Genomic DNA, 108,911 nt, shown 5'->3' with positions numbered 1-108,911 from the left:
CCCGCAGTCAGCTTCAAATGCGAATTCTCTAAATTTTCACGATAGTGTTCCTCGAAAAGTAAGTCGCCTTCCCTCCAGGGATTCCCATTTGGGTTCCCGAAGCATATCTGTAACGCTTGCGTGCTGTTCGAACATACCATTACCAAGTCTAGCAGCCTCTGAAGTACTTCGATATCTTCCTTTAATCAGACCTGGTGTAGATCCCAAACACTCGGGCTGTACTCAATAATAGGTCGCACTAGCATCCTATATTCGGTCTCCTCTGCACATGAACCACGCTTTCCTAAAAGTCTCCCAATAGACAGAAGTCGACCGTTAGCCTTGCCTACCACAATCCTTAAATACTGATTCCATTTCGTATCACTTTGCAACATTATACCCAGGTATTTTAAAGACGCGACTGTGTCAAGCAGAACACTACTAATGTTGTATCCAAATATTAGAGTTTGTTTTTTCAACTCATCACCATTAATTTGCATGTTTCTACGTTTAGGGGCAGCTGTGATGCTGACTCAGAACATGAGCTTACAATAAAGTATGAGCGGATTCCATGTACTGTCGAAATTAAAATCCTCATCTCAACTGATTAAGCTGTCTACTAATTACGAAAGCACCACGGGTGGGATTACCGAAGTGTCCGATTCCACCCGTCTGCTTTTATCCATGACGTCATCAATATGGCGGAAATGGCTATTCCAAGCGTCTCCGATATGGCGCCTATGATGTCAGTACATACACACGGCCACAAACACGAAAATACGTACAAATAAGACAATAATATCTCCCTCCAAAAATATCATCAAACTAACAGGGCAGCCGCAGGAAATTAGGGGTTTTAGGGAGGGGCCAGATAAATAAAACGGTAAAAAAAAGAGACACCACGATCCCAAAACACAAAAATGACGAACAAAAAAAATTACATAATCTGCGGGCATCAGACACTTCCCTTGACCTATATAGGTCAACCATAACTATTGATACTAAGAAACTACCACCTACAACTACGAAAAACAAAAGCAAAACCACAAGACATCAAAAATTCAAAAGCCAAACATCCCTGCGTAAATTCAAACACATTCAATACACAAAAAAAAACACAACAAAACATCTACAAACACAACCAACTCAAAAACTCCGCGTGGTAATGACGTCACACACCACAACACCCTTACGTCATGGGTCAAAGCTGACGGGTGGAATCGGACGCTTCCGTTGACACTCATGGGTTTATCCAAAGAGTCCCAAAAAGGTGTGTTTTTTCATTATGTGAATGTTGTTCTAATTCATAAAGCGGATAGCAGACACGTGCGGCTCAGCCTTCACAGATATACACGGCTGCTGAAGGGGGTATGCCGCTGGTCACAGACACATCACTCCTACAAAATGCACGTTGCTTATATCGTATAACATTCACCACACTGACACGGAATTTTATAAATCCCCGCTTTTGGTAACAGCAGATCAGCCTTGATGCTTAATAGGAGATGTGCAGGAAGACAGTCAGTGGGGTTCTGGAAGGTACCGACAGGGATGTGGAACCCTGCTGACTCCAGTGGCGAGGCCAACGGCGCTACATTTCTCAACTGAGTATCAGTGGCATAAACAGCCTGATTGAGGTGGACTCACAAATTCCCGATTGAGTTTTGATCCGGAGGGTTTGGTGGCGAGAAGAGTACAGTAAACTTATTCTGATGCTCTTTGAACCACGCACGTGCACTGCGAGCTGCGTAACATGCTGCATTCTCCCGCTGGTAGATGCCATCGTGCCGAGGAAACACAAACGGTATGTAGGGGTGGACATGGTCCCAGAGGATGACGCATTGTTGTGTTGATCCACTGTGCATTCCGTCCGCCCCCAGTAGTTGGGTGGTCATTGCGACAGAATGTCAATCCTAAGGGCTCAAGTTCGATTCCCGGCTGGGTCGGAGATTTTCTCCGCTCAGGAATGGGTGTTGTGTTGTAATCATCATCATTTCATCCCTATCATCGCGCAAGTCGCCGAAGTGGCATCAACTTGAAAGATTTGCACCCGGCGAACGGGTTACCCAATGGGAGGCCCTAGTCATACGACATTTATTTATTTACTGTGCGTTCCAGAATGATGAGATCATTCAGGAACAAAAACATTTCCCAGACCACAACGGCCCCTCCTCGAGCCTGGGCTCTTCCGATGAGTGTTCACAGTGATTGCTTTCAGACATTTCACGACGAATACGCAAACGGCCATGTGTCCAATGGTGCATAAAATGTGATCCATGTGAGAAACCCACCTGCCACCACCCAATGGACGTCCAGTTCCGGTACTGATGCGCAATTTCTAGCCTTTGTCGCTGGTGAACAGCAGTCAGTATGGGTGTATACGCCAGGCCCCTGTTGCGGGGGCCCAAACAAAGCAATGTTCGCTGAACAGTCGTCGACGAAGCACTGTCAGTAGCCCCTTGATTTATCTGGGCGGTCAGTTGCTCAACAGTTGCACGCCTACTCGCCTGTACACATCTCCGCAGCCATCGTTCACCCTTGTCATCCATGCACCACAGTTTCCACAGTGCTGGTTATGGATACATTCATTTTGCCATGCACGGTACACTTTAACCATAGTGGCATGCAAGCAGTTTACAAACTTAGCCATTGTAGAAATGCTTCCACGCTTGGCCCGAAAGCCAAAGATCATGCCAATTTGGACATCATATAAATCAATGATTTCCACATTATCACAACGACTGCACTGTTTTCCACGTCGCTCGACATGCATTATGTGCTCAACACTGCTAGAGCTGTCACCAGCCGTCTGAGAGTGAGATGATGTTGAACCTAGTCTGTAGTCACATTACTCTGATTGAGCCGTATATTTGCGCACATTTCTGAGTACCAGGATACATGATCTAATCACTCTAATGTTCGAGAGTTGAACATAACCAATACATACTAAATGTTTCCTAATAATGGCCTCAAAAAGGTAACGGAAGATGGTAAAGCTTAATCGTAAGGCAATAGGCATACCACAGATACTGGCACAAGCAAGCTATCAAAGAAAAAATGCATAAACTAGATAGGGAAATAACAAAGAAGGTTCGTCCAGCTTTTAGGGAAACGTACTCGAGGTATTGATAGAGAACCAGTCAAAGGAATTCACAAACAATTAATCAGCCGTGAAAGTGATTGAGACGAGGGACAAGAGTGCATGAGTGTTGCTAACCACAGATGCATGAAGTACAGGATGCTGCAAGATACCCCCCATTTGCAGATAAGAGCGCATTTCACTTTATTTCCAGTTTTGCTGTTTCACATACGTTAAGTGAAGGTACCAGCGCTGCAATACCTATGAGGTAAGGAGAAAGACCGGCTGGGGTGGCCGAGCGGTTCTAAGCGCTTCAGGCTGGAACCGCGCAACCACTACAGTTGCAGGTTCGAATCCTGCCTCGGGCATGGATGTGTGTCATGTCCTTAGGTTAGTTAGGTTTAAGTAGTTCTAAGTTCTAGGGGACTGATGACCTCATAAGTTAAGTCCCATAGTGCTCAGAGCCATTTGAACCATTTTAGGGAGAAAGCTGTAGGTTCCCACGCTGGCTAGCAGAGGCGGTTGGCCATCTGGCGCTTTCAGGTGCCAATGCAGAAATCGCACCTGATGTCAGCAAAAAGACACTTAGGGAAAGTACAGGTATTCTGGCGCGATTCAAGTAGTTATTATTAATAAATATTTGCTAACGAAAGTTGTCTTTTGCAACTCAGTCTATGGGTCATAAATAGCATATCTTAGTAGATTTACAATTCCACGAAACGTTAATATTAATGAATAAATGAATAATTTTAGCATAACAGAAGATGTACATTTCATACAACTATACTGATTGTATGCTCAAGTTATAGACTGGGCGCCACAGTCGGTAGTCGTCGATAGGATGCCCTTCGATCGAGTCAGACAATGTTCTCGTACCGTTAATAGTTAGCTTGTAATCAGTGTGAACAATTCCATTTTACGGTGTTTCTTAAATAAACGCACCATAATGGCATCCCGTATGAAAATTATTTGGACAAAAACCTCTTCCCATTTCGTTGTGTAGAACTTAGACAGTAGTATTGAGGTTTCAGATCCCGACAGAGTTTCTACGTCTCTGCAAGGGAATATAAAAATTACGAGATCATCTCCTCCTAACAGATAGGAAGAATCCCTAAGCAGCGGCTCACTAAGTCAGTACAGGTGCTGATTGATTTAATTATTGTTATACTATAGTTATACTATACGCCCCTTATACCACCATCTACGGACTCACCGGCTACACTGAGACATTTCTGGAGGTTTAGTACGACTGGAGGGTTCTTGCATTTAGCATCTCTGGTGGGGAGGTGAATTCTCGTAAATTTGGATAGATTACAGTGAATGCTTCTTACACGTTGTCGCAATTTGAATAGTTTGTAGTGGAATGCATCTTGCACTTGGCATCTTGTGAGTTAAATGCCACTATAGAGAAATAACTTGCCACGGAAAAAATTATTAATTGCAAATTTATGGGCAAAATAGGAAGAGCAATTTCGATTAAAAACGCGACTAGAAAAGAAGCGGGAAGCGAACAATAACTACGATAAGTGATTGCAATGTGTAATCACTTTTCACATGAACGAATCAAATATTAGCGAGAAATGTCTGAGGAGACTTACGACTGGTCAGAGATGCATGATGTATTGCAGCTATCAGAATCAAAAGAAGGTCCTGTAGTCAGGATGAATGATATTGTAGGTAAAGAGGGGCAGGAAGTCCCATTAAATACTGTAGATACCACAGAAAATGTTATTGAGTCAGACAATGGTTACGGAATGTACGTCGACAGAAAATGAACCTAATAAAATTAATGCTTCAGCGTTTAATATACAAGCCATGTTTTCAGCTATGATGAGTAAACTAGAGGAAAGTGCTCGGGAAACTAAACAACTAAACCAAAAGCTGGAAATGACTAATAACAAAATAGAAGAAACTGCTGGGGAAACTCACAGTGAGCTAGAAGAAAATAACCAACAACTCCAAACAGCTAAGAAGAGAATAGAGCGAAGTGCTAGAGACACTAAAGAACAGTTGATAAAAATTATGAAGTAAATTAAGAAGAACACCGCTGATGGTTTGGATAAATGTATTAGGGACACTAACCAAAATGTCACAGTCGTGGGTGAAAATTTTGAGAATATAATCAAGGAACAGCGGGCAGCGGCTCAAAATTTGGAAAAAGGAGTCATCACTGGTGGAAGCAGCGCAGCAAATCACAGTGTATTTGCTAAAGAATTACAACAGAATACTAAAACTGTAGATCACAATTTTGGTAAGAAGACTGAAAAATGAATGCATCGATCTCCAATGTATATGAAAAAGTAGATGAAACACAGACCACTTTATCTAATAAAATATCTTCAGTAGAAACAAACACTAAAGATATATCCACAAAAGTTGCTAGTATTCAGAAAGAGGTCAGGGATTTTACTAACAAAGGCATTCATAGCTTTGTTTAAATGGTTGAAAAGAAATAAAATACACTCAACATTAAAAGATATTATTACTGTAAATAATAGTTGAACCAGTACAAATGAAGAACTTTGTTTAAAAGTTTGTACTGTGCATAATTTTTCTGCAAAATGGAAACTTCATCCTAAGGCTTTTCTAAAACATTACCAAGGTCTATTATCGGAAAAATGGGATGAGAGGAGGAAAATAGGATGTTTTACAAATAGAACAGAAGGAGATACTCTTTCACGGGGAATGAATGGGGAATGAATCATGTCGAGCGAACGACGAATTCATTAAAAAAATACTTAGAGAAGTTCTGGTGCAACAGTACTCAATGCAGTGTTACAAACAGCATCTTCAAGGGCAAAAATTTCTTAGACAGTGGATATGATAGCTATAAAGATTATTTTTAAGGTTTCTGCGAAAAGAAATTGTATTTAGATAACTTCCTTAGTGCGGAAGACCTTATTGCCGTACTATTGGTCAAACTACCAGTGAGTCTTCAGGAAAAATTAATAGAGATATCGAAAAAGAAACCAGAAGATATTTTACAACCTTTAGACCGGCTGGATGCAATTTCAGGGGAATAAACATCCAGTAATGGCTGGAGAGGAGTAAATTGGAAACCGAGAGAAAGTGGTAATTGGAGGAAACAAAACAGGAACCGCAATGAGCAGAGGGAACATAACAGAAATCAGAATGGGAGAGACGACGAAAGCCATGGCAATGGGTTCAACAGATATCGTAGAGGAGGCTGGACCTGAGGAGGTGATAATAATCACAGTACAAGGCGAAGTCAAGAACGAGAGACTTAATGATGATAGAGCAGAAAGAAACCACGAAAGAGGAGACCAGGAAAGGGAAAACTAGAAAGGAGTTTGTGTGAGGTCCAAACACAAGCTCAATAACTGACGGCCTATTGACTATGAAGAAGTTGATAAGCGAAGGTCCTGGTAATATTAGAAACGTTCATTTTGAACGACATAAAGTATATAGCAAAGAGAAATACCAACCCATTGTAGATGGGGAAATTAATGGAATTGAAGAAACTACTGTTATTGGTGTGGCTAGCAGATTATGTGCTGTAGCAGAAGGGCTGTACGACCAAATAAGAGCTAGAACTTGGGTTCCAGTGTTGCAGCCACAAGGAGTTATGGTTGTATGTGTTGTTGGACGAAAAAGTCAGAAAATAAAGAATCAAGCGTTATTAGAGCTAAATGTTCAAGGATTTTCATCAGGCGTTAGTGCTTAGGTGGTACCAAACCTTTGTATTAGATTGGTAATGGGATAGATTTTTTGCGGGATCATAGTGCAATCATGGATTTAGGAAAGCGTAGTATGACCCTAACGGTGAATGGTGCTCAGAGAGAAATTAAATTTTGTTTCGTTCCAAAGGAAAAGTGCAAGATAAGTACTACCTAGAAAATGTACGACTGTTTTCAGTGTGGAGTAGATAAAGGAAGGTATTCCACAGAAGAAATGGAATCAGAATCAGCGTGGGGTTGGTTCAAGGATAGTAAACTAAATAAAGAAAAAGGAAAGCATATTGATGTTATTGATACAGACGGGAAAAGAGAGCTAGAAAACGTGTTTTTAAAATATAAAGAAGTATTTTATGATAGACCAGAGTTAATGAAGGGAGAGCCTTATGAATTTAAAGTCAAGCCACGTCAACCTTTCAAGTTGAGACCACGGGTAATACCGGTAACGAAAAGAAGGCCATAGATAGAACAATACAGAGGATGTTGTCTTTACAGATTATAGAGAGATTAAGCAGTCAGTACTGTAACCGACTAGTTTACATTACCAAAAAGAATGTTTCAGTATCAGTGACATTGACTGCTAGGGTAATAAATAAGGTGACAGAATCTAGGAACAATAGACCAGAAAACTTAGAGGAATTAGTACAGAAATTTGAGAGCGCTAATACGTTATCTAGTCTGGACCAGGACTTAATAGTTGTTGTTAAAGAATCAATTAAGTAAAGAATAAAATAATTTAAAGAGGATAATGTTTCAAGAATTAATTAAATTAACGGACTGTCACGTAACCTTAGAATTGTTTATTACATAATAATTATTTGAAAGGAATTCACTAGCTCATGAAGGTAGTAGTTAATTAAAAGTTTTGAATTTTGGCCACTTGGGCAGAACCAAAGACATACGGTAGACTATGCTCTTGTACCGTTAATAGTTTGCTTATAATAAGTGTGAAAAAGTTCACTTATTGATTTTTCTTGAATAAATGCAACGCAATGGCACCTGATGCCAAAATTGTTTGTACAAGAAAACTTCTTGCTATTTCGTTGAGTAAAACATACACAGCAGTATTACACTTCCAGAATTCGACAGTGCTGCTACGGGTTTGCAAGAGGACATGAAGTACGAGAGCATCTCCACATAACAGGTAGGATGAATTCCTACCCAGCGACTCTCTAAGTCAGTTCAAGCATGGACTGGTTTAATTATCACGAAAGTCGGGTGGGAAAGTGTGACCAGTATTACTGTTTGCCCCTTATACCACATCTGCCATCTACGAACTCACCTACTAAACTGAGACATTTCTGGAGGTTTAGTATGAGTGAGAGGGGGCGTTGCAATGCCCACAAAAGAATGTCCCACTTTAAACAGTCTATTATAACAGTTTAATTTAGACTATTAAAACAAATCAGACATCAAACTGAAGATAAACTAGCCTAGTTTTCTTACAAATGTTTAATATTTGCACCTTTGGTCACACAGCACAAAATGAACTTAAAATCCAATTGTTCCAAACATTTGGTTAACAAGTCTAGAGTAATGGAAGCAATAGCCACTTCAATTCTGTTTCTCTACTGTAGCAAATAAGGTAGGATCAGGACACAGATACTATCTTTTATAAAGCCCCAAAGGGAAAAACTGTATAGCGTGAGGTCAGGTGAACATGAAGGCCAACAAAAAAGAGCTCTGTCATGCTAACCACTACGACCAATCCAACGGTCAGAGACTTCAACCTTCAGCCACTCTTGTTCAGAGATACGCCAAAGGAGATAGGCTCAATGTTGTTGGCAAATAAAGTTTTCAGGTTCACGTTCTAATTGGGGAAAGAGCCATTCTTGCAACATATCCAGGTACTCTTCAGTGAAAAAAATGGTGCATGCAACTGACGTCGGGACACAGCGAAAAAATTGATCCGTACACTTGACATCGGCACACAGCACGGGAAACATATAAATTTTGTGATGTCTCTGATGCTATACAACATGATGAGGCTGTTCTGACCCTTAAGAAACTAACATTGTTGGTATTTATCTCCCACTTAGATGAAAAGTTCCCTTATCACTGTACACCACAAGACCAAGAAAGTCATTTTCCTGTTGCAACACTTCACGTGCAAAGCTGCTCTACATCATAGTCATGTGGCTTTAAATTATGTGTCAAATGTAACTGGTATCCACCCAATTGTAAACTTTTTCTTGAAAGCTACCACATTGTCGTCTTTGGCAACTGAAGTTTAAGACTTGCTTTCTGAACAGACTTCTTAGGAGTACATCTACATCTACATCCATACTCCGCAAGCCACCCTATGGTTTGTGGCGGAGGGCACCTTTAGTACCTCTATCGATTCTCCCTTCTATTCCAGTCTCGTATTGTTCGTGAAAAGAAAGATTGTCTGTAGGCCTCTGTGTGGGCTCTAGTCTCTCTGATCTTATCCTCATGGTCTCTTCGCGAGATGTACGGAGGAGGGAGCAATATACTGCTTCACTCCTCGGTGAAGGTATGTTCTCGAAACTTCAACAAAAGCCCGTACCGAGCTACTGAGTGTCTCCCTTGCAGAGTCTTCCACTGGAGTTTATCTATATCTCGGTAACGCTTTCGCGATTACTAAATGATCCTGTAACGAAGCGCGCTGCACTCCGTTGGATCTTCTCTATCTCTTCTATCAACCCTATCTGATAAGATGCTATGAGACGGTCGACATCCTCTTCAGACATATTTGGTAGTCGTGTGCTTTTCCTTTACATACACATCCCGTCGTTTCAAATTGATTGTGTCATCGGCGGTTACAATTAATAATGACGTGGTCGTATAGATTTCACCTTAAAACCAGATGTCTCCCCCCCATCTGCGGAGGACATTTTCAAGGGGGATCGTAGCTTTGTTGAATGTCCGATTCACTCCCTGGCTCGCTACTGACTACAGCAAAATTCCGTTTCCGCGCAGTGGCTTGACGTCACATGTTTTGAATACGGGAGTGCAATTGGCCGTTGTCGACTGCCGTCGTCTGCTGTTGCTATCATCCCACGGTGGAAGACTGGTACACATCTTCTTCAGCACCAGAATCCAAATGTCATTCAATTTCATCCCCTTCTCCTTCCTACTGAAATTTGTGGTAAGGTCTTATGGGACCAAACTGTTAAGGTCATCGGTCCCTAAGCTTACGCACTATTTTATCTAATTTAAACTAACTTACGCTAAGGACAACACACACCCATGCCCGAGGGAGGACTCGAACCTCCGACGGGGTTAGCCGCGCGGACCGTGACAAGGCGCCCTAGACCATGCGGCTACTCCGCGCGGCAACTCCTCAAAAAACGAGTCGAAGAGCACAAGAGCAATTGCAGAAGATGGGAGACTGGCAAATTAGCTGTTGTGGAACATGCCTTAGAGGCAGGAGATCACCACATTCATTTTGATAGTACTCAAGTATTGGCAGCCACTAGGGGACATCATGAAATGCTATATAGAGAGGCCATAGAGATTGCAAAATATTCCAGAAATTTCAGTAGGAAGGAGGAGGGCCTGAAATTGAATGACATTTGGATTCCGGTGCTGAAGAAGATGAATAGCAGTCTTCCACCATGGAATGATAGCAACAGCAGACGACGGCAGTCGACAACGGCCAATTGCAATTGCTTATTCAAAACATGTGTCGTCACGCCACTGCGCAGAAGTGGAATTTTTCTGTATTCAGTAGCGAGCCAGGGTCTGAACCGGACATTCAACAAAACTGCGATCCCCCTTGATGTCCTCCGCAGATGGAAAGGGGGGGGGGGGGGCCGAAATCAGGTTTTAAGGTGAAATCCATTCAACTATGGCGTTACAGCCCGGAACATTTTATTCATTGTGACATTTCCGGCAGTGAAAGTTTACATCGTACCATCGGCAGTTATTTCCACCACATTGGAAATCACAATTAAGGTTTAAACGAAACTCTTGTCGAACTGAAATTACACATTCACTCTAGCGAACTGTAAAACACAACACGCAATTCTCTCAGGAGTTGCCGTTTTGCGTACGTGGCGCTGCAAGTGGGAAAACTGCAAAGCAGTACCTCCACATGTGCTTATCTAAAACTGTCTGAGTCACTCATTACTTGTGAACTCTACAACGGACATTCTTTTATGGTCGCACCGGAAGCGTGCTAGTGCCGTCGCCGCAATCGCGACCATAGCGTGCATTTTCTAAGTGCAAATGCATTCTAATCGCATATTTACTAAACATCAAACAGTGACTGGATTAAGTATTACTTTGTCTCCAACTGATTCAGAATAAATTACCCATTTTAATAATGAAAGTCAGTAATTGTAATCAGTGCTAATGTATAGTACTAGTAATAGTGAATACTTCTACAAAACAGTAAATAGCTGTGCTATTGCCAAACCCACAGATTACTGAAACATTATGAAATCAAATGGTTCAAATTTCTCTGAGCACTAGAATACTCTCTTTCAAATTCTAAAGGTGGCAGGAATAAAATACAAGGAGCGAAAGGCTATTTACAATTTGTACAGAAACCAGATGGCAGTTATAAGAGTCGAGGGACATGAAAGGGAAGCAGTGGTTGGGAAGGGAGTGAGACAGGGTTGTAGCCTCTCCCCGATGCTATTCAATCTGTATATTGAGCAAGCAATAAAGGAAACAAAAGAAAAGTTCGGAGTAGGTATTGAAATCCATGGAGAAGAAATAAAAATTTTGAGGTTCGCCGATGACATTGTAATTCTGTCATACACAGCAAAGGACTTGGAAGAGCAGCTGAACGGAATGGACAGTGTCTTGAAAGGAGGGTATAAGATGAACACCAACAAAAGCAATACGAGGATAATGGAATGTAGTCGAATTATATCGTACGATGCTGAGGGTATTAGATTAGGAAATGAGACGCTTAAAGTAGTAAATGAGTTTTGCTATTTGGGGAGCAAAATAACTGATGATGGTCGAAGTAGAGAGGATATAAAATGTAGAATGGCAATGGCAAGGAAAGCGTTTCTGAAGAAGAGAAATTTGTTACCATCGAGTATAGATTTAAATGTCAGGAAGTCGTTTCTGAAAGTATTTGTATGGAGTGTAGCCATGTATGGAAGTGAAACGAGGACGATAAATAGTTTAGACAAGAAGAGAATATAAGCTTTCGAAATGTTATGCTACAGAAGAATGCTGAAGATTAGATGGGTAGTCACATAACTAATGAGGAGGTATTGAATAGAATTGGGGAGAAGAGGAGCTTGCACAGGATAGAGTAGCATGGAGAGCTGCATCAAACCAGTCTCAGGACTGAAGACCACAGCAACAACAAGGGGAGTTAACTTCTGAGGTCATCAGTCCCCTAGAACTTAGAACTACTTAAACCTAACTAACCTAAGGACATCATACACATCCATCCCCGAGGCAGGGTTCGAACCTGCGACCGTAGCCATCGCGCGTTTCCAACTGTAGCGCCTAGAACCGCTCGGCCACCACGGCCGGCTGAAATCAAATGTTCTGCGAGTTCACACATTGACAAGTTAAAATGGTTCAAATGACTCTAAGTACTATGGGATTTAACATCAGAGGTCATCAGTCCATTAGACTTAGAACTTCTTAAACCTAACTAACCTAAGGACAGCACATACATCCATGTACGAGGCAGGATTCGAACCTGCGACCATAGCAGCAGCGCGGTTCCGGAATGAAGCGCCTCGAACCGCTCTGGCACAGCGGCCGGCTTGACAAGTTCATCATATGGAATTACACAGGGTGAATCACCTAAAACTTGCACTGCAGATGTTATGAAAATGTAAAGTGCTATTTGTCGTGTCACCGCCAGACACAACACTTGCTAGGTGGTAGCCTTTAAATCGGCCGCGGTCCGTTAGTATACGTAGGACCCGCGTGTCGCCACTATGTGATTGCAAACCGAGCGCCGCCACACGGCAGGTCTAGTCTAGAGAGACTCCCTAGCACTCGCCCAGTTGTACAGCCGACTTTGCTAGCGATGGTTCACTGTCTACATACGCTCTCATTTGCAGAGACGACAGTTTAGCATAGCCTTCAGCTACGTCATTTACTACGACCTAGAAAGTGCCATTTTCAGTTACTATAATTACTATCTTCAAGAATGTATTCTGAACAGACAATGTTTTGAATCATGTACCGTCAAGAGCGACGTTCATCATTCATGGATTAAAGTTAAGCATCAAACTAATTATGTCCACTTTCTGAATTCTCATTCCTTGTCATGTTCCAGACCTCACGTCAGTATAGTTCTTCCCTCCTCACGCCACTAGGCGTGAGCTAAAACGCGTGCATTTCGGCCTCCACTCGTAACACGGTGTTGGCTCTTCTCCTAACACAAAACTATTGAGGTGCGGTTTTCACATAATGTATTAGCAGTCAGGCGCTCGTATTGTTGACCAATAAACAGATTGTAATAATACTCAGACAGTGTATTTTTCATGCAAACATACGTTTATAAATGCAACAATGCCTATTGACGTTAACGAACTAAAAGTAAGGTAAATTAGTATGTCAATGGTGTTTGTTGCAGGAGTCTAGTGCGAGTCGTTTACGAGATATTGTATTGTCCAAAGTTTCCATACCGTCACTTGTTTGTGTCATTCAACCTGCGTAGTTGCTAGGTACGACGTTGTTAAGTTTGCTTAAGCGTGCTTGTGTGTTGCATGGGTGCACTGAGACGTGCTAGTTACTTAGTGCGTTACAGTCCAAGCAGTAGGGCAACAATGGACGATGGGATTTACCAGTGGAGAAAAAGCCGACATGTTCATGTTATATGGAGAGTGTAGGAAGAATGCAGTTCGTCCTTCTATGGTGTATGCGGCAAAATATCCCAATAGAGCCGGCCGCTGGTGGCCGAGCGGTTCTAGGCACTTCAGTCTGGAACCGCCAGACCGCTAAGGTCGCAGGTCCGAATCCTGCCTCGGGCATGGATGTGTGTGATGTTCTTAGGTTAGTTAGGTTTAAGTAGTTCTAAGTTCTAGGGGACTGATGACCACATATGTTAAGTCCCATAGTGCTCAGAGTGATTTGTACCATTTGAGCCATCCCAATAGACGTCAACCAAATGATTCAAATGGCTCTACGCACTATGGGCCTTAATATCTGAGGTCATCAGCCCCCTAGACTTAGAACTACTTAAACCTAACTAACCTAAGGACATCACACATATCCATGCCCGAGGCAGGATTCGAACCTGCGATCGTAGCAGCAGCCCGGTTCCGGACTGAAGCGCCTAGAACCGCTCGGCCACAGCGGCCGGCAGACATCAACCATCTCGGCAATTAGTTATCAGCCTCTTTAACCAGTTACATGAAAGTGGCAGGGTTACACCTAGACAATGTCAAAGAATGAAACAAGTGACGACAGAAGAGGGAAAAATTAATGTTCGTGGCGCTGTTGCAGTTGATCCGCACGTTACTGTCCATGCAATCTCACGAGGAAGTGGCATGAGTCAGGCAAGTGTCCTTACGCATTCTCCATCGACATAGGTTCCATCACAGTCACATCTCTCTCCATCAAAAGCTGCATGGAAACGATTCTGAAAATCGTGTTAAATCCTGTACGTGAGTACTAAGACACGATACTCCAGATGCATCGTGTATCTTGTTTAGTGTTGAAGCCACATTTATCAGTCATGCCAAGTAAGCCGCCGAAACATGCATTATTGAACTGTTGACAACCCCGTTGGCTTTATCAGCGCCTGTGGCGTGTCAATGGGTGGTTTGTGATAGTCAACCATAGACCCGTTTTTCATACACGGCAGACTTAACCTGTACAAGTATCGCAGCCTCCTAACAGACCATATTCCACGGATGCTAGAAGATTGTCCTCTGCAGACTAGGAGAAATCTGTGGTATCAACACGTTGGCTGTCCCAACCATAATGTACGAAGTACTACAGTAAGTCTTCACGAATTGTTTCCAAGTCGTTGGGTTGGACGCAGAAAATCTGTACATTGACCGGTCCGTTCTCCGGATCTGACGCCTGTAGACTTTATGTGTGGGGGAAGCTGAAAGATGGTGTCTACAAGGACTTTCAAACTACACCCGATGATACGCAGCAACGTCATCGATCGGGTATATCCGCTGAAATGCTAGCACGTGTGGTGCAGCAGTCATTCCATACCAGACTCGAAAGCGTGTATTGCCGCTGTCGGTGGTGGTTTTGAACACAGCTGTGATTGTCAGTTTTCTTGTTACTGGTAAGAATCGAAATAACTAGTTTATGTACCTGTGTTGTTCTTCAGTGTCTGCTGCCACAGGTATTGAACAAGTGCCTTTTCAAGTACCTTTTCAAAACACGGTATCTCGGAAACGACTCGCGCTAGAATTCTGCAATAAAGACCACTGACATTCTAATTTGCCCTACTTTTAGTTTCTTAACGTCAGTAGGCGTTGTACCATTTAAAAAGTATATGTTTGCACAAAAAATATCCTTTCTAGGTATTATTACGATCTGTTGATTGGCTACCAATTCATTCTGCGAAAATCGCACATCAGTAGCACTTTCCATTTCCGCAATATTTGTGGCGCAAGTTTTAGGTGATCCACTCTGTATATGAAAGCTAAGTAAAAGTTTCTTGCATCTGAAATAAATGACACATCATCAAACGAAAATTTATATCTCAAAAGAAAATTCTGTACATTCAGAAGTGTAGCTTCTTTCCAATCCTACTACAATAAGCGGTTCTCTTGGCAGACGAAATTAACCTCTGAATAATTTGAAAAGCGAGTGTCTGAAGTGTAACTGTATTCCAGCAGCACTCACATGATCGAATACTACACTTTAACATCTGCGATGTCCTGATTAGTTTAACTTTAAACTCTCTGGCACCTTCCAACACTATCCACCGTTATTATACGAAGGTTACAAATTATCTGTTTGTGTTGGGAACACATTTCTCTCTCTCTCTCTCTCTCTCTCTCTTTTACTTTCATTATTTCCCACACTTTCCAACTGTACAGATAGTGCGTGCCAATAAAAGAATATAAATTCTAAATTCAAGGACATATAGCTACTTTTATTTAACTTTATGATACAGTTTTACAGAGCGATCACAGAGAACATATTAAATGTAAAACGATGCTGGGTCCTTTTTATTAATCAACACAACTGATGAACATCTAATCTGTTAATAATTGCATCAGGCGTACAATTAGTTTCGTACTGTTGAGGATACATTGTTTACTAATTAGTTCATTTCCTTGAACCTGTCGTCTTGATCGTATTTTTATCTTCATATTATTCATCTCCAATGACAATTCATTAATTCCTGGGCATCAAAATCATTTCAGGTTCATCTTCCCCACCAAAACCAGTGAAGAACCACTTTCTTCTTGCCACATGTTCATCACGCACGCGTCTGCTGCACGGCAAAATTTTCAAATTATCTGTTTCGATATGCGTGCTACCCAATATCCACCAGTGAAATCGTACTGCATAAGCTTCTGTTTCAGTACGTTATATAAGGTCAAAACAGGGTGACCAGACGTCCGGATTAATCCGGACATGTCCTGCTTTTTAGTTCCTTGTTCGGGGTCCGGGCGGATTTTTACAGTGTCCGGCTTTTTCGCAAAGTTGAGCGTAATACAGTTAAATTCACAATTCACCCCGTTCTATTGCTCTTTTCTTAAATACTTTAACTACTGGCACAGCCTTCGTGATAAACACGCACGAAGGTGGTGTTAGTAGGTGGCATCAGGATCGTCGATATTATCGTTGATAAACCTATAAGCAAATGCAAATATCAATTATTTAAAATTTTCGTAAAAAATATTCTTCTGGGAATCACCAACTGACCACCACTAACAATTAACTACTAGTTTTACCGGTAATTCCCGGCAGTCACGTGACTTGTCCAAAGCTGACGGGTGGTATCCTCATCTGCAGTTGACCCGTTTGATGTGTCCTCTTTTTTCTTCCTTTGTCCTCCTTTTTGAAGCAGTTTGTCCTCCTTTTTAAACAATTGCATCTGGTCACCCTAGGTCAAAAGATTTCAGTTCATTCGCTTTCTGCACTCGTAAAACTAACATTGGCACAGCAACAATTATAATGTATAGAAAGGAAATACTTCCATTTCTGAGTCGTATTTAGATTCTCAGCATCAGAAAATACTGTAGCTCTCGTACACTGAGGATACCTATGGTCTATGGTACTTCCATCTATCTGTAGGGCATGCAAGTGTCGGAATTTCATGATAGCTATAGTAGTACTCTAAACTGCAGGAAGGTGGCTCCGCAGGCGCCCACAGTCGTGTAAGGCATTATTTTAACAAAAAGATCCAGCACACAGTCACAGTCGCTACAGCTCTCATTAAAATGTCTGAAATCATGTTACTAAACTAAGTCTTCCTTTTCTGCAGTCCCGTCATCTTGGGAATATTTTATTAGCTTGCGTTCAGAAAGCTGAAATCATGCGGATCTTCTCCTCTGGTGGTTATTTATTTTCGAAACATGTTGATCCGTTCTGAACCGCTGAAAAATTGTTTTTAGGCTTAAATTTGCCTACCAAATTCATCTGCTCATCAATTAGGCGCACAGTAAACCCGTGGTACTAGCCACTGATTTGTTGTGTATGTTACAGTGCAAATCTGTACTTGGGTTTCAAATTAATCAAAATTTTTTCATCTCTTTCTTTGTAAGACTGAACAAAATGATCGCTGGGACTACTCAACGTAGGTGCATATGTATGCTAGAAAGTCTGCTGTTTATGAGTTGTATTTGGAGAGGCGGAAAACGGAGAAACTCATCTGCATAAATCAAGGACATTGCTGAAACGAACTCGTTTATGGGTGGAAGGAAGGAACTATTTTCGGCAAAGAACTGGAAGATCCTTAGTTTTCTGTTGCTGTGACTTATTTCCAGGAGTACCTGTGAGGTGGTAAATTTGTTACCGAGACTTAGAAAAGTTTTAGCAACTAGTTAAGATAAGAAGTCGGGAATTGCTGGGCAATAATCAAATAATGCTACTCTGAATTTAAATTTAATAGACTCACTTCACTCTAAATTTGTACTAGTGTGTCCTCATTAATAGTCAGACTTTTCTTTCTTTAATTATCAGACATTTTTTGTTGTCGGTACATGAGAGTGCGGTCTTCAACATTTGTGTGCGGCAGATGTAAGTGAACCGAAGAGTTGTTCACTTGATTCGATTCACTGTTGTGCACTTTCCGGCGTTGATATCCCTATAGTTCGCCAGTCCTCTGAATAGACACTGGGTCTTCGGGAAATGACCACTCGGGAGGCCCTGCTGAGTCGCAGCTAGTAAATTACCCTTGTCTCACGCCGTCAACTTTTTGTATCGAAGCTGGCGACCCAATTATTTACAATTATCTGCGTTGGGAAGGTTAGAATTAAAGGCAGCCGAAAGCGATCAACTTTCCTTAGGTAACTAAGTAAAGGGGTAGTAAGTGTGAGTTTTGGCAATAAGAAAAATTTTAAGGCAGAAAGAAAGTCAGCATCGGTCATAATATCTTCTGGTATTTTTTTTGTTCTTTTTTTTCTTTGCAGACCTAGATTTCAACAAACAGTGCAGTTATAATCAGTGCTATCAATACAAAAATAATACAGGAATCAGACATTCAAAAAGCACACTAACCAGAATCATTTCATAGTTGTACAAAACGCCAATTGCATAATTACATACGGCTATGGGCAGCCATGGAGACGCAGCATATTTATGAAGACACGTGTTACAATATCTAACTTTGACATGTACAAGCATCAGTCAAACAAAGTGGGTATAAAATTTGTAGGTACAGATAAAATGAATTCATATAACAACTACAGTATGTTACAAATATAGCTTATATGCCTTCCGACATATTTCTAATTTACTATAATTATTAAATGAATTCATATTCTTCGTATGTACAAATTTTTACCCATTTTTATATATGGACAATGGAAATAGATGGCGTTGATCATCCAATATGGCGCAAACCAAGGTTAACTGTATTGGTCTGTAAAAAGGATCATCAGTTTGACTGAAGCTTCTACATGGCAAAGTTATATTATAACATGTGTCGTTCTAACTATTCCCTGTCTGCATGACTTCCTATAAAGATATGCAATGATGCAATTGGCGTTTTGTACAACAGTGACATGGTTCTCTGATAGCGTGCTGTTTCAAAGTCTGAGTCCAGTGTTATTTTGTGTTTATAGTACTGATTATAGCTGCACTGATGGTTGAAATGTTGATCTGCAATTAAATTCAGAATATTTTACGACCGATTCTGACCTTATTTCTGTCCTGAATTACGTCACGGTCGTTGGACACAGTTGTTCCGAAGGAATGAAACCTGATAAGAAAAGTTTAGATTGTGTTCTAGCTGATAAAAAGTTTTATGTTTATGAATAAAAAGTCCGGATGAATGAATGACAACACAGACGTCCAAATAACGAAGAAAAAGGCAGTGAAAATAAAGGAAACTAATGCTGGAACGAAAGTATATACACTACTGGCCATTAAAATTGCTACACCACGAAGATGACTTGCTACAGGCGCGAAATTTAACCAACAGGAAGAAGATGCTGTGATATGCAAATAATTAGCTTTTCAGAGCATTCACACAAGGTAGGCGCCGGTGGCGACACCTACAACGTGCTGACATGAGGACAGTTTCCAACCGATTTCTCATACACAAACAGCAGTTGACCGGTGTTGCCTGGTGAACCGTTGTTGTGATGCTTCGTGTAAGGAGGAGAAATGCGCACCATCACGTTTCCGACTTCGATAAAGATCGGATTGTAGCCTATCGCGATTGCGGTTTATCGTATCGCGAGATTGCTCCTCCGGTTGGTCGAGATCCAACGACTGTTAGCAGAATATGGAATCGGTGGGTTCAGGAGGGTAATACGGAACGTCGTGCTGGATACCAACGGCCTCGTATCACTAGCAGTCGAGATAACAAGGCTGTAACGGATCGTGCAGCCACGTCTCGATCCCTGAGTAAACAGATGGGGACGTTTGCAAGACAACAATCATCTGCACGAACAGTTCGACGACGTTTGCAGCATCATGGACTATCAGCTCGGAGGCCATGGCTGCGGTTATCCTTGACGCGGCATCACAAAGAGGAGCACCTGCGATGGTGTACTCAACGACGAACCGGGGTGCACGAATGGCAAAACGTCATTTTTTCCGATGAGTCCATGGTCTGTTTACAGCATCATGATGGTCGCATCCGTGTTTGGCGACATCGCGGTGAAAGCACATTGGAAGCGTGTATTCGTCATCGCCATACTGGCGTATCGCCCGGCGTGACGGTATGGGCTGCCATTGGTTACACGTCTCGGTCACCTCTTGTTCACATTGACTGCACTCCGAACAGTGGACGTTACATTTCAGATGTGTTACCACCCGTGGCTCTACCCTTCATTCGATTCCTGCGAAACCCTACATTTCAGCAGGATAATACACGACCGCATGTTGCAGGTCCTGTACGGGCCTTTCCTGATACAGATAAATGTTAGGCTGCTGCCCTGGCCAGCACATTCTCCAGATCTCTCACCTATTGAAAACGTCTGGTCAATGGTGGCCGAGCAACTGGCTCGTCACAATACGCCAGTCACTACTCTTGAGCCGGCCGATGTGGCCGTGAGGTTCTAGGCGCTTCAGTCTGGAACCGCGTGACCGCTACGGTCGCAGGTTCGAATCCTGCCTAGGGCGTGGATGTGTGTGCTGTTCTTAGGTTAGTTAGGTTTAAGTAGTTCTAAGTTCTAGGGGACTGATGACCACAGATGTTAAGTCCCATAGTGCTCAGAGCCATTTGAACCATTTGAACTACTCTTGATGAACTGTAGTATCGTGTTGAAACTGCATGGGCAGCTGTACCTGTACACGCCATCTAAGCTCTGTTTGACTCAATGCCCAAGCGTATCAAGGCCGTTATGACGGCCAGAGATGGTTGTTCTGGGTACTGATTTCTCAGGATCTATGCACCCAAATTGCGTGAAAATGTAATCACATATCAGTTCTAGTATAATATATTTGTCCAATGAATACCCGTTTATCATCTGCATTTCTTCTTGGTGTAGAAATTTTAATGGCCAGTAGTGTAACTATTTGAAATCGTTGTGTGCACTGCTAGAACTCGTCTGGAAAGCAGAAGACAAGCAGACAATGACGCCATTGGAGGGCTGTGGCCAAACCACAAATCGTAACAATGTTTAGGATTTCTCTGGGAGAAGGAAGCACAGCATAATCAGTATCCACGGTATTCCAACTAGGGATGGAAAACACCTACCGGTTAAAACCGGTACCAGTATTTTTGTCCTGAATAAGCGATATTTTCCGGTATTTGTTTGATCTCGGTTATAGCAGGCTCTTTAATTTTTTTACTGATAACCGGGATAAAAAACCTGCATATCAATTTGCCATAGCAGGAGTGCTAATACTTTCGGTTTTTAAATAAAACAGTTTTGAAAAACGAGTAAAGTTTATTCGTAAAATTACCATTGTTTTGAATTATCGTGTTATTATAGAAAGTGGTCAGAATTCCGAGTAGGAAGGAGCGCCTGGTCCTCGGCACGAATCCTCCCGGCGGATTTGCGTCGAGGTCCGGTGAACCGGCCAGTCTGTGGATGGTTTTTAGGCTGTTTTCCATCTGCCCCGGCGAATGCGGGATGGTTCTCCTTATTCTGCCTCAGTTACACTATGTTGGCGATTGCTGCGCAAACAAGTTCTACACGTACGCGTACACCACCATTACTCTACCACGCAAACAAAGGGGTTACACACGACTGGTGTGAGACGTTCCCTGGGGGGGGGTCCACCGGGGGCCGAACCGCACAATAACCCTGGGTTCGGTGTGGGGCGGCGGGGGGATGAAGTGGACTGCGGTAGTCGTCGTGGGGTTGTGGACCACTGCGGCTGCAGTGGGGACGGAGCCTCTCCGTCGTTTCTAGGTCCCCGGTTAACATACAATACAATACAACACATACAAGTGGTCAGAACTATTTCAATAACAACTCTTACAGTTAGACGTAGGGCATTGTGGACCGGGAGTCCCCCATTCGGGGAAGTTCGGCAGCCGAGGGCAAGTACTTATTGCATTCGACGCAACATTGGGCGACTTCCGCGTGGGAGATGGTGATGAAATGATGATGACGATAACACAACATCCAGTCCCTTAGCGGAGAAAGTCTCCTGTCCCAGCCGGGAATCGAACCCGGGCCCCTTGACGTGGCATTCCGCTGCACTGACCGCTCAGCTAACAGGGGCGGCCAGAGATTGGCAATAAAGACGTGACATATGACTCGCGACAGCATTGCAGAGAGAATAATGGTCGTGTTACCGTGTGTATGGCATGGCCTGATGATGGTATTCGTGTAGTGCAGTGTGCAAGACTTGGCCCTATACGGTAGTTTCTTGTAGGTGCAGAATCTTCAGGTTTGTTTCCATCAGCATTGCTCCACGACCCTACTGATGAAACCCAAGATCGAAGGAACCTCGGTCGTAATTTTGTTTAATCTACTTATTGCACATCGATTGATAGCTCCACAGCAGCTGAAATCTATTTGCAATAAAGAGATTAAAAATTTACGACCGATTCTACCCTTCCACCGATCTTGAATCGTGTGGCAGAGTGGTGCCATCTCTAGTTTGCGTGTATTTTGCGAAGCACGGTAGCAATGAAGTACAATGTTCCATTTGCTTAAAAGTTAAAAAAAACGGGAGAAGGCAGAACAGACTCGCAACGCCATACACAGAGAAAAGGAGAAAACATCTACAATGTTCCTTGGAAGAGAAGGTTTTGTAAACCCTAGTCGTCAGTTTTGTAAAGGCCTCGCCGCTACTGCTGTTGTGGCCGAGTTGCCACTGTAATTATAGTAGGCCGAGTTTGTGATTTCGTGAAACGGCTTCTCGTGCAGCTATGACGAGGGTCAGGTAGCAGAATAGGAGAACGAAGGTTCTACAACACTCCAACCAATTAGTAACAAAGCCACACAACTGAGTTAAAAGGCGGGGTCAGGGATTTTCTCTGCCTCGTGATGACTGGGTGTTGTGTGATGTCCTTAGGTTAGTTGGGTTTAAGTAGTTATAAGTTCTAGGGGACTAATGACCATAGATGTTAAGTCCCATAATGCTCAGAGCCATTTGAGTTAAAAGGTTTATTTATCTTTGTGTCTGGACGAATAAGAAATTCGCACCACTGCTTGTAATATAACACAAAAAGACCCACAATGGTTAAGTGAAACAATCGTAGGTAAACTTCACAGTACATAGCAAATGCAATTTACAGCAACTGTCTGTTCACTTCCAAGAGTTCACTAAACGACGTTCCCTGTGTAAGCCAGCCCTGGACGAGGATCTATAACCAAGTGGGTGAGAGCTGCTCTTCTGTCTTCCGAGTAGGCTTCTGTCCATTGTCGTCCGGTCGTTGGCGGATTGTACTCGGCCGGCAATTGCCCGAGGCGATGTCAATATCTTCATCTTCAGCGCAGCCCGTGGCCTTGTGGAACTCGTCCAAGTGGCGAGTCTCTATGCACTGGCACCAGCTCGCATCTTCGCGCCTTTGGTGCTTTTGCCCTTGCTGTGTCTTGTTCGGACGACACAGTAGAAGGCAAATTCGATTGATAGACATACAACTTTATTAATGTGCTAAAAATTTGGGATTATAATTGAACCCTCAATTTTGTGGTTGCTTTGGGGAAAAAACTGATACCATCCAAAAGTGACGACGCAGGGAACAGCTTGCGACCTTTCAATCTCCTGTTGCCGCTCCGGTTTCCTTCGCCATCTCTGCTGGAGACAACAAGACCGATTACTGCCACAGCCTCAATCTCATATCGACCGTGTTCCCCTCCTGCTTCACCTTCATCGGAATTTTTCAATCTTTGTTCGAAATCTACATTCATTATTGGAAGTAATACGAGTGTCACTCCAAAAGAAATGCACACAATTTTTTTTAATCCACCTTTTATTCTACATGTTTGAAAGTTTTACAGTGTGTAAATACATCCTATAGGAACAATATTTTCATTTCTCCATATAATTTCCATCCCTCTCAACTGCCTTACGCCATCTTGGAACCAGTGCCCGTATAACCGACGGTAAAATTCTGGACCAACTTGTGGGAGCCACTGTTTGGCAGCGGGCACAATGGAGTCATCATCTTCAAACCTTGTTCCACGAAGAGAGTCTTTCAGTTTCCCAAAGAGATGATAGTCACATGGAGCCAGGTCAGGACTGTAAGGCGGGTGTTTCAGTTTCGTCCATCCGAGTTTTGTGATCGCTTCCATGGTTTTTTGACTGACATGGGGCCGTGCATTGTTGTGCAACAGAAAAATATCCTGCTTTTGCCGATGTGGTCGAACACGACTCAGTCAAGCTTGAAGTTTCTTCAGAGTCGTCGCATATGTATCAGAATTTATGGTGGTTCCACTTGGCATGATGTCCGCAAGCTAGAGTGCTTCGGAATCGAAAAACACCGTAGCCATAACTTTTCCAGCAGAAGATGTGGTTTTGAATTTTTTTTTCCTTGGATGAATTTGCATGGTGCCACTCCATTGATTGCCCCTTCGTCTCTGGTGAAAAATGATGGAGCCATGTTTCATCACCTGTCACAATTCTTCCAAGAAATTGACCTCCACCATTCTCGTACTGTTCCAAAAGTTCGCTGCATACGGTTTTTCTTGTTTCTTTGTGAGCCACTGTTAACATCCTGAGAACCCACCTGGCACAAACCTTTATTAACGCCAACACTTTCAGTTCAAAATGGTTCAAATGGCTCTGAGCACTATGGGACTTAACATCTGAGGTCATCAGTACCCTAGAACTTAGAACTACTTAAACCTAACTAACCTAAGGACATCACACACATCCATGCCCGAGGCAGGATTCGAACCTGCGACCGTAGCAGTCGCGCGGTTCCAGACTGAAGCTCCTAGAACCGCTCGGCCAGCGAGGCCGGCTCACTTTCAGTATTCTGCAAACACTTCCTTCCCCTATCCCAACGTAGCGTGATAATTCGTTCACTATGATGCGTCTGTCAACAGTCACCAATTCGTCAACTCTCTGCAGATTGTCTGGAGTGTGTGCAGTACGAGACCTGCCGCTGCGAGGACAATCCTCAATACTGCGTGCACGCTTTCATCACGTAACCTGCTTGCTGACCGACTAACTGCACTGCGATCGACAGCAGCATCTCCATACACCTTTTTCAACCTCTTGCGGATGTTTCCCACTGTCTCGTTTTCACAGCACAGGAATTTTGTGACAGCACGTTGCTTCTGACGAACGTCAAGTGTAGCAACCATCTTGAAGACATGCTGTGACGGCGCCACTCACGGGAACAGGTTGAGCTAAGTTTGAAAACAAGCGGGAAGGATGTATCTACAGACTGTAAACCTTTCACACATGCAGAATAAAAACTGTATTTTTACAAAAATAGTGTGCATTTCTTTTGGAGTGACCCTCGTAGCAAGAAATAGTCGAAAATCTGTTATTTGACAAACTCGTTATTTTGAGCAGTTTTACCCGTCAGGTTAAATCGGATGCGAGAAGAAACGGTGTAACGGAAAACCGGTTGTTTCAACATAACCACCATCCCTAGTTCCAGCTCTGTTGTTTGAAATCAGTTCCAACAACTGCGGCACGTTTACTCACGTAATATGTTCGATGTTCAGTTATCTGTATAAGGAAAAGATTGCACGTCTCTTCCGGCTGTTACTGGGTCGCTGCACCTCTGTCGTGTAAACAGGCGGCGCGGTTGCCCAACACCGGCAGAGTGACGCGGTCGTTGCCGCGCGGGACATCCCGGCGTTTCGGCTGCGGCTGCGCCAGGCGGCGCGGCCGGCGGTCACAGCACATACGCCGAGCCTTCAGTAGCGTCGCAGCCGCGATGGCAGTGCAGCTGTGGTGCTTGCTGTTCGGCGTGCTCGTCGCTCTTCCAGAGCGACTGAACGGTTCGCACCGCGACGACCTCGTGGTCGAAACGGATCTGGGCAGACTGCGTGGCTCCATCATCAAGTCGCGCAGCGGCCGGGACATTTACTCTTTCAGAGGCGTGCGTTTCGCCAAGCCTCCCGTGGGCGAGTTGCGTTTCAAGGTAAGGTATAAGGCTTTGAAATAGTTTTTCCTCGAGAGTTCCTCTCTTATACATAGGATTCATCTCTTTAATTTTGCTGCTGTCTCAGTCTAGACTGTGTCAATGTTTTCTGTGGTCAGATGCCTTTCGTCATATAGAAAGTGCTATTTGTCGACACATACATCATCTAAATACGTACTCTGCAAACCAGCCTGAAGTGCATGGCACAAGGTATTTTGCAGTGTACAAACAACCGGACATATCCTGAACAACGTTGAGGCCAATCTCTCAACGGCTGAATCTTCCACCACCATAGACACTACAACGCTATGCTCTAAACGTAGAATAACGAGAACAGATTATTCAATGTGAAGTCAACAGTATATATCAACAGAGAAATTCTGATTAAGAAAAATGAAACAAATCTACCAACCTTTCACCTATAGTCTCCTGTAAATTTGCATATTAGGTGCAAGAATTCTGCAAACCACTGTGAAGTGCGTGGCAGAGAGTATTTTGCAGTGTACATGTCATGGGTTTTTCTATTTCAATGATGTATGAAGCGCCGGAATAAAGACTACTTAAAGCGACTGTAAGCGCTGTAATTACTCTAACCTTGTCTTCGCTATCGTCAGCCGGTGTGACCGAGCGGTTCCAGGCGCTTCAGTCTTGAACCGCGCGACCGCTACGGTCGCAGGTTCGAATCCTGCCTCGGGCATGGATGTGTGTGGTGTCATTAGGTTAGTTAGATTTCAGTAGTTCTAGGTTCTAGTCCCATAGTGCTCAGAGCCATTTGAATCTTCGCTATCCATACGGAAGAAGTGCACAGTGGACTGAGGTATAGTTGTGGATTCTTCACTTAAGTCTGATTCTACAAGCTTTGTAAACAACAGGCCTATTTCGCGAGATAGTTTGGGGTGTATCTACAAGCACCCGCCAGTTGTGTTTTTCAGTACGCATTTCCCCACAAGTCAGACGCACCTGTTCGTGCTGCCCTTCTTTGAATACCTTCAGTATCCACTGTTAGTACCATTTAGTTCGGGTCCCATACACTTGAGCAATACTGTAATGCAGGACAAGTGTTTTGCGAACAGTCTCACTTGTTACCTGAATGCGTTTCTCCCGCATCCTACCACCGAACGCTGTCTTCTACCTGTTTTACACACAACTGTGCTATGTGATCATTTCATAGCCACACAAATTACTACACCAAGGTATGTGTGAGGTGACTGATTTTCATTGTTTTCATGAATTGCATTTTAACCAGTAGCTATTTATTTGTCCCATGTGTCATCTGCCGGTGTCGGTTATTAACCAGCATCCAGGATGTCTATCAACATCAACATTTAAAAAAAATATGAAAATACAGTGTATACAAAAGTTGCAAAACTCAACAAATGTATAGGTACAAAATTCCATTTGTATACTTAAAGGGTACAAGAGATTAGTTGAAAGCATCCCTTATTCCTTTGAAGCTGAAAAATACCGAAGATATCCAGTGAAATTTACAAACACCTGACATAATTTGTCTAAGAATACTGACAATCACATCTCAAGTGAAACAGACAGACAGACAGACAGACAAAGTGAAACTTTAGAGTAACATTATTGCTTTTATTAAGTAACTTGTTATGCGCCCTGAATCAGGTGTCCACATTTGTTGTTGTAAACATATCTAGTTTCACCGATATGAGGTTCCACTTTTATCTTGTGACTGTTTTTACTGTAACTTTCAGTATTAATGTTACTCTCTTTTTGCTTACGTTCGGCTAGTGATGTTGGTAAAGATGTTCTGTTCCTGCACTTTACCACTGATGCAAAAGTATGTTGTTATGTTACCTATGCAGTACAAATTTACTGTCTTTGATAGAACGTGACTGCTGAGGCATTCTTCCAGTAATTGTTTGTCTTGTTTTTTCTCGATGTCTATTTGACATGAGATATAACCGTCAGTATTCTAAGTCGAATCGTCAAGTGTTCTTACAATTTCAGTGGATATTTTCGATATTGTTCAGCTTCATAGGAATATGGGATGCTTTTAACAAATCTGTTGTACCCTGTAAGTATACAAATAGAATTTTGCACTCATATATTTGTTGAGTTTTGCTATTTTTGTATGTATTGTACTTTCATAATTTTTAATGTTGATAGACATCCTGCATGATGGTTAATATCTAAAACTGGTAGACGAATAATGGGAAAAATAAACAGCTAATGGTTAAAATGCATTTTATATACTTTACGACTGTAACATGATTTGTAGGGCGGGCAATCACAGCCAAACTTCGACATTTTTCCAAAGAAAATTCCACACTGGCTGTATCAATGATATTTATTAAATCTGCGACCGCTTTCACCAGATGACGGTATATTGGACGTGAATGGTGGGGAGTGGCTACAGGGCAATGTTCAACGTCACCATGTTATAAATAACGTATATTGCCTGAGGATGCACTTTACGACTGTTGAACCTCATCTCATGGAAAGGATTTTAACTGTGAGTCGTTAATATCTTACTGTGAACAGGCCAACTACTTTTCTGCATTTTGTGAAGTGCATAATGTTACAATTTCCACATATCATCCTACGCTAAGTGCAGAACAAGAGTGGAGTATTGTCAGAAGACAGTAAATGTCCCGGGTTTTCTGCAGACGAAATTTTGCTGCGGTGTTGACAAGAGGTACATCATAGTGTACGAATCAAATGGCGCGGGAACGTTGATCTACGGGGGGCAGTACGAAATTTTAGGCCAAAACGGCCAAATTGCACTCAGATTCCCACTGAAATTCTGGCGGTATATGCCCCAAACGCAATGTCGCTTCTAGCGGTAGTGAAATGTTGCCAGAACTTGACCAAGGCCCCGGAGACGTGGCTGATGCTGATCGGCAAGTCCACATCTTAAACCACACAACTTTCGTCTTTTCGGCAGGCTGAAAGAACATCTGGGAGGAAAGGAATTTTCCGACGACAAGGATATTCACACAGCGTTTGTCGAACGGATCCGTGACCAACGAGCGAATTTCCATCGGTGAGGAGTTGAATTCTTAGCAAGACGTTCCGTGTGTTCTTTACAGAGACTTGGTGACTATTGTGAAAAATTTTATGTACCTGTGGCAGTATGAACTGTAATGCAGCATTCAATAAAAGTCACTCGGCCTGCCATATAATGTGTAACTTACTTTTCGAAGTCGCTTCATATTTCTCTATACTTAAAGCAAGTTGCCTATTGTGCACCGTTTTGAAATCTTAATTTGGATATTTGAGCTGTTTCTTTTTCACGTAGTGCTTCAGTACAAACAAATGCGCCATCTGTCAAAAGTCTGGGATTACTGTTAATGTTTCCAGAATGAGATTTTCACTCTGCAGCGGAGTGTGCGCTGATATGAAACTTCCTGGCAGATTAAAACTGTGTGCCCGACCGAGACTCGAACTCGGGACCTTTGCCTTTCGCGGGCAAGTGCTCTACCATCTGAGCTACCGAAGCACGACTCACGCCCGGTACTCACAGCTTTACTTCTGCCAGTATCTCGTCTCCTACCTTCCAAACTTTACAGAAGCTCTCCTGCGAACCTTGCAGAACTAGCACTCCTGAAAGAAAGGATATAGCGGAGACATGGCTTAGCCACAGCCTGGGGGATGTTTCCAGAATGAGATTTTCACTCTGCAGCGGAGTGTGCGCTGATATGAAACTTCCTGGCAGATTAAAACTGTGTGCCCGACCGAGACTCGAACTCGGGACCTTTGCCTTTCGCGGGCAAGTGCTCTACCATCTGAGCTACCGAAGCACGACTCACGCCCGGTACTCACAGCTTTACTTCTGCCAGTATCTCGTCTCCTACCTTCCAAACTTTACAGAAGCTCTCCTGCGAACCTTGCAGAACTAGCACTCCTGAAAGAAAGGATATAGCGGAGACATGGCTTAGCCACAGCCTGGGGGATGTTTCCAGAATGAGATTTTCACTCTGCAGCGGAGTGTGCGCTGATATGAAACTTCCTGGCAGATTAAAACTGTGTGCCCGACCGAGACTCGAACTCGGGACCTTTGCCTTTCGCGGGCAAGTGCTCTACCATCTGAGCTACCGAAGCACGACTCACGCCCGGTACTCACAGCTTTACTTCTGCCAGTATCTCGTCTCCTACCTTCCAAACTTTACAGAAGCTCTCCTGCGAACCTTGCAGAACTAGCACTCCTGAAAGAAAGGATATAGCGGAGACATGGCTTAGCCACAGCCTGGGGGATGTTTCCAGAATGAGATTTTCACTCTGCAGCGGAGTGTGCGCTGATATGAAACTTCCTGGCAGATTAAAACTGTGTGCCCGACCGAGACTCGAACTCGGGACCTTTGCCTTTCGCGGGCAAGTGCTCTACCATCTGAGCTACCGAAGCACGACTCACGCCCGGTACTCACAGCTTTACTTCTGCCAGTATCTCGTCTCCTACCTTCCAAACTTTACAGAAGCTCTCCTGCGAACCTTGCAGAACTAGCACTCCTGAAAGAAAGGATATAGCGGAGACATGGCTTAGCCACAGCCTGGGGGATGTTTCCAGAATGAGATTTTCACTCTGCAGCGGAGTGTGCGCTGATATGAAACTTCCTGGCAGATTAAAACTGTGTGCCCGACCGAGACTCGAATTCGGGACCTTTGCCTTTCGCGGGCAAGTGCTCTACCATCTGAGCTACCGAAGCACGACTCACGCCCGGTACTCACAGCTTTACTTCTGCCAGTATCTCGTCTCCTACCTTCCAAACTTTACAGAAGCTCTCCTGCGAACCTTGCAGAACTAGCACTCCTGAAAGAAAGGATATAGCGGAGACATGGCTTAGCCACAGCCTGGGGGATGTTTCCAGAATGAGATTTTCACTCTGCAGCGGAGTGTGCGCTGATATGAAACTTCCTGGCAGATTAAAACTGTGTGCCCGACCGAGACTCGAACTCGGGACCTTTGCCTTTCGCGGGCAAGTGCTCTACCATCTGAGCTACCGAAGCACGACTCACGCCCGGTACTCACAGCTTTACTTCTGCCAGTATCTCGTCTCCTACCTTCCAAACTTTACAGAAGCTCTCCTGCGAACCTTGCAGAACTAGCACTCCTGAAAGAAAGGATATAGCGGAGACATGGCTTAGCCACAGCCTGGGGGATGTTTCCAGAATGAGATTTTCACTCTGCAGCGGAGTGTGCGCTGATATGAAACTTCCTGGCAGATTAAAACTGTGTGCCCGACCGAGACTCGAACTCGGGACCTTTGCCTTTCGCGGGCAAGTGCTCTACCATCTGAGCTACCGAAGCACGACTCACGCCCGGTACTCACAGCTTTACTTCTGCCAGTATCTCGTCTCCTACCTTCCAAACTTTACAGAAGCTCTCCTGCGAACCTTGCAGAACTAGCACTCCTGAAAGAAAGGATATAGCGGAGACATGGCTTAGCCACAGCCTGGGGGATGTTTCCAGAATGAGATTTTCACTCTGCAGCGGAGTGTGCGCTGATATGAAACTTCCTGGCAGATTAAAACTGTGTGCCCGACCGAGACTCGAACTCGGGACCTTTGCCTTTCGCGGGCAAGTGCTCTACCATCTGAGCTACCGAGCTGTGAGTACCGGGCGTGAGTCGTGCTTCGGTAGCTCAGATGGTAGAGCACTTGCCCGCGAAAGGCAAAGGTCCCGAGTTCGAGTCTCGGTCGGGCACACAGTTTTAATCTGCCAGGAAGTTTCATATCAGCGCACACTCCGCTGCAGAGTGAAAATCTCATTCTGGAAACATCCCCCAGGCTGTGGCTAAGCCATGTCTCCGCTATATCCTTTCTTTCAGGAGTGCTAGTTCTGCAAGGTTCGCAGGAGAGCTTCTGTAAAGTTTGGAAGGTAGGAGACGAGATACTGGCAGAAGTAAAGCTGTGAGTACCGGGCGTGAGTCGTGCTTCGGTAGCTCAGATGGTAGAGCACTTGCCCGCGAAAGGCAAAGGTCCCGAGTTCGAGTCTCGGTCGGGCACACAGTTTTAATCTGCCAGGAAGTTTCATATCAGCGCACACTCCGCTGCAGAGTGAAAATCTCATTCTGGAAACATCCCCCAGGCTGTGGCTAAGCCATGTCTCCGCTATATCCTTTCTTTCAGGAGTGCTAGTTCTGCAAGGTTCGCAGGAGAGCTTCTGTAAAGTTTGGAAGGTAGGAGACGAGATACTGGCAGAAGTAAAGCTGTGAGTACCGGGCGTGAGTCGTGCTTCGGTAGCTCAGATGGTAGAGCACTTGCCCGCGAAAGGCAAAGGTCCCGAGTTCGAGTCTCGGTCGGGCACACAGTTTTAATCTGCCAGGAAGTTTCATATCAGCGCACACTCCGCTGCAGAGTGAAAATCTCATTCTGGAAACATCCCCCAGGCTGTGGCTAAGCCATGTCTCCGCTATATCCTTTCTTTCAGGAGTGCTAGTTCTGCAAGGTTCGCAGGAGAGCTTCTGTAAAGTTTGGAAGGTAGGAGACGAGATACTGGCAGAAGTAAAGCTGTGAGTACCGGGCGTGAGTCGTGCTTCGGTAGCTCAGATGGTAGAGCACTTGCCCGCGAAAGGCAAAGGTCCCGAGTTCGAGTCTCGGTCGGGCACACAGTTTTAATCTGCCAGGAAGTTTCATATCAGCGCACACTCCGCTGCAGAGTGAAAATCTCATTCTGGAAACATCCCCCAGGCTGTGGCTAAGCCATGTCTCCGCTATATCCTTTCTTTCAGGAGTGCTAGTTCTGCAAGGTTCGCAGGAGAGCTTCTGTAAAGTTTGGAAGGTAGGAGACGAGATACTGGCAGAAGTAAAGCTGTGAGTACCGGGCGTGAGTCGTGCTTCGGTAGCTCAGATGGTAGAGCACTTGCCCGCGAAAGGCAAAGGTCCCGAGTTCGAGTCTCGGTCGGGCACACAGTTTTAATCTGCCAGGAAGTTTCATATCAGCGCACACTCCGCTGCAGAGTGAAAATCTCATTCTGGAAACATCCCCCAGTCTGTGGCTAAGCCATGTCTCCGCTATATCCTTTCTTTCAGGAGTGCTAGTTCTGCAAGGTTCGCAGGAGAGCTTCTGTAAAGTTTGGAAGGTAGGAGACGAGATACTGGCAGAAGTAAAGCTGTGAGTACCGGGCGTGAGTCGTGCTTCGGTAGCTCAGATGGTAGAGCACTTGCCCGCGAAAGGCAAAGGTCCCGAGTTCGAGTCTCGGTCGGGCACACAGTTTTAATCTGCCAGGAAGTTTCATATCAGCGCACACTCCGCTGCAGAGTGAAAATCTCATTCTGGAAACATCCCCCAGGCTGTGGCTAAGCCATGTCTCCGCTATATCCTTTCTTTCAGGAGTGCTAGTTCTGCAAGGTTCGCAGGAGAGCTTCTGTAAAGTTTGGAAGGTAGGAGACGAGATACTGGCAGAAGTAAAGCTGTGAGTACCGGGCGTGAGTCGTGCTTCGGTAGCTCAGATGGTAGAGCACTTGCCCGCGAAAGGCAAAGGTCCCGAGTTCGAGTCTCGGTCGGGCACACAGTTTTAATCTGCCAGGAAGTTTTACTGTTAATGTTGTCTACCAGATCACTAAAATACACTACTGGCCATTAAAATTGCTACACCAAGAAGAAATGCAGATGATAAACGGGTATTCATTGGACAAATATATTATACTAGAACTGACATGTGATTACATTTTCACGCGATTTGGGTGCATAGATCCTGAGAAATCGGTACCCAGAACAAGCACCACTGGCTGTAGTAACGGCCTTGATACGTCTGGGCAACACGATACCACAGTTCATCAAGAGTAGTGATTGGCGTATTGTGACGAGTCAGTTGCTCGGCCAGAATTGACCAGACGTTTTCAATTGGTGAGAGATCTGGAGAATGTGCTGGCCAGGGCAGGAGCCGAACATTTTCTGTATCCAGAAACGCCCGTACAGGAGCTGCAACATGCGATCATGCGTTATCCTGCTGAAATGTAGGGTTTCGCAGGAATCGAATCAAGGGTAGGGCTACGGGTCGTAACACATCTGAAATATAACGTCCACTGTTCAAAGTGCCGTCAATGCGAACAAGAGGTGACCGAGACGTGTAACCAGTGGCACCCATACCATCACGCCGGGTGATCCGCCAGTAAGGCGATGACGAATACACGCTTCCAATGTGCGTTCACCGCGACGTCGCCAAACACGGATGCGACCATCATGATGCTGTAAACGGAACCTGGATTCATAAAAAAAATGCTGTTTTCGCATTCGTCCATCCAGGTTCGTCGTTGAGTACACAATCGCAGGCGCTCCTGTCTGTGATGCAGCGTCAAGAGTAACCGCAGCCACGGTCTCCGAGTGGATAGTCCATGCTGCTGCAAACGTCGTCGAACTGTTCGTGCAGATGATTGTTGCCTTGCAAACGTCCCCATCTGTTGACTCAGGGACCGAGAAGTGGCTGCACGATCCGTTACACCCATGCGGATAAGATGCTTGTCATCTCGACTGCTAGTGATTCGAGGCCGTTGGGATCCAGCACGACTTTCCGTATTACCCTCCTGAACCCACCGATTCCATATTCTGCCAACAGTCATTGGATCTCGACCAACGCGAGCAGCAATGTCGCGATACGACAAACCGCAATCGCGATAGGCTACAATACGACTTTTATCAAAGTCGGAATGGTGATGGTACGCATTTCTCCTCCTTACACGAGGCATCACAACAACGTTTCACCAGACAACGCCGGTCAACTGCTGTTTGTGTATGAGAAATCGGTTGGAAACTTTCCTCATGTCAGCACGTTGTAGGTTTCGCCACCGGCGCCAATCTTGTGTGAATGCTCTGAAAAGCTAATCATTTGCGTATCACAGCATCTTCTTCCTGTCGGTTATTTTCGCATCTGTAGCAAGTCATCTTCGTGGTGTAGCAATTTTAATGGCCAGTAGTGTACATTCTCAGCAAAGGTCCCTACATTTTTCCCTCTGGGACTCCTGAAATCGATGACTTTCCATCCAGAAAAAATAAGTTGCATCCTCCCTATCATGAAATACACAAATTCAGTCACAAATTTCAATGCATGCCCCACACGATCGTTCTTCTGTTAATGTACATTGATTTGGTTCCGAGTCGAATGTTTTTAAAAAGTCAAGAAATACTGTATCCATCTGAAGAAAAAGCCACGTTGCCGATACTCAACCTTAAAAGCTGATTCTAGTTTTGCTTAATTTCTTAGTTGATATCGAAAGTCGACAACCCATGCTAACGGGGTGACGATCGACCCTGAGATAGCCAGTTGGTGCCATAATCGTACAAAAAATTAGTCAGCTATATAGTAGGATTTGACCAAAAGAGAGGAGGACGCGAAGGCGGTGGCGTATTGTTCCTCATCATCAAATTGTAAACCAGTGTCCTGGTTTAAATTCCAAACTCTGTGCGCTGTGTTGAATCCATCCATTAGTGTCGTCGTTGAGCTCGTCAGCCTCCTTGCTGCTACTCGATACGAGTAGAAAGCAGACAGCGTGGTAACACCGGATTACAGCCTCCTCTTTCGTCATCACCATCACACCCACAATAAACTACACTGCTCCTGCTCTCTAATCGCCAGTTCTAAGTAAGCACAATGTGAGGCAAAAAGAGTGCCATGCCCGAATAATTTGGAGTCCAAGAACAATGCACTGAGCGTGCCCAGGTTCAGAAGTTCCAGTGTTCAGAACTCCAGCAGTCTGTGGAGCTTACATCCTAGCAAGAATACAGAATATGTCGATTGTCGATCTTCATTGATACACTATGTAATCAAAAGTATCCGGACACCCCCAATAACATAATTTTTTCATATTAGGTGAATTGTGCTGCCATCTACTCTCAGGCACTCCATATCAGTCGCCTTTGTAATCATTAGACATCGTGAGAGAGCAGAATGGGGCGCTCCGCGGAAGTCACGGACTTCGAACGTGGGCAGATGAACGGGTGTCACTTGTGTCATACGTCTGTACGCGAGATTTCCACACTTCTAAACATCCCTAGGTCCACTGTTTCCGATATGATAGCGAAATGGAAACGTGAAGGGATACGTACAGCACAAGAGCGTACAGGCCGACCTCGTAGGTTGACTGACAGAGACCGCCGACAGTTGAAGACGGTCGTAATATATTATTGGCAGACATCTACCCAGACTATCACGCAGGAATTCCAAACTACATCAGGATCCACTGCAAGTACTATGACAGTTAGGCGGGAGATGAGAAAACTTGGCTTTCATGGTCGAGCGGCTGTTCATAAGCGACACATGACGCCGGTAAATGCCAAAAGACGCCTCGCGTGGTGTAAGGAGCGTAAAAATTGGACGACTGAACAGCGGAAAAACGTTGTGTGGAGTGACGAATCACGATACACAATGTGGCGATTCGATGGCAGGGTGTGGGTATGCCGAATGCCCGGTGAACGTCATCCGCCAGCGTATTTAATGCCAACAGTAAAACTCGGAGGCGGTGGTGTTATGGTTTGGTCGTGTTTTTCATGGAGAGGACTTGCACCCTTTGTTGTTTTGCGAGGCACTATCACAGCACAGGCCTACATTGATGTTTTAACCACTTTCTTGCTTCCCACTGTTGAAGAGCAATTCGGGGATGGTGACTGAATCTTTCAACACGATCGAGCACCTGTTCATAATGCACGGCCTGTGGCAGAGCTGTTACACGAAAGTAACATCCCTGTAATGGACTGGCCTGCACAGCGCCCTTACCTTAATCTTATAGAGCACCTTTGGGATGTTTTGGAACTCCAAATTCGTGCCAGGCCTCACCGACCGACATCAATACCTCTCCTCAGCGCAGCACTCCGTGAAGAATTGGCTGCCGTTCCCCAAAAAACCTTCCAGCACCTGACTGAACGTAAGCCTGCGAGAGTGGAAGCTGTCATCAAGCCTAAGGGTGGGCCAACACCATATTGAATCCCAGCATTACCGATGGAGAGCGCCCCGAACTTGTAAGTTATTTTCAGCCAGATGTCTGGGTACTTTTGATCACATAGTGTGTTTAACTCACCGTATCATTTCTTTCGAAAATCATTATTCGAGCCCGTAAACACGGTTGAAATATAAGAACACAACATCGGTAGAATTACTACAACGAAGAGCGTTTTACATCTGCTGCAATGGCTGATTGGATAGGCTGACGGTTTACGAACGTAAAGGACGAGCCTTCGAATCTAGCTACAGACAACTGTCATTTTCTGTTAATTTAGACCTATGCAGCTAATATTTTAAACCTTAATTCGCTACAAATTGTGCAACTGTAGGTAGCTTCATGCGACACTATGAGCAGTGGCCTTTTGCGAATTGTCCGTCTCCAACTGCCCACTACATGCAGTTCCCTTCGCTGTGTTCAGCCGGAAGCCAGTTGAGATGAACCAGGATTCCATTTTTACTGGTATTGAAACCGATTATCGTTTATTTATTTAATCGTATCAGAAACACACTGTCACTTACAAGATATCAAAAACATAACAATACTCCAAATTGATTCTTCAGCCTTTACACCTTTTGGGTCAAATTGAATCAGGTGCTGTAGTAGGTCCACAACCGATTACATTGAGATAGGGAACTAATGCTCAGAAATGCAATTTTTTTTATGTTGTGGACATACACAGCGTACACTGCATAACAACAAATTACCTCATAGTCCTTGTTAAAAGTGACGACCATCAGTCTCAACACATGCATGGCAATGGTGCATGAAGTTCTGCCACACTCTCTCGAATACCATAGTGTCTGTTGTACCAGGAGACAGGCAGCTTTGATCCAAACAAGCAGCTCTTCATCCATTTCTATGGGGATTTCATACGCCAGCGTCCTACATAATCCTAGAGGAAAAATTCCTGAGGTATGAGATTCGGCGATCGCGCTGGCCATGGACAGGACCTCCTGTTCCAATCCAACGATGAGAGTACGGGTTGTTCAGGCGCTCACGGACATTAACATCCAAGTGGACTAGTGCGCTGTCGTAGTGGAACGACAACCTCTTGCGGACTAAAAAGGGGTGCAGTCTGAAAGAACTGTGGCAGCACATCTCACAGAAACATCAGGTAAAGAGGAATAGTCAAACGAAGTAGTAGCAAATAAGGTCCTATTAGGTGATCATGGACAATGCCCGCCCATATGCTGACACAGTCGTTGCTGGCGGCCACCGATATGGGTGGGCTAGGAACTCTCCTCACCCCATACATGCGCCGTTGCAATACAGGCATTGAGACTGCCGGTCGTCGCTTTGAACAATGACTATGAGCTACGTTGTTGTTGCGTGGTCTACGCTGTATGTCCATAACGCACTAACTATGCATTTTCGACCATTGGTTCCTTATCTGAATATAGACGGCTGCGGACCTACTGTCACCTCTTTAATTTGACACAAAAGGTTTGACACGCCCTGTATAAGCTCTATAGTTTCTAACGAAGTAGGAAGGACATAAAATGTAGACTGGCAATGTCAAGAAAAGCGTTTCTGAAGAGGAGAAACTTATGAACATCAAATACAGATTCAAGTGTTAACGGATCTTTTATAAAGGTATTTGTCTGTAGTGTAACCTCGTATGGAAGCGAAAAATGGACGATAGATAGTCCAGACAAGAAGAGAACAGAAACTTTTGAAATGTGGGGCTACAGCAGAATGATCAAGATTAGATGGGTGGACCATTTAATTAATGAGGAGGTACTGAATACAACTGGAGGAAAATAAATTTGTGGCACAACTTGACTAAAATAATTGATTAGTCGATCGGACACATTCTGAGACATTAGTGGATCACCAATTTAGTATTGGGGGGAAGTCTGGGGGATAAAAATTGCAGGAGGAGATCAAGAGACGAGTAAAAGTAGATTCGAATAGGTGTCTGTTGCAGGAGTTATCGGAGATGGAAAGACTTGCACGGGATAGAGTATCACGGAGAGCTGTATCAAACCAGTCTTCGGACTGAAGAGCACAACACAACAAGAATGAAATCGGCTAATAGCGTGCTACACAAATACGTACTGAATATGGTGTGGCCACTATGCAGCTAACGCCCTCTCGGTAGTATGAATCAAGTCCTGGTGAGAGCATGTAGTTGGTTACTACCTTCAGACAAGCAGATGGTTCATCGTCTCTTTTTCGCCACATTCGCATAATGCAGAGTCACTGGCAAATCCCCGTTTTCTGACGCTGGATTTCGTTCTCCCACTCCAAGGCGCAGTCTGTCGAACGTCTTCATTGTAGACCAATTTTCCTCCTGGCCTGAATGGAGGCTTTCAGTAGGCAGCATCCATCCTGCAAGGCGGATGGGTCTGGAATATCATGTCATGACTGAAGGCAGTACACGATCCCTTGTATACAGTTTGGACAGTGCACGTGGGTACAGCAACAAATCGGGAAACTTCATTCACGGTGCGGTCATAGGCATGTCGAAAGACGATAGTTCATTTCTGGCAATCCGTCACGTCATATTGTTCACCCATCTTACTGCTTTGGTTCCACACAAGTCCCATCGCACACATGTGGCACAACTTGCCATGACATACGTCAGTAGTGGAGGGTCACATGACCGCCTGGTACTTAGTTCTGCAGCATCTTCAGTGCTCCAAGGTGACCTCTGGGCCCTTCAATAGTGGTAATTGATAAAAGAGGCAGTCAAATAAAAAGGAAACAGCGTGGTAGACGCTTTAAACTCAACTAAATACTTAGGGATTACAATTACCAATAACATAGTTGGAACGATCGCGATTTTTTGACAGAACATTTAGACAAGAAGAGAATAGAGGCTTTCGAAATGTCGTGTTACATAAGAATGCTGAAGATTAGATGGATAGATCACGTAACTAATGAGGAGGTACTGAACAGAATTGGGGAGAAGAGGAATTTGTGGCACAACTTGACTAAAAGAAGGGATCGGTTGGTAGGACACATTCTGCGGCATCAAGGGATCACCAATTTAGAATTGGAAGGCAGCGTGGAAGGTGAAAATCGTAGAGGGAGACCAAGAGATGAATGCACTAAGCAGATTCAGAAGGTTGTAGGTCGCAGCAGGTATTTCGAAATGAAGAAGCTTGCACAGGATAGGGTAGCATGGAGAGTTGCATCAAACCAGTCTCTGTACTAAAGACCACAACAGCAGCATTTAGAAAATGTAGCAGTCTACTAAAGAGATTGCTTACACTACGCTTGTTCGCCGTCTTCTGGAGTATTGCTGTGTAGTGTGGGATCCGCATCAGATAGGATTGACGGAGGACATCGAAAAAGTTCAAAGAAGGGCAGCTCGTTTTGTATTATCGCGAGACAATAGACAGAGTGTCACGGATATCACTAAAGAATTTGGGTTACAGTCATTAAAACAAAGGCGTTTTTCGTTGCAGCAGCTTCTTATCATGAAACTTCAATCACCAACTTTAACCTCAGAGTGTGAAAATATTTTGATGGCGCCCACCTACATAGGTGGAAACGATCATCACAATGAAATAAGAGAAATCAGAGCACCTTCGTAAAGATATAAGCGTTCGTTTTTCCCTCGCACTTTTTGAGAGTGGAACGGTAGAGAAGTAGCTTAAAGATGGTCCGACGACCCATCTGCCAGGCACCTAACTGTGAACTGTAGATTATTCATTTAGACGTAGATGTAGATGTTTATTGCTTCAACAGCACTGGCCACAGCTGTTAAAACATTTGTCCCACTGTGCGACAATACGCTCAATGGCTTCATGGAAAAATATTCATGGTTGCCAGGCGTGCACAACTTCGTCGGAAGCGAATCGACAGCCACCAATATTATTCTTCGGGGCACCAAAAATATGGAAATCTTATGGAGAGAGATCGTGACTGCATGGAGAATGCGTAAGGAATTTCCAGCGAAATTTCTGCAGCGTAATTGAAACAACATGTGGGCTCACCAATTTTGCTTCGGACTAAGAGGTGTACCTCTGTGTACAATCATGGTTACGTAGCCAACCGGGAACATTTTTCCGTGGAGGCATTGGCCGTCTTGTCTCTCAGTGGGATAAATGTAGTAACATAGGTGGTCATTACATTTTAAATAATGAACAGTTTACTTATTTTTTTCCACCTCTCTCTTTTTCATTTCACTGACCTTATACTTTTCTGTCCAGTAAGTTTACTTGCTCCATTTGTAATAGACGGGAATAACACATGTAATGCAGAGCTGCTCTATCTACACTACTGGCCCTTAAAATTGCTACATCAAGAAGAAATGCAGATGATAAACGGGTATTCATTGGACAAATATATTATACTAGAACTGACATGTGATTACATTTTCACGCAATTTGGGTGCATAGATCCTGAGAAATCAGTACCCAGAACAACCACCTCTGGCCGGAATAACGGCCTTGATACGCCTGGGCATTGAGTCAAACACAGCTTGGATGGCGTGTACAGGTACAGCTGCCCATGCAGCTTCAACACGATACCACAGTTCATCAAGAGTAGTGATTGGCGTATTGTGACGAGTCAGTTGCTCGGCCAGCATTGACCAGACGTTTTCAATTGGTGAGAGATCTGGAGAATGTGCTGGCCAGGGCAGGAGTCGAACATTTTCTGTATCCATAAACGCCCGTACAGGAGCTGCAACATGCCATCATGCATTATCCTGCTTAAATGTAGGGTTTCGCAGGAATCGAATGAAGGGTAGAGCTACGGGTCGTAACACATCTGAAATGTAACGTCCACTGTTCAAAGTGCCGTCAATGCGAACAAGAGGTGACCGAGACGTGTAACCAGTGGCACCCATACCATCACGCCGGGTGATCCGCCAATAAGGCGATGACGAATACACGCTTCCAATGTGCGTTCACCGCGATGTCGCCAAACACGGATGCGACCATCATGATGCTGTAAACAGAACCTGGATTCATCTGAAAAAATTACGTTTTGCCATTCGTGCACCCAGGTTCGTCGTTGAGTACACCATCGCAGGCGGTCCTGTCTGTGAGCAGCGTCAAGGGTAACCGCGGCCATGGTCTCCGAGCTGATAGTCCATGATGCTGCAAACGTCGTCAAACTGTTCGTGCAGATGATTGTTGTCTTGCAAACGTCCCCATCTGTTTACTCAGGGATCGAGACGTGGCTGCACGATCCGTTACAGCCTTGCGGATATGATGCTTGTTATCTCGACTGCTAGGCAACACCGGTCAACTGCTGTTTGTGTGTGAGAAATCGGTTGGAAACTTATCTCATGTCAGCATGTTGTAGGTGTAGCCACCGGCGCCAATCTTGTGCGAATGCTCTGAGAAGCTAATCATTTGCATATCACAACATCTTCTTCCTGTCGGTTTAATTTCGCGTCTGTAGCACGTCATCTTCGTGGTGTAGCAATTTTAATGGCCAATAGTGTAAAATGCTGTATATAATGTTTGGCTGCTTCAGACGTTTCGTGTGCCTTATATCACATTTTCGTACCCTAAATACACTGCCTGACAAAAAGAGTGAAGTACTCCGTAGACATGGTCGGATATCAGTGTAACTAACCATCGGCGGGTATGTAAGTGACTAGAGCTGCAATTTTCTGCGACAGGTAGAACGCCCACCAGAGTTGCTTGGACTGCAGTGCCGCCAAGGCCAGCCGTCAGTGGTAGGGTCAGTGGCAGGCCACTGCCTCCACAGCACGCCAAACAAAAACACACGACTTCCGAGCCGCATTGGACAAGTTCCCAGTGCTTAACGGAGATCTTATTAGCCGACCGCAGTATCGTTGCACCTGGGAGTGAGGGCGTTTCGTTCGGCTTATCGTCGGTTTTTATCGTGAGTTTTCACGAAGACACACTGACCCACTTGATAGTACATGCACAACTGTCTTAAAATCACTCACAATGCGATGCGTTTTCCTCAGTCACCACTGTACCTGTAGCGTTACAGCGGGTTTCTGATAACAGCCACGGGAGGCCAAGTGTAATTTATCGTGGTCGGATAATAGTTTACCGTACGAAGCACATGCTCTTCTTTCACCGTATTATCTGTTTTCTAGCACACCTGTTGGGGTACATAGCCCTTAAGTCGTTATTGCACTCCACTGGACAAAAAGGTGAGGTGTATGTCCTCATAAAAGATGGCAACCAGCGGAAGATAGTCATCATTACTGCCCATATTGACGACGCCATCCAGTTGAATACCCGAGAACATTTCAAAATCGTCATACTCTGGGAAAGCCTACAATCATGCACAGATCTTCATAGTACTCGTTCGAGATGGCTTCATAATATATTGCAAGTTAAGTTGTTTGTAAAACGTGTTTATTAAACAAGAACTAATGATGACTCGCATAGAACAAGAAGTATAGGTTGGATACACTTAATCTTTCGCTACTTAGGCCAGTGTAGACGGAAAATTACACACATCAAAAAAAGGTTTGCATCACCCCGGTTCCGAGAGTTCCGGACGTGTACAGAAAACTGGAATAGAGATCAACATAAACATCATTTCTGCCCTTCCCATTGCTCATGAAAACCACACATTGCATGTTTATATCACCATACAGCGAGACATTCAGAGGTGGTGGTCCAGACTGCTGTGCACACCGGGCCGCGCGGTATTAGACGAGTGGTCTAGGGCGCTGCAGGCATGGACTGTGCGGCTGATCACGGCGGAGGTTCGAGTCCTCCCTCGGTCATGGATGTGAGTGTTTGTCTTTAGTATAATTTAGGTTAAAGTAGTGTGTAAGCTTAGGGCCTGATGACCTTAGCAGTTAAGTCCCATAAGATTTCACACACATTTGAACATTTTTTTGTACACTCCGGTACCTCTAATACCTAGTAGCGCGTCTTTTTGCATTGATGTATGCCTGTATTTGTCGTGGCATACTATCCACAAGTTCACCAAGGCACTGTTGGTCCAGTTTGTCACACTCCTTAACGGCAATTCGGCGTAGATCCCTCAGAGTGGATGGTGGGTCACGTCGTCATTAAACAGCCCATTTCAATTTATCCGAGGCATGTCGATAGGGTTCATGTCTGGAGAACATGCTGGCCACTCTAGTAGAGCGATGTCGTTCTCCTGAAGGAGTCATTCACAAGATGTGCACGATGGGGGCGCGAATTGTCGTGCATGAAGACGAATGCCTCGCCAAAATGCTGCCGATATGGTTGCGCTATCGGTCGGAGGATGACATTCACGTATCGAACAGCCGTTACGGCGCCTTCCATGACCACCAGCGGCGTACGTCGGCCCCACATAATGCCACCCCAAAACAGCAGGGAACCTCCACCTTGCTACACTCGTTGGACAGGCGTTCAGCCTGACTGGGTTGCCTCCAAACACGTCTCCGACAATTGTCTGGTTAAAGGCATATGCGACACTCATCGGGGAACAGAACGTGATGCCGATCCTGAGCAGTCGATTCGGCATGTTGTTGGGCCCATCTGTACCGCGCTGCATGGTGTCGTGGTTGCAAAAGATGGGCCTCGCCATGCACGTCGCTAGTAAGTTGCGCTTCGTGCAGCCTATTGTGCACAGTTTGAGTGATAACACGACGTCCTGCGGCTGCGTGAAAAGCATTATTCAATGTGGTGTCGTTGCTGTCAGGGTTCCTCCGAGCCATAATACGTAGGTAGCGGTCGTCCACTGCTGTAGTAGCCCTAGGGCGGCCAGAGCGAGGCATTTCAGCGACAGTTCCTGTCTCTCTGTATGTCCTCCATGTCCGAAAAACACCGCTTTGGTTCACTCCGAGGCGCCTGGTCCTTTCCCCTGTTGAGAGCCCTTCCTGGGACAAAGTAACAATGCGGACGCGATCGAACCATGGTATTGACCGTCCAGGCATGGTTGAACCACAGACAACAAGAGCCGTGTACCTCCTTCCTCGTGGAATGACTGAAACTGATCGGCTGTTGGATCCCCTCCGTCTAATAGGCGCTGCTCATTCATGGTTGTTTACATCTTTGGGCGGGTTTAGTGACACCTCTGAACAGTCAAAGGGACTGTGTCTGCGGTACAATATCCACAGTCAACGTCTATATTCAGGAGTTCTGGGAACTGGGGTGATCAAAACTTTTTTTTGATGTGTGTATTTACCGTTTGAATACCCAACTGTGGACTATGCGCTGCAGGATTTATTAACACTGATACGGCGACGTAAGGTTAAAACACAAGCATCACTGTGCATTTGCGTTGCAGACAGTCAACATGGGTCTGGACAAGGTGTGCAGGCCTTTATTCGTAAAGATATTTTGTGCAAACAACTGCAAACAGTGCTGCTGCTCTTCACAAGTGTCGACACATTAAGGAAGTTCGTAGAGATCCTCATTTCGCACAGGGGTTCAAGAATATGATTCGAAAGGAACTGCTCCTGGGAGAGGCCGACAACCTAATGCGACACAAATTGTTGAAGAAGTAACTGTTGCCATTGCTGAGAATTCCGGACGCAATGTGCGAGCTTGTGGCAGCTCACGAGCTGTCTCACCGTTGTTTCGGGTAGTAGTAGAGCAGTTTTTTGTGTCCTTCCAGGTTTCATGGATACAGAAGGTTGTCAGATCGAGGAATGTTTGCAACCTAGAGCGTAAATATGGTAGGCAGTTAACAAATGTTACCCTCTGATGTGCGAATTAAAATGTTTCTTTCAATGGTTTATTCGCTATTTCTCTTCAGCCTGTCCTTACAAATGTTTCTGTGACGTTTCATTGTTCTAGGCTCACTCGTTTTTCATGGGGGCGTTCCAAAGTCGCGAAAGTTTAATTATAACCACTCTGTACACCACACTCTCCCTATCGGTCCTCGAGTAATGTAGCCGACTACAGTGCATGAAGTAGCGTGTTTTTTAAGTCCTAATAAATATTCACGTCTTCCGCGTGTGGCGTTCGCTGTGTTATTCGGTGGCTTGGTATTTAACAAATTTGTAAATGGAAATGATAATCTTATTTTAGTACACTGATTAATTACTAAATAATTTTTCTCCCGGCTAAAGATTTGATCAAGTTGCTAAAGAACTCCAAGTTATCGTCGTGTTAAAGTGTTGTGTGTAAGTTGTGTAAGTGTCACTAAATCACAGTTCATACAACTACTGATTATGATGGAAGCAATTATCTTCAGCAAAATGATCATTAAAACCACCGAATATCAGCCGCGCACAACACTGACGTATGTTACCTGAAACAATATTCTTCGCAACTCGTACGTAATTAATTTCGGTTCCATACATCAGCTAGAGAAGTTTGTTATAAGGATCGTGCTATGAGAACTGTTTTTAAATAATCAATCTTATTCGAATTATTTTGATTAAAATGAGTTCGGGACCACCGGTGCACATTTATTTTTACACATTTGTATTACGTTCGGCATTTATGTCTGCAGAGTTGCATAATTTGAAATGGTCGCTGAGATAATTGTTAAGATGGCGGCAGACAATTTATAGAGACTTTCTATTGTTAGAGCGAATAAGTAAGTATTTGAAATGCTTATTAAACTCTATAAACTCTACTTTCGTATTGTGCACTATTTAGACTTCATCAGGCAAACATTTGATTTGTTTCTCAGGAAAACACAGACAAAAACGCGATATAAATCGCTATCATCAATGGCTGCGCTCCTTGCAGCGGAAAGAAATAATTAACACAGATAATGCTTACTGAGAGAGGAATTAAAGTTACAAATAATTATTCACTCATATTTATAATAATAATGAACTCTATTCTCAAGTAATAATTAACAAATAATTACAATTTCTTAACAGACCTGAGTTTGATATGCGTACGCAACCTACAAAAACCAACCAACAAAAAGGTAAAAACAAAGGAAGACAAAAGCAGATCATAAAAGGAATTTACAATTATCATTGTCTTTGTATGATACACATCGATATGTCCAATTACATCATAGAATATTATATAAATATTTAATATTTATCATCGTTTTCACAATTTTTTTACATGTCGAATAGATAATGTTTATAATTGTTACAGGCATAATTTCCTCTCGTCGCACTGTAGCTAAAATTTATCTCGTGGATGTTGCACGCGACTGCAACATTCTTCGTTTTCGTGACAAGGCTGTATGCATAACATAATACACTGAAGTGACAAAAGTCATGGGATAGCTCCTAATATCTTGTTGGAGTTCCTTTTGCCCGGCCTAGTGCAGCATTACACTGACTCAACAAGTCGTTGGAAGTCACCTGCAGAAACATTCAGCCACGCTGACTCTATAGTCGTCCATAATTGCTAAAGTGTTGCCGGTGCAGTATTTTGTGCACGTACTGTCTCATAATTGTACAATAGGATTCATGTCGGCCGATCTGTGAGGCCGAATCATTCGCTCGAACTGTCCAGAATGTTCTTCAAACAAATCGCGACCAACTGTGGCCCAATAACGTGGCGCATTGTCGTCCATAAAAATTTCATCGTTGTTTAGGAAAATGAAGTCCGTGAATGGCTGCAAATCGTCTCCAGGTAGCCGAAAATAACCATTTTCGGACAATGACCAGTTCTGTTGGACCAGGGGACCCAGTAAATTCCATGTACACATAGCTCAGTATTATGGAGCCACCACCAGCTTGCACAGTGGCTAGTTGGCAGTTTGGCTCCATGGCTTCGTGGGGTCTGTGCCACACTCGAACGCTGTCGTCAGTGCTTGCCAACTGAAACAGGGTCTCATTTCTCCAGGCCACATTTTCCAGTCGTCTAGGGTGCAATCGATGTGGTCACGAGCCCAGGAGAGACGTGCAGGCCATGTCATACTGTTAAAAAAGGCATTTGCGTCGGTCGTTTTCTGCGACAGCCAATTAACGCTAAATTTCGCCTCACTGTCCTAAAGCATACGTTCGCCGTACGTCTCACGCTGCGATTATTTCACGCAGTGTTGGTTGCTCTTAGCACTGACAACTCTACGCAAATGCCGCTGCTCTCGGTCGTTAAGTGATGATCGTCAGCCACTGCATTGTCTGTAGTGAGAGGTAATGCCTGAAGTTTAGTATTCTCGACACACTCTTGACACTGCGTATCTCGGAATACTGAATTCCCTAATGATTCTGAAACGGAATGTCCCATGCGTCTAGCTCCAACTAACATTCCGCGTTCAAAAACTGTCAGTTCCCGCCGTGCAGACATAATCACTTCGGAAACCTTTTCACAAGAATTTCCTGAGTACAAATGACAGCTCCGCCAAAGCACTGCCCTCTTTTTCTTTGTGTACGCGATTCTACCGCCAATCTGTATATTCGCATATCGCTATCCCGTTCCTTCTGTCAACTCTCTACAGTTTCGTGTAAAAACTTTGTATCTCTGTGTTATTCTGACTTCTAGTTTTTAACGTCAGACAGTTATTTCCATTTTGGCGCAGATTAGAGCACCAATACATACATTGTTGACTCAAAACATCACCACCACACGCTTAATAGTGTGCTGGTCCAACTTTGGAAGGCAAAACAGCAGCGATTATGTTGGCACCGATTCGACAAGCTCTTGCTAGATTTCCTGAGTTAGGTCTGTGCTGTATCCTTAGTGGATAAGCAGAGTAAAAGTGTGGGTTCAATTCGAGTAAGTTTTCCAGGATGTGAGGATATGCAACACAAAGCAAACAATTAGTAATAACTTGTATCAAGAGAAATAAACAGATTACATAGCTTTTGATATGTTGAGCGAAGCAAAGTACAGGATACAATGTTCATAGATAACTGATTCTTCTCTGCTGGCTAGCTGGTGTACGTCTGCTGTACGGCTCGTCGTCTTCTCAGCAGGAAGACTCGGTGCTCTTCTTCTATTGGCTGCGGCGTGGCGAGGTGCCCTCGTGGCGGCCAGCAGCAACTTTGCTGCCAACCTGCGTTTCGTCTCGTGGCAGGCGCAGTATCGCAGCTATCGATACTGCAGTCCCATCTGCATCTGTGTTTTCAGCTACATTAATACTCTGCAAATCACACTTAAGCACCTGGCAGAGAATTCATCGAACCACCTTCACAATAATTCTGTGGTATTCCTATCTCGAACAGCGCGCGGATAAAACGGAAACCTATATCTTTCTATGCGAGCTCTGATTTCCCTTATTTTATTGCGATGATCATTTCTCCCTGTGTAGATCGGCGTCAACAAAATACAGGGTGATTCAAAAAGAATACCACAACTTTAAAAATGTGTATTTAATGAAAGAAACATAATACTGTATAACCTTCTGTTATACATCATTACAAAGAGTATTTAAAAAGGTTTTTTTTTCACTCAAAAACAAGTTCAGAGATGTTCAATATGGCCCCCTCCAGACACACGAGCAATATCAACCCGATACTCCAACTCGTTCCACACTCTCTGTAGCATATCAGGCGTAACAGTTTGGATAGCTGCTGTTATTTCTCGTTTCAAATCATCAATGGTGGCTGGGAGAGGTGGCCGAAACACCATATCCTTAACATACCCCCATAAGAAAAAATCGCAGGGGGTAAGATCAGGGCTTCTTGGAGGCCAGTGATGAAGTGCTCTGTCACGGGCTGCCTGGCGGCCGATCCATCGCCTCGGGTAGTTGACGTTCAGGTAGTTACGGACAGATAAGTGCCAATGTGGTGGCACTCCATCCTGCTGAAATATGAATTGTTGTGCTTCTTGTTCGAGCTGAGGGAACAGCCAATTCTCTAACATCTCCAGATACTGTAGTCCAGTTACAGTAGCACCTTCGAAGAAAAAGGGACCAAAAACTTTATTGGCTGAAATGGCACAGAAAACGTTCACCTTAGGCGAGTCACGTTCATACTGAGTTGTTTCCCGCGGATTCTCAGTGCCCCATATACAGACATTGTGACAGTTGACTTTCCCGTTAGTGTGGAAAGTTGCTTCATCACTAAACACAATCTTTGAAACGAAAGATTCATCTGTTTCCATTTGAGCAAGGATAAAATCACAGAAATCGATTCTTTTAATCTTATCAGCTGCAGACAGTGCTTGAACCAATTTCAGACGATAAGGTTTCATAACTAACCTTTTTCGTAGGACTCTCCATACAGTTGATTGTGGAATTTGCAGCTCTCTGCTAGCTCTGCGAGTCGATTTTCCTGGGCTGCGAACAAATGCTTGCTGGATGCGTGCTACATTTTCATCACTCGTTCTCGGCCGTCCAGAACTTTTCCCTTTGCACAAACACCCATTCTCTGTAAACTGTTTATACCAACGTTTAATACACCTCCTATCAGGAGGTTTAACATCATATTTCGTCCGAAATGCACGCTGAACAACTGTCGTCGATTCACTTCTGCCGTACTCAATAACACAAAAAGCTTTCTGTTGAGCGGTCGCCATCTTAGCATCAACTGACGCTGACGCCTAGTCAACAGCGCCTCAAGCGAACAAATGTACAACTAAATGAAACTTTATAGCTCCCTTAATTCGCCGGCAGATAGTGCTTAGCTCTGCCTTTTGTCGCTGCAGAGTTTTAAATTCCTAAAGTTGTGGTATTCTTTTTGAATCACCCTGTATTTTCCCATTCGGAGGAGAAAGTTGGCAATTGAAATTTGGTGCGAAGATTCCTCCGCAACGAAAAAAGCCTTTGTTTTCATGATGTCAAACCAAATCCTGTATCATGTCAGTGAACTCTCTCCCCTATTTCTCGATAATACGAAACGTGCTGCGCTTCTTTGAACCTTCTCGATGTCCATGCAGTTCTGCTGGAAGATAACATCACCATTGGGGACGACAGGAAGCAAGCAGAGATGCAGGTGGTCCGAAATAGTGTTCGCTTAGTCTACAGCTGGCATGGTGCCTTCGATTACTATCACAGGCCCCGTCGAAGCCCGGCTGAACGTCCAACATGGGGCACTGCTGGTCCCACCGAGTTGCATCTGTGGGGTGGTGCCTGCTGCTAGCAACCGCTCGTCTGGGTGACGGGATGTGCAGACACGACAATCGACGCAGTTGAACGGGAAAAGCTATTCATCCAACGAGGCGACACATTTAAATTGATGCTTAGTCCAGTTTCGATATTCCCGTGCACACAGCAACCGTAATTGGTTGGTTGGTTGATGTGTGGGAGGGGACCAAACAGCGAGGTCATCGGTCCCACCGGATTAGGGAAGGATGAGGAAGGAAGTCGGCCGTGTCCTTTCAAAGGAACCATCCCGGCATTTGCCTGAAGCGATTTAGAGAAATCGCGGAAAACCTAAACCAGGATGGCCGGACGTAGCTTTGAACCGTCGTCCTCCCGAATGCGAGTCCAGTGTGCTAACCATTGTGGCACCTCGCTCGGTGCAATCGTAATTCACGATATCGCTGGGTCGACATGGGGACACGTAGGGGTCGTCTGTTGCGTGGCGCCACGTTCAACAGAGTGCGCTAAACGGTGCGCTGTGGAACACTCGTGCCTGTACCAGCAGTGTGCTCTGTCGCCAGATCTGACACAGATCGCCCCCAATCCTAGTTTACAGAGCGGGCAAGTGCCGGACCTCCATGTTCTGTGATGAGTAGAGCTTCCGTTTTTATGTAATTACATATCAGTCTTCTTGGCTCTTATGCTCGTGAAAATTGTATATGTTCATGAATTATGTTGCCAGCGTTGTATACGCGGTCTGTTTAAAAAATTCCGTAACATTCGTAATGGCGTCTTGTCACAGACGGAGGTTCGAGTCCTCCCTCGGGCATGGGTGTGTGTGTCGTACTTAGCGTAAGTTAGTTTAAGTTAGTTAAATAGTGTGTAAGCTTAGGGACCGATTACCTCAGCAGTTTGGTCCCATAAGACCGTATCACAAATATCCAAAAAACATTCGTAATTTCGCGCCGACGGTGTGTTGGAGCGAAATGAGGTTGGCACCACAGCATACGCCGGTGTTTAATGTGTAACTTCCTAAAGTTTCATTGTTGTATGTGATGATATACCTTCTATATTCATCGATATGATGATCAACTATGGTCCTGAAAACGACCAAGATGATGTTTCTGGTGTGAAAGGATCAGCCGCCAGAGAAACCTGACGCCCAGGGTACGCCCGATTGGAAATCTTATCTTGGCCGCAAATCATTGCAATCTTCGTGGTGGCTCCTTTCATGCTGAATGTGCTTCTCCAGTCTGGTACAGGTCATCTCATGCCAGATAAGTAGACATTACTCTCAACGAAACCTGCAGGTTGACCACAGGTTGCTTAAGACCTACCCCAACTGATAAGCTCTACTGCCTGGCTGGAATAGCGCCAGAACAGTGGCTGCCAACAAGGAGAGACTGAAAGTGGAACAGGACAGTGCCCATCCACTGCACGGACATAATCCACCACAGCAACGGCTGAGATCGCGAAAGAGCTTCCTGAGAACATCCGAGAAGCTCACCATTTCACCAGAGAAGGCAAGGCTGGAGTTATGGAAGAAGTCGACGCCTCACCTGCAGACGCCAGAAGCTGAAGAACTACCACCTGGACACAACGAGAGCTGGCTGGTGTGGAAATCTTTAAACAGATTACGATCAGGAGTTGGACGATCCAGAGACAACCTGAAGAGATGGGGCTTCACAACAGAAGATACGTCTTGTGATTGTGAACAGGAACAAACCACAAGCCACATGCTCCAGTGCCTTTTGTGCCCTACATCCCGCACGAAGATTGATCTCCTGCAAGCCACTCCAAGCACCTTGAAGGTTGCAAAGTACTGGGCACATGATGTGTATGGCTACTGTAAATTTGTATGTTTCTGACTCGAGAATAATAATTGTTGTATGTCTGTTATTGTTCAGTGTTGTATTGAGTAGAACGTTGTGTTGCACAGTTTGCGAATTTCGAGATGGCTGAGTTAGAGTAGCAACACGTCTGGACTTTCTTTTTTTTGTGAAATTCAAGAAAACCTTTGCAGAGACATACCAAATGTTTCAGGGAGCCTACGGTGATGAGTGCTTAAACTATACTTGTTGGTGTTACGAACGGTTCACACGGTTTAAAAATGGCAGGACGCCCTTCGACGTCTACCGACGACGCTCATGTGAGGAATGTGAATGAAATTGTGCGTGCTAATCGAAGACTGACTGTCAGAGAGGTTGCAGAGGAATGCAACGTTTCAGTTGCATCATGTCATGAAATCCTGACACAACATTTTGAAATGCATCCTGTTGCCACCAAGTTCGTCCCACGGCTCATAAGTCAAGACCAGAAAGATCTTCGCCTCGCAATCTATGAAGAGCTTTTGGATCGCGCAAATGAGAACCAGATGTTCCTTCAAAGAATCATAAGTGACGATGAGAACAAGGTCCAATCTTCGCTATGGGTCGGGAGAGGTTCTCCAAGACCAAAAGGAGCTCGTCAGGTCAGTCAAATGTCAAAGCCATGCTGATAGTTTTCTTTGACTTTGAAGGATTCGTGCCACAGGGACAAACTGTTAATCGACGGTACTATCGGGACGTATTGCGACGCCTGCGAGAAAATGTGAGAACGAAACGATCTGAAATGTGGCGACAATTTTTCATCACGATAACGCACCCGCACATTCATTCTTGTTGGTGTGTGACTACTGCACAAAAAACGAAATCATCTTCCGTGTACTCACCAGACCTGGCACTTGCGAACATTTCTTTCAATTTTAAATTTGAAAACCCCCTTGGAAGGACGAAGATTTGCGAAGATAGACGAGATAAAAGAAAATTCACAGACGGCGCTTCGCGCGATCCAGCAAGAGGCGTACCAAGATTGCTTGCGGAAGTGGAAACGGCGTTGTGAGCGATGTATCAATAGTGGACGAGAGTGTTTCGAAGAAGACCACGCACAATAAGCGTAACAAGAATTTTGTGGACGAAGTTCCGGAATGTTTCGAACAGATCTCGTATATCATTTTATCATTACATATTCGCTATAAGTACTCTATATGTTTTTACATATTTGAACTTCATGATGCATAAAATTACGTGTTACTGTTATATTACGTTTCTTCGTATTTTCCTACAGCCTACACCCTAAGTAAGCCACTCTCTCGGAAAAATATACGAGGACGTCTTGAGTTGGATTATGAAGGCTGTGCTCCTACCTAATTTTTTAAGATTCAGGACTTCAGCTCTCAAAAGCAAAGCAGGTACAACAACAATAGCAAATGCAGCACTATGTGTAGTAAGTAGGTTCGTGTACTTCGGGGTTGGGAGTGGGACAAACAGAAGGCCAATGGCCCGAAGTTTTCCGCCTACTAGAGATCAAATCGTTCAAATGGCTCTGAGCACTATGGGACTTAACATCTGAGGCCATCAGTCCCCTAGAACTTAGAACTACTCAAACCTAACTAACTTAAGGACAACACACACATCCATGCCCGAGGCAGGATTCGAATCTGCGACCGTAGCAGTCGCGCGGTTCCAGACAAACGCCTAGAACCACTCGACCACCGCGGCCGGCAACTAGAGAACTATAGGGAGATTAAGCGCCAAGGAAAGGGTGTAAAGAGTTCAGGATTATTGGTGTTGATCATGCCCCTGTTGCATCAAAATCATCATCTAAATTAAGGTCGTGGGTTACGATGGACAACGCTTTCACTACTGATGAACAGGTAGTTAAAGTTAAAGCGTGCAAAAAGCAGATCTGGTACTCTATGAAGTCCCAACTAGCAACACGTATCTGTTTCACCCACACACAAAGAACAAAGTAGTGCTTCGTATAAGCAGCAAATTTTATTGACGCAAATGTGCAAAAGACTCCAAACTTCGCAAATGAATTTTTCTATGATATGTGCTTCACTTGTAATTGCGGATGTGCCCTGACTTAACAACAATACCCTCTCACATTCAAAGTTTCGACCCACGAATCAAATTTACTAATGCGATCTGGCAGCAAAGAAATCCTAGAAAGTTGCTTAGGCAGTGAACGCCTACTTCATTAGCAGAACGATTCACAGTGCGCATAGAAGAGCAAAATTAAATTTAAGTGAACATGAGCAATCACATCAAATATCTCACCACGCATAAAAGTGTTTAAGCGATTGTTAAAATGACACACAAATACTGGGTGTCCCAAAAAGAATGACCCGATTTTAACTTGTAATAATATTGAGACAAATGTCACTACGTAACTGAAACAGTGCTAGATGTAATCGGCATGGTCTACAGTATCAGAAAAAAATCTGCTAGATGTCGCTACGAGCGCTGACCTGGAGCGTGCAGCCAGTCTCGCGCAATATGGCGTCCGCGCAACAGAAGGCGTATTCTGTTATTGAATTTAGTCGTACTCAATCAGTGATCGCAGTTCAGCGGGCGTTTCATATTCGATTTCGTGCTAAACCACCATCACCGAAGAACGTTCGAGGGTGGTATAAACAATTTGAAGAAACAGGGTGCCTCTGTAAAGGCGAAAGTCCTGGCTCGCCACGCGTTTCTGAACAAACAGTGGAACAAATCCGACGAGCAAATCTACGCGTCGTGCTAGCCAAGAGCGTGCGATACCGCACATGACAGTGTGGCGTGTGTTACGGCGTCGTTTAGCCCTCAAACCATACCAACTGGTACAAGCTCTTCGAGATACTGACAAAGTGAAGCGAGTAGACTTTAGCAGTGCTATTCTAGAGGACATGGAAGATGACACTTTTATGTCACAGTTGATATTCAGCAAAGAGGCAACTTTCCATATTAGCGGTAAGGTTCATTGTCATAATGTGCTTATATAGGGGCTCGGAAATCCTCATGAATCAATTGAACACGAACGTCTTCACCAAAAGTGAATGTTTTTTGTTCTATTTCGCAAGACAAGGTTTATGGACCCTACTTTTTTGAGGAAGAAACCGTAGCAGGACAATCATATCTTGCAATTCTATGGAACTGGCTATTCCCACAACTTGACTCTGACAATTTCATCTATCAGCAAGATGGAGCACTGCCGCACTGGCACAACAATGTGCACAGCTTCCTCAATGCCAACGTGCCTCAAAGTTGGATAGGGTGTACAGGACTGCAAGAGCAGGCTTTACACTCTTGGCCTCCTAGGTTCCCTGACTTAACAGCATGTGATTTCTTCCTTTGGGGATATGTTAAACAAGGTCTTTATGTTCCTCCCTTACCTCCTGACATTGATGAACTAAGAACCAGAATATCAGCTGCTATAGCTTGAGTGACAGAAGACACACTCAGTTTGGGATGAATTCAGCTATCGGCTACATGACGTCCGTGCTGGCACTGGAGGACACTTTGAACATTTATGATGGATTTTTATAAACTTCTGTCTTTTCTGAGTAAGTTAGTGTGCATTTTGGTTGTGTTAAGCCCTTCTTCCTAATAAATAATTATATTTAAAATCGGGTCATTCTTTTTGGATCACCCTGTACAATGCAAAGAAATGTGAAGTGTGTTTTTCACAGTGATTGCAACGACAGACTGTCAGATGCTACCAGTAACTGCTGAAGGCAAATTGTACATTTCACACTGTTTGATTGTGTACTGACTACGGAGTAAAAGACAGCCTCATTTGTTTAAACAGGAAGATGAGTGGCAAGAAAAATTAAATTTAATGAATGTTTGAATGTAAACTCATACAAATGACCTCTGAAAGTACTGATAAATGCTGGGCCTGTTTAAGGACAAAGTGACACAAAGCCACCACTTAGGGTGCCATGCTGAGAGGGATCCCAGAGGTGCCACGATGGTAAGATTTCTACACAGTACGTATCGCAATTAGTAGCCTGCCACTTGATGAGCCAGACTGAGAATGGCGCTCAAGTGCAAGACTTTATACAGTGCGAATCACAATCAGTTGCGAAAACTGACATGGGTGACTATGTCCAAGAGAAAAGGGAGAGGGGTGTGACGCCAAATTATAAGTCGATTGTATGGAAAAATGTTCTCGAGCCGGTCCTGGGTAATAAAATCATAGTAACACATGTACTACAGGTGTCCGAGCATCACGTGACACACAGAGTTCCAATACGCAACAAAATCAAACAAACCAAGCTCAATACAAGTCGCAAGGCTTCTACAAATGGAAATGAAATGAGCGTGTGGCATCGTTGGCCGGGAGGCCCCATCCGGGGAAGTTCGGTCGCCAAGTGCAAGTCTTGTTTCAGTCGACGCCACATTGGGCGATCTGCAAGCCCGTGATGAGGATGAAATGATGATGAAGACAACACAACACCCGGACACGAGCGGAGAAAATCTCCAACGTGGCCGGGAATCGAACCCGGGCCCACTTGCATGGGAGGCGAGCACATTACCACCCAGCTAAGCAGGCGGGCGCATCTACAAAGATTCATTGACAGGGAGGGGACGAAATTTCCGAGTTTTAATAGGGGAGGAACAAAACACTTTCACTGAACCTAAAAGCGAAAACACTGTTCTGTACATTCATAGCAACTTCGGCTTCTTTCCTGGAAGAATTGAATGATTAAAATCTATGGGGTTGCCTTTGCAGAAATCATTATAAATGCTTCAGGACCGTTTGCCAAATGCAAGCCGACTGATGTTAAAGATGATATGGAGCAGAGGGAAATGACTAGAGATAGGTTGTTCACGAACTAACGGGTCCAAAGGAACGGTTCACCAAGATCAACGGAAGGAGCGAGGAACGAATCATAGTTCACTTCGGTGGCGGCTTTCTACTTGTAGTTCCTGGGAACGGGAAACGATCGGTCTCGTTCCCGCAACAGCACATCGGTAGGTCTCGTCCAGCCTCGGTCCCGTTCCCGTCTGTCTCGGTCTTGTCTCGCTCGGCCGGACTCGTCATTCTTCGCGTAGCCACTCGTCGCAGTTCCACTGCCGACTGTTCCTAGTTCAGTATCGAGTTGTTCGTTTCGTTCGCTGTGCACGCCCATTTCATTTCTGTTTCAAACCTATTTTGAACTCTGGACTTCTGGTTCTTTTCCTATTCTAATCAGCGTCTACGAATTACATAAAAATTACGTGCTATGTAATAATACATCTTTTCAGGTAACAAAAGGGCATATCAGCTTACTTCACTATATTAATAAACAGCAGAAGACATACTTATAAAAAGGCAAGTTGTTTTGTTATTACAAATGCAAAGGAAGTCGGCATGGCACTCACGAGTGGCTATTTTCCGCCTTTTCTTTTTATCCAAGATAAAACGGCATGTTCATTGTTACGGAAGGCAGACCGACTTACAACCGAATGAAGCCCACGCTCCATAATCAAGTGTATGGTGTCACATTTTGTAAAAAAAAAAAAAAAAAAAAAAAAAATACGATAACTTCTAAAATATTATTTCATTGGTACAGGGTGGCGCACGAAAAATCGGCCCCGAGCACTAGACTGCTCATTATCGCCCACCAATCGTCTTTTATTGTTTCGAAGTTGTTGCTTGCATTAGCTTATTTGTTATTTCTTTACTGGCTAATATTACATGTTTATCTACTCTACCCGTAGTGGTCAACAAATCGTGCGTAATTGGCGAGTAGTCTGTTACTCGGGGCCGGTTTTTCGTGCGCCACCTTATATTTTTTCACTGCAATCAGCCACATAACACAACAGTGGCGAAATGAGAGGTTTTGCAGAATCACGAATATTACTTTACAAGTGTGTGAGAATTCTGTAATGAATAATAACTCTGTACTGCAAAGGAGAGACAAGTGCCCCCTCTTGGCGCCTTCTATCTTCAGTCACCTATGCTACTAATTTTCCATTTTTCATAAGAATCATATAGCCTACCATGCACATATGAATGGTGAACGAGTAAACATGAACGGTTCCCAAAAAAAGAGCGATCACCAGTGAACTAGTTCCCAAGGATCAACGAGTTTGCCCATCTCTAGTACGGACCAAGCTTGACGCTGTTTTGACAAGAAATCCAGGCTGTTCGACTTTTGCTTCCGTCTACAATATCCTCAGTGATCGGCGACGTTTTGTGACTGCAGAGAATTTAAAGAAGTACCTGTTTGTTTATTGCGCTTCAAAATGAGAGTCAACGTATGGTAACTTAGTAATTTCACAGAAGATGGACATTTTAGTAAAGGGAAATACCTAAACCCACTTAATTATTTTGTGTTAAATCTATTTAAATAAAAATCAGTCGCCGCATGTGGGAAACATCTTCACTTGAGAATGGCTTGACTGCTTTTATTTTTGTCAGTACAATATGTGTATGAAAGAAAATTTTTGGAAAATCCAACGATAAAGTCGGAAATTAACATCAATTGCCGCATGTATGAAATATCATCAATTAAGAACGATTCGATAGATATGGCTGGTTTTTGTCTTTTCGTAAATGTCAGGATAAGGTTATACGAAAGAAATTTTTTGGAAAATCCATCCGAAAAAGTCAGAAATTAAAATCAATTGTTTAGAAAAAGAGAGCACAAGAAAAGAACGTACTTCGTCCACTGTTTGAAACCGAGTTTCGTAGGTACTAATGGATAAAATTAATGAATATTAAAGTCATTTGTAAGCAAATATTATATACGTTAAATTTAATATAAACTCATACCTTAAATGTTCAAATTGTAGTTGTATTGGAAAATAATGACATGCGTTACAAGGAAAAAACGTGTTATTTGTACATAGCGGAAGAGAATATTTGCAAGTAAAAATGCATTTTCTGTTAAACGTTAGGCGTCAAGTATTTCGCAATGAATAACAATGTTTGAAACAATAAAGATACTTCTTGTTAAACAATTTTTCTTTGCCATTTTAACATCATGTGTTAAAGTGGTAATGAGAATAAAATATATCACTTAATGCCAGCACGCCCTTTTCGGCCTAGCCCTTCTGGAGGTCCTGATACTTTCGATATTGCCAGAGGACCTGCAAAGACACTATTATTATTATTATTATTATATAAAATTATTTTTAAGTCATATTATATTTTTATATTTTACCACTGTTCGCAAAAGATGGCTATTCTCCAGACAGTTATTCTTGAAGTCGCTGTGTAGCTCTCACCATCTACAAAATCCAAGGTCCGTATAAGTTTCTCGATATTGAATGAGGTAGGTATGTTTTTTTGTGTTGACTATCTCTCTGATGGGCCTTGTTAGCTATGGGCATTTCCTCAAATATTGCTTCCCCAAGAATGACACCCACTATCTTGACTGACCACCACAACATCAAAAAGCTTAGGTTTAACATCAAGCCTTAACCATTTCCTGCACCCAGTCCACTGGAATTTCTGCTACTGTTATTGCGTTAATCAGTCCCATATTCGTACCACAGTCCATAAAAGTGTGCCCTCTAAAAAGGAAAATCTTTCACTGTCTCCAAAAGTTTCAGTTCACTCAGAACAGTGTAATTCTTGTTCTTGGCTCAGCACGAATCACAAAAAACTTCAAAATGTTTAACTTTCTTATCCAATAATTCTGTCACAAAGTGATTTAAAAAGGAAGCAACTTCATTGGCCCCTTTTTCTTCCAGTATCTTCATTTTATGTGTAAAACGATGAAGTTGCATTTGAAAGCTGGTAAATATTGAAAGAGTAAACAGACAACTGCCTTTTATAATAGACATCATAACATACTGAACTTATGTGTTTTGCCATTGCTGAAGCTTCTGGTGTAAGATCAATGTAAGTAAGACCTTGCTAATGTATCAAGTTTCTCTAGCACGAATGAAAGCTCTGACGCACCCAGACACAGCCAATATCTCGACTTCTTTCCTAATCAGTGAGCTAAATGACGTTCTTGTATAAAATCTCACTGGACAGTCTGTTTCATTGCTCACCATCTGTATTAAACCTACTTACAAAACTACAAAATATTCTAAACCAGCGTAGAAAAAACTGCAGAAAGCTAGATGCAAATTGGGGAAGGTTTGGGAGAGGGAGGACACACAACTTTTTTAGTTCCAAAAGATCACAGGATCACTTTTTTAAGTTTCCAAACATTAAAAACATTCTGTTCATCACTTATATCGATTACAGTTCAAAGGCTGGATGGCTTTGCATTTCAGTTTCTGAATCTTTACTGATAGCACAGTTGTCATTTTATTATCCTCGACTGTTCAAAATGTACTTCTTCTCTTATTGCATAGCATAATGTGCACAACATGTAGTCTGAACATATTGTAAATCCCAAGAATTAATTTTTTCCAATTTTCTTTTCATTATCTCTATGCTTAGAAATTATAAATTTCTTTTGCATATAAAGTGGCAGTTCAGCCCCCTGGAATTATTATATTTCATTATTTTTTCACCTGCTTGTGTATATTGGATGGTCTGCATTCACCTGACTTCAATGTCGATTAATCTCTGCCTTCTTGCATTTTGTCATGGCCGCTGTCCTGTTTCAGCCTATCTGAGTGCCCATTTAGTAACTTTCTGTATCACCTTTTGTGAGCTGCACTACAGTTAAATTTCTTTGTGAATTGGCATTTCAGTGAGTCGTGTGGTAGAGGTCAGCTGACATCCAATTGTAGTTCTTTCATGAGCACCATGTACTCACTGTGTTGTCTGTTTTGTAGGAACACACAGTGTCTTGTTTTGGGTTGGCTGCATTGCATGCCAGCAGTATTCCCCCCCCCCCCCCCCCCACCACCACCAACACCACCACCACTTCAATCTGTCTGTCACAAAGTGGTAATTTTAACTGGAGTATAGCTTTTCAATCTCCCTTTTTCTAATTTAGATCATGAAGACTGTGTGCACTAAAAGATCCTTTATTGCTTTATGCAGTAATCAGTAATTTCTAACTCTTTTACCTGTCTCAAGCTGCTTAGCATTGTTGACTTCCATCTTTGCTAGCTGTTTCACACCCAACATCATATTGATGGTTGGAGGGCATTTTCTGTCTTCTGTTTCTAAAGCAAGCCTTAGAATTAGTAATTATGAATGGTTACTTCATCTTAATTTTTGCTCTGTCATAGGATCCTCAACCATTAGAACCATGGGAGGGCATAGTTAATGCAACAGAAGATGGATATGCTTGTCTGCAGCCAGTTCCTAACTCAATCATCAGGCCCTCATCTGAAGATTGTTTATTCTTAAATGTCTACACAACACAGGTATGATGTATTACATGATTGTTCTACATGTTAGAAGTAAACATATTTTGAAAAAGTAATGCAAGGTACACCACAAATTAACATCATAAACCAAGATATTTTATTACTGTAGTAATGAAGAGTTCTGGATGTAATTAAATAATAAGAAATTTTTTTAGAACATTTCTCACGGAGAACAGTGGTGTGGCAAAAAGTACTTTAGAAATAGTCATAAACAGTCTTGGCTGCAAAAAGATTTATTTTGATGGTAACTGCTTTGTGTCAGTTTTTCGCCATCCTCAGACCCTCATAACATGATGGTAGACAGTGGTGATGAATGGAGCAGATGTTGTAACTACGTGATCGCTCATGGAGTTACAACACCCACTCCATTCACTGCCACCACCAACTATCATATTATGAGGGTCTGAGGATGGTCAAAAACTGACACAGACTGGTTACCATCAAAATAAATGTTTTTGTGGTTGAGACTATTTATGTCCATTTTTAAAGTACCTAAGTAATGATCAGCAAGTCTGTACTCAGTAACCAAAAATTACTATTGACATGTAAAACTTTCTTTGTTGGAGCAAAGAGAAGTTCAGATAAACAAAAACACATGTACACTATGTGTAACTAGTGTATGGCATGATCAAGGCTGAGAATTGTGGGAAGGCAACATGTATGGAGGAAAGGTAGAAGTCATAATGGATTCGGTAAAGATTTGGGGACAGGGAGAGGAATGAGGCACTGTATAGAAAACAGAATAAGGCCAAAAGCAAGTGAAGTCAGCAACTGTGTTTTCATAAGAAGAAAACATTGGCATAGAACAAATGAAGAAATGGAGAGCAAGATGAAGAAAATAGATTAATCAAGAATAAATAAAATTAAGAAGAGACTGGTAAGTACAGAAATAAATGTTGATCTGGGCCAGGAGAGTAGTAATGGACATAGGGTATATGAGAGGGACTAACGCACTGGTAATACATAGTGATGTGCTAGAGGGAAAATTCTCACTTGCATAGTTCTGTGAGGATGGTCTCCATCATCATCATCATCTTCTTTCTTTTTTTCTCTTTCTTTCTCCAGTATTACCCCAGTATTTACTACACTGTCTGGCATGTTGAGACTTCTACTTCATATTGATGGATTTCGTTTTCTTATTCTCCTTTGTTATCACAAAACTTTTTGTACAAGATGAAAGTAAACCAATGTATGTAAACAATTTATCTGTTTTGTTGTACAGAACAGTGTGTAATTTCCACCAGTAAAAATTGGATTTTCTAGATTAACTGTTAGAGAGATCAGAGAAATGATTAAACCATTGAAAAGCAGAAACTCCTCTTGCTATGGTGACATTTCAGCCAAAGTATTGAAATCACTAAACTTGACTGTACTTTGTAATCGATTGATGAGTCAATATGCCTTTCATGAAAGACTGAAATATCCAGTTGTAATGGACATTTATAAGAGTTGAGATCAGCAAGTGATCTCTATCTATAAATTCATCTCCTTCTTCCTGCAACTTGGAACTTTTTGAGAAAGTATATTAGAATAGAATATTGCCCCAGTTCTCTGACATAACCTTTTAACTACTCATTTCGGCTTCTGTAACAGATTCTCTTCAGAGAAAGCAAAATATGATCTCACAATCTAAGTTCTGGTAAAACTGAATATGAACATTTACCCAGAATGAAATTTTCTCTCTGCAGAGGAGTGTGTACTGACATGAAACTCGTTGCCTGATTAAAACTCTGTGCTGGACCAAGACTCAAACTTAGGACCTTTGCATCTCATGGGCAAGTGCTCTACCAACTGTGCTACGCAAGCACAACTCATGACCCATCCTCACAGCTTTACTCAGTTCGTAGGGCACTTGCCTGCAAGAGGTAAAGGTTCTGAGTTTGAGTCTCAGTCTGGCACACAATTTTAATCTTCCAGGAAGATTCAACATTTACCCAGTTGGCATTTTATGTGACATTACCTTTGAAAATGACGGTAACAAAATTCTTTCAGGGAAAGCTGTCGAAGTGGAGGTTTTGATGGTAACTGACAAGTTTGGACATACCGATGACAATTGATAGGTTTGATGTGAAGAGATGCACTGATGTAGCCATCCTTCAGTGCACAGGAAGTTCAGCATGAAAGAAGGTGGCTTGTTGGATTAGGAGGATCAGGTAAAATGAACAGTAGAGAAGATGTTGACATTCTGGGTGAATGTGGATAGTGTCCTCACCCTTGGTTCATAACATGAAGATATCATCAGTGACTATGAACCAGGTGAGAGATAATGGATGTGAGTGGTTAGGAAGGATTCCATTCGATGAATCATGAATAGGTTGACATAGGATAGCAACATGCGGATGTTCAGTGCTGCACCGTGGATTTGTTTGTATGTGATGCTTTTGCAGGAGAAGTAATTGTGGGTGAGGATATAGCTGATTATGGTGACCAGGAAGGAGACTTTAGGTTGAAAGTCAATCAGGTGTTGGGAAAGGTTTTGTTCAGTAGTAGAAAAGCCATGGGCACTGGTAATGTTACCCTTTGGCCAGTGTTAGGCGGCTATCGAGAATTGCAGGATGTCCACCTGCCTCCATATTAGGACTGACAAAAGGAGACGAAAGCTAAGTTTAATGTATTACTGCCCCCTTATCATATTTCTGGTACCATTACTTGTTTTTGTGCTTACATGAAAGCAATGGTGACACAGGCAGAAACATAGGCAGCACTTCCAACTAGTGCCTGCTTTCTTTGCTTCACACCACTAAAATGAGTCAACTTCTTGTCACCAAACTGTAGTGTTGAGGGAAGCAACATCAACAGTGATGAGCAGGGCTCAGGGGGTAAAGAAACTGGTACTGTTGAGTATTGTCAGAGGAAAAACTCATAATCTGCAGTTACAAACAAATAAAATGACTTACTGGTATGATAAATAAACTGATAAATTTTTTAGTTATCCAGACAGATAACAAATTGAGGTGCCACCAGCATGTGGATAAGATAAAAGTAAGATAAATTTCAGCATTCAGGCCCTAGATGGACCATTCAGACCTGACCAACTGCCGTGTCATCCTTTGCCAATGGCATCACTGAATGCAGTATGGAAGGGCACATAGTCAGCACACAACTCTCCCAGTCACTGTCAGGTTTCTTGACCTTTTAGGCACTACTAATCAGTCAAGTAGCTCCTCACTTGACCTCTACTGGCAATTAAAAACCAGGTCCTCGGCATGACAATCACCCACCCCGGCTGCTCAGCTATGGAGGCAGACAGCATATGATGGATAAATTAATAAAAAAAACCAAATTCTATCTGATTTGCATTGAGAAATCTCTCTTATTACATTGACCTGTATGCATGATTGTTGGCAAAATTTCATTCAGTACTGTCCTAAGTCATAATCTTGTGTACTAATGTAGCTAGGCTCAAAAAAAGTATTTTGTACAGTAAGAAATTATCTACATCTACATCTATACTTGCAAACCACCATGAGGTACATGGCAGAGGGTACATCCCATTGTACCAGTTGTTATGGTTTCTTCCTGTTCCATTCAGTATGGAGTGCAGGAAGAATTATCATTTGAATGCCTCTGTGTATGCAGTAATTATTCTAATCTTATCCTCAAGTTTCCTGTGTGAGCAATACATAGGGGGTTGTAGTATTCACTAGAGTAATCATTTAAAGATGGTACTTGAAACTTTGTCAATAGACTTTCGTGGGATAGTTTACGTCCATCTTCAAGAGTTTGCCATTTCAATTCCTTCAGTATCTCTGTGACTCTCTCCCATGGATTAAACAAACCTGCGACCATTCATGCTGCCCTTCTCTGCATATGTTCAATATCCACTGTTAGACCTATCTAGCACCTGTCCCACTACAAAGTATTACACCCAGTAAGTCATTGATATTATAGTCATAGGATACGACTTTTGTTTTGTTTTGTGAAGTGCACAATTTTACATTTCTGAACATTCAGAGCAAATTGCCAGTCTCTCCACCCTGTTGAAATCTTATCAAGATTGGATTGAATATTTATGCAGTTTCCTTCAGAAAGTACTTCATTATAGATAACTGCATCATCTGCAAAAGGCCTGAGTTTACTATTAATATTATCTGCAAGGTCATTAATATACAACATGAACAGCAAGGGTTCCAACACACTTCCCTCGGGCACACACTAAGTTACTTCTACATCTGACAATGACTCTACATCCAAGAGAACTTTCTGTGTCCTCCCTACCAAAAAGTCCACAATCCAGTCACAAATTTCACTCGGGTACTGTAACAGGGAGAAGAAACATCATATTTACAGCACTCGTGTCCTATCAGATCCGAGTCTTAACTCTAAAAACAAAAAGCATCTCACGTAGGTGTATTAGACTTTCATATAGAGTGAAACACATGACCCTGAAAATGAATTCAGAATAATCATCTTGAAGTTGAAGCTCTTTTGTCTGTGTTTGCTTTAACAATAACATATGTTTTTGTGTGGGGTCTGCTTTTAGCAAAACATAATTTTGTTAGTTGTCTCAGACATGTGTTTTGCTATAGGCGGATCCCACCCAAAAACATAAGGAATTCAGAATATAAGTTACCCATTTAAAAATAATTTTTGAATTTACCTTCATTCTTGGCAGATATATCCATTTTTAGTGTATTGAATGTCCCCAAAGAATTCTTTCAAGATACCTATAATTTCCATACACAACATTGATGGGTGTGTTTTTTTTTTTTCCCCAGTCAACATCACTACCAGCTGTTCAGCAAAAGGTTGTGCAAACATATTAACTGCGGTACAGATAACTTCACCAATCATCATTTTGAAAGTCGCGTAAGCAGTGTGACCAGTTTCCACGTGTGGAAATTTCGACTTGCATGTAATGCTACTGACGGGGGTTGCATATGCAAGTAATTCATGCCTGTGACAAACCCAGCTTTACATCAGGTGCCAATAATCAATAATTATACCTGGAGATCACTTGAAAATACTGTGTGCTGATTGATACAGAACGTCACATGCTTACTGCTGTGCATTGACTGACATGGTATGTCCATTGTTTGAAGGCTCATCTCCAACTGACGTGGAGATAATAGTGACTAACATGAAATATCACATAGTGTTTCTACTTCTTGACTGCCAGCTTCAGACTGACTATGGCACTGTAAACTATGATGCCTGTTTAAAGATGCCTGGAGGACAGATATTACAAAACGTTGAAATATAAAGTTATTACATTTCTGTACAGAATACATAAACTCATTAGCTCAGTACAGTGTTTCTACATGAAATATTTGCACTACTGTAACCAGCAGACTGTAAATTTTACACTAAATAATAAAGTTTTGAAAAATACAGCTGTAAGAATTGGGAGATTTTGTATATTCACTGTGGGCCTACATGTAGAAAACAAAAAAAGGAAAAAAATATGTTTATTTATGGAGTGTGATTATAGTGAGTGGAGCTATTCTGGTGTGCTGCATTTCAGTGCCTACCACATGCAGTATTCAGAGTGATGTATTGATTTGCTAAAGGCAATAATACCTGAATTAGAAAGCAGTACAAATCACAAATTGTCATCAGAAAAAGATAATGACCAAAAAACATCTCCAAAGCAAAAAGTAAAGCAGCCATGTCAGTTACAAGGTACTAAATGGTGTTTGATGTGTAGCCTCATCCAACACTGGAGACTGAGCTGGAGGGAGACTGTCAGGCTGTTGCACTTGTGTACTTAACAACATTACTCAGAAATGAAATATGACTACCTGAGCCAATATATGCACTGCTCAAGGAGATTATGTTATATTGACTCTGATCTCAACACTTGCTTCATATAATACTAAGAATGAGTGAATTTAAAATGCACTGTAACAATGACAAGCAAAATATTAGAATATTTTCTTGGTATGTGTTTTATACGGTAGACATTTTATATAATTTTATTTTTATGCAGTAGAAAAAGCAAAAATAATTTCCATCTAGAGTATGCATCCTTGTCTAGACTTCAGAATGAAGTTTCATGTTGTGGTTCAAAACTATTTGAATGCTTGAACACTCAAAACTAAATAAACAAACCACACTTTCTGTAAATAAGACAGTATTTTACTCATGAGAGGTGTAAGTTCCATGTAATATCTATGTTCATATTTAACAGTTTTTGACTTAACCAGAATATAGACATCTAATAGTATACTGTATAAAGCCATGTAGAAGCTTAGTGAGAAGTATTAAATAAAAAACATCATAAGAGTGTAAGAGGAACAGCAGTGGCGTTTTTCAAAGCAATTGATTTTCATGTTATATTTATAGACTAATAAAATAGTTTAGAATTAATTCTCATAACCATAAGTAAGAAAAGCATTTGTGTATGCTGCAACAGTGGTGTGCAATCAGTTCTTCATTCAATTCATGTGTAGTTTTACTCATTCCATAACCTTGAAGGCTCTCCTTTGTGGTGGGATTTATGAAAAATGGTGTGTGTGTGACTGTGTACTTAAACAATAGAGAATCCAGGGTGGAACGTAACAATATTATGAAAAGGAAAGTTGCTACTCACCATGTAACAGAGACGCTGAGCCCCAGACACACACAAACACGCGCACACACGCGCGCGCACACACACACACACACACACACACACACACACACACACACACACACACACACACACACGCACGCACGCATACATTCTCTCTCTCTCTCTCTCTCTCTCTCTCTCTCTCATGCGAATGCCACTCACACACAACTGCAGTGGGGTTTCAGTTGCCCGAGGCTGTAGTCATGTGTGTGTGTGAGTTGTGTTTGCGTTTTTTGTGTGTGTGGGGGGGGGGGGGGGGGGGGCGCGCGCGCGCGCGCTGCATGCATGCGTGTGTCTATTGTTGATGTAGGCCAATGGCCGAAAGCTTTAACTGAGAGTCTTTTTGTTCTGCCTATCTGCGACTCAGCATCTCCGCTATATGGTGAGTAGCAACTTACCTTCTCATAATATTGTGACTGTATACTTATAAGCTTATACTTTAAATCTGTAATTTTGTTATTCTTTTTACATTTCTTTTCATGTCGTTCTTGTGTACAAATTCTTAAAATTTCAATTCTGTTGTCTGTAAATTTCTTTTTTCTTTCTTCTTTGTTAGAATCCATACCACATTTTCATACTGTCCCGGTTTTGAAAATTTTGTCATGATCTTTCTTCTTATTTCTTGTTTTACATTTCTGCAATGTGTGTCATCAACAAAATTGAATCATCCTATTTCAATTACAGAACCTACTCCTTTTAAGAACATACTGTGCATCTATCGAAGTTATGAGCGTGGAATGCAAAGTAATTTCCCCATCTTTGTAACATGAGGTTTTTGGTGGATATATTTCAACAAATGAATTGCAGATATAATTATTGTTAGATTGCGCTAATTAATTGGCTATGTTCACTTTTCCCCATAATCACCAGACAACTGAATATGCTTATGCCAACAGTGAACGAGTTTTCTGAAATGGTCATAGAAGATGGCCACATACATCTTATCCTCACCGATTCTACGGAGAAACTCCTCATTCCTTATCTTATCAGCTCCTAGTTTTCAACACACTTCTGTAGCTCAACATCTCAAACAAATTGATTGTCTTTTGTTACGGTTTTCCCACAGTGAATGATTCACTACCATACAATGCTGTGCTCCAAACGTACACTCTCAGAAATGTCTTCCTCGAATTATTGCCTATGTTTGACACTGGTAGCCGGCTGGTGAGCAGTTCTAGGCACTTCAGTCTGGAACCGCGCTGCTGCTACGGTCGCAGGTTCAAATCCTGCCTCAAGCATGGATGTGTGTGATGTCCTTAGGTTAGTTAGGTTTAAGTAATTCTAAGTCTATGGGACTGATGACCTCAGATGTTAAGTCCCATAGTGCTCAGATCCATTTGAACCATTTGAGGATCATGCTCCTACTCACAAAGTAGTGTTATCAGGATTTGTAGTGCACATTTTTGTAACATGTTCCCCATTCATTGCTTTATGATAGTCTGTAACTTTCATCTATTGCTATGAATAAAGAAATTTGAATTGCTTGAAGAGGCACAAATGGTTATTTTGGAGAATTTCCAGATTTGCAACTCAGTTGTGGAATCTACTTCCTGCAAAAATGTTTTACAGACTACATTGGTCTAAAAGTAGAGGTGTTGAAAAACAAGTAACTTTTGATCTAGATAACACTATTGTACACTGCCAAACTGAGAATCTTTCAACTTACGATAATCTAAAACTTAAAGTATTGTGGATGTACTGAACCCTTGCAATACATTTAAATCATTTTCCTTATTAACATATTTCATTCCAGAAATGACTATTTATAAATGTCTGCACAAGCTATTTTTCATTTGTATGAGCTCTAGTATGACCCCCAAATGATCACTATTGACTTTTTTAAATGCTTTCATATAATGTATACATTAATTCAAATACTAGTTACCTGGAATCTGAGTAGTATGAAAAATAATATGCAGAATTCAATGTCTGGTACAAGACATGCAAATAGTCATGGAGAAGATAGTACTTTCAAATATTATGTGAATGGCATAGATCACTGATGAAGTTCACGGTGGTGTGCTAGGCATTATACACCATGCTTCACAAGCCAGACAGTTACTTTACTGCCATTTGGTTTTCTTCTTAGAATGATAAGATTAATTTTGTTATTTACTAATGCCTTTCATCTTAGAATGATAAGATTAATTTTGTTATTTACTGGTTCTGAACTCTGCATTATAGCAATTTTGTCTAGCACACAGTTACAAAGTAAAGCAGGTAAACTGTTTCGCTGTCTTGCACCAGTTTCTATTTCAATGGTTGATATGTTTCTCCCATAGATTTTACTGTAGCTGTTGAGTTTCACAGAAACTGATCCACATCTTTACAATACTACTTCTCCCATTTTCCTTACTGTCTCTCCATTTCTTACTCTGATTTTGCTCATTGTTTCAGATCTCAGTAAATGTTTTCAGCTAGAACAGTCGAAGAAAGGCTGTTTGTATTCATTTACATTTTTAAAATAGACATTGAGTTTGGTTTAGTGGTCACAGATCAAATTTTTATGTATTCTCTTTGGATATGAGAAGTACCTGTGTTGAGAATTGGCATTAATAAAAACTGAATATTTAAATGTCGCTGTTTTAGTTCATCTTATTTATGTTATGAGCAATTCTACTTGAAACTTCCTGGAAGATTAAAACTGTGTGCTTGGCTGTGAGTTAACCATGGCACTGTATCTCTTGTGGACATAGCATGCAAAAGACAAGATTCTGAGTTCAAGTCCCAGTTCCAGCACATATTTAATCTGTCAGCAAATTTCCATAACAGCATACTCCCCTACAGAACAAAGGACTCATTCTCAAAACTTTTACTCATTAATGCTGTGTTCATATTAGTTTTGAATACTTCTTTGAATAACTGCCTGACAAGGTGGATTAAACTTTTGCTAGCAGCATGGCAATTAACGAAGCTCATTGTAAACGGGCATTTACAGTAGTCACACAGCATGACTGGTATCCTTCACAGTTACCCTGTACTCTCTTATTTATTTATTTTATTAGGGCTAGTAAATCATTGTTAATAACTTGTTTGTACATATGATACAGAACCAGTCAGGGGTAACATAATTAATGTATAATTACAGTAGTTGTTTGGTGACACTACATGATTATCACAATCAAAGTATATAATAATATCAAGTGATGTACTACACTGTTTGTACATATGATATATGGCACTCCTTTAACTACCATACCAGCAGTAGCAGATAACTGCAGCTACAAAGCAGTAAGCAGATTTCTCTTTACAATGTATTACCTTTCAGTTTAATGACTTCTTCCAGATACCAGAAGGTTATGCTTCATGTGTGATATGCAGAACAGGATGAATGAATAAATGAATATAAGACGAATAGACAAATCATTCTTAATTCGAAACAAAATATAAAAGTGTGATTATACTCCAAAGCTGGAACAACAATGACAATGCACATGAAACTGACATATTCAGTTTTCAGATCATTTAAATATTTAGAAATACATGCTAAATGACTTCTTTTTCAGCTGCCTCAAAAAGGGCACAAACATCCAAACAGGCCTGTTCTGTTCTTTATTCATCCTGGTGGATGGTACCAGTTTACTGCCATTAGCAGTTTCCTTGGACCACAATACTTTATGGATCAGGATATTGTGCTAGTTACAGCAAATTATAGACTTGGTGCTTTGGGTAAGTTTCTTTTATAACTGAAACATACTGTAGCACAATAAGTTAATGAACAAACTCTGGGTAAGAAACAAAGAGTAATAATATGGTAGAGAATAAGATCTACATAATGACATTTTACGAGGGTCACTCCAAAAGAAATGCACACTATTTTTTTTAAATCCATCTTTTATTCTACATTTTTGAAAGTTTTACAGTGTGTAGATACATCCTTTAGGAACAATATTTTCATTTCTCCACATAATTTCCATTCCTCTCAACTGCCTTACGCCATCTTGGAACCAGTGCACAGTAAAATTCTGGACCAACCTGTTGGAGCCACTGTTTGGCAGTGTGCACAAGGGAGTCATCATCATCAAATCTTGCTCCACGAAGAGAGTCTTTCAGTTTCCCAAAGAGATTATAGTCACATGGAACCAGGTCAGGACTGTAAGGCGGGTGTTTGTGTTGCCCATCTGGGTTTTGTGATTGCTTCCATGGTTTTTTGACTGACATGTGGCCATGCATTGTCGTGCAACAGCAAAACATCCTGCTTTTGCCGATGTGGTTAAACACGACTCATACGAGCTTGAAGTTTCTTCAGTGTCGTCACATATGCATCAGAATTTATGGTGGTTCCACTTGGCATGATGTCCACAAGCAAGAGTCCTTCGGAATCGAAAAACACTGTAGCCATAACTTTTCCAGCAGAAGGTGTGATTTTGAATTTTTTTCTCTTGGGTGAGTTTGCATGCCACTGCATTGATTGCCTCTTCATCTCTGGTGCAAAATGATGGTGCCATGTTTCATCACCTGTCACAATTCTTCCAAGAAATTCATCTCCACCATTCTCGTACTGTTCCAAAAGTTCCGTGCATACTGTTTTTCTTGTTTCTTTGTGAGCCACTGTCAACATCCTGGGAACCCACCTGGCACAAACCTTTTTTAACGCCAACACTTTCAGTATTCTGCAAACACTTCCTTCCCTATCCCAATGTAGCATGACAATTTGTTTATTGTGATGTGTCTGTCAGCAGTCACCAATTTGTTAACTGTCTGCAGATTGTCTGGAGTGTGTGCAGAACAAGACCTGCTGCTGTGAGAACAATCCTCAATATTGCCGTGCCGGCTTTCACCACATAATCTGCATGCCCACCGACTAACTGTACTGCGATCGACAGCAGCATCTCCCTATGCCTTTTTCAACTTCTTGTGGATGTTTCCCACTGTCTCGTTTTCACAGCACAGGAATTCTATGACAGCACATTGCTTCTGTGACGACGCCACTCACGGGAACAGGGAACAGGTTGAACTAAATTTGAAAACAAGCGGGAAGGTTGTATCTACACACTGTAATACTTTCACACATGCAGAATGAAAACTGTATTTTTACATAAATAGTGTGCATTTCTTTTGGAGTGACCCTTGTAGTATGCATAGCAACTCTAGAATAGTTGCTCAATTCCATTTGTTCTCATTTGATCAAATTACTCCATCATGACCTTTACTTGAAACATAGTAATGTTGAATTACTGTGCAGTACTCATCTTCAGGAGACCACAAGTTTAGTTGTGCCAACAGATACATATGCATGTAAAAGTGATGAGACTATCATATCTTCTGTTACTATTAGTTCCTCCTCGGTAGGAGAGAGGTATAGATTGAGGAATGTTAATGAGGGAGGGCAGATCAGTCAAATGCCATGTTGAGAGGGACCCATGAGCAGTTAAGATAAGGGCAAAAACAAAGACACATTTGTGTCAAGAAAACTATTCACATATTCATGAATCCCATTTCCAACTGCTTGACTAGTCATTATTCTGCTGGACACCAACAGGGCAAGTCAGAATCCAGAGATAAAAGGAAGCTGAAATAGCAGCTCACCAGGGACACAATGCAGAAAAATATGCAGTGTCCTATGAGTTGTTTCTTTACTGTTTTGTCAGAGGGTTGTAACACATTGAGATGAAAAGTGGCTTTAAGTGGTGTAAATTAAGCTACAGTCACAGAGACAGGCTGGAGTGACATTGAACTACCTCTGTGCAGCTCATTGTCATCTTACCAGGGATTTCTACTCCAGGTGAGAGAATCCACCTGGAGTTTTCAATACACCACATTTTAACCGAGTATATATTATATTCCAGTGAGAGGGCTGCAGTAATTTTAATTCATGATGGATTGAGTGTAGTACACATTTTAAAACTTTGTGAGTTGTCTACACTCCAACATAACTCTTAGGTTGGAGGTTTTAGTGTGTTGTGGAGTATTCAATTTTATTGAGTTGTATTATTTGATGAGGTTCAAACATGTATACAGTAAATCTAATTACATACTCCATTTAAAGATGTTTGCACTTCCTTGGTTGAATTTTCACAAAACTTTGGCATATGATTACTGACATAAATTCTTGCACTCATGAGAACTGCAACTGCAGTGGTTTGGTGGTTGCAGCCACCAGAGTATATTCTTAACAATAAAAACCTTTACGAGTGTTATTGTCAGTCATATTTTAACTGAATTTTAAGTACAGAGACTGATTGCAGAGTTATTGAAATGCACCAATGCAAACTTAATAAAATATAAACACACATTTTTCTGGCTATAATTAAGTATATACAAAATATCAGCTTCAATTTCACAATGCATGTGTTTCTAACAATCATAAATTAACAGATTTTAATGGAACATATAATTATTTTTACCAGATTGTTACTAATATTTGTATCATAACTTTACACCATATGGAGTCATGTCACATTTTTGTGTCTATTTGGACCTAGGAAAATACTAGGAATGTAACAGCATATATGGAAAAAATCATATGTTTTACATAATTAAGTAAGAGTTAGGTTGATTATGCATGCAAATAACATTGTGATTAGTAATCAGCTTTAGTGAAAAATAAAAGTTGTAGTAGTACTCATTTGTGTACACAGTAAACGGTTAATATGATTACTAAAGTTGTGTATTGCATTCTTTAGTAGTACATCTTGATCTCTTACATTACGGGTTTTAGCATATATCCTTGTATAAAGTCCGATAATTTTATCAATAATCAATAATACAATAAAGATGAAACAGTTGTAGTTCAGGACATCTGTCAAATAACATAGGCTTATACAAAGTTTTTAAGATAAAACCCACCATTTATTCTGCACATAAAATTAGTTTGTGACTGATAGATCAGCCTAAGTGCTCAGTACTCACACAACAGTTGTACAATAATAAACTGCATGTAGAAGTTCAAGTAACACGTTCCTCTGATGATGCTGAAAGTTTTGTGAACATATGTGATCAATTCACAACTCATCCAGCACATGCACCTCTCTCAGCAACTCTCAGACACACATTGTCACATCCTGCATGCAGGTATCTGAGCATCTGAGCAGCCCCTTCATTTCTCCCTGGAAAACCCACCCTTTCCAACCACAAAGTTTATAGCTTGTAATGTCACAACACTGAACAGCTAAACAATAAAATGTAGTCCTGATCTTTGGTTTTCAGGATTTTGAGCGATTTTTCCCTCCTTCCAGAATATAAAAGTTTTATCTTTTCCTATTTCTAATCAGTTCCTTTGTCATAGTGAAAGAACACTCAAAAAAACCAAACATAAAAAATTCAGCCTTTGTTATTTTAAATCTGTGTGTCTAATAGAAACAGCTCTTCTTTTTCAGGTACAGATAACATAATTTTAAAATTCATATTAATTTTATATTTTGATATTTGTGTTATGTGTTTCCATTAATTTTTCTTGGATTTCATTCATATTTTCGCAGGTCTTATAAGCACTGGTGATGGTATTTTGGAGGGGAATTATGCAATGAAGGATCAAGTAGCAGTATTGCGCTGGATAAATAAAAATATTCATTCATTCGGTGGAAATCCTTCAAGTGTAACAATTGGAGGCTACAGTGTTGGAGGAGCTAGCGTATTTCTGCATATGTTATCACCCATGACAAAAGGTTTGTATGTTATATACTAGAATGAAAATTATCATCCATAAAGGTGTACCTTATAGATCCCAAACACAAGATCATTCTCCTGTAATATTACAGACTATAAGGTATGTAGTATGTTTGCTACTCCATGCCCTCTGTTCGTTATATTACTAATACTAATCATTTACTTTACTAATCTCTTGTCTTCTCCGGTATCCTCCATTTTCATCAGCATACAAACTGCAGTCCTTTTCCAGCTGCATGTTTTTCTTCCTACAATAGTACCTTTTTGACAACTGATTAGTTATTTAAACATAGTAGAAGCAGATATGTTATCTGCATACCAATGTAAATAGTAGCAGCTCTGTAAGAAAGATGAAAATAATTACAGCTGAAAGTAGCTAATAATCTCGGCACAGAAGATAAACAGCCACAGAGGACAAAAGAAAAGCTTACACTAAGTTAGGATGTTTTTGAGCCAGATAACAGCATAGTGATTGCTAAGGTAATACCAAAAAGAGAAGCAACAAAAATGTCAATTATGAGAACAATATTGATACCAAACAAATTCTTTAAGCAACCATAATGATTTACAACTTCAGCTACTTATTTTTAGTGATGTTGGTGCTCTTGGTGCTTTTGATGCATATGACAGCATAGGTATTTAATATTCATATATATATATATATATATATATATATATATATATATATATATATATATATATATATATATATATATATATATATATATATTAATAAAAATGTAGGCCTACAACATGTAAATTAAACAATAAAATATTAGAAAATAATGATAAAATAAATTACAGTGTTAACAAAAGGAGATACTCTTAAGAATAGTACAAAATTTTTCAAAGATTAAAAATATTTTACACACATTTGTGTAGAACCACGACAAGAAACGGACCAAATATTCCTATCTTTGTATACAGCAATTGAAGTGCACAAATATCTGTAACTAGTTGCATTGTTCATACTCCTACTTATTTAGAAAAAGACTGAAAAATACGACACTATAAGGAATACAGTTCTGAAAAGCAGCCTGTGACCACCAAACTGTACACACAAAACTCAGCATGTGTGTTGTGGTAATTTTAAGTGAATCTATGTGATGACAGAAGTATAGTTCTCCAAAATGTATAATGTACAGACAAATAAAGTGTGTGGACACAGATGTGCATTTCAGTTGATATTCACAGCAGCTGTGGATGGCTTTCTCATCATTTAACTAGACACTTATATTCTCTGTCAGATTATGGTGTGCTGATTTAAGTAAACTACATACATCACTTTTTGTTGGGAATTCATATGTCAAAAGATGGTGCCCCATTCAAGAGTTGTTGTAAAAATACTTACTTCTGCATGAGTAACTCAGAAGAAGTTAATACTACAGGGTCACTGGCTTCACCAAACACAGTTTGTAATACATGGCATGTAACCACTAATCATCCTATTAATACGTGACCCTTAAGTATTTTTAGTATTCTTTTTCCTTTTTAGTATTCTTTTTGTTTGTGCCTGTCTGTGACTCAATGCTTTATCTATGTCGTTAATAGCATTCTATCCTTTCCATAATGTTGTTATTCCATTCTGGACTTCCCATTGTGTAATTAAGGCATGATCAATATTATGAAAAGGAATATTGCTACTCACCATATAGCAGAGGTGCCGAGTCGCAGATAGGCACAACAAAAAGCCTGTCACAAGTAAGTGTCCAGCCAACAAGGCCTTTGTTAAGAATAGACAAAACACACACACACACACACACACACACACACACACACACACACACACACACACACACAAAAGGAACTCGCACATACATGGCTGCAGTCTCTGGTCTCTGGCAGCTGAAGTCATACTTATGCATGATCGTTTGCTCTAGCAGTGCAGTGAATACTCAGGGGACATCACATTGTCCCAGAGTATGTCCTTTTCAGACCCTTTGCCCACTGCATCCACTCAGTCATTTCTTTAAACTTCCAATGCCCTGACTTTTGTGGACAGAGAAACAGATATCACATGATTACAAAGAGATTCAACAATCTGAAGCAAATGCATTTTGTGTGTGCTCCATCACTTGCAACCAAGAAACTTCAAGATAATCACTATTTTCTGGAAACTTGACAATTATTGTGTGTATCAGCTTAGAATCAAATGTGAAACTCAGAAACTTGGAATATCAAGGTATGTAATATATTGAGGTGACAAAAGTCATGGGATAGCAACATGCCCATAAACAGATAGCAGCAGTATCAGTATTATGAAAAGGAAAGTTTCTACTCACCATATAGTGGAGATACAGAGTCACAGACAGGCACAACAAAAAGACTATCAAAATTAAAGCTTTCGGTCATTAAGCCCTTCATCAACAATAGAAGACACACTCATGCAAATGCAACTCGCACTCATGACTGCAGTCTCAGGCAACTGAAACGACACTGTGAGCAACAGCACCAGTGCATGATGGGAGTAGTGACTGGGTGGGGGTATGGAGGAGGTGGGGCAGGGAGGGGGAGGGATATTATATTATGGTGGAGGTGGCGGACAGTGTAGTGCTGCAGGTTAGACGGAGGGCAGGTGAGAGATGGTGATTGGGGGTGGGGGGGAGGTAGTGGCAATGGAGAGAAATAAAATAAAAAGACAGTGTACAATGCTGGAATGATGGCTGTTTAGTGCTGGATGTATTGCAGGGAAATTTCCCACCTGCGCAGTTCAGAAAAGCTGGTGTTGGTGGGAAGGATCCATACGGCACAGGCTGTGAAGCAGACACTGAAATGAAAGATATGGCAGCATGTTCAGCAACAGGGTGGTCCATTTGTTTCTTGGCCACAGTGTGTTGATGGCCATTCATGCGGACAGACAGATTGTTGGTTGCCATGCCTACATATAATGCAGCACAGTAGTTGCAGCTTAACTTGCAGATCACATGAGTAGTTTCACAGGTAGCTCTGCATTTGATGGGATAGGTGATGTTAGTGACTGAATGGGAGTAGGTGGTGGTGGGAGGATGTGTGGGACAGGTCTTGGATCTAGGTCTATTACAGGGGTATGAGCCTTGAGGTAAAGGCTTGGGAGCACGGGTTGTGTAAGGATGGAGGAGTATATTCTGTAGGTTTGGTGGACGGTGGAATACCATTGTGGGAGGGGTGGGAAGGATAGTGGGCAGGACATCTCTCATTTCAGGGCGCAATGAGAGGTAATTAAAACCCTGGCGAGGATGTAATACATTTGCTCCAGTTCTGGGTGGTACTGAGTTACAAGGGAATGCTCCTCTGTGGCCGGACAGTGGGACTTTAGGAGGTGGTGGGAAACTGGAAGAATAAAGCATAGGAGATTTGTTATTGTACAAGAATGAGAGGATAATTACAGTCAATGAAGGTTGCAGTGAGATCCTCAGTATATTTCGAGAGGGACTGCTTGTCATTGCAGATGTGATGACCATGGTTAGCTAGCCTGTACAGAGGGACTTCTTGGTATGGAACGAGTGGCAGCTGTCAAAGTGGAGGTATTGTTGGTGGTTAGCAGGTTTGATTTGGACAGAGGTACTGATGTAGCCATCTTTGAAGTGGAGGCCAACATCTAGGATGGTGGTATGTTCAACAGCTGTCTTTGTTAGGACAGTGCAGTGAAATTTGTCATTAATGGGCGATGGCTCTTGGCTCGTGACCACATCGGTTGGACCCTAGACAATTGTAAAACTGGCCTGGTCAGATGAGTCCCAATTTCAGTTGGTAAGAGCTAATGTTAGGGATTGTGTGTGGTGCAGATCCCACAAAATCATGGACCCAGGTTGTCAACAAGCCACTGTACAATTTGGTGGTGTTTCCATAATGGTATGGGCTATGTTTATGTAGAATGGACTGGATCCTCTGGTCCAGCTGAATTGATCATTGAGTGGAAATGGTTATGTTTGGCTACTTGGTGACCATTTGCAGCCATTCATGGACTTCATATTCCCAAACGACAACAGAATTGTTATGGATAACAGCGTGCTTTATCACCAGCCCATAATTGGTCATGATTGATTTGAAAAACATTGTTGACAGTTTGAGCAAATGATTTTGCTACCCGTCAGACATTTATGTGACATAACCAAGAGGTCAGTTCATGCACAAATCCTGCTATAGCAGTACTTTCACAATTATGGACGACTATAGAGGCAGCATGGCTCAATATTCCTGCAGGGGATGTCCAACGACTTGTTGAATCCATGCCACATTGAGCTGCTGTTCTGTGCCAGGCAAAAGGAGGTCCAACACAATATTAGGAGGTGTCCTATGACTTTATCGCCACAGTGTACAGATGAATTAAAAATATGATGGGGTTAGTTAATATCCGTGCAGAGCACCACAACATACATTAACGATTTCTGGCATGATTGCATTGTGAAATGTGCCACAGACAGTGCTGAATCCAGTTTTCACATGGAGAAGGTGGATTTGCAAATTACATTACTGGTGGAACTGAAGACTCAATTTTCAATCAAACTGATATTTGTGCTATTCTGCAAGGCTCCATTCTAGGTGGTAATTCAAGCAAAATGTTATATTATTGTCCGGACAATATCTCCACAAAATATGAAACTTCCTGGCAGATTAAAACTGTGTGCCCGACCGAGACTTGAACTCGGGACCTTTGCCTTTCGCGGGCAGGGGCTCTACCATCTGAGCTACCGAAGCACGACTCACGCCCGGTACTCACAGCTTTACTTCTGCCAGTATCTCGTCTCCTACCTTCCAAACTTTACAGAGCTTCTGTAAAGTTTGGAAGGTAGGAGACGAGATACTGGCAGAAGTAAAGCTGTGAGTACCGGGCGTGAGTCGTGCTTCGGTAGCTCAGATGGTAGAGCCCCTGCCCGCGAAAGGCAAAGGTCCCGAGTTCGAGTCTCGGTCGGGCACACAGTTTTAATCTGCCAGGAAGTTTCATATCAGCACACTCTCCGCTGCAGAGTGAAAATCTCATTCTGGAATATCTCCACAGTTTGTCAGCTTGTGAAGAACTTTGATTAGCTGTATTAACCCACCACAACATGATACTGAGGTGGGTAAGAATCTGTTCTCTAGCAGATTTACCATGCTACATCATGAAATGCCTATGTGCAGAATGAATCTAAAGCATTCACTATGAGTAATTTCATTTACATCAGTCAGGTGCACATTCTTATTAATCTGAGAAGAAAGATCATTTGCTGCCCTGAGGTGGGCCACATTATGCGAGATACACATATACTCATGTATCTTGTTAAAGATGTATCAATGCAGTCATTGTAATGAGTGATTAAATTCACTTAATGCTATTTTTCTTTCACATAAGTAACATAAAATAATCCCGAAAACAAACTTTTTATTTCGATAAATAAAACAGAAACAGTATTTGTTTTTTTATATGTTAATGACACTGTGAGATGTAATATGAAGGGAAAGAATGAAGAGAGCAATAAAGAAGGCTAAAAGCAGAGAGTAAGAGAAAGAGAGGGGTAGGAGTGAATGCAGTTGATTCTGTTACTTTTAGATCAATAATGTGGCTCCTAGAATAATTGATACTCAATTTAATTGCATATCGTATGACAATACCTCATTATATAAGCAACCCTGAAAGATTTTCGTGTTTCAAAACTAACAAGAAAGAAAAAACTCTTATAAAAGATACAATTTCCTCAATAGGAAGCACTGCAAAAAGAAATTAGAATTTTTTATGAATAGTTATAAAAATGTATTTGGTAAATCTCATTAAATCATTGTTTCCAGGTTTGTTCCATAGAGCAATTTCAATGAGTGCATCTATTGATACCAGGTGGGATATCGACCATGATCCAATAGCAATAGCAAGGAAACATGCCAGTTTACTTGGATGTCCTACTGCAACATCCCAACTGATTGCAGAATGTCTCCGTGCAAAACCAGCTAGAGACATTGCTGAATCAATTGGACTATTAAGGGTTTGTGTTATTTCAGTGTCAAGGGTTTAGCAATACAAAAAAAAAGTTGCAATGAAGTCCTATTCCATTACCCATTTTATCAAGAGTGGTTATATTGACAAAAAAAATTTCAACTAGGAATGGGCTCGTGATCCAATTCTCAAATATTACCCAGTTATTGAGTCTGATCTACATGATGGGAGAGAGAGATATCTTACTGAAGAGCCTTATTTACAGCTGTTGCACAGAAATTTTACTCAGGTACCATGGCTAACAGGTTTCACTAAAGATGAATTTTCTTGGAGAGCATTGTGTAAGTATCAAAAATAAAAGAAAAAACATATGTTCTATGAGCTAAAGTAAAACTGATTAATAATAGTACTAGTGTAAAGGAATATTATTTATACTTAACTTATTTTTAAACTTACACTATTTGTAGCTGTAACAATGAATGCAACTCTAGCCAATGACATGTATGAAAATTTTGAATTTGTTGCTCCAATTGCCTTCATGTATGAACGAGGAACAAATCAGTCACATCACATTAGCCAAGAGCTCAAAAAATTTTATCTTAAAAATCAACCAATTACCAACACTTCATTAGATGGGCTTGGAAAGGTAATATTGACTACAATTTGCACAAATATACAATCAAATCATGTCAGAAAATTGTCATCCGCATTTATTTTCATTTTTATTATTTCTTGCAGCTTTATGCAGATGCCATTATTTGCTTTGGTGAAGATCGGGCCGCTAAAATAATAGCAAAAATTAGTAGGTACCCAGTCTACTTCTATAAATTTTCATATCAGGGCAGGTACAGCTTCTTTTATATTCCAGGAACAACTACACCATATGGTAAGTTTTACATATTACAGTCTAGTGTCTTACATCATAAACTTATTTTTCTTTCTATTTCAGCAATCAAATTTTATTTATTCATCAATAGCCAAAATGTTATAAAATGCCTTAAAAATAAGACTATTTAGAAATAGCTTATAAAAATTTGTTGTCCTAAAAAACTGAAAAAAAAAGAAAACGAAGATTGGCTAGTAAATGTAGTTAAATTAACCTGTTTCAAGAACTGGTTGTATTATACAGCCTAGCAGTTGTAAAAGTGAATTTTACATAATTTATTGCAGGTGTGGCACATCATGATGATCTCATGTACCTGTTTTATATATCTTCTCTTGGATTTCCATTTTTCCAAGATGGTGAACCAGAAACACATGTCTCAGAAACACTTATTGCTATGTGGGCAAATTTTGTGAAAACTGGGTGAGTACTATTTTACTGCTGTTTGAAAATGTTACTACCAACATTTTGTTTTTCATCTAAAATCTCTTAAGGGTATAATTTTGAACATGATTTACATGTCTTGTCAAATATATTAATCATCATATGATGTACAAAGATGTGTTACGGAGGTGATAATCTTTTGGAAATACAGTGCAGACTTTACATAATTATTGAAGCAAATCAGATTTTGGGAGCAAAGATTCTTCTGCAACATTTATCACAGATTAACATGCTTTTGAATGCAGGAGGATGTACTCAAAGGTTGTCACGCACTTCAGTGGTAATGAGACACTTAGTCAGTGACAGATTGGATTTCAAAAGGGCTCTATACTGAGGAAGCTGTTTACATCTTCACTGACTACATAATAAAATTTTAGATGACTGTGTATTATTGGTTGGACTAACTGTGATTCATCAGAGGCTTTTGACTCTTTATTCATAATATTGCGTTACGCATTTTTTGTGGTGTACATGGGTCAATACATATGTGGTTGAGTTCCCATTCAAGAAGCAGGATGCACAAACTTCCAATAGGAATATTGATATAAACAGTGATGCTATATCAACTTCATGGTGAGAAATTACAGTGGGCATTCCACAGGGTTTGATCTTGATTCGAAGTCTGTTCCTTGCTCTGTGTTAGTGATCTATCAGTTTATTTTAATGAAAGTGATATGTCATTATTGTTAATCCAATCAAAGCTGCATCCACAGGGAAAATAGTAAGTTATTTGTTTGTGTATGTTATTAACTGGTTTTGCAGAAATGGACAAGATTTAAGTTTTGAAAAAACATAGCTCATCAGTTTTGTATTGTCATAAATACTCCACCTACTATAAATGTAGCTTACAATCAAAAAATAATAAACAATGTGAAAGTTCAAAATTCACTGGTGTGTGTATTAATGAAAACCTAAATTAAGAACACCATTCCATATATGTGCTAAAACATTTAGGTTGTGCTACATCTGCCATGAAGCTAACTGTGAATTTTGAGGACATGCAGTCAGTAAGTGAACATAATTTTCATATTCTCGTTCACTGACATTCAACAGTATAATATTCTGGGATCAGAAAAATATTCTGGGATTACTTCTCACTTATGCAAAATGTATTCATTTTGTGGAAGATAGTAATTAAAATTGTGTGTGAAGTTTGTAAGCCACACTGTACTTTTTTTTATTTATAGTTGGTTATTACTTCTAAGCATATATGCCCCAGGACAACAAAGAAAAATGTGGGACTTTTTTCATCCAGAAAAATCAAGGAAAACCCAGGAATTTTTTAATACTTTTCACTTTTTAATTTTGTCTGGTAAGAACTAATGCTCTAACAAAGAATTTTACTTTAGCACACTACTGCAGAATAATATTGCAGCAATAAAACATAAGCAAGAGAATAACACCAAAATAAAACCTTAGTTGTACATAAAATGTGCCATTTATAGCCATGAAGCACAGTGCACACACAAGCGTTTGCCAACAGCAAAATGTGTTGAAGGCTTTAGGACAAAGATTATGCAATATTTCAAAATAACAAACAGTTTTTGATGAGTGGACCATCACAACTGTTTACAGATCTAACAGGTCGCAGGAAAATATTGTGAATGGTGGTTTGAGAAGCATTACTTTTAAAGTAAATTGCCTTTTACACAAGGTGAGTTGTGTTACATATGACAATGTGTGATGAATCTCTTAAATTATGGAGCATTTGACTCTCACTCAAAATTTAACATGTTGATGACCTGCCACTTAGAAACATTTTGGGCACTGAAGGCCAGCCATTTATGCCATTATTTAAAATTTTACTGGAACATTTGTGTTTGATATATCTTAAGGGGTAACTTATGCTTAAACAGATCAAGCTTCAAGGTTAGTTTTCATATTTATTTTAGTTGTGTCATAATAATGATGGTAACAAGTGCAATTATCGAAGGTGAGCTCTTGAGCAGTTTCACACATAATTGGTTTTTCTGTGGAAAAGTCAGTGCTCAACAGATCATGCATTCAGCAATGTTCAGTGTGCAGCAGTGAGACTTATAATTGTGATTCTCAAAAATATTCAGCTGCTGCTATTTAAGCTGTGTTCTTAGGATCCTGCCTAACCACATCCTCAGGAAAAACAGCAAAAAAATTTTGACAAGCAGTTTTATATTTAAAAGCTTAGCTTTTCTTGCAGCTGTACTATATGTATGAGGGCTATCCACAAAGTACATTACGTTTTCGTTTGTGTCCATTACGGGTGGGGCTAGCGCGGCCATCTTGGTGTCATGGCATTCCGCCGCTCAGTCGGCATCCTGCCGTGCTAGTGAGAGGTTCGTGCTGTACTCCGTCGAGTTACTGTGACAGTTTGAAATGTCAGCGTTAATTGAAAATGCTGTGAAGTGTGAAGTGCGTGCGTAATAAGGTTTCTGACTACAAAAAACTGTACACCGATAGAAATCTATCGGCAGCTTTGTGAAGTGTATGGGGACAACATAATCACTGAAGGTGGAGTGCATCAATGGGTCCTAAAATTTAAAAATGGTCGAACTAACGTTCACGACGAAGAGCGAAGTGGAATACCCAGCATAGTGACTGCCAAACTTGTCGAAAAAGTCAATGCCGCAGTCCGTGAAAACCGTAATTTCACAATAACGGAACACTCTATGAGTTTTCCTTAAATTTCATGAAGTTTGTTGCACGAAATCATTACCGAAAAGCTTGGTTATCACAAGTTTTGTGCAAGATGGATACCAAAAATCTTGACAGAGACTCACAAAAATCAGTGAATGGCTGCAGCGTTAACGTTTTTGGACGCTTACGAGAAAGATGGCAACTCATTACTCGATCGTATCGTTACTGGTGACGAAACATGGGTTAAGCATGTGAACTGCGAGACAAAATTGCAGTCAATGCAGTGGGGGCACACAAATTCCCCCCAAAAACCCAAGAAATGCATGTAGACAATGTCGGCAAGGAAGGTGATGGCGACTGTCTTTTGGGACAGAAAAGGTGTGATTTTTGTGGATTTCCTGGAAAGAGGCACTACAATAAACTCTCAAAGGTATTGCCAAACTCTGCACAACCTCAGAAGAGCAATACAAAACAAGCGCAGGGGAAAGTTGGGCTCAAAGATCTTGCTGATTCACGACAACGCCCGGTCCCACATGGCAAATGCCACTCGTGAAGTTCTCGAATCTTTTAAGTGGGAGTTGTTTCCTCATCCGCCGTACAGTCCCGACCTGGCACCAAGCGACTTCCACTTATTCCCAGCAATGAATAAGTGGTTGGCAATGCAGCGTTTTGATGACGATGCACAGCTTCAAGAAGAGGTAACCACGTGGTTGAAGGCGCAGGCGGCCAAATTTTACGACAAAGGAATTTCCAAGCTCGTCCATCGCTACGATAAGTGCCTTAATTTAAATGGCAACTACGTAGAAAAGTAGTATTTAAGTGAGGTTTTCATCTGTATATTATAAAAATTTTCCAATTCTTTATTTATTTTTAATTCCAAAACGTAATGTACTTTGTGGATAACCCTCGTATATTAATGTAAACCAAGTGTATGTGCTTCTTAACAGCAATGTTGCTGTTGGCTGACTGCATCTTGTATCTTTTGCTGTGAATGTCTGCTGACATTGGCTGCTGAGATCATGTGACATGAGCTGTGACTGTATGAAAATTAAAAAGCACATTGTGCAGCAAATGCTTCAGAAGCTAACGCTGTATTTGATGGAATTCGTACTTATACTTCCGTAATATGAAAATATGCAGTGCACATGTTTCTGCGCATCAAAGATTTTTCCAAAATGAGTTGTTTTTTGCTGGGGTTCATTTCCTTAAGTTCTGAGAAGTTCTACCCCTATGAACAAAACCTTTACCATTAAAAAGATTGATAAGTTTTACAGTTCTGATGGAAAGTATATTGTCACTAAAAATGGAAAAAATCTACTTTCGACCCGGAAAAAGTGTATTTTCACCCCGGAAAATTTCGGGAATTTGCCATCCCCCCATGTACACTCTGTACTTGCTATAGCCAGTGTTGTTGGAAAATTAGGTATCGGACATTCATAAGTAACCAGTTTTGGAGGACAAAATCACTCCCAAGGTACGTGCACTGGAAACTATAGTTCAGACCGTGATCCTACCCTGTCTAATCTCCCACACTGTTCTGTATTCATTCTCTTCCAAAATATTCTAACAATAATGAAGAGGCAATATGATGTAGTTAATTTCTTCCACTTTAAATTAAACTATTATGTCCCTATTTGTTCTGAGAGCACTCACACTACAATTGCAGCACTCATCTATCACGACCTTACACCAGGATACCTTTGATGATTTTTTACTTTACAATCAACATTTCACTGTATAACAATGCCCCAGATATGAATTAATCCTGAGCATCCAAATTCTCACTTTCCTCACACACATACATGTCGTACTCGTGTGATAGCGTGGGTGTATCTTTGTAAAATATCTCCACAAAATATTGGTTTGATGTGTAAGTTCACTGCATTTTCCTATAAGTTTAATAAACACAACAGATACACATAACAGGACTTTAGTCATCATTAATATGTTCTCCTTCACTATTTACAACAGTCTGCCAATGTTGGGGTAACTTTTCGATTTCGTCACTGCAGAAGTCACGTGGTTTGGGCTGAAGAATTTGTTGAGCCATGATCAGAGCACTTTTACATCCAGAAAGTAAGTTTGTTGAAGGTTGTTTGACAGAGAGCAGAAGTGTAAAATCAAGTGATTAAGGTGGGTGCAGAATAATTTCCCAACCCAGTTTCTGCATAGTGTTTTTTATCAGTGTAACAGAACACAGACGGGCATTATTATGGACTAGCAGTCTTCTTGGTTATTTTTCTTGGATTGCATCTGCAAGATGCTTCAGTTGTTGACAATAAATGTCAGCAGTGTTGATTACACCTCGGGGAAGCAATTCATAGTACACCACATTGTTGCTGTTTGACCAGATGCATAGCATTTCTTTTGTGGATGCATGTAGGTCTTTGATGGGGGCCTGCTGCTTTCTTTGGGTTGAACCATTCTTCTCTTTTCCTTATCAAACAGTGGAAAATCCAGGATGGAATGTAACAATATTATGAGAAGGAAAGTTGCTACTCACCATATAGCAGAGATGCTGAGTCACAGATAGGCACAACAAAAAGACACTCATTGTTAAAGCTTTAAGCTATTGGCTTTTGTCAACAATAGACACACACACACACACACACACACACACACACACACACACTCATGCAAATGCAGCTCACACACGACTGAAGACTCAGGCAGCTGAACTGGTTTCAGTTGCCTGTGACTACAGTTTTGTGTGTGTGTGTGTGTGGGGGGGGGGGGGGGGGGCATATGGCCATCTGCGATTTTTGTGAATTTGGCTTAGAGCATGTTGTAACAGTACACCCAATTTTTGAATCATCCCCACTGCATGCAAATGTTGCACAATGGTGAAATAATTACAGTTCATCACATTTTACATCTCTCAAGTACACTTATGTGGATTAATGCGTTTAAATGATCTTCATCAAACCCCGATGGTCTTCCTGAATGTAGAATCACTGATGTCAAACCTATCTTCCTTTCAACAAGAAAACCATATCATGCCATGCTCTGTCCAGTGGCATTATCCCCACACACAGTGCAATTTTTTCTGGCTCCCTCCACTACTGTCATTCCTCTACTGAACTCAAACAGAATATTATGTCAGAAATGTTCCGATTTCCCCACCTGGCACTCCATTTTCTGACATCCACGGTTCCAAACACTATCTCCAAATGACGTAATGACAAAATGTAAACTCAAATAGCAATACTAAATTACAAATAAAAATGACAATTGATAAATAAACCAACAGCAACCAGAATACCAACAATGGAAACAAGAAAGCTATGAACTTATGCACAAACCTAATACTTCAGTTTTATGCATGATTACTGGAAGCACAGGCACACAGAGTCTGTCCTGCAGGCATTTTGGCTTGACTGACTCACTCCTTCACCCCAGACAATTTCCAGATACCAAACTCTCCCTTCTAGAACTGTGGGACATCACCATTAGCAGTGCCACTGTGCTGTAGCAAAGAAGCATAAGGGTAGATTCGTTCCTTTAAGTATAGGATCAATATCTGCACCCTTACAAGTTTGCACAAGTATATCTTGCAGGCATCTGTTATAACAACTGGGAATATTAACCACAGCCTCACACTATATTTACTCAGTCATGAAACTTTTTGTTGATTATCCATTGCACTTTGAGAATAATAGAGATATCAGAAACACAGTAATAGAAGTACATCATACAAGCATCTTGATACAATATTTCAGAGGTCCATCTGGTCACCATCTAGAGGTGATAATTCTGTTTGATTACTCTCATCACAACTCATTCTTACTGTGCACAATGAAGATGCAGATGAAGAGGCTTGCACAAGACCGAGTAGCACGAAGAGCTGGAGCAAATTAGTCTTCGAACTGAAGACCGCACAAACAACAACAAGCATCAAATACCTCTGTTGTAGTACACTTCCCTCTAGTTAATTTATATTTGGCACAGAAAAGAATGTAATATTTAGCCATAAAACTTTTGGATAACCTTTTTGTTGTAAAAGTATTTTAAAATGTAGATTAAAGTAGTTTCTCTTTAACTAATTCTCTGTAGAGCAATGTTTAGCCATAAAACTTTTGGATAACCTTTTCATTGAAATAAAATATCTGAGAGACAGTAAAAGTATTTTAAAATGTAGATTAAAAGTAGTTTCTCTTTAACAAATTCTCTCTAGGCATAGAACAATTTCTGAAAAGAAATAAGTAGTCAGTCACAAATCTTTCAATTTTTTATACCACAAAATTTAGTGCCTACCATGAATATGAGCTACACGACTTGGAATTAACTAACTCAAGGTTTCAGAAGCACTAGCAAACAAGTAGGGGGAGTGTGAATATATTGACACAGATATATAAATGGAGTCAATGTAAAATTGGGTACACTGAAATGAAAGTAACATGAGGGAGAAGGACATTAAAAAGAAATTCGTCAAAACATTCTGAAGGCCAGATAATTTAAACAGTTAGATAACTATTCTAGAAAATATGGGTTACAGTCTAGCACCTGCATTGTCTAAAAACTACAAATATGTATTTTTATCTCTTGTCATAATTCAGTGAAAGTATGTTTCTCAACAGATTTTAAATAAAACAAACAGGAAGCAACTAGAAAAATAGTTCAAATGATTGCTCTCATAAATAAGAAAAATATGGAATGTCATTTTATCTGATGTTAAAAAAAAATCTTTGGCTGAATCAACAGAGGTATTTGATGCTTCTTGTTGTTTGTGAGGTCTTCAGTTCAAAGACTAATTTGCTCCAGCTCTTCATGCTACTCGGTCTTGTGCAAGCCTCTTCATCTGCATCTTCATTGTGCACAGTAAGAATGAGTTGTGATGAGAGTAATCAAACAGAATTATCACCTCTACATGGTGACCAGATGGTCCTCTGAAATATTGTATCAAGATGCTTGTATGATTCAGACGCAGAAATAACAAGAATATTATCAAGAATGACTAATGATCCTTTCTGTCATTGAAGTACATAAACTAATTGTAAGATGCAAAAATTGGAAAATAAAGGAAACATTCAGTCATGTAAATGTGTTAATATGTTAAAGGAGGAAAACCAAGGAAATCATTACAGTATTGTTCAACTGCAGTAAGATTTGTACATATTCAGTCTATGGCTTACTTGAGATTTTTCTTATGAGCTACATATTTGGAATGAATCATTCTACAATTCCTGAAACCAGGAGAAATTTGCACTCAGATGATTAAACATGGTAACCAGTGCATAACACTAGTATGAGGGAAGTTAACTACCCACCACATATGAGGGAATATTGAGCTGTATAAACAGACACATAAATGATGAAAAACATTCTAACAGATTAAAACTATGCTGTAAAGTGGCTCATCCCACATCTATCTACTTAGTAACTGAAGCATCCAGGTATGACCCTAAACACATTCACAGCTTCTAATTATCAGAAAGTTTCACAGCACTGTCATATTCTGTAATAACCCTTTTCTCAGGACTATAGGTGCAGAATGGTATATGGGCAAGCTTCTATGGAAATTGAAAAGGATGAGAGAGGTACCGATGGAATTAAAACTGTAGGAGCTGTTTGTGAACAATACCCGGACAAGTTAGTTGTTTAGACTGTTTTTCATGAAAGCAAAAGTTTGATGTCAAGTACCAGATTGGCAGATAGTATCAATTGGTCAAGAAATCATAACACAGTCCGTTGCAAACTAAAAGATTCCTTTGTGACATAAATAAGGTGTTAAATATTATAGTAAAGATTTTGACAAAGACACATTTAGATTTACATGCACACATCTGCATCTACACACACACGCATTTGGGCACACTCATGTGCGCGTGTCTCACACACACACACACACACACACACACACACACACACACACACACATATGCACATGCACACAGTAATTTAGAGTTTAAGAGTTCTTACAGACAGAATAATTCAGGTGAGATACTGATGTGATAAAGGGCAGGAGAGGGAAAGTCAGTATACAGTTGCTGTCTTATCAATTCATTTTTATGTTTAATAAATAGTTTTAATTGAGTGTATGGCTCTCTTCTATTTACATTTTGAAATTACACCATTGAGTAAATTGCGATTTTCTGCTATTGCAGTATATATCAGTCAAAATATTAAGCAGACATATCATGAATCAATGCAGTTGGCAGACTATTGCTTATACCTTTTGCCTCCCATAATGATGTCACCAACAGTAGGATATTAAACATTAAATCCTCACATTAAGGAATATTTTAAGTTGTCATCAGCTAGACTGTGCATTTGTTAGTTGAAAACTTACTATTGCTCTCAGATGCATTTGGGAAAATGCCTTATGTTATCCTGTAAATCACTGATCAAAAAGAATATTCTTTACTACCAGTAGAATATGTGGCATCATAGTGCTGAAAAACAAATATCCAGGATCAGCAGATTTGCCCATAGGCAGAAGTTAACAAATCACACTGAAAGTTGGGTGAAAAGTGCAGCATCTCATAATTACAGTAAGAACACTTTTTTAAAAATAAAACTTAATCTATCAAAACTACTAATATATCTTAGAAGTTCAGTCAAATGTTGTTACTGAGAATTGTAGAGCACATGGTGGAGAACTTGGTGACAAACTTTTTTAGTTATTATGAGTCTTTATCAATACTGTCCTAAATACACTGCTGGAAAAGGAAAAAAGATTTTGCTCCTGGAAAGACAATGTGTGTTAATCCGATGATGGCATATGGCACCTGGGGGAGAGTGTCTATACTGATAATGATTTCAACATTGTCAACCAACAGATAGAGAAGTTGCATAGCTATCAAAGCACCATCTGTGTCTCCCCTTTAATAGGGAATTCTCACAGCCATAAAGCTCAGTGTAGTGTGAACATGTAAACCAAGCAGGCAACCATGCCTTGGAGACATACTTGTGCTTCCTACAGGCAACTAAGCAAGTTTGAAAGGAGTCAAATTGTGGGCTTCTGAGTTACGAGTTGGTCCTTGCAGAGAAGTGCCACACAAGTTGGATGTGCCTTGTCAGTTGTACAACAATGTTGGTATTAGTGGTCATGTGAACATTTTCACACCTGTAGATAAGATTATGGATGTCCACATAGCACAGACACCTGCCAGGATCATTATATTGCAAGTGGAGCAGTGGCACATCATACAGCTACAACAGCACACATAAGAGGACTTATGAGCCCAGACGTGTCAACATAAACTGTTGCAAACCAGTTGTTAGCAGTGCGACTATGAGCACGCATGCCTCTAGCCTGTCTTCCTCTCTCATCACAGCATCGACATGCGCAGCTTGACTGGTGCCATCAGAGGATCACATGGAAGATGGAATGGTGCACCATGGTCTTCATTAATGAAAACAGATACTGCCTGGACACAAGTGATGGTCTTTTGTGCGTATGATGTAGACCTGGAGAGCATGGTCTCATAGATTGCATTCTTCCAAGACACACTGCCTCAAAACCAGTGTTTATGGTCTGGCCTCCAATAAGTTACAACTCTCATTCCCTGTTGGTGTTTCTGGAGGGGATGCTAACCAGTGCCTGGTAGTGCAGAATGTTGTTAGACCCATTCTTTTGCTGTTCTTTCAACAAGAAGGCGATGTGTTATCCCAACAGAATAATGCTGGGCCACATACCATCCACGAAACTCAATATGCTGTGTAATATGTGCAGCAACATCCCTGACAGCATAATGTCCGTAATTGTCTCCAATCAAGCATATATGGGATATTATGGGACGAGAAGTGACTCATGTGACTTATCAGCCAAAAATTCCTACAGAACTATGAGGACAGGTTGAGCAGGCATAGCATAACATATTCCAGGACATTCGTGATTTGTACAACTGATTGGATGCCATAGTCAGTGCTGCATTTCTGCCCATGGAGACTACATGACTCAATACCTGGTACCTCAGAACCATTTGTGCTGTTGATTTACAAATGTAATCATTTCATGTACTCCATATGAACTGTTCCAACAATAAATCTTGAGTGAAATGGATACCTCTGAAAGGGTGCAATTTTTTTGCTGGAAGTGTATTTCATCAAAATTTCATATCATCTCTGCAGTAATTGTATCAAAATTTGAAAGTTATCAATTACATCCCTCAAATAAAATAAAAATATCTATACCAGCTTCAAAGGTCAATGTTGTATTTAGCAAAATAAGTTTGAAGCCCAGCATCCAACTACAAACATCCTTCTACAGAAAAATAGTTGCTGTACAAGACAGCTGGCTTGCATGCTAGAAACTGACATGCTCACACAGCATACAATGAAAATTTCAGCCTTGAGTGATGAATGGCACATGGCTCTGTAGTTCAAGTCCTATGTGCGAAACTAAGCTAATACATTGAAAGAGAACTATGTAATGTATAGAAGTTCAGTCTGGTTTGATGTGTCTAACTGTTTATAAGTTTGACTCTGACTTAAATATCACTCAAACACTTGGCATTTAAAGTTTGACAATCACTTGTTAACAGACATCTGCTGGAACTGTAGAGCGATGCAGGCAATGGACTGTGACAGGAACTGCAACTGTGTAAACTGCCAAAAACGCAACTGGGCGAACTGGAACTGTAGTTACGGGCCCGCCAAGAGTGGCTTCTTGAGTGGTGAAATAATCTTGTACCTGCAACCTTATTGGAGAAACTGAATTCCAACTCAGATGATTCAGTTGCTGAACAGTTCAAAGAAACTTGAGTGTCATCTCAAATACGTACCCCACTCATACAATTATATCTGTTGGAGACATCAATCTACCCTTGATATGTTGATAAAAATACTTGTTCAAAGCAGGTGGTAGATATAAAACCTGGTCAGAAACTGTATTAAATGCTTGCTTTAAAATTATTTTAATCAGTCAGTTCAGGAAGTCACATCTAATGTGAATGGTTGTGTCAACATCCTTAACCTCGTAGCAACAAATGAGCAAGAGTGTGTTGTGATGGTCAGTGGAGCAGGAAACAATATAGATAGGGATCAATGGCTAAAATATTGAGAGTGACCTGGTGGAAATAGATGCTGCATTGAACTTTATAAATGTTGGGTTGATGCCTGTATTTATGTGCTATGATTGGCCCCAACTGAACAGTTGTTGTTGTTGTTGTGGCCTTCAGTCCTGAGACTGGTTTGATGCAGCTCTCCATGCTACTCTATCCTGTGCAAGCTTCTTCATCTCCCAGTACCTACTGCAACCTACATCCTTCTGAATATGATTAGTGTATTCATCTCTTGGTTTCCCTCTACAATTTTTACCCTCCACGCTGCCCTCCAATACTAAATTGGTGATCCCTTGATGCCTCAGAACATGTCCTACCAACCGATCCCTTCTTCTAGTTAAGTTGTGCCACAAACTTCTCTTCTCCCCAATCCTATTCAATACTTCATTAGTTATGTGATCTACCCATCTAATCTTCAGCATTCTTCTGTAGCACCACATTTCGAAAGCTTCTATTCTCTTCTTGTCCAAACTATTTATCGTCCACGTTTCACTTCCATACATGGCTACACTCCATACAAATACTTTCAGAAATGACTTCCTGACACTTAAATCTTTACTCAATGCTAACAAATTTCTCTTCTTCAGAAACTCTTTCCTTGCCATTGTCAGTCTACATTTTATATCCTCTCTACTTCGATCATCATCAGTTATTTTCCTCCCCAAATAGCAAAACTCCTTTACTACTTTAAGTGTCTCATTTCCTAATCTAATTCCCTCAGCATCACCCAACTTCATTCGACTACATTCCATTATCCTCGTTTTGTTTTTGTTGATGTTCATCTTATATCCTCCTTTCAAGACGCTATCCATTCCGTTCAATTACTCTTCCAAGTCCTTTGCTGTCTCTGACAGAATTACAATGTCATCAGCGAACCTCAAAGATTTTATTTCTTCTCCATGGATTTTAATCCCTACTCCGAATTTTTCTTTTGTTTCCTTCACTGCTTGCTCAATATACAGATTGAATAACATTGGGGAGAGGCAACAACCCTGTCTCACTCCCTTCCCAACCACTGCTTCCCTTTCATGTCCCTTGACTCTTATAACTGCCATCTGGTTTCTGTACAAATTGTAAATAGCCTTTCGCTCCCTGTATTTTACCCCTGCCACCTTCATAATTTGAAAGAGAGTATTCCAGTCAACATTGTCAAAAGCTTTCTCTAAGTCTACAAATGCTAGAAACATAGGTTTGCCCTTCCTTAATCTAGCTTCTAAGATAAGTCATAGGGTCAGTATTGCCTCACGTGTACCAACATTTCTACGGAATCCAAACTGATCTTCCCTGAGGTCAGCTTCTACCAGTTTTTCCATTCGTCTGTAAAGAATTCGCGTTAGTATTTTGCAGCTGTGGCATATTAAACTGATAGTTCAGTAATTTTCACATCTGTCAACACCTGCTTTCTTTGGGTTTGGAATTATTATATTCTTCTTGAAGTCTGAGGGTATTTCGCCTGTTTCAAACATCTTGCTCACCAGATGGTAGAGTATTGTCAGGACTGGGCCTCCCAAGGCCGTCAGTAGTTCTAATGGAATGTTGTCTACTCCCGGGGCCCTGTTTTCACTCAGGTCTTTCAGTGCTCTGTCAAACTCTTCACGCAGTATCATGTCTCCCATTTTCATCTTCATCTACATCCTCTTCCATTTCCATAATATTGTCCTCAAGAACATCGCCCCTGTATAGACCCTCTATATACTCCTTCCACCTTTCTGCTTTCCATTCTTTGCTTAGAACTGGGTTTCCATCTGAGCTCTTGATGTTTTTTTTTATTTTCTCCTTTCATCAATTAAATTCAATATTTCTTCTGTTACCCAAGGATTTCTACTAGCCCTCGTCTTTTTACCTACTTGATCCTCTGCTGCCTTCACTACTTCATCTCTCAAAGCTACCCATTCTTCTTCTACTGTATTTCTTTCCACCATTCCTGTCAATTGTTCTCTTATGCTCTCCCTGAAGCTCTGTACAACCTCTGGTTTAGTCAGTTTATCCAGGTCCCATCTCCTTAAATTCCCACCTTTTTGTAGTTTCTTCAGTTTTAATCTACAGGTCATAACCAATAGATTGTGGTCAGAGTCCACATCTGCCCCTGGAAATGTCTTACAATTTAAAACCTGGTTCCTAAATCTCTGTCTTACCATTATATAATGTATCTGAAACCTGTCAGTATCTCCAGGCTTCTTCCATGTATACAGCCTTCTTTTATGATTCTTGAACCAAGTGTTAGCTATGATTAAGTTGTGCTCTGTGCAAAATTCTACCAGACGGCTTCCTCTTTCATTTCTTAGCCCCAATCCATATTCACCTACTATGTTTCCTTCTCTCTCTTTTCCAACTACCGAATTCCAGTCACCCATGACTATTAAATTTTCGTCACCCTTAACTATCTGAATAATTTCTTTTATTTCATCATACATTTCTTCAATTTCTTCGTCATCTGCAGAGCTAGTTGGCATATAAACTTGTACTACTGTAGCAGGCGTGGGCTTCGTACCTATCTTGGTCACAATAATGCGTTCACTATGCTGTTTATAGTAGCTTACCTGCATTCCTATTTTCCTATTCATTATTAAACCTACTCCTGCATTACCCCTATTTGATTTTGTGTTTATAACCCTGTAGTCACCTGACCAGAAGTCTTGTTCCTCCTGCCACCGAACTTCACTAATTCCCACTATATCTAACTTTAACCTATCCATTTCCCTTTTTAAATTTTCTAACCTACATGCCCGATTAAGGGATCTGACATTCCACGCTCTGATCCATAGAACACCAGTTTTCTTTCTCCTGATAACGACATCCTCTTGAGCAGTCCCCACCCTGAGATCCGAATGGGGAACTATTATACCTCCGGAATATTTTACCCAAGAGGACGCCATCATCATCATTTAACCATACAGTAAAGCTGCATGCCCTCGGGAAAAATTACGTCCGCAGTTTCCCCTTGCTTTCAGCCGTTCGCAGTACCAGCACAGCAAGGCCGTTTTGGTTAATATTGCAACGCCAGATCAGTCAATCATCCAGATTGTTGACCCTGCAACTACTGAAAAGGCTGCTGCCCCTCTTCAGGAACCATACGTTTGTCTGGCATCTCAACAGATACCCCTCTGTTGTGGTGTATCGCTGAGGCACGCAAGCCTCCCCCCCAACGGCAAGGTCCATGGTTCATGGGGCGGGGAGGGGGGGCGAGGGGGTGGCACTGAAACTCATGGGGGTACCTCACTTTTAGGCTAAGATCAGTGTCCAGTAATACAACATTGAAAAGAATCTAGCTTAATGAGCTCAGACAGGCAGATATTAAAGATGTTAAAATATCACAAGATTCTCACAAAAGTACAGTGAAAAATAATGTTAGTATGTTGCATCAGAATATCAGGGGGTTAAAAACAAAGTAAATGAGCTTTCCATTTGTTAGGAAGATTTAGAAGTGGAGCATGTTATAGATGTACTATGCCTGTCAGAACATCATATATTGATGGAAAAGGTGAATGTAAGTGGGTAAAGCTTCCAGCACATGTAAGTAGAAACAATATGTACAAAGGAGGAGTGGCGATATATGTTAAAAGTATTCCTGGTATGAAAACTTAAGAAATTAAAAATTTTTGTGTAGACCAATATATAGATGTATGCTTCTGTGAGCTTAAACTGAATAATGGTACTTTTATTATTGTAACTGTATGTAGATCCACACTGGGAAATCGTCAGCTATTTCTGAGAAACTTGGATTCTTTTTCATGTTACCTGTCAGACAGAGGGAAGCAAATTATTATTTGTGGGGATTTCAGTGTAGATTTTGCGAAAGGGTCTGATAGGAAGAACGACTTCGAATTATCACTTAGTTCTTTCAATTTGACATCAGATACTGATTTTTCTACTCAGGTAGTACAGGAAAGCAGCAGACTGGTAGAAAATTTTTCATATACCAAGATAAACTTATTCAAATAAACATTTATTCTGTTAAGAATAATCTTTCTGATTGTGATGTACAGCTAGTTACAGTATATTACATAGCTCCACACATTAATGCAAAACAGTCCCCCAAACTGGTGTATTCAATTAACAATGTAACAACTGAGTTACAAGTTAACAATTGTACATTTTAGAGTAATCTTGCAGCAGTTATATTGGGATAGAGTATGCTGGGAAACTCATGTTAAAGTAAAATATAACTTATTTCATGATATGTTTGTGAGTATATTTGAAAACAGTGAAATATAATAGTAAGAAACCATATTAAAAACCATGGATTATTGAAGGGATAAAAATATCTTGTAATGGGAAAAGAGGAATGTATCTGACAGTAAGAAAGAGTAATGACCCAGAAACAGTCAGATATTATAAAGCCTACTGTACAGTATGAAGGAAAATTATAAGTCCAAGGTATGTGTCTGGGATTAGCATCCCTGACAGTAAAATGAAAACAATTTGGAATATTGTTGAAAGGAAAACAGGACAACCAAAAGCACAAGAAGACTGTATTACCATTGAACTGGATGAAAAGTCAGAAGTAGAAAATATTTTTAATAATCAATTTTTAAGTGCCACAGAGAAAATAGGATCCAAGTGCTCATTAGAAAAGGCCAAGATGTACGTAAGGAAGAGACAATACCTATGCAATTTGATACAGTTGAAATTGTACCCACCCTTCCTTCTGTAATTGGGAAAACAGTAAACTCACTCAAAAGTAAAAGTATGCATGAAATTGGTTGTATTTCCAGCACAGTACTAAAACCTTGTTCGCAACAGATAAGTAAGAATCTCAGCCATAGATCTATTAGCTCACTGAAACAGGGCATTTTTTTCTGATAGACTGAAATATACTTTTGTTAAGCCATTGCATAAAAAGTGGGATATGTCTGAGACCAAAAACTATTGCCCAATCTCATTTCTGACAGCTCTATCCAAAATTCTTTAAAAAGAAGTAAATTAAGTAATGTATTCCAGAGTAGCTCCACATAGTTGAAAAAAAGTACTAACTAAATATCAGTTTGGTTTTCAGAAAGGTTTTTCAGCAGAAAATGCAATATATACTTCAATGATCAAATATTAAAGCCTCTGAATAACAGAACATCACCAACTGGGTTTTTTTGTGATCTCTCAAAGACTTTTGACTGTGTGAATCATTAAATTTTTCTAGATAAACTTAAGTATTGTGGTATGAATGGGGACAGTGCAATATGGTTTAATTGATATTTTTCTGGAAAAGTGTGGAAGGTGGAAACAAACAGTTCACATAATGTGCAAACCAGCAGCGTATTCCTTGAACTCGAGAAGAATTTGATACCACAGGATTCAGTCTTGGGTCCCTAACTGTTCTTAATATACATGTGTATTAGTGACACGCCACTCTGTATTCACAAAGATATATAAAGCTCGTTCTTTTTGCATGTGATAAAAGTGTAGTAATCACACCAAACAAAAAGAATTGGTGGAGGAGATTGTGTATCATGTCTTCCAGAAAATTATTAAGTGGTTTTATGCAAATCACCTCTCATTAAATTTGGATAAAACACGGTACATACAATTCTGTATAGTAAGTGGCATAACACCATACTTTGAACAGAAATCTCTAGTAAAGGCAGTACATTCAAAAATTTTATATATGTGCATTAATGAAAGATTGTTTTGGGTGAAACACATTGATGATGTGGTGAAACATTTTACTTCAGCTGCTTATGCTATTAGAGATATTGCAAATTTCAGCAAGGTTTATTGCAAAATTTTGGCAATAAACATAATAGTAAATTAGCTCACTGTGCCTCATTTCATGTACTGCCTTTGTGTGGCATCATATTGTGGGATAATTCATCGTTAAGTAAAAAAGTACTCCCACAAAAGCATGTAATTCGAATAATAGCTGGAGCCCACCTAAGATCATCTTGCAGCATTTATTTAACGAACTACGGATATTCGCAGTAGCTTCACATCATGTATATTTCCTTATGAAATTTGTTACCAATAACCCATTCAAATTCAAAAGCAATAGCAATGTGCATAGCTACAACACTAGATGCTCTTCATTATTATGGGTTAAATCTATCTTTGGCACAGGAAAGGGTGAATTGTGATGCCACAAAAATCTTTATCAGTCTGACTGCTAGCCAACCAGCATTTAAAAACAAATTCAAAGAATTTCTGAATGACAACTCCTCCTACTCAATAGATGAATTTTTAGATATAAATTAGTCATTTTACAATCATTAAAATAAAATTTAAAAAACTGCATTATGCCATGTAAAGAAAAAAACTGACACATGTGCCACATCATCACAAAGTATTTTGTTCATGATCTGTGGAACAAATATTAACCTAGTCTAATTCTGAGCAAATAGAGAGCATCTTGACAGATACAGAGATTAGTGACCACAAGGTCGCTGTAGCGAGACTGAACACTACACCATCCAAATCCACCAAAAGTAAACGCAGAATACATCCATCTAAAAATGCAGATAAAAATTCACTTGACTGTTTCCACTCTTTCCCAGCTGACTATGTAAGTGTAGACCAGATGTGACTTAAATTCAAGGAAATACACTGACAGAAAAAAAAAATGCAGCACCAAGAAGGAGCTGTGCAAGACACAAAAATTGGTAGGCGTGTTTGGACATCTGAAGGATTATGTATATTCAGATTTAGTGCCAGTTGCATAAGAATGGCGCTAGTAGCACCACTGTGAGTGTGAAAATAGGATTTGCTTTAAATAAATGCCGTAACAATCATGAGTGTTTGTTACCTATGAGATTGGATGTGGTGAATCAGTGTTAGTCAAGAATGCCTTTAAAGTGACAAAGACACCATTATCAACACCTAACTTTGTTTGAATGGGGTAATGTAACAAGCCTGCAATATTGAAATGAATATTGGCATCAATGTAGCCACTGTATATGATTGCTGACAGTAGTGGTCACAAGAATGTATGGCGCAAGGAGACCAGTCTCCACACAGTCATGTGGCACTTCCGATAGGGAAGACCATAGTTTTTGTTGTATTGCTCTGTCACATCATACTGCATCTGGATCAGCAATTTGAGCAGCAGTTGACACTACAATGACACAACTGTCACAAATCAGTTACTTCAAGGAAAGCTTCGAGCCTGTTTCCCTGTAGCTTACATTCCCCTGATCCAAACCACCATCAATTGCGACTTCAGCAGTGTCAAGCACGAGCCCATTGGAGGGCAGGGTGAAGATCCATTGTGTTTTCTGATAAAACCTGATTCTGCCTTGGTGCCAGTGACAATTTTGTGTTGATTGGAAGAGGCCTGTAACAGGCCTGCAACCAACCCATCTACATGCTAGAAGCACTGGACCTACACCTGGAGTTATGGTCTAGGGTGCACTTTTATATGATAGCAGGAGCAATCCATGATTATTCCATGCATGCTGATTACAAATTTGTGTGTCAGTATGGTGATTCGACCTGTTGTGGTGATGTTCATGTGCAGAATTCCAGGGGTGTTTTCCAACAGGATAATTTTCAGCCACATACTTCTGTTGTAACCCAACATGTTTTACAGAGTGTCAGTATGTTGTCTTGGTCTGTTGAATCACCATATCTCTCTCCAATTGAGCACATGCGAGACGTCATCAGACAACAGCTCCAGCTTCCTCCACCAACAGTATTAACTGTCCCTGTATTGACTGACAGAGTGCAACAGACATGGAACTCCATACCACAAACTGACATCTGTCACCTGTACACCACAACACATGTACATTTCCATACTTGTATTCAACATTATGGCAGTCCCATTGGTTATCAATGAACCACCATTTCAGGTTTATAACAGTTTATATTGTACTGGTATTAACTGATGATCTTGATACGTTAATCACTTAATTATATTACCTAGACGAATGTATTCCCAAAATTTCATTATTCTCTGTAAATTATGTGTGGTGCTACAGATTTTTTTCCCTATCTGTATAGTATCTGTGGCAATTGAGAAGTTTATATTAAATAAATTAATAAAAGATGATACTGATCCCCTATAGTACATAAAACAAGTCAGAGCACTGTTGCAGAAACAACTTTTTGTGGCGGTGTTCGTAGCGACAAACAATTCCCTGTAGAAACGGCTTACGAAGTCACCGCCACACTTTTAATAGCGGGCCGACCGGTCCGCTGGAACAGTAAACAGAAAGATGAAAACCCAAACACTCTGATTAAATAAAAGTCGGTACTTATCTTTATTAAAGAAGATACAGAAACACAGTAGTGAGCTCCGTGTCTACAGAGATCTGTCTAGTTCGAGTCGGAGCGGCTAGGTCAGCGTCGGCTGACGACAAACAACAACTCTGTTGCGATGAACACACAAATGACTAGCAAGTACACAATTCGGTGGCGAGTATTCAACTGAGCGGCGAATACAGAACTCCTAGCGCTCGCGACTCCAGCGCTTAAGAAGCCAAAAGCCAGCGGTGGCGCGCGCAGACTTGCGGCGATTTGCTGTCTCACTGGCGCTGCTTATGCGGACGGCATCCGGACTTTGATGCTGCCAACCTTTTGGCAGCGGGCTCGGGTGGCATTACTGGCTAGGATATAACACAACTAAAAAGCATGCCAGATTTAAAAGCACACAAAATCTACCAAGTCTGGCAATATTTTACTGAAGCTCAAAACTTACAATTAGCACAGACTTCAATAAAAGATGCTTTTAACAGCTTCCAAAACGAAATCTTACAGAAAACAAAAGGGATTTTGTTTATATGTAAAGTACACCAGTGCCAAGATATGAATACCTTCGTTGTGTAATGCCAGTGGTAATATTACCAATCACAGCATCACTAAAGCAAGAAGAGTAAATAGGAATAATCCACTGAATTACACATGCAGATCACTGGCATCAATCTGTGATTTGCAGTAGGATTTTGGAACATGTACTGTGTTCAAACATTATTAGTTACCTGGAAGAAAAGGATTTATTCACAAATAGCCAACATGAAATCAGAAAATATCATTGTAGTGAAACACGACGATTTCTTTATTCTCATGAAGTTATGAGTGCTATTGAAAAGGTGTAACCTAACCATTTCCTATACAAGTATGCTCCGGCAGCTGTGTCCTGTCGAATCTGGCTGAAAAGAGGCTGTCAAAAGTAGGCTATTGTCAATGATGTAGTCTACACCAAGATTACAGTTCAAACACTGTAATTGCCCTTTGATTGCTGAATGAACTAATGTTTATGTCCAGTTCATGTCTCATCTACCTAAATTATGACAATATTATGAGAAGGAAAGTTGCCACTCACCATGTAGAGGAGATGCTGAGTTGCAGATAGGCACAACAAAAAGACTCTCACAATTAAAGCTTTTGGCCATTAAGACCTTCATCAACAATAGATTTAATTGTGAGAGTCTTTTTGTTGTGCCTATCTGCAATTCAGGATCTCCACTATATGGTGAGTGGCAACTTTCCTTCTCATAATAGTGTTACATTCCATCCTGGATTTTCCATTGTTTGATTTCTACTTAAATTATGAACAGATAAACAGTTAGCCACATACTATACTTGGTTGATATCCTATAATCTGATTGTTTGAGTGCAGGAACCTAACACTGAAGTAACTATTCACAAACATTCATGTGTGGCAAACAGTTACTTAACAGTCACTATATGAAATTTTTAATACATGATCTTCCAGATCTATCAGTCAAATCTGTATAAACTCTACATGCACATTAATTATCATTGGGAAATAATACAGTTCACAGTGAGATACTATTGTCATAAATTGCATTACTTTACTTATCACTGAATGATTAACACAGTTCATGATATTAATTAGAAGTTCACAGTCAACCATTAAAAGTAGTCAATGAACATGGGGTGAACTCTTGGAGACAAAACTTAGAAAATCACAATACATTTTCTGATATACTATATACTACCTTGCCTGCAGTACATTTCTTGGTATTGGTTGACAGAAGTCATGCTCTTTCAAACGTACCACAGATTGACTTAAAATGGCTTCCAAGTTTATAATAATTAAAACTGAATTTACCTGTTGTTGTTTATTGGATTTTCATAAATTACTATTAAAGATTTACATTTCCAAATAACTGAATAGTGGATGGAGATTTGTTTTGAAAAGAACTATTAAATACAACAGTAATTTCTAATGAATTACACTGGCTAGTTTGTCTAAATGTGGGATTCTTTATCAGTAACAGTGTTTTAACTAATGATCTTAATTATTTTGGAATTAAATGAGTGCAAGTGTTGCAGCATGTTTTCATCATTGGTTGTAAGAATACATTCCTTATTTAAACGTCTGATCTACTTTATTAGGAAGTCAGTAATCAGGTATATGTTTACAAACAAACAATGACAGCAGAATTTTATTACTGGTGATATGTAATTAGCATGGTTTTTAGGTAAATTAGCTAGCTCATCAATTCCTGACAATTGAAGGAACGTAATCTTTATATGGCAATGTTACAACTGACTGACTCACATTCAGTGACTCGACATTACCCAGCACCAACCACTAGGGACAGGAACTTGAAATCTGGAAAAGGTCTTATATTGTAGATGTTGTTTACGAAGGCATTTTTTGAAATTCCGTCCCTAAGGGAGTGAAATATGAGATGAAATAATTTTTGAAAACATGCTATTAAGGCAATTTTGAAGCTATACCCATTAAAACTGGTATCTGCTTTCTCAATCAGAGAAAGATATTTTTTAAAGCTACATCTATGATAATTGGTATTTGACTTCTCAGTTACAAATAATAAAAATATGTTTCAGTGTTTTTGGAAATTCGGTGTGTAAGGGGGTGAAATAGGACAAAACTTTTTAAGAACATATTTCGTTATATTAAAAAAAATTTAAAGCTACATCCGTGAAAACCATCATTTCACTTTTCAGTTAGATATAAAGAAATATGTGCTAGAGCACAAAAGTTTATATGGAAATATCTCCACAAGAGTGCAAAAGGCATGATTAACTAAACCTTGAACTCTGGCTACCAGAATTGCTTATTGATCAGAAGTACATTCGGAAAAGACTCTGCTACCAGGGCATCAGTTAGCATGAAAAGCTTAGAAGGTATTGCAATTTGTGAACAACATAAAGATTAGATTTAAAAACAAACAAAAATATCTGTGCATCCCATACAGTCTACGTGAGCAAAGCAACAGGCTCTAAGCTAGCAGATAATAAAGTTAAGTTGGTTAAACCCTGGGTCAATATTTGGAACTTTAGGTACTGTGCAAATGTCATAAGAATAACAAGGCTGGAGACATCATGAAAATTGAGGGAAAAAACAATAAATATGGTGTGGAGATAACATAACAGTTAGAAGAATCCACCTGCTTCATTACAAGAGGACCTCAGATTGTTTCCATATTCTTGATTTCCAAAACGATTTTGACACCATTCCTAAAAGATTTCTAATCAAATTGCATGCCCATGCGAGAATCGCTTCAGTTGTGGACTGGATTCATGACTTGCTGTCAGAACTGTCACAGTACTGTTTGTCCATGATGAAATTATTGCATGTGCTGCCAGAAGCAGAGAAAAGCGGCACTAATCGAAAGATATTAATTTATCTCCAAGTGCTGCCTACATTAAGCTACCCCTGGAGGCAAAATATTATTGTGCACATTTTTAACGGTAGCAGTGCCTGAAGTGCAGCAGGTGACAGATGGTGTCTTCCCATAATCATCCCATTCCCCTTGGCAGTTTTAATGCGACAACAAGGAATGTCTCCTGCCATTCCTGACAGTCACTCCCCTTATCATTTTACATGCACATACAGCACATAGTAATTGACAGAAAATCGAAAAAAAAGAAAAAAAAACAGAAGTGCCACATGGCATTCTCCAAGGAAGTGTTATAGGACCTCTACTGTTCATAATCTATATAAACGATTGAGGACACAATATGAGCATCCTTATTAGATTATTTGCTGATGATATTGTCATTTGCCATCTGATAAAGTCGTCTGAAGATCAAAACCAACTGCAAAATGATTTAGACAAAGTAACTGTATGGTTCAAAAAATGACTTTTGTGTGAGGTCATCCATGAGAGTACAAAAAGAAATTACTTAGTAATTACATTTTCAAACATCTTAAATTGGAACGATCACACAGATATGTGGTGGGGAAGTTAAGCCAGAGGCTGCATTTTATTGGCAGATTACTTTTTGAAGATGCAACAGGTCTACTAAAGAGACTGCCTAAGGTATGCTTGTCTGTCCTCTGCTAGAGCATTGTTGTGCATTGTGGGATCCTTACCAAATAGGGTTGATGGAAGACATCAAAAAAGTTCAAAGAAGGGCAGTCCGTTTTGTATTGTCATGAAACAGGGGAAATAGTGTCACAGATATGGCAAGTGAGCTAGAGTGGCAATCATTAAAACAAAAGAAGTTTTTCACTGGGATGAGATCTTTTCACAAAATGTCAATCACCAACTTTCTCCTCTGAATATGAAAACATTTTATTGTCACCAACCTACTTAGGGAGAAATGATCACCATAACAAAATAAGAGAAATTACAGCTTGAACAGAAAGATTTAAGTGTTAATTTTTTCCAAATGTTGTTAGAGTGAAGGTGATTCATAAAACCCTCTGCCAGGCCCCTAAGTGCATAATGAAGATTAATCTTGTAGATGTAGGTTCAGTTGGCATAAGCATAATTAGGTGGCAACAGATCAGAACAGAGCGACCCTTGGCACGGAGTGTGCTTGTGAGGTGGTGCCCTCTGGTGATACATTGCTGTGAACAATGTGACTACATACACAGCAGTTAGGCTTAGTTGTTGGTAATGGCAGATGAATAGCCTGCTCAAAGCAATCCCTTTGGCCCTCTGCTCCTTAATTGTTTTAATTTGCAGTTTCATCTTGTAATGGATCTGGGAGATCTGTTATTTTTTTTACCGGATTTGTCGATACCAAATTGTAAATGTTTTCTTATATTTTTTGTCAGAATTTTTATTATAATTTGCCTTATTATATGTTAATTTACTTATATTTTTGTGAGTGAAAGCATATTGATTACTATTAGTAAATGTGTTGAAGAATAGCAAAGAGACTGATTACAAGTGGAAGCTTGTGTGTTGTGTAAAATGTCTTTGACGCTGGAGTCGTCTTTGACTATAGTCAGTCGGCAGTTAACTCTTGGTGTGTGTTGATGGTAGAGCAATGTGCAGGTCGCCGTCATAAATAATTTTGAATTATGGTACTACTTTTTTTTATACAAACTATAAGAAGAAACTACATTCGAAGAAATGGTATTTGAAGCACCAAAAATGAGGCAAACACATTGAACCAGGTCATTTCTGCAGCCGACAAAGATGCATTGTGGAATCATACTCCCAATAGACAACTGAAGCCAAGACCAATATCGCCTTGTAAACATTTAACGGAAAAGGTACTGTCACGAAATATGCCAAATCTAAGTAAATAAAAAAGTTGTGACTATATTTCAACTTGTGTCTTAGCCGGGATAGCATATTTCAATCTTCTGCATTACCTCTAACTAAGGAGTATTCTGAGGATCTTCTGCATTACCTCTAACTAAGGAGTATTCTGAGGAGCTGTTTGCTAACAGATGCTTAAATTTTTTAAAAACTTTCTCTTGTACATAGATGAATGTGGTTAAATGCCTTTTGCAGTTCTTTTAGAAGTTGTTATTTAAATACATGAAATAAGTTCTTCTGAACTTCTATGCATGATGACTAATGCAGTCCATCATTATTGTGTCTCAGAAATCCTACACCATCCAGTTCTTCAGTCACAAGTAACATTACCTGGGAACCTATGAAACCAGAAAAACTAACATATCTGGATATTGACTCCCAATTGGTATTGAAGGAAAATCTATATCAAGAGCGAATGGAAGTCTGGAGCAGATTGTTTCCATATCAGTTGTAATGATAAGCAGCAGCAGCAAGAAATCTGATTCAGTAGATGGTAAAAAGCAAATCATATTCTTGTTCAATAATTTTCATTTAATTTTGAATGATCATAAATTTTATTTTAAATAAACAAACGTTTTCATTGACAACTGTGTGCTTTTTCTTTTTCCCTATTTTTTTTTATTGCATGTAATAACTTGAAAACCTTATTTTGATTTCATCAAAGGTAAGCAAAAGGCATGATCCCAAAGAATTGTAAAGGCTTAAAGTTATAAACAAAATTTAGAACCAACAGTGCAATGCCTTTCTGCATGACCCACTAATGCCAGTGCTATTGTGACAACAACACAGAGAAACAGTATTTAAGGACAGGCCGGCCATTGTGGCCGAGTGGTTCTAGGTGCTTCAGTTGGGAACCACACTGCTGCTACGGTCGCAGGTTCGAATCCTGCCTCGGGCATGGATGTGTGTGATGTCCTTAGGTTAGTTAGGTTAAAGTAGTTCTAAGTCC

General features: G+C 41.0%; 1 protein-coding gene across 2 annotated transcripts; it reads left to right on the top strand.

Moving 5' to 3' along the window:
- The first annotated feature begins 25,554 nt into the window (after nt 1-25,554).
- Nucleotides 25,555-108,534, top strand: LOC124777254 (esterase E4-like). 2 transcript variants are annotated; one of them, XM_047252580.1, is made up of 10 exons: nt 25,555-25,798; nt 61,408-61,545; nt 71,608-71,770; nt 75,523-75,708; nt 81,455-81,645; nt 81,763-81,937; nt 82,064-82,242; nt 82,335-82,482; nt 82,767-82,902; nt 108,251-108,534. In XM_047252580.1, the coding sequence occupies exons 1-10, from the start codon at nt 25,592-25,594 to the stop codon at nt 108,414-108,416; spliced, it is 1,689 nt and encodes a 562-aa protein (XP_047108536.1). In that variant the 5' UTR covers nt 25,555-25,591; the 3' UTR covers nt 108,417-108,534. The 2 variants fall into 2 exon arrangements, with proteins under 2 accessions (XP_047108536.1, XP_047108537.1); XM_047252581.1 differs by lacking the exon at nt 25,555-25,798 and adding an exon at nt 58,412-58,526.
- The last annotated feature ends 377 nt before the right edge of the window (nt 108,535-108,911 follow it).

Source organism: Schistocerca piceifrons, chromosome 2 (genome assembly GCF_021461385.2).
Source record: "Schistocerca piceifrons isolate TAMUIC-IGC-003096 chromosome 2, iqSchPice1.1, whole genome shotgun sequence".
Taxonomy (NCBI): domain Eukaryota; kingdom Metazoa; phylum Arthropoda; class Insecta; order Orthoptera; family Acrididae; genus Schistocerca; species Schistocerca piceifrons.
This window is presented reverse-complemented; position numbering and strand designations above follow the sequence as displayed.

Bases quoted from the DNA above. Each gene is read 5' to 3' on its own strand.
- LOC124777254 (XM_047252580.1), top strand. From the start codon at position 25,592: ATGGCAGTGCAGCTGTGGTGCTTGCTGTTCGGCGTGCTCGTCGCTCTT. The intron at 71,771-75,522 runs GTAAGTTTCTTT...ATATTTTCGCAG, and splicing joins TTATAGACTTGGTGCTTTGG to GTCTTATAAGCACTGGTGAT. The intron at 81,646-81,762 runs GTTTGTGTTATT...AATTTCAACTAG, and splicing joins AATCAATTGGACTATTAAGG to GAATGGGCTCGTGATCCAAT.